This window comes from Canis lupus, chromosome 5 (assembly GCF_003254725.2).
Source record: "Canis lupus dingo isolate Sandy chromosome 5, ASM325472v2, whole genome shotgun sequence".
NCBI lineage: Eukaryota > Metazoa > Chordata > Mammalia > Carnivora > Canidae > Canis > Canis lupus.
Genome location: NC_064247.1, coordinates 14,220,973 through 14,361,310, shown reverse-complemented (window position 1 = coordinate 14,361,310; position 140,338 = coordinate 14,220,973). Strand labels below are relative to the sequence as shown.

The window sequence follows — 140,338 nt, the reverse complement described above, 5'->3', positions numbered from 1 at the left end:
AAATACGCCAGTGCGAGTTAAAAGGATAATTAGCAGAGCAGAAAGGGAAGACGCCAGGCTCCCTGCTCTCCCCCCTCCGCCCCCCCACTTGGAAGCTCCCGGGCTGGGACTGAGTACTGTGTGGGGGTGGTGGGGGGTCGGGGATAGGGATGGTGGGGGTTGGGGTGGGGGGATGGGGAGTGGGGTCTGATGGGGAGGGTGGTGGTGGGAGACTGGGTTGGGGGGAGGGAAGGCTTGGAGGAGGGAGAGGCAGATAGGTGAGGTTCCCCCTCTGGACCCCAGTTTCTTCTGTAAACCTGAGATGATAAAACACTTACAGTGGTTCAAACCAGATGATGCATGTGACACATTTCCAGAACCCACAAATTCCACACCTCAGTAAAGGCATTGTTATCCCGGGGAGACTGGGTGTTTTTTACCTTCTGGATCAGGAACTGCTCAGGTTGCCTTTAAAAGGTGGCTGCAGGGGCACCTGGGTGGCTCAGTAGTTGAGCGTCTGCCTTTGGCTCAGGTCATGATCCCGGGGTCCTGGGATCGAGTCCTACATTGGGCTCCCTGCGAGGAGCCTGCTTCTCCCTCTGCCTATGTCTTTGCCTCTCTCTCTGTGTCTCTTGTGAATAAATAAATAAATCTTAAAAAATAAAAAATAAAAGGAGGCTGCAGGTCTAGCACCAGAAGGCTGCCTGAGAGCATAATGATTAGGAGCACGAGCCTTGGACTTCTTTCATTCCTTCATTCACGTGACAATGCTTATTGTGTCCTGGACCCGTTCTAAGCGTTAGGTGAACATACAGCCGTGAGCCACATAGAGACCCCTGCCCTCGTGGAGCTCACAGTCTAGTTGCAGAGCCCATGAACCGTGAACATAAATCGTAAACAGTGGAATTTTATAGAAGTAAGTTCTATAGCACATAAGTAGATACATTTTAATTGTGTGGCTTGGGGCCAGTTACTTAACCCAGCACGACACAACCGTTTTGACATCGTGGCACATGCCATTGCCATCGCAGTCGTACTAGAACTCACAATAGCTACCATTACGTAACACCTGCCACGCGCCAGCCACTGTTCTAAGCACTTGCACATGTAGTAAGCTATTTAATCCTCAGAACGAACCTGCGAGGCAAGGAGAAAGCTGATATTTTAAGGCTTGTGGTGTATTCCCACGAAGTTGCCATCCCCTGGCTGTGCCATCCTTCTTTCCCCACGCCTGTGCTGTACGTATTTGCTTCACGTCTCTCTGAGCGTGAATTTCCATAGCTGAGAAAGTGCCCCACACACGAGGGCTGAGAAAATGCCTGGGAGGTCCTCAGCACAGAGCATGTCATCAACGTCATCAACGTTCAGGATACGCTTGCTTTTGTTACTCAGCAGGAAGCCTTAGCAGAGAAGTGTCTGGAAACTAGTTGGGAGCAGAGACAGGGGAGTTCCCACCCATTAACCGTTAACCAGGCTTCTTGCAGAATGGCTAAGGCATGCGAGTCACAGGGAGGTCACTGGGGACACCTGGCCTGTGAAAGGCAACTGCAGGGGGGAAGGGTCTTTTTCCTGGGCCCTTATCAAATACAGAACAAATCAGGCTGAAGTGAGGAGACACTTTATTCGAAAAGACAATGGCAGTAGGAGTAGGAGGAGGGGACCTCAGGCTCTCAAGGGGGGTAGACAGAAAGGGCCTTTTTTTTTTTTTTTTTTTTTTAAATAGAGGAAAGTCAAGGAGGCTAGAGGAACCAGATGGGGGATGAGCAAGCAGGTGGTCTGAATGGGAAGGTTCTTTTCTGAGGTCAGCAAGTTCCCAAGCTCTGAGGACCGACTCAGGCCGCGGTGGAGGGTGGACGGGTCAAAGTCCAGGGGAGAGCTGCGTGACTGCAGTTTGGTCAGGTGAACAGGCATTTTGTCCAGGTTGGCCAGTGGGGACAAAGCATTTGGCTTATCGTGTATGAGACAAAAAGTGGCGTTGTCATAGGTAAACAAGGAGGCATCCTTGAGTCTGATCTAAGTCATACGGGGGGAAAAGGGGTTTTCTGCAGTGAGCCTTTTCCTGGAACCTGGAAGGGTGGGGGATTTCTCTAAAACTGCTGTTTTCCAGAACACAGAACTTAGTCAAAACACTGTCACTGACTGGGGCACCTGGGTGGCTCAGTGGTTGAGCATCTGCCTTCTGCTCAGGTCATGATCTTGGGGTCCTGGGATTGAGTCCCACATCGGGCTTCCCCCAGGGATCCTGCTTCTCCCTCTGCCTATGTCTCTGCCTCTCTGTGTCTCTCACGAATAAATAAATAAAATCTTAAAAAAAAAAAAAGATACTGTCACTGTCCACTGCAAGTCAGGGTGGGTGATGGAGAGAGGAGGTTGGTTGGTTGGTTGGTGCCTGATTCCTGTCCCGGAGCCCCACTTTGGAGGGGCTCCCAGGTAGAAGATGCTCTGGAGGTCTGGTCCTGCGTGGTAAGCTGGAGACCACGGTGCTGGGTGGTTCCCAGCGTGCTTGGCTTCCCCATCCTGCCCACCTGTGGCCCAGGTAGACGGCAGTGGGAGGCTGGGAACTCGGGGTCTGGGCGACCTCTGAACCACCCTCTCTGTTTGCCACATGAGCTTCCCTGAATAATGGGAAGAGGAGGGACTCTGTCCCCCTGGGTCTGAGTGGAGGGTGAAGGTGAGAGTCCAGGTCCCTCCCGGGCAGTGTACAGCCAGCTCCATGCTTTTTCCCTCCCCAGTCCTTTCCCAGCAGCTGCCCCGAGGGCTGTGAGTCTGCCCAGCGCTTGTCTGTGGGTGCAGGGTGCAAGGAAGCTGCATTGTGGGGCACCCCTCTGTCTACAGCTCCTGCCCCCCACTGGGCTGGCTGCCTCTCCCTGCCATCCTCGCACCCTTCTCGCTGTGCCAGCTGCGGGCTGTTTCAGGGTGAGATGGATGCCTCCCTGCAGGGAGAGGGCAGGAGAGGAGCTCACCCCAGTCTCTCCGCGGGCTCTGCTCTCCAGCCTGAGCCGGCCCCGTCTCAGCTGCAGCCGCCTCTACCTTCCAGGTCACCACTGTACCAGCCGCCTGTCTTCCTTCCTGTCGCTCCCGGTGACTCCCTAATGACTATAATCAGGGTGCCCGTGGAGAAGCAGGGGGACGGCGAGCAAAGAGTGCCTCCCGGCCACCCAGCCCATTAGCGGGGCAGCACCCGAGGCAGAGCACGGGGAGAGGCTGGGCAGGAGGCCCTGTCTCCCGCACCCCTCCTTCCCTTCCCTCCCCAGGCCTCCTGCTCAGAGCTCTGCTCTAATTATAAATGGTTTGACAACTTTAGGCCGGGCCCTGTAATTAAAAATAAAGAGGAAGATAGGCAGCATTGTCTCCTCACACGGCCTTTAATTGGTGGAGTTAATTTTAACGGGGTGCCTTGGAGGAGGGAACTCCAGAATCGGGGCCCTTGCTGATCTCGCCTGGAAGGCTCACACAGCCCACTTACCCATCTGTCTCCCCATTGGAAGGGAGCTCGGCAGGGCAGGGGCTGTGTCTTTCTTTATTCGTTTTCATGCCTGGTGGCTGGCACACAGTAAGCACTTAATAGATATTTGTAGAAGCAACAAAGGAGTGAACAGCCTGCTGCGAGGAAGACAGGGATCGTGAGCTTCTAAGGGTGTTCCCCCCGTCCCCCCCCCCCCCCCCCCCCGAATTCTTCCTCTTAGAATCTTGTCTTTGGGCTAAAACCTTCTTCTAGCCAGAGATGGTGACTTGGAACTAATAGAAAGAAAGCCTCTTCTACCAGCTCAAGTGACAGGGGAGATACTGAAAGGGCAAGGAGGGGGCACCTGGGAGGCTCAGTCGGTTGAGTGTCTGACTCTTGACTTCGGCTCAGGTCATGGTCATGGAGTCCTGGGATTGAGCCCCATTTTGGGCTCTGTGCTCAGTGTGGAATCAGCTTGAGAGTCTCTCTCTCCCTCTGCCCCCCATCCCCAGTTAAAAAAAAAGGGTGAGGAGGGGGCTCTCATGGGTCCCCTGGGGTGGGAAAGGAGCTGCGATTGGAACAGGAGAAACCAGAAAAATCAGGAACCCAGCCTTTCCCCATCTCCCGAGGCCTCTCCATGTGCCAAGACTCCTCCCTGGGGTCTCCCATTTGCTTGGGGGACCAGCCCCTCAGAGGAAGGGGACAGCTTTTCAGCCTGACCTGAGGTTAAATCTTTTCTTTGGTTCTCTGAACATGGCCAAAGACAGGCTGCTATTTTCAAATTTAACTGCATTTTTTAAAAAAAAAGATGGAGGGTAGGAATAGAAATACAACCAGTAGAATCTGTTGACCCGAATGTTAGGGATCCTGCTAGAAGTATGGACTCACTTTTCTAAATTCCAAATCACATGATGAGCTCACTCTAGCCTCCTGAGAACCAGGACCATTCTACCCTCCATCCCCCAGGCGAGGTCCCCACAAGGAAGTCCCAGAAGCAAGACTGTCCCAGTCTTTGGGGTGAACCCTTTCAAGCAGAGCGTGCCACAGAGTAGGCGCTCAGTAAATACATGCTATCCTATTTCCCACCAAGTAGAATAGTTCAGCAGGCTGGCTTAGTTTCTCCTAGGAGGAACAAAAAAGTCCCTCCCCAAAGACAAACCTTTCTATAAATCAAGCCCCTTGGGTCTAATCCTTCTCTCATGCCTCATCCCCCTAAGCTTTATCCCTAAATCCAGCCGGTACCCTAAGAGGCTGAATAATGTCTTTGAGATATGAGGCTGGCATGCCAGGCAGGGTGGCCTGCACCCACTGAGTCAATGGCACCCATGCCTCCGGGGAGGCATTCTTTGTTCTATAGCCTAGAACAAAGAAGCCAATTGAGTCGCGGAATGGATTTTTCGACTCGCGGCAGACACAGATACAATAGTCTATGAGCAAAGTGATTTTGATTGGCAAGATCTAGAGCTTTAGAGAGGAACAGTTTAGCTCTAAATTCCAAGGAGGCTTAACTGATTACTGAATTTTTAAAACGTAACCGTAGAGTGTTTGGGGAAGTAGTAGATGCTTACGCACTGATTGAATTAATGTGCAAACATCAATAGGACTAAACCTTTATTCTCATGCAATGCTTCTGACATTAGAGTGAAGATTTCATGAGTGATGGTAGGTAATGCTGTGCTCACACAGTAGCTTACTGGGAACTAGGCACTGTGCTAAGTGTTTGATATATCTCATTTAATACACTCAACAACCTCCTAAAGGGTATTTATTATGATTGTTGCCGGATTACAGATGAGCTCCTGTGAATTACCAACCCTATAAGAGTGCCTCTCTGTCTCTTTAAATTAATCTTGTGACTTCTCTCTTCACTACTGCTATTCTAGTCCAGGTTCTTTTGGGCGCTCTTCTCTAGGGGAAGATCTGTTGACACTTTCTGGGCTTGGGGAGACCCAACTTCCCTCGTCCTGAGGCTCTCAGGGAGAGGTGACCCTTCTCACTTCCCTGCTATCACAGTCTGTGCACACTTGGGCTTTTGTACTTTATATGCAAGACTTTACTATAATTGTTTGTGTATATTGATCCCTCTTACGGTCCACTCCATGAGTCGTGGGGTTTGCTCTGTGTCTCTGGAATCTAGCAAATGCTTGGTGCAGAGTAGTGATCAAGGATTGACTAGAAACGAAGGCCAAATGAATGTGTGAATGAAAGCACAGTTAACCACAGGGCGAGGACTTGAGGGTAGTTGCTAGACCACACAGGAAGGCACTCTTTCCTAGGAAGTTGGGGAGCCCAAAGAGGCAGAGAGCCAGATTTTAGAAGGAGTGGTTGAGCCTCTCCTCTGTCCCCCACCCCCAGCTTTCACTTAGGGACCAGAATGTTGGGGTGATAGAGACCACCAGGTGAGTCTGCCCAGCCCAAGGCAATTTGTGCCCTCCTTCCCCCTGCAACTTCCAGAACATCCTGCACCAGCAGGGGATAGACAAGAGAGAGAGCAGAAGGGTACCCTTTAGGCTGACAGGTCCTGAGATACTGCCTCTAGCACCAACCTCTCGCAGCTACCCCTTCTGGTTCCTGACATGCGGCTGGTAGCCAGGAAATCCACAGTGGCCCCCAGTCTGTGGGATGAGGGCTGGTGGCAAAAGTCAGGGCTAGCAGGAGAGGAGTAGTCCAATAATCAAGATGATAATATTTTAATGCAATACTTAAAAAACAAAAATAAAAACAAACTGACTCACCATGGCCCTTGGATTGGCTGCTTGGTTTTATAAATAAAGTTTTATTGCGACCAGGGCCATGATTAGAATGAGGTGAGTGAGACAGGGTCATGCAAGTGCGGGATTGGAACCCGCCTCTGCTAACATTTTGATATCTTGTTCCAGTTTTCTGGTATTAATTTTGGTTTTTTAAAAAATATTGCAGTAAAATGTTATTTACCTTGACTGTGGAGTTTTTTGGCACTGCCTTAAATTTGTGCTGAGGTGAGTGCTTTAGTCTCCTTCCTCTTCCAGGTCTTGGGAGATGGGACCTTTGTCAGAGAGGTGGGGGTAGGGGAGGACTGCTGTCTCTATCTGTGTCTTTACAGGATTTACAAAAAGGCTCCTCTTCTGGGAGGATAAACTACCAAAGGGACCCTCTCCTCTGGACAGACTCAGCAACTATACATATGGCCTGGCAAGCAGACCACAGGCTAGATTCCAGTTCCCATTCACCCCCTCTGCACAGCCCTCTGTATGGAGCACTGTATGCATGAGCATATGGGTGGCCTCATCCTGAGAATAGACCACAGATCGCCACCCACAGCCACTTCAGTGGCAGATGCAGTGAAGGTTGAAACTAATGCCCAAGGACCGTGGAGGGTCAACTAGCCTTCAGGGTGACATCAAACTCCTCTATGACTAAAGGATCCTGGGAGGAGTAAGAGTAGAGAAAACTAGAAACCCTAATAGGGAGTTTGAACTTTGAGTTTGAATCTGGAACCAATTGAGTGTTGACCTTAAAGAGACTTAACTTTTAAAAGGGAAGCAACAACAACAAAAAAATAAAATAAAAGGGAAGCAACATGGTTGTCTTTACTTGGCCAGATGACATGTTCTCTGCTGTCACTGGGACTAGGGCCTCAGAGCTATATTAGTTATCTACTGCTGTGTAACAAATTATCTCAAAACTGGGTGGTCAGGAACGTCAATGACTTTTATTATCTTTCACAGCTTCCATGGGTCAGGAGTTCAGGGAAGGCAAGCAGGGTGCAGCTTTCTTTGCTGGGTGATGCCTTGGGCCACAGTTGGAAAACCCAAAGGCTGGGCTTGTCTGCGGACCTCACTGGGCCTGTGGCTCTGTTTCTGGAGTGGCACACTTATGTGGCTGGCCAGTTGCTGCTGGCAGTTGATGGGAGGGCTCATTCCTTTTCATGTGGGGTCTTCATGGGTATTCTTGGGTATCCTCATGGCAAAGCAGTGGGCTTTGTCTAGAGCGAGTGATTGAGAGGGACAAAGAGAGAGAGAGAGAGAGAGAGAGAGAGAAATAGAGATCCTCTTATAATCTAGCCTTGGAAGTTATGTAGTACCTTCACATTCTGTTGACTAAAAGTAAGTTACTAAGTTTGGTTCACATTTTGAGGACATTTTTAAAAAAGATTTATTTATTTTAGAGAGAGAGAGAGAGCGAGAGCATGAGTGTGCAAGCAGTGGGGAGGAGCAGAAGGAGAGGGAGATGCAGACTCCCCACTGAGCTGGGAGCCTGATACAGAGCTCAATCTCATAACCCTGAGATCATGACCTAAGCTGAAATCAGGAGTCCGATGCTTGACCAACTCCATCACCCAGGTATCCTGAGGACATATCTCTCACTAAGACTCTGTTACAGCCTCCTAACTGTCAGGATTTCTCTGCCTCCAACCTGTTTTCCCCCCAGGGGCCAGAGCACATTCTAAAATGCAGACAAGCCACATAACTCTCCAGTTTAAAACTATTCAATGGCTTACTTTTTGTCTTTATTGACATATAATTCACATACCATAAAATTCACCATTTTGAAGTATACAATTCAGTGCATTTCATGGAATTGTGCCACTACCAGGAGAATCAATTTTAGAACATGTTCATCATCCCAGAAAGAGACTGGGTACCCATTTGAAGTCACCTGTTTATTCCCTTAACACCCCTCGTCCTCGGCCACCACTTGTCAACTCTCTGTGTCTGTAGATTTGCCTATACTGGGTGTTTCATCTAAGTGCAATCTTACAATAAATGGCCTTTGATGTGAATTTTTTCACTTTGTATATCTTCAAGGTTCATCTGTATTGTAGCACATATCAGGACTTCATTCTTTTTTATGGCTGAATAAAATAAAATAGCCATCGTATGGATAAACCATATTTGGTCTATCTATTCAGCAATTGAGGGACATTTGGGTTGTTTCCATTCTTTGACTATTATGAGTAATGCTACTGTGAATATTAGTGTACAAGTTATATATGGACATATATTTTCAGTTCTCTGAAGCATATCTGTAGGAGTGGAGATGCTGAGTCATATGGGAACTCTACCATCGAGTGGGTGTAAAGTAGTGTCTCATTGTGGTTTTGATTTGCATTTCTCTGATGGCTAATAATGTTGAGTATCTTTTCATGGGGGTTATTGGCCATTTATATTTCCTCTTTGTTTATTCAAATCCCTTGCCCATTTTTAAATTGGACTTTATGTCTTTTTATTGCTGAATTGTAAGGGTTTACAATTATATTTATATATAGGAGTTTTTACTCCTGTATAGTTTCTGTGGCTTCCTTTTGTCCCATAGGAGGAATTTCAGTACCCTTCATCTGCCTACAAGGCCCTTGCTGGTCTAACCTGGTTTCTTTCATGTGGTTCCATCTCCTTCCATTCCCTTCCTTTCACTGCTAACTTCTTTTTTTGCTTCCTCATCCAAGAAATGTTCTCTATCACAACTGGCTTTGCCGATACTGTTCCCTCTACCAGTACACTGTTCCCCCTTCTTGCCTGGCTAATATCTACTCATCTTCTACTTAAGGTCCCTCTCTGAGGGTTAAAAAGGTGGGTGACTGCAGGCAGATTCTGTGGCTGAAGGTCAGTCTGTGTACAGGTCCTAGCCTCGAGGGGAACCCTGGAGCCTGATGGTTTGGTGATGATAGCGAGGGCTAGGCTCTAATGAGAGAGCTGTTCATTTCCTGGGGCTGTTCATTTGCAGTAACAAAGCACCACAAACTAGGTGGCTCAAAACAATAGAAATTCATTTTGTCACAGTTCTGGAGGCCAGAAGTCTGAAATCAAGGTGATGGTGGGGTCATGCTGTCTCTGAGGTTCCAGAGAAGAATGGGTTCCATGACACTGTCTTAGCTTCTGGTGGCTTCTGGCAGTTGTTGGTATTCCTTGGCTTGTAGAGTCATCATTCTGGTCTGCTCTGTCTTCACGTGGCATTCTGTCCTGTGTGTTTCTATTTCCAGATTTCTTTCTTCTTAAAAGGACACCAGTCATATTGGATTTAGGGTCTACTTAATCCAATGTAAGTTCATCTTAACATGATTACAACTGCAAAGACTATTTCCAATTAGAGTTCACATTCACAGGTTCTGGGCAGATGTGAATTTTAGAGGGGAGGGGACAATATTCAATCCAATATATTCCATTCTGTGGTCTCCCCAAATTCTTCTGTCTCATATGCAAAATACATTCACCCAATCTTAACATTCTCAAAAGTCCTAACCATTCTAGCATTAGCTCTAAAATCTCATCTAAATATAATCAACTCAAAAAAGTTCTAGATCTCATCATATAAAGTCATTTACCCTGAGCATGGATGGAGCTCTAAGGAAGAGCCATCCTGGAGTAGAATTGCCCTCCATCTGTGGACGTGTGACACTAGAACGCAAGTTACCTGTGTCCTGTGGTGGGCCAGGCGTAGGATGGACATTCCCATGTCCCATGTTCTAAAAATTGATTCTGCTGATGGTTGCACAATTCTGTGAAAATACAAAAACACAGAAAATGGAAGGTATAGGAAGGGTTCCTGGTTTAAAGCAAGTTTTCAATCTAGCAAGGAAAGTTTCATTAAGATTCAAGGCCTGAGAATAATTCTCTGTGGCTTGATCCCTGCTCTGGGTCCTCAAGGGTGGCTTTCCTTCTCTGGCTATGCATCTGTGACTCTGCCTTCCAGATCATTCTTCCTTCATTTTGTCCCATCCTTATTCCTTTTAGTCTAGACTGCTAGTATTTCTAGTGATATAAAATTCTTTAAAATCTCGTGGGTCTCCTATGTATGTCAGAAAGATCCATGCCATTAGCCACGAGGGATCTCCACAGGTCCTTCCTAGATAATCACACCTCTATTCCTGACTTCTGCTGACAAGGTTGATTGAATCCATATCACATGCCTAATGTCTTTAGCAAAAGTTGTCCAGTCATATCCTTGGCCCTGTCTTCACAGCACACTGTTTAGATAGGTTGACAATTTTCCACATCAAATGCTGGTTCCTGTTTGTTTTTTTTTTTTTTAAGATTTTATTTATTTATTTGAGAGAGAGAGAGAGAAAGGGAGAGAGAGAGAGAGAGAGAGAGAGAGCACAAGCAAGAGGAGAGGCAGAGGGAGAGGGAAAAGTAGGCTCCCTACAGAGTAAGGAGCCTGATGCAGGGCTCAATCCTAGGACCACGCGATCATGACCTGAGCCAAAGGTAGACACTTAACTGACTGAGTCACCCAGGCACCCCTGCTGGTTCCTTTTTCCTTCTACAATTCATTCTTCAATTTATCTCTTTCCTCTTACATTTTCATGTAAGTGGCAAGAAGAAACCAGGCCGTGGTGCTACTTTGTTTAAAAATCTCTCTGCTAATTATCCAAGCTCTACTTTTCCATCCAATGCTAGAAGGGAGCTTGACAAAGATTCTTTATAACAAGGGTCATCTTTCCTCCAGTGTCCAGTGACATGTTCCTTCTTTCTTTCTGAGATCTTACCAGAAGCACCTTTAATGCCCATATTTCCACCAAGGACCTCTTCCACGCAGTCCAAATTTTTTTCTTACCTTAAACCTCAGAAGTCTTCCAGCCTCTAACTATTACCCGATTCCAAAGTCACATCCACATTTTTAGGTATTGGTTATACCAGCACGCCACTCCCTCATATCAAAATATCTCTTAGCTTCCTATGGCTATAGTTAACAAAGTACCACAGACTCAGTGGCTTAAAATAACAGAAATTTATTCTCTCACAGTTCTGAAGGCTTGAGGTCCCAAATCAAGGTGACAGCATAGTCACACTCCTTCTGAGGTTCTGGAGAAGAATCTGTTACATGCCTCCTTCCTAGCCTTTGGTGGTGTCCAGCAATCCTTGGTTTTGTCTCTCCCAGTCTGTCTGTCTCTACATGGCATTCTCCCTTATATATCTCTGCTTCCAAATTTCCTTTTTCTTCAAAGGACACCAGTCATATTGGATTTAGGGCCCATCCTATTCCAGTATGACCTCCTCTTATCTAATTATATCTGCAAAGAACTTATTTCCAAATAAGGTCATATTCATAGGTACAAGGTGGGCATGAATTTTGGTGGGACTCTATTCATCCCCGTACAGGAGACAATCCCTCTTCTCAGGGAGCCCACAGTTGAGTGGAAGGGGGAGAAGACATGAACAGGAGTGATGCAGTAGTGGGGAGAAGGACATGTTGGAGTAGAGAGCTTGTGTGGGGAGGGGTGTGGGAAGAAGGGGACGGAGGACATCTGAACCGAATCTCCCAGGGAATAAGAGTTAGGAAGGGAAAGGATGTGAGACTGACTCTCCAGGCATGGACACAGTGTGAGCGAAAGCATGGAGAAATGGCCCAATGGTACAGAGAACTACCAAGAGTTGTTGATGTTGGAGCATAAAGTGGGGGTCAGGAAGTGAAGAGATGAGACTGGAGCGAGCGGTGAGCAGAGCTGGTGTGGCATGCCATGTGCATCATGGGCCTTATCCTGTAGGAGACTGGAAGCCAAAACATTTTAGGCAGGACACTGATAAGGTCATATATGTCTAGGAAGATGACTGGCATCTGAGTGGGATGGTAGGAAGTAGCCAGTTGCAATGGACTGAATGTTGTGTCCTCCACTTAGATTCATGTGATGAAATACCCCCCACCCCAGGGTAATGGCCTCTGGAGGTGGGGCCTTTGGGAAGTGATGAGGTCATGAGGATAGAGTCCTCACGATGGGCTTGGTGTCCTTATAAAAGGACCCTAGAGGTGTCTCTTGTTCTCTTTTCTATCTGACTATGCTGCTCCAGCCTCTAGATCTGTGAGAAACAAATTTCTGTTGTCTATAAGCCAGTCTGTTGTAGCAGACTGAGACACAGCCAAGTGGTTATAGGTTACTGCCAGTCCAGGCTAGAGATGTGAGCAGTTCACTGTTGACGTGGATCTTGGCCAGTTTGCACGGACTGTTGTTCTTTCAGAGATAAACACCATGGATCTGCACCACAAACTCTGTTTTACAGGTAGAACTTGGCCTTCATAAAAGGAAAGCAGAGAAAGGTGCCAGAAATTGTTTTCCAAGAGCAAAGTTGGACTTCCAGAGGATCTGAAGTCAAGATTGAATTTCCCAGTGAGCTAGGTGGGCTCTACCGGGCATGGAGACACCCCAGAGTTTACTTTCCATGAATTTTTCCAGTGGGAACCTCCTCCACACTCCTGTTCTTTCTCTTACATTCTCTGTCCCCTGTCGGGTGCGATTTCCGGCAAGAGTTGAAACTTTTCAGTAGCACCCACTTAGGTAAGGAACCCTTAGGGTCTAAGTAGGCTGGGGATGCCCCTTTCTAGTAGGATTGTAGAGTGCACCTTCTTTTTTGGGCTAAGGAATCCTCCTGGGCCAGTGCCAATTTTAAATAGTGAACCCCAGGCACCGCAGGGCTCTTTTCACCCCTGTCCCCCTGTCCCCTTGGTGTCAGCTACTAAGCATGTGAGGACCTTCTCCTTTTAGGACATTTTAATACAACTTTCTTTCCTCCAGTGTAGACAAAGGAGATGTTCCATTCCAAAGGCAGCTGTAAATATGAATTGGATGTTAGTATTACTGTGGGTGGGAATCGAAAAGCCTAGGGTCTAGGCTGTAGGACCACCCCGAGTAGTTAGAGGTTATGTAAAAGCATAGTCCGAGGGAGGTGGCATTAGGGATGGCTGGGGAGTGGACACTTCCTGACGTGTGGCCCTGACACCTGCTTTCATTGATCACTCTGGAAACATTGTGAAAGACCAGCACATTCTTGTTTTGTTTTGGTTTCTTTCGACCTTTCACTGTCTTTGAGGTGTTCTAAGGCTCTGGAAGTTGTAGAAAATGGGTAGTAACACAAATGCTTATTGTCTTTAAAAATACCCTCTGTGTTCCTTGGAATGAGATTGATTATTGCCCTGTGGATAGACCTGTTTTACTTCTGTCTGTAAGGTCATTTCGGCTTTGCCTCTTGTTATGGGCTGAATGCTTGAGTCCCCCTCTTCTCAAATTCATATGTCAATGCCCTGACCCTGCAGTGTGGCTGAATTAGGAGCTGGAACTGCAGGGCAGTAATGAGGGTGACATGAGGTCAAAGGATGGGGCTCTGGTCATAGGCTAGCATACCCCCCCCTTCTCTCTCTCTCTCCTCCCTTGTGCATGCGCACACCAAGCCAAGGCCATGTGAGGACAGAGCGAGAAGACAGCCACTGATAAGCTAGGAAGAGCTCTCCTCAGAAACCTACCCTGATTACCCTGATTTTGGACTCCCAGCCTCCAAAACAGTGAGAAATAAATTCTGTTGTTTCAGCCACCCAGCCTGAGGTGTTTTGGTACGACAGCCTGAGCAGACGAAGACATTTATAGTTGAGGTCCTTTTGAGTTTTCCTTTGAACCAATGGCAACACCTACTGATTCACGCCATTAATTAATGAGTAAAATAAGATTTTGGAAACTGGTTGATTTTATATTTGCGTATGAGAGTCACGATTTTATCCTTCAGACAAAAATTATTCTTCGACGATTTGGTCCTTCGGCTAATGTTTCTTGTGACTTCCGTGGCCCAGGCACTGTGCTGGGCCTGCTGTTTGGGGATCAAATGAAGAATTTAATACAGTCCGTGTCCTTGTAGAGCAGGTGCTCTAATGCAGAGGTGGCCGGGGAGGGAAACCGGTGACTCCTGTGGAGTCTCGTGGCTGAGGTTGCTGTTGGAGGGCATGGCTTTCAGGAGGGATTTCAGGCAGGTTTGAGTTTTAATTCGTGTGAGAAGCATGAGTTTTGGAATCAGACAGGGCCAGGTCCAAGTCCTAAACACACCACTTCAAAGTTTTGTAACTTTTTTTCTTAAGATTTTATTTATTTATTTGTGAGAGACACACACACACACAGAGGCAGAGACACAGGCAGAGGGAGAAGCAGGCTCCCTGTGGGGAGCCCGATATGGGACTCGATCCTGGGACCCTGGGATCACGACCTGAGCTGAAGGCAGACACTTGACCACTCAGCCATCCAGGTGTCCTGAGTTTTGTAACTTCTGATCAATTAATTTTCTTCTCTGTAAAGTAAAAATGGTTGCATTTTACTCTGAAAGCTTTGCGAGAAATAAATGAAGTGCCACGCACAAAGTGCTTATCTTAGTGCCTGGTGTGTAATAAATGCTCAATAAATGTGAGCCTTGTCATCTTTTCTTGGCTGTGATTGCAGAAGTGCAAGGAAGGCCCCCGTTCCTCTTTCTCCCTGTCAGATGACACCTGACATTCCTTCGGAGGAGGAGAACCCTGTCATTACACAGCTCGCGGAGGACTTGCCGTGGGAACGGCCTGGGCCGGGGAACTCAGTGGCTGTGACACACGTTAGCATGTAATTTGCTGATGCCGGGGCTTCCGCCTGGAGAAGGTTTTGATCAGAGCAACCCCTTGCCTGTGAGAGCCTCTGAAAGCACTTTCACATTGCTGAGCTCGTTACTCCTCCCCGTGCCTTCTGGAGAGGGCAGAGCCGGGACTGTCATCCTCACTCCACGGAGGAGGGGACCTGGGCTCTGAGCAGGGACACAGCCTGGTCGGGCAGCCAGCCTCAGGCCTGGGTCTCTGGACTCAACATGCTCTTTCATCCAAAGGTCCAGGGACGGGAGAGAAGGAAGGAGGGAGGAAACAGAGGGAGGGGCAGGGGTGTCTCTAGAGACGGGAACTCGGGGACCCTGTGCCCAGAGAAGCAGAGGGTCAGCTCTGCTTGCAGGCGGTGGAGACTCTGAAGCGGGGAGGGCCAGGCTCTGCCATCTACAAGCTGGGTGACTGTTACCACCTTGAAGATAGCGATGCCTATTTTGTAGGGTTGTCATAAGAATTAATAAGATAAGATATGCAAAGTTGTCAGGCAGATCCCTGGGGAGAGGGCTGCAAGCTGCACAAGGGCAGGGACGGGTCTGTTGGTTCACGTGGTGTCTCCAGCAGCGGGCGAGGGGTGGGTGGGGGGTGGGTACCCCGTATTGTGCATTAAATGAAAGAATGAGTAAGCGGCACGTGGTAGTCATGGAGTGTAGACATGGGATTGCTGGTGGAACTGAGGAAGGCTGGGGACCTGGAAAGGAGGCTGGGGGAGCTGGGCCTGCAGACGTGGGGGGTGGAGCAGGCTTGGGGAGGTGCTTGAGTTCTTTGGACACCTGGGCTCTGGGATGTTCTCTGCTCTGGATCAAGGAGTCAGGAGCCAGGACACTACACCCGGGTGGGGGTTGTAGGCACACAGGAAGTCCCGAGGGGCAGAGAGACACAGACACTGCAGTCCCTGCCGGCCCGCAGGGCCAGCTCAAGTGCTGGGGACGGCGGCCAGGGAGATCTTTGCTGTGGCCCCGTGGGGATGGGCTTCTGGGCGGCCCAGGAGGACCCAGGCTGCCCCAGCATTTCCTGAGCACAGCCTCCCGTGCCTCCACCCGGCACCTGCCACCTCTGCTCCTTCTGTGACCCTCCTGGGACCACGGGGGTGCCCAGGCCCAGATTTCCTAGGGGATTTCTACTGATGCAGATGCTTCTGACAGAGGCTGTCTTTAGGAGAGGCTGGTGGGAGCCTCTGACCCTGAGCCCCAGAGTCTCTGGTCCGTCTCCACCTGAGCCTTCGCCGTCGCTGGCTCCTTCCCGTGACCATCTGTGCTTGATCGACCCTCTCCCTTCCCAAAGCCCAGCCCTCTGTCCCTCGCCCTCCCTCCCGTCCCTTCAGATGCCAACTTATCCACCCCCTCCACCCCCAACCTCTTGCTGTCTCCTGTTCCCACTCCTCATTTATGTTTCAAACCAATAAAAATTGGCTTTCTGGTGTTATTTCTCTGAGTGGAATCGCCAGGGGTCTCTGAAGTCACCAGTAACCCCTTGGTACCTACCCCCTGTTTCTAAACCCAGCGGACAGTCCCAGGACACCCGTGACTCAAGCAGCACTTGGCAACATGGAAACCCCCGCGTGGGATCCCCTGTCCCTCCTCCCTCCCTCTGACCTGTCTCTCCAGCTCCCCTCCCCACTGGCCTGGTGGTCCTCTGGGCCCCCACCCTTCCCCCTGGATGCTTCTATCCCAGGGCTCAGCCTCCCCACAGCTCTAAGGACCATCCGTGGGCCGTGACCGCGTCTGCACGCGGCTGGTCGCAGCAGCAGCAGCAGAGCCAAGATCCAACACACAGATACTTATGGACGGTTCTGCTTGGGAGCCTCCTAGCACCTCGGTGTCCCCGTGTGCGAACTGAAGCTCGCAGTAAATGTCTGCTCCCCGCCTTCCTGCCACGGTCACTACCTCAGGGAACAGGACCCAGGTGGCTGTCGGAAATCTGGCTGATTCTTGCCTCCTCTCTCTCTCTCTCTCTCTCTCTCAAGGTCAATCCTCCTGTCGGATTTGATCCACTTGACCATTTTTTCCCTCCTCATTAGGCTCCCGATCTACCCTCGCTCTCCTTGCCCAGGGGTCCCCATGCTGAGGTGCGGGGCCTTCCTCAGTTCCAGCCTCCTCCCAGCCTCCCTGCCTCCGGGCCTGCTCCACCTGCGGGTCAGCTCAGCCGGTCTGGGCTCTGCGCTTTCTGGCATGGTCCCTGACCTCCAAGGTTCCCCAGCCTCGCCTCTTTGAAGAGTAGTTAAGATGGTTAAACGGGCGGCTCTGGAACCGAAAGCCCTGTTTCAGATGCACGCATCACCGCTCACTAGCTCCATGACTTTGCACAGATTTCGCACCCGCGCTCGAAGCCTCAGCTCCTTCCTGTAACTGGTCTCTCATGAATAAATAAATAAAATCTTTAAAAAAAATTCTCTTATAGGTTCTTTTTTTCTATCAGTCAAGTTTGATTGAAGGCAAGTGAAGGAAAAAGGCAGACCCTCCCCCACCTTCTTCCAGGAAGCCTTCCTGGATTCCCCCTGCCCCTACCCCAGGTCTGGCTTCAGAATCCCCATCGCTGCCAATCAACTCGAAGACAAAAAGGTGGAGACTCCGGAACTCAGAGCAAAATTGAGAAAGAAGAGGAAATCAGAGTGAGGCGAGGGGGGATCAAGAAAATGCCTGGCAATTCTCGGGAATCTCGGAGAGTATGCAGAGTGGAGCCACGTTTGAGTATTAAGGGAAAAAGTGACTCCAGATCCCCTAACAGGCCTTCTGGAGAGCATGTGGGTCATTCGGAATTAAACTAGATAAAGTACCTAAAGCTCCCAGCACTGGGCCCAACCCATAGGGTGCTCCTAGAAATGTCGGAGTTGCTATTTTTAAAAACATGTTATCATGTCTGGTTCATAGGTAGCGAGGGTACGAAGGTATCTCAGGGGTGAGGTGGGCACCTGCGGGACCCCTCCTTGTAACCACCCAGTCTCCCTGGAGACTCTCCCCAAGTAAAGGACGCTCTTACTCCCTCCGGGACGCGGCCACTTCTGTTGTCACCGCTAACTAGACTATTAACTGACTGCAGTTCCAGTAATTTCGCCGCTCTTCGTTCATTCTGTGTTGCCAGCGCACGGGGTGTCTGTCCCCACTCCTCTGGGGCTGAGTGCCAATCCTAAATGACCGTTTTCTACTCAGGCATAAGAAAGCTGGCTGATTTTCATGCAGGGTTTAGGGGAATGGAATTATTATTTCTTGGTTCCTTCATGTATTCCTGTCTCCTTCCTCCAATGATCCTGTGAGCTCTTTGAATCGCGAATCGGATGGAAGGTTCTCTCTGGATCCTTTTGTTTTAGGCAATAGCAGCTCCATAGAGGTCTGTAGCTACAGTGGGTGTTAACTCGGTCTCTGGCCCGGCCCAGAGACCACACTTGGGCGGAAGGAGGCAGGGATCGGTCCAGAAGCCCCTGCTCTGGTTTTGCCTGTGTTTTCACACTGGTCTCTTGAGACCGTCTTTGCTGCCCAGATGGTGGTGAAGAGAAGGGGACTCATCATCTCTTTTCTCTCTGTGTCACCCTTCCTAACAGGCCTGTCCGGCCTTTGACAAAAGCTGATTTCCTCCTTCCTAACTCAAAAGCTGATTTTAAGCAAGGACCCACCCTCCTCCTCCATGTGCCCAAGGGAGAATCATAACTGGCCTACGAAGTCCTGTCGTGAGCCCATTTCCCTTCCCAATGAGTGATTTAGGCAAGGACATGGCCATGTGATGTAATTCCAGCTTCAGAGGTGAAGGAGAAGCATGGGGGCTCCTGGGAAACCATCCCTGCCTTTTAAAAAGACAGAAGAAGAGCTGGCCTCTTTTTCTGTTAGAAATCTGAGCCTGGATGTGATGGTTGGAACTGTGGCAGCTCTCTTGTGACCATAAGGGGAGCTGGCTTGAAGGCAAGGTGCACAGACTGAGGTTAATGGGGCAGAAATATATAAAACAAAACAAAACAAAACGCAAATACACATGCTGGCAAGCAAGCAAGCTAACGGTGTTGATGCGGTCACCAAACAGCTAAGCTACCCGACTGTGGAGCTGCGTCCATCGACATAAGCAAATCCCAAAGGCTGTTAACCTCATTTTAAACATGCTGTTAATGAAACAGTTGACACGAACTACAACTAAACCAGGAGTTTCTGATCCCAAATGCACGTGAGTGAGTTTTGAAGCTAACTAGAGGACTTTACATTCATCTCTGTTAAGTTTAATTTGGGGGGTTCTGATTTAACCATACATCTTTTATAGACCTTTTCGATTACCAATTTAACCACAGAATCCCTCCTAATTCCTTTCAACTCTGTTCCTTCCGATGAGCACAATTTCTTGATCCAAAGAATCAATGAAAAATTTGGTACTAGGCTGACGAGAGAGTTCTATAAAATGATACCGCAAACCTCATGGCACCACCGTACAGATCTTTTGAGCCTGCCTAGCTGCCCCACCCGGCCTGTACCTATCTGTCCCGTTCACTTTTGGACAAATGTCTTGCTGAAACCAGGAGAGAGTGATTAATGATACAATGATCCAGTTTGCCTTATAATAAAAAAAAATAGAACTAAGGTTAGCTGGCCTGGGCTGGGTCTGTGTGTTTCCAGGGCTATGACCTCCTCTGTACAAGTCTGTTGGTGTGGGGAGTCCTTCTGCACACCTCCTGGTACTAGGTGCACAGTTCTGGTTTGGGGATGAGGACTGAGCTCTGGTTGGTGGGGCCGAGGCTAGGGGATGGGAAGGTGGCAGGAAATGTTGGATGATGGTGTGAACTGCTTTTCTTGTCAAAGGCCAGAAAGGTTCTATCGGCCCCAGCTCCCCTTCCTAGGCCCCTTCGCCCACACGCTTGCTTCTGCTGCCCTAGCCTTGCACTGGGCCTTTCTCCCCCAGAGCTCCCTGAGCCTCCGTTGGGTCTGGCTCCATCTTCTATCGATCCCCATCATAGATCTTAGGTGGGAGGGAGGCTCTTGAGAAGGGAAGTATTCAAGAGGGAAGGTAGGGATCCCTGGTGGCGCAGCGGTTTAGCGCCTGCCTTTGGCCCAGGGCACAATCCTGGAGACCCGGGATCGAATCCCACGTCGGGCTCCCGGTGCATGGAGCCTGCTTCTCCCTCTGCCTATGTCTCTGCCTCTCTCTCTCTCTGTGACTATCATAAATAAATAAATAAATAAATAAATAAATAAATAAATAAATAAAAAGAGGGAAGGTAAAGGCCCCTGAAGCCTCTTCAGCCCAGGGGGGCCTAGATGGGAAGAGAAGTTGTGGGCGAGGAGGGGTTTATCCTATCTAGAAGATGGAGGCTTTCCCAAGCTGCCCTGGGGGTGACCCATTCCTGCCCCCACCCATCACTGTTCACATGAACCAGTCTGATTTGGTATCCTCTGGCCCTCGTTGGCCCAAGGGAAGAAGAAGGCAGACTCAGAGATTGGAGACGGCTGCCTTGTGGTCCAGAGCTTTGGAGACTGTGGCTGTCAGGCCTTACGGCTCCCCCTTCTCACTGCTCTTCCAGGACTGGTAGCCTGTGGGCAGATGTGAGTAGTGAGGGCAGATGGCAGCCTTGTGGGGCCCCACCCAGATGTCCCCGGGGCCCTCTCCATCAATGGCACTTGAACTTGCTCTGGAGGTGTAGCCTGTGCTAGGCCCAAGAGTCTGGAAGGTGGGTACCTCTCTCTATGGCTTCTGGGTTGACGCTCCCCAGTCAAAACAGAACCAGATTGGCACAGGACTGGCCTAGAAGTTTTGGAGGTTCCTACTGGAAGACCTCATGATCTAGAAGCCCCCAGGCCCCTTGGGCCTCTTTGTATCTGATGGTGGGCAAGAGGGCTTGACCAGACAGAGGTGACCAGGCTCTGAGTGGCCAGCAGAAGCTATGATCTGGTCTGAGTTGCTTGGCCCTTTTAGGGAATCTGCTATGGTGCCTGGTGAGGAGCAGGAAGCAGCAGCTTGGTATTTAAATTTGGAGGTGATGTGAGGGGTTCTAGAAAACTCGAGGAGCTGCCTCATGGGGTAGGAGATGAGGGGTGGTGGTCTTAGGCCTAAAGGCCTGGATGCTGCTCAGCTTGGGAGGCCAAGGGGGAGTCAGGGCCCAGCTCTTTCTGGAAGCTTCAGGGAGAGGATGGAGCATGCGTGGTGGTGAGGAGACACACCCACTCACTCTCAGCCAGACTCATGCATGTCCACGGGAGGGGAGGTCACAATCGTTCATTCACTAGTTAATGCCTGTTCCCTCATGTCTGGGGCTCATGTGGAGGGAAGTGGAATCTCAGGGCTCTGAGGGTCTGGGCAGAGGGGACTGGGATGCGGGATGAGGCTCTGTCCTGGGCTGGCCCAGAGCAGCAGCTGTGGGCTGGGGTGAGTACGAGAGGGGCCAGTGTCTTCCATGTGGATGGCCATTAGGGGCCTGTGCAGAGCCCAGGGATGCCGGTGACCAGGCTGGAGGAAGTGGCCCTGGGGGCAAGAGGTGGGCAGCCAGCAACAGGAAGTGGTCTTCCCCCGTGTAAGCCCCACGGCCCGCAGCTGCTGCCCTGCAGGGAGCTCACCCCACGAGGCTGGGGCACGTTTCCTGAGCTTTCCAGCAGGGGGAGCCCTGCCCCACCAACCCCGTTTCCTAGGGTCTGACCACTGAGGGCAGGGCGCCAAGACAGGGGAGGCCAGAGTGCCTCTGCTAAATGAGTGGGGGGTCCTGGCCCGCTCTGGGGAAGGCGTCCCTGCCTTCTCGGCCTCTGGCCTCCCACGGTATCGAACATAAGACTCACCTTCCAGGTGTGAGCCTGGGTCGCCTACTGCTCCTCCTCCTACCAGGCCCAGAGAGAAGGAGGGACACCTGAGGTGGCGAGGGGTCCCGGGAGCAAAGGCTGCCTTCCGGAGGGGAAGGAAACCCAATCAGAAGGCCTGGGAGGGGGCTCAGGCTTGGGGGCTCCCAGTCTGCTCACTGCCACGAAGGGGTTAGTGGGGTGAAGTGGCAGCTTGCTTCCCAGGGCAGCGCTCTACCCTCCACTGGCCCCCCTGCCCCGCGCCTGGCCACATCCTGTCCTCTGGGGCGCCGTGCAGGGCACAGGAACTTCTCTCGCCCACCCCGCCACCCGAAATAGTCCAACGGGCCCGCTTTGGGGTGTCCCTTGCTGAATGTGCTGACTGAGAAGAGGGGCAGAGGCCAGACATTTTGGGGGGGGGGGCTCTGTGCAGTTCCCTGGTGGCCCCTTGACACGTGTGTCTGCTTAAATTGAAATGAACGTGAGAAAACCTCATGTTGAGGGACAGTGTGCGGATCGTGGCTTCGCACTGGAGGGCACAGGGGTGCAGCTTATCAGTTATCACGGGTGACCGCGCAGCTCTGGCCCCTCAGCACCTAGGGGACCCCGGTGTGTGTTGGGGGGGGGGCTTGCTGAGCCAGGAAGCAGGGAAGGAGCGGGTTGCTTTTCTCCGTGTGTGGGGGCAGGTGATCTGGAGGGTGGGATGCTGCCTGGGGGAAGCGGGGTTCAAGGGGGGCCAGTGCCGGGCAATGGGCTGAGGTGGGAGGGCCCTGGGCTGCGGGGCAGGCCGGCAGCACCCAGCCTGACCGGGGTTCCCTGGCTCGCGACCCCCTCAGGCCCGTTCCCAGCCATCAGCTGGTGCAGGGGGGCGGCCCCTTCCCCTCGGCCGTGGCTGCCCGGGCCTGGGCCCGCAGAGGCTCGGGGAGAGGCAGCGAGCGGCCGGCGGTGGGAAGCAGCGCGGACCCAAGATCGGCTCCTGGGCTCCTGGGCCAAGGGGGCTCCGAAAGCCTCGATCCTACCTCCTTGGTTCTTTAAAATTATAATGTATGCACAGTCCGCGGCCAAAGGGGGATTTGAAGCAGCTAACCCCTTATTTTACAAATGAGAAAACAAGCTTCAGGAGGTTTAGGGACTTACTCCAGTCACGTCTGCCTTGAAGTTCCCTGATGTTCGGAGCCAAGAAAAGTTTCATAAACGCGGCTTTGGCCTCTCAGCCCCACCTCCCACCCCATCCAGACGCCAGCATCCCCTGGAGGGATGTGGGGCCATGCGGAGGCTGCGAGTGAGGACCTGGGCCAGAGGCTGGGGAGAGGGGGCTCCCCGGGCACGAGAGCCCAGGCTGGCGGTGGGGCCGAGCGGCTGGCGGGGCTGGGGGCGTGGGCTTCCTTCCGAGTGGCCGCCACAGCCCGCTGAGGCCCAGGCCCCAGAGCGGGTTCCGGTGGAGTGGCTCCTTCTGGGCCCCAAAACTGAGATGTTTGGACCCCTGCCTTTGGAGGCAGCAGCAGGCCTCACTCCCCGCTCCCCGGGTACTTCTGCTCTCCTTTCCACACACTCTCATCTCTGGAGGACTTTGTAACAGCAGTAATACCCAGAGCAACCCTCTACTGAGCACCTACTACAAGACAGGCATAGACTAGATCCTTGAGCTGCATTCCGTCCTTTAACCCACTCGACGATCCTATAAAGCCAACAGTAGCCCACTGAGACATGGAGTAGCCACGTGTCAGAGAGGTTCAGTGACCTCCCCAAGGTCACACAACCTGTAAGGGGCTGGCTGTATTAGGTTTCCAGCTACTTTTTTGAATCCCAGGCACTGGGCACTTTCCAACAAACATAGCAGCCTTTCCAGCATGGGGCTCTGGCCGAGTATGTGCTTCCTGGGACGCTGGGATGTGGGACTCTGGCCTGTCAGGGAGAGTTATAGTCTAAGGGGGGGGGGGTGCTCCTGGCAGAGCTTGGGCTTTGATGGGGCAACCCAGCTTTGATCTCTTTTTGAAGTCCCGGCCTCTGGAACCCGGCAGCTTCAGTGGGGTGAGCTCCAGGAAGGGGGAGATGAAAGGCCAGGAGGAGCCGGGTGGGAGCAGAGGGAGAAGGGAGGGTGGTGGGGGGGGGGCAGTGAGGAGCCAGGAGAGAGGAACAGATGTGTGAATGAGAATCAGGAAGCCAGCAGCTGGGAGGGAGAGGGAAAGGCTGGTGGGGAAGAGAAAGTGGGGGAACAGAAAGCAGAAATGCTGTGGGCTGACAGGGCCTGGCCAGGCCCCGGGCCAGAGAAAGGGAACAAGGCTGAGTTTGCCCGGTGGCGTGGGGAAGGGAGGCATGGGAGGGGGTGGCCTTGGAGGGGGGCGTGGGGCTGGGGGCTCCAGCTTTCAGCCTCTTCTGCCCAGGAATCTGGGCTCTGGGGTGAGCCTGTGCAGTGAAGCCCACCTGTCCCTCACCCGCCATCCCCCCTCCTCCCAGCAGAGGCACCCCTGTCTGGCTAGTTTGGCCACCGACTGGTTGTCGGGCTGATGATCCAGAGGCTCCAATAAGTTTCTGGCCAAGGTCTCATTGAAGGCATCAAATGGCCCAAGGGAGGGGGTGAAAGGGAGGTGAGGTGCTCACCCCTGGACTTCTGGGGCTCATGGCTCAGGCTTGCCACCAGGGGGAGGGTCTGCCCGAGTGGCTGTGCACCTGTTCCTGTCTGACATCCCGGTTCTTCTTTCAGGGCTGCCACAAAGCAGGCAAGTGAGAACACGTGGTGGGAAGGGGCCAGGGGCTGGGAGCTGGGGAGCAGGCCAATTCCCCTGCTCAGCAGCCTCCTTCTCCCCAAACCAGCAGCTCAGAGCCCCACCCTGCCCAAGGCCATGCTCTGCACTCCCACCCACACTGCCTGGGGGACCCAGAACCTGGCCCAGCACCTTTCAGACCCAAACGTAGGGCCTCCTTGGGATCTGATGGCACCCCTCAGCTCTGCTGGCAGTGGGAATGTTGTAGGCAGGGGGTGCCAAGTGACAGCTGATGAGGGCAGCGGCAACAACCTTCCCCATGCTGGGTTCCTGCCCAGGAGCCCCCAGGATTATACCCACCCCAATTCTCTGTACTTCAGAGGGGCTGGGAGGGCTTCCAAATTAGGATTTATGGGATTAATGCCTTCTTTTTCCTGCCCCCTCCCCACCCAAGCCAGTCTCTCTCACTGCAAGTGTCATGCCCTCTTCCTGCTGAGCCTCCTCGGGCCCAGACCTCACAAGAAGGCTCTGCAGTGGCTTTTCTGTCCTGCCGGCAACACCCCTTCCTCAGCAAGGGGGACAATGCCAGGTTCTCTAAGGACATCTGTGTGGACGCCTTGGGGACAACTCTGCATCCCCCTGGGTCTTCCCTCCTCCATACCTGATGCTGGATTTGGGGCTAGGCGAAATTCTGTCTGTAGAGACGGCGTGGGGATGTACAGGGGGTTGCTGAGATGCAGCAATTGTAGGATGGCTGGGGGGAGCAGTCCTGGCCCCTCTGGGCCCAGGGAACCAGTGGAGGAAATGCTCTGCAGGGGCCACCGTGAGTCCCTCCTGGGTCCTCCCCTCCAGGCCGGCCCTCACCAGCCTCGTGGGACATTTCTCATGCTCAGCACTGCTGTGTCTCTCCTGGCCAGTCCTGACCCCTTCTCTGTCCTGCCCCACCCTGCTCACCCCCACCCTGCTCAAGCACTGGGCCTTGAGCTCAGGTTTCCTTACCTGCCACCTGAGGAGTGACCCTTGGACCTGAGTCTCCAGCGCAATGATTCTAGTTTCTCGGTTTGAGGGGCCCTCAGCCTCCTTGAACCCCTCAGGGGGACTCACATGTTTGCTGAACCCCCTGTGACCTTACTGTCTCCCTGATTCTCTGCTCTGTGACCTCCATGCAGGTCCAGGACCCAGGCTGCAGAGATCCCTGCTCGCCACCCCCTGCAGCGCCCAGTGGTTCCCCTTCCAGCCCAGGGGCTCAGGGACCCTCCACTCTGCCGGGAGCCCCTGGGCAGGACCTTGCCTTGTTCCTTTCTGAACCCTGAGCCCTTAGCACATTGCCTGGCACACAACAGATGCTCAATAAAGGTTGGTTAAATCAAGCTGCTCAATGGACCCAAGGGAGGTCAAGAGGAGATGTGAGCATGTAACTTTGATCATAGGGCCTTGTGATTAGAAAATAAAGTGAGGCACCCACTAGTACCTAGTACTAGTACCCACCCACTAGGGCTAAGAGGCCACCTGTGATGCTGGCAGTGAGGCAGCTGCTGGGAGCAGTGTGCCCATCAGAGCCACAGAAGGATAGATGGGGACTGTTGGAGTGAGAAGGAACCCTAAATAATATTAGTTGTAACCTCCTTGTTTCACAGGTGGGGAAACTGAGTCTCCCAGAGGGGAAATGATATGCTGGAGGTAATACAATAAATTGGTGGTGGAAGTGAGACTACATTCTAGACCTCTGGGATCCTGGTGCAGGTACCTTTTCCTGCACCTGTCTGGCCCACCCCACCCCACTTTTTACTGCTGTACCCCTCCAGCCCTTCATGCATCTGTACTGCTAGGAAGAGTGAGGAGGGGCTGACAGAGTAGGAGGGTGGTGGGCAGAGTGTACCTGTAGTCCAGAGGCAGGGCTGGGCAGCTAGGGGTCATGTGCTAGGGTGGGCTCAACTGGATGGTGGCATATTCCACAACGTCTCCAGGCCCTGGCATGGTGGTCTGTGTCTCCAACATGAGTTCCAGGGCTGAGGTGTCCAGCTCTGCATAATGGACTTCAGTGTCCTTTAGGTCAGAGCCCTAGAAATGAGGCAGAGGGAGAGGGGGCAGGAAGGGGCGTGGTGGGTAAGGACAGGGACAAAGCACCTCAGGGCCAGGTGTCAGGATGAGATGGGGAGGTGTGGGAGTGAGGGGGGTACATGAGGGAGATAAGGGAGCCATGGAAAATTGTGAGATATGGAGGGAGGGAGAGAGAGAACCAGAATAGGAATCTATCAGTGGCAACAGAGTAGACAGGGGTTTGGTAACAACGTTTACAAAATTGGTCACAAAGCATTTGTATGTGCTGTGACACTGTGTCTCTGTAGATCCCTGAGGGGGGCTCCCAGGTGGGCAGAGGCAGGGTGGGTTCTGCCCCTGGCCCCCCTGTGCTTGACTCCAAGAGATTATTTTGGCCAGCCTTCTCCTTTTGCAGAGGGGAGAAACTGAGGCCCGCAGAGGGCAAGTGACATGTCCAGGGTGAGCCAGGAAGATGCTGGCAAAGTGGCAGTGGCATAAAATGGAACTTAAAGTCAGAAGAGCTGGCTTGGAACTTCAGCTGGGCTTCTTGCTGTGGCTGGTCAGATTCGTTGACCTAACTGAACCTAGTTTTTCATTTGTAAAATAGAGGGAAGAAATCTCATGGATTTTCACTATCATGGGGCTCTTGGGCTCCAGCTTCCGTCTGAGCTCTTCAGTGGCACTGCATTACTTCTGACTCTCATTTGGATTTGGGAATTATCGGAACAAGAGTCGTCTGAGGGCAGGGGCTGCTGCTGCTCTAGTGATGGCTCATGCTGTGGCTGGGCCAACCTGCACTCCCTCACCCGGCCTCAGTTTCTTGTTCAGCAAGACAAAAGGTAGCCCAATGACCTCTGGGGCCAGCTCTTAGCTCTTAAACTTTCTGCACCATCTCCTCCTCAGCTCACTGCTAGTGTTCAAGCAGACAGACAGGTGGTCTTGTCAACAGAGCAGGGGCGGAGGCTCTCCCCAGCCAGGGGGTCAGGAGCTTGGGGCAAGGAGGAAGGCTCCACACCATGGAAGGCAGACCCCTGTGACCTAGGCCAGGGCCTGCTCTCTTCTTCTTGGCTAGGCTCCCTGCGTGGCAGGAAGGCTGAGTGTCCTGATTTCAGTTCTCTTTCAGCAACGTGCACCCCATGCCCATCAGTGACCACAGTCAGGGACACATGGCAGGGCTAAGATTAGAGCAATTAGCTCCTGATTTCCCAGAAGTGAAACTCACACCCTAACGCCTTCCCTTCTGCAGCCCCCAGTGCTTCCAGAGCCTGCCTGGAGGTGAGGGGGGAAGTTGAGGGCACAGGAGACCAGGGAGGGAAGGGAGGGCCGAAGAGACAGGAGGCCTGACTCCCAAGCTGTGATTTGGAGGGCCTAGGAGGGTGGTGTAGAGGGATAGGAAGGTGGGCTCAAGGCAAGCAGGGCAGTGTGTGCGTAGCAGCTTCTGGGAGGAAGAGGCCTCCTGGAGGCAACACAGACTTGCCTCATTCCCAAGAGTCCCTAAGGCAGGAGGAGTTTGGTCTCCATAAGTGGAGACTCCTACAGATGGGATGGGTGGCTGCCATCCTGGGATGGTGTGAAGACCATCCTGCAGAGGCAGGGTGTGGACACATTGATTGTATCCTCTTTCTCTATGCTGGTGGGGCAGCAGGATGAATGGACCCTGCCTCCTGTCCTTCCCGTCATGGTGAGGATGCCCAGGGACAGGTGCATCCGGTGGAAGGGAGGCCATGGGTGTTCCCACTGAGGCCATCTGCTGAGAGACCATCGGTGTCCACAAAACTTCCCAAATGAATGCCATCTGCACAGAGAAGCCTTGATTCTGACCCCTCACCGTGGCTTGAGAGATTGGGGGTGATGGCAAATGGTGGTTCGGGGCCGTCTCACCCAGGTGGGTGGCAGCAAGTTCTCCAGTTCCTTCGGTGGGTTCTGGTGGGGAGGGGTGCCCTGGAAGCCCTGGATACCTTTGCCTTCAGCCTTAATAGAACTGTCTCAAAGATGGAAGCAGTGACCTGACCCCTGCTCAGGGTGGGGGAAGCCTCGGCTACAGGTCAGGGAGGCGGCGCCTGGTGGGCCAGGCACCCGCTTTGCTCTGGCTTTGGCCCCGCTCCCACCCCGATGGCACCCACCTCCCAGCACAAGTTCAGGGAACTGGTAGCAGTCACACCCTGAGATGGCCCCTGGGACACTCGACCACCAGCCCTACCGCAAGGCCACTGATGTCCAGGAGTTCCCACACGCCTTTTTGTCTGAAGCTGTGCAGACATGGAAATCCACCCCTCAGGTCTGGTGTGGGGAGCACTGCCGGGTGACAGCCCAGCTGCCGTCTGCTGGATCCACCGTGGCATCGGCCGTGACCACACTTCCCCTGATGTTCCCGCCACTGAGGAGCGCACTGGCTACTGGTGTAGCCCATCCTGGCTTGAGTCACGCTCCCCACCGGCCTTGCTGAACTTTCCACTTGCTATGCTCCCCACTCGCTCCTCCCCTTTTTCAGGGCCAGACCTGTTTTGAGGTCTGAAGCCTGTCCCTCCTCCTCCTGTGTCCCCTCCCTTTTATCCTTCACAGGCCTCCCCCCACCCCCACCCCAGGAGCCAGCAAAGCTCCTGCACATCAAATCTTGTCTTGTCATCTCTTCTAGGAGGCCTCACACCGACACAAGTGGTACCAGGACAGTCTGAGAATGTAGGTGGCAAAAGATAAACTGGGGATTTAGGCCTGCCAGCAAGGAGGACCCACTCCAAGTGGGTGGGACGCAGAGTCCTGGTGGATGTGGCAGGCCCGTGGTGATGCTTTTCCCAGAGGAGGTGTGCAAGGACGTCCGGGCATCTGAGACGTGCAGGAAACGGTGTCAGAGAAGCTGCTGAGTTGACTGGTTATTGCTTCATTATTTGGCACTTGTAGAGGGATAATGAATGAGAAACTCGGGGCCACTGACAGTTAGAGGCTCAATGTGAAGCCAGAGGAACTTTGTAGAGAGTTAAGCCAGCATCACGGAGCTCCAGCGATGCTCAGCTAAGCCAGGTTTGTTGTGTGAAGGTCAGGGCTCTGGGTGGGAAAATCTGGAACTCTGGAACTGAGCTTGAGGGTAAATGGATGCGTCCCTCAGAGCACGCAGCTGGCCCCTCACATCCCCAGTGAGAGTGAACACCATTCCGTACTGGGACACACTGCAAGGCAGCAGCCACCTTCCTCAGAAGCTGCCCCACTTCTGTTCCTGGCTGCCGACTGTGACTGAAGATGAAGCATGACCCAGCTGGGGACAGTTGGCCTGATGAAGGAGGAGACGTTACACCCAAGGAGAATGCGTTGGCAGGAATCATCTAGAACGTCCCAGCAGAAGCCAGGCTAGCGCTCCTGGGTTGGATTTTGAGGGTTCTTGATCAAAGGGGCCAGAACAAAGACTCGATGAGCAAGACTGCATTCACTTGGGGGGACTTTCTCAGAACATGGGATTCAACACTCTGACAAGGACCCCAGAAAATGGGACAGATTCATTGCTAGGGGGCATGGCATTTCCTGTTGCAAGTGCAGAATTGGGAGTGATATGCTGACACCACAGTGGACCCTTGGTCTGTGGGACAAGAGCCAAGTGGAAACCTCGGGGACTGCCCGCACCAGCCAAGAGAGCCAGTCAAAAGTGATGTCCTACAAGGGTTAGGGAGAGACTAATGCGGTCATCAGCTGATTGTCACTCCCAGTGACCCAGGGAAAATTTGTATCTCCATCCTCACAACTGTGGGTTCTGTAGGGCAGAGGGCCCCATTGAACTGTGAGCTCAGGCTGCTGCCTGGGCACATGGGCTCCTTGTGTTCAGGCGGACAAGAAGGGGCCCTTCTTGGTGGAGCTACTTAGTTCTGATCAGCAGGAGGAGGTGGGGCTGCTGTCACAGTGGGGCGGGGACGAGGGACTTACATAGGGCACAGGTGACTACTGGGGCTTCTTCTGCTCTAGGGGTGGATGGGCACATGCAGCAGCCCTGGCTGAGAAGGGTCTGATGATCTGGGGCTCAGACCTGCTCTGGAATGCAGATGTGGGTTGGAGCACTGGGTAAGCGTCCAGGCCCTGCTGAGGCGGTAGCGGAGTGAGGGAAGCTAGAGCGGGTGTGGAAAGGAGAAATGGGTATGAGTTGTGGCCTTGAGATTCGTCGGGGCAACAGGGGATACATCTCTCAGGAAGGGGGGGGCCTGTGGAGCATGGAGCAGACCCCCGTGGTGCCTGGGTGGACCGTCACATCCCCGGACAGGGCCGTTGGAGTCTGCTGGGGATAGCGTGGCTGACTGAGGCTCTTCCCACCCAACCCTCCTTCCTTCCTCTCCTTTCCCAGGTGTCAGACCTGCCTGCCCCCTCTTGGTCCCTCCCGACTGCCCCCCACAGTAGCTCTGCACACATCTAATCCCATCTTGGTAGCTTCTTCTTAAGAGGCCTGAACCTACACAATGGTCGCAGGACTCCATCCCTCCAAAGGTTGTGGTGTCCAGTCTGCTCCTAGTGTGGGCTTTGTCCTCACCAGCCAGAGGAGAAATGGAAACCCCTCTCCTTAAAGGTATGGCCGTGTCTCCTCCTCCCAGCTCTTTTAGACACCTGCTTTGGAGCCCTTGGACATCCCTCCTGAGTTCTAGCCTGGAGGCAATAAGCTCCCGCAATGGAACCTGCCACCTGAGTGGAGTCCTAGCCCAGAAACTTTGATAGAAACAAAGGGGTGTGCGTCAGACTTGGTTAGCGCCCTTGGGTTTGTGTGCCGCGTGGCAACTGGGCTGCCCAGGCTGGGACGACCGGGCTTGCGTGAGGCTCTAGTTCTGGGCCCCCAGCGCCCCTGCAGCCCTTCCACTCCCCTCCCGAGCCCTGCCTCCATGAACAGTGCGTGCTCTCTGCCTGGCTCCTTCTCACCGCTTGTTGGGAAGGAGAATTGATGACAACATCAATAATGTGAGTTGTATACAAGCTGCACTGCCAACAGACCCGAGTGCCGGGGATAAATCCTCTCCCGGCCGAGTAATTGCTCTACAAGCCAAAAGGAATTACGCTTCTTTTGGCGATAATACCAGTGCCTCCCAGGACGCCAGAGTTGACCTCCTTACACCACCCTACAGGCCGTTCTCATGTGCCCCCATCCCCCTCAACACCCTAATCATGTGGCCTCTGGGTTCAGGACACAGGGTGTCGCCATCCTCCGGCCCTGCCTGCCCATGGCTGTGGGTAGCCGTTGGCTCACTCTGTTCTTTGTCCCAAGTGGTCTTCTTGTGTTTCTTGAATGCATCAGCTCCTCAGAGTTTCTCTCAATCCACTATGAGCAGAGGCCAGGGAGGGAGGGCTGTTAGGGAGGCGACAGAGTCAGAGCCACGTGCTGAGGTCTGAGGCTTGTATGAGAGAGAAGTTTGCGGAAGGGAGTGTGTATTGGGAGTGAGGGGCCGAGGTAGGCCGTCCTGGGGTCAGGGGCTTGTATGAGAGAGGACGTGTGTATGTGCGCGTGTGCGCGAGCATGTGCATTGTGGGGGACCAAGGTGGCGGGCTGTCCCTGAGCCCTGGCCCCTCCCAGGCCCCCAGGGAGGGCTGTGCATGCCAGGCTGAGAGGGCAGCGGGACCGGGAAGTCGTTAGTGGGGATTGGGCTGCAGCTGTCCCCTTATATCACAGCGATTTTTATGCCCAGCCTGGGCCCCCTCTTCAGGGGATCCCGCCGGAGTCTTCCATGACTTTCTAAATCACTAACTTCCATTACTTACCTCTCCCTCTGTGCCCCAGCATCCCCCCTGCCCCACCATGTCTGCTTATTACCCTCCCTCCCCCCTTCTCTATCCACCCAGGGCTCTGGCAAGCTTATGCACTCTTGGCTCGAGGCTGAGCTGAGGAACGAGGCTGATCTGGAGGACCCATGAACGGGGCATGGCTTTCTCCTCTTTGGAACTCTGAGCCTCTGCTCTCCCTCCTACCTCAACCACGCTCAGGCCTGGGAATAATGTTCTTTCTCACTGTCCTCAGGAAGGGGTGGGTGAGCTGAACCTCTGAGCTTGTTGTGTGGCCCAAAGTGACACCTAAGACCCAACTTAGGACACCAAACCCAAGCTTGGGGCTGTCTTGTGTGCCTTCTGGGCCCCATGGAGCCGAGCGACAGCCAGGCAGTGGAAGCAGGCCATTATGCTGCGGACAGGAAGCCTGAAGCCTCAGCTAGTGCCCACCCTGAGGCTCTGCAAGCCTCCTCGGGCTTGTCTGTCTTTAGGTACCCGCCCCCGGCCCCCCCACCAGATGTGCTCACTGCCGTGGCTGCTGTGTGGTGAGGGCCTGGTCTTGGGAGCCAGAGGACCAGCGGTTGGAATAACACTTCTCCTAGTACTCGCTGCATGATCTTGGACAAACCTCTCAATTCCACTGAGCCTCAGTTTCCTCCTCTAGAGAATAGGGAGCGATAACAGGACCTACAACACAGGTGGTTGTGAGGGTTGAACAAAATAGTGTTTGAAGCCTCGCCACAAAATGCCTGGCATGCCCCAAATGCTCACACTGCCATTATGGTCTCTTCTGGTGGAACTGGCAGGGCCGCACAGGGCGGCCTGGGACACAGGGGTGGGTGTGCACCCCCACATGGGAAGGGCTGTCGGCTGCCGTCTAAGGAAAGGACTTTGTGTCCACAGTGAGTTCTAGCTCACATCCAAGTCTCTAGGTGGGTGGAGGAACAATAAAGGGTCGGTGGTCTTCTTATCCTGCACAGAATTGGAAGGTGGGGGCTAGGTTGGTCCCCTGGACTTGGCTCCCTGGTAATGCTCCCCCACCCCCAGGTGCAGGATTTGGCATCTCAAGATCGGCTCACTTTGGCACGTCCAGCTGAGAGGGAGGATGGCTGTGTTCTGTGAAGACAAAGGCCTGGCTCTCCCACCAGTGCCAGGAGAGAATGTGTTATCTTGGGGCCCAGGTGGTCTGGCCCGGGTCTCTGTGCTGGCACCATGCAGCGCCCCCCAGCCCCCATGTCTGCTAAAAGGCAGAAGCTGTGGACAGAGGTGGCAGCTGTTCAAGGGGACGCTGGCCCTCCGAGCACCTGGGACTGGGGCCAGGAGGAGGGGCTGCTGCCGGCTTTGGGGTGGTCGTTGGCAGGACCCAGAGCTGAAATGCAGGCTTGGTGGGGAGAGAGCAGGGCATCGGGACCACACCCTCTCCCTGGTCGGACAGCGTCCAAGCCCTGCTTTGCCCAGGGGACCTGCTGTGGTGCGACAGTGAAGGGCCACCCCTCCCCTCCCTGGTGGGCCCCAATCTGTGCCCTGCCTGCCCTGTCTCCTGGGCTTCCCGTGTCCTCCTTCCATCCGGGCAGCTGGGCTCGTGGCCAGGCTGGGTGGAGCTGGGTTGGGGGCGCCTTGTCTGGGGGTTGGGGTTGAGCAGTCCTTACCGAGGGGCGGTAGGAGGGGGAAGTGCCCAGATCGTAGTAGGGGGGCTGCAGGGGCAGCTGCTCCACTTCCTGCTCCTGCTGCAGCAGCTGCTTCCCTGGCTCCAGGTGGAGAACCTGAAAGAGGAGACGAGCAGCTACACGGACTACTCCCCAGGGCCTCCTCCAGGAAGCCCTCCTGGATCCCCAGTCTGGTTCCCATCCTAGCATTCGCCACGCTGGAGGCTGGCTGGGAGGTGCAAGTGACCAGGACAGGGTCAGGTATCTGTGGGGCATTTGATGATTTTCTTTTAATGAATGGATGCATGGAGAGGCTGAGAGGTGGAGGAAGAGCTTCCCGTGTGGGCCCTGGATACGTGGGGGGCGGGGGGGGGTGTCCTAGTTTGTCATTTCTCAGCGTGGGGGCAGGGGAAGCCTGGGCCACGGGCTCCAGCCCAGGCCTGGCCTTTTGGGAACTGTTCAGGGGCCCGTGTACGTGGGGGGACTCTGCCTTCGGGACGGGCTCCTCCCTGGGGCCATCACCCATCTTTCCTGCCCACCCCCTCATTCCAGGGACTCAGGCCCACCTGGATGTCCTCAGGCGCACTGGTGGCTCTGCCTGTCGGGAGGAGGCTCCGGCTCCTGGGAGGTGGGCAAGGCAGTCCTGTGAGAACAGAATGAGGCTCACACGGGGGGTTCTGCTCCAGTCGGGCCACCTGCCAGCTGCTGGCCCCCGACTGAGTCCCACTAACATGGTTGGCCTCTCGTGCTCTGGGTAGCCTCCTGAGGGGTCAGAGCTTGGGGTTTGGTCACTCAGCACAGGTGGGTGGAGGCCGAGAGTGCCCCTCCTGTCCTGCTGGGTGTCTCTGCGCCCTGCCGAGTCTGTCCCTCCCTCCAGCCTGGGGACGGGAACCCCTTGTAGCTCAGGTGTCCTGGCTCAGAGGACCCTGGGAAATCCGGAGGATGCACATGGCTAGGACCAGGGTGAGGGGACCGAGGCCCACAAGGGCACAGCTTAGGGGGACATCAGAAATCTCAGTCATCACAATAAATAATATTTTAATACAATATATTTAAAACCAAAATTAATGCAACAATCCAGGATGCACAAAATATCAAGATGTTTAAAAAAAAAAGGTCAGATTAGTATTACTGAGTTATCTTTGGTGTCAGTCTCCAAACTAGCCTGCATGGCACTATTACTGAGCCTGTCTTTGCCTAAAATGTGGCTATTTCATTCCTCAAGGACTTCGGGCCTCACCCTTTGTCAGCCGCGGGGGTGACCTTGGACCTGTGTGCATGGTTTCCTGGCCTCCGAACCGTGGACTCCAATGGTACATCTGCTTCTGGGGGGAGGGGGGCCCCGGGGCTGGGAGGGGGGGGGTCTGGGTGGGCAGAGGAGCAGGCTTGCTGGCACTCACCCGCCACCCTCCACCTCCAGCTGGCGCTCCTGCTGCCGGCGATGCAGGAAGAGGACAGCAAGAGCCACACCAAGGATGAGGACCAGGGCCGCGGTGCCCGCTAGGAACCTGGCCACTTCTCCTGGGCCCCTCTGGTGGAGGGGCTTTTCTGGAGCCCAGAGATGAAGGGAGAGAGAGAGAGAGAGAGAAGATGAGAGGGAGGAAGAGAGAGAGGACTCTTGGAATCAGAGAGGTGGGCCTGAAGCAGGAGAGTCAGACCCTGAGGCAGCCCCTGTACCGGCTCCCCTCCCCCATCATGCTGGTTCTGGGGGGGTGGGTGAGGGGATGTCCCAGTTAGGCTGGGGTAGACCTCCTACTCCGCCTCCCCGGGGCCCTCAATCCCAGACTCTGCTCTGATCTGGGGATCTGGGGCATGGAGGTGGGGGTGGGGGTGGGGGAACCAGGGCAGGCGGAGGGGTGCTCAGAGATGGGGGTCCCCACCCCCTCATTCTATCTCTGGCCCTGCAGGGAGGATTCCTGTTGAGGAGTTTAATTTTCTTCCCCTCCCTACCCAATTAAACAAGCAAATGAACTAATTGGTGCTTTGCCCTCCCAGCTCTGGAGAGGGAGGGAGGTAGGATGGGAGGGAAGGTGGAGACGCAGATTGCACGGGGACCCTGGGTGGGTGGCAAACCAAGTCTGTCCAGTGTGGAAGCTGAAAGGCCTGGAGGGCCGCCGTCTAAGCACCCCCTCTGTCTGGAGGCCCGTGGCCGTTGCTCCCTAGGAGCATTAGCCCCTGGAGGGAGAAGTGGTGCTGGGGTACAGGCAGCCTGCTCTGGGGTGGGGGTCGGGGGGCAAATCATTGACTCTCTCTGGGCTCCAGAAAGGGTCCTGGGGGCTTGTGACAGTTCATTGACCAATTTCTCAGCCCGAGCCTGAGCCACTGGCTGTCCCTGAAGAGAAGGATGCCATGAGGCTGCTGGAAAGGAGCCTGAGGCAGGGAACTGGGGGGTACATATTGCTTTCTGGGCGGCCCCGCTGTCCCAGGTCGAGGAGACCACGGCCACACCGGGCCTCTCCTTTCCATCCCTCTGCTAGGCTCCATGTCTCACCTCTGACCCTTCCAATGCGCGAGGAGGAAGGGACTGGTGAGAAAATCCTATATACTTCCTCCCCTCTCTCCTCCCCGCACCGTATTATGTATAATTAAACACAAGAGCACCTGAATGGAGGCGCTAAATTGCAGTTTGCCATAAACATCATGGAGCCAATTTTCCCGAAGCGGGATTGACAAGCACCTGCCTCTCTCTCTGCTCCATCCCAGTGCCCTGACGCAGGCTGTGTCTGGGGGAGGCCTCAGTACCAGCCGTGGCTCCCAGCGAGGCTGCAGCCCCTCCCTGGCCGGGTGTCTGTCCATCCCCAGCATCTGTCCATCCCCAGCTGGTGGGCCGAGGCCCCGCTGGGAGGGCAGTGTCTGTGTGTGTGTGTGTGTGTGTCCTGGGGACTCCGGAGCCCCAGACCCCTCCCCGTCCCTTGACTCTCCACCAGCACTGTCCCTTCTCAACTGTCGCAGACTCCCAGGGCCGGGATAACCGCAGCCAGTTACACAAACCTTGCCCGCTTTTCTGCAAATGGTAGCATCTTAGCAGCCACCACAACCCCCTTCCTGGACTTTCTTCTTTATCCTCAAGGCTTCCTGTTTTCGGCCCCTGCGGTCTTCCTACCCTGCTTCTCCCCTGGTTTTGCAAGCGAATATCGCTCCTCTGCTGTGTTCCAGGCGCTGGTCTGGTGCTGGGTGACAGGGAGGCACAAGGCCCAGGCCCTGCCTCTCAACTCTGCTGGGTCCCATTCCTCTTCCTTCTGCCTCCTGGACAGCTCTCCGTATGGCCGCTCCTCCCCGGCTGCAGAGCCACTACCCTGGTCCAAGCCACCAGCGTCCCCTGAGCGGCTGCGACAGCCTCACCAGCCTCCTTGCCTCCGGTCTTGTCCTCTCTTAGCTCTTCTCCACGCTTGAGCCCCAGTGATCTTTCTAAAAACCTCATCAGGCCACAGCCCTTCTTAAAAGTCTTCTGAGAGACCCTCTGCTTTCCCTCGGTGGGTGCAGAAGCCTCAACCCCCTCCCCTGGACTCGGGAATTTTGTTCGTGGGGGGCCACCAGGCAAACCTAGGTGCCCGTTTCCTCTCCGTGCAGCTGAGGCAGGCTGGTCTTCCAGACGGCTGGCTGGGTGCGCGATGGGAGTGTGAAAAAAGTAGCACAAGCCCACAAACCCCGTCTGGCTCAGAGTTCGGGTTTCTCTCCTCCTGGAGCCAGCTGATCCCAGGGCTGGGGGGCAGCCCCGCGGTGGACCTGGGCAGGAAGGGGAGACGGTTTGGGGCAGCCCTGCCTCGACTCCCTGCTTCTCGGTGACTTCCCCCCGGGGGCCCTGGGGCCACTGGAGCAGGAGAGCAAGCTGCAAGAGTCCCCAGGATACACACACGCATGCCCTTGTAAGGGGCCTTATGTCATGCTTACGGTGCAGACGACAACATGCGGCAAGTGACCCTGTGCACGCACCAGTGTGGGCATGAGGACAAAGGGCCAAAATATGAGTGCCAGGTCCCAAGAGTCCTGGGGCCCTGCCTGATTCCTCTGGAGGGTCCCCACCCTGGTGGAGAGAAACACTAGCGGAGGGACGATGAGACATGGGGCCAGGGAAAGGCTAGGAAGAGCAATTGGCCTGATTGACGTCTGTGTCAGGCACCTGTGCTGACCCGGGGTTTGTTTGATCCTCATGTCAAGCCCGCAAAATTAGATGATGTTACTCCCAGTGAGAAAAAGGAGGCCCAGAGAGAGGTTAAGTACTTTGCCCAAGGTCACCCGGCCAGGCAGTGCAGAGCGGGCTGCAGGGACTGCGTCCGTGTGACACTCTCCAATGAGGCTGCGGGTCTAAGTAATTCTGGCCCCTCATATGGCAGGAAGCTGCGTCGCCTGCCCAGACACATCCCTGCCGACCTCCTCGCCCTGGGTTGCTTTGTGTCTGAGCCTCCCCTTGACAGCTGTGAGGTGGGGGGCCCAGCGCTGGCCCCAGCTGGAGCCCTGGCACTGAACCCTCAGACATTCTCTAATTACACCAGGACAAATGTGCACCCCCACCCCAGCCCCAGCTGCATGGGCTTTCGGGCAGGACTGGTCACCTACAGGCAGCCGGGCCTGGCTGGGGCTTGAGTGGAGGGCCCGGGAGAGCCGGGGATCCCTCTGTGAGGGAGGGGGTCAGGCCTCTGGAGAGCATCTCCTGTGAGCCTACCCGGGCACAGGGCTGAGGCTGGTTCTGTTGGGCTTATCCTACTGAGAAAGCTCAGAGAGGCCAAGTCGGTGGTCCCGAGTCCCACTGCCAGAAACGCCGCCACTGGAATTGGACAAGGTCGACTTCTGCAGTCCCTCTTTTCCTTCTAGGAGCAGGGCCCGGTCTGTCTGTGACACAGGAGCCACCCTCCAGACAGAGCTTGCACCTGCCTTGGCTCAGGCCCCAGAGACCAACTGCCTCCTGCCTGTTCCTGGGACCACGCCAGTGACACCTCTAAGCCTCCGTGTTCTCACCTGTCACATGGTGACAACACACCTGGTTTTCCTGCCCTTGGACTGAGAATGCAAAATCCCCAGTTGGGAGATAAAGACAGACCTAGGTTGTAGTCTAGGGGGGCTGCAGGCCAGGGACGGTCAGGGGCTTCCTGGCTCTTCCTCAAACCAGGTCTGCCCAGGGCCCCTGGTGGCTTAGTCGGTTAAGCATCTGCCTTCAGCTTAGGTCATGATCTCGGGGTCCTGGGATCAAGTCCTGCATCGGACTCCCTGCTCAGCTGGGAGTCTTCTTCTCCCTCTCCCTCTGCCCCTCCCACTCCAGCTCATGCTCGCTCTCTCTCAAGTAAATAAAATCTTAAAAACAAAACAGATCTGCCTGTTGCAGTAAGGCCCCATGATGGGAAGTGTGAGGAGCTTGGGTTTCACCCAATGTTTGATAATCTCAGTCTGCTTCTCCCTACCACCCTGACCCTCAACCAGCCCCCAGTGGTCCTGAACCCCCATCCCTCACTCAGTGGCTTCGTGTCATGCTCACTTGCTCTACCCATCACCCCTCCTTTAGTTCAATAAATATGTCCTGAGCACCAAATATGTGTCAGGCACTGTGATGGGTGCTGGGGGTCTTGGCCCTGGCTCGTGGGGGGAAATAAGCCCCCTATTTTGTGATTCTTCAAAAGAAGACTGTAAGAGATCCAGGAGAGGTATGCAGAAGAGAATAGCTCTGGGAGTTCATGGCTTCACACAGGAGGAGCCTTTGGAGCAGGGTTTTGAAAGGTTAATAGGAGTTTACCGGGAGAAGAAGAGGAGAACATTGGAGGCGAGGTGAGGAGTGTTGCAATGACCACAGGTGAAATGTGGGCTATATGAGAAAAATTGCAAGTTTGGGATGTGGCCAGGAAATGTGATGCAAGGGGAGACGGACAGGGCAGGAGTCTGGGGCAGGGGAGGAGGCCCACCTCACTCAGAGGTTTAGCTTTTATCTGTAGGTAATGTGACACCCTCTGTCCTGCTACCCCTGCCTGGGGACAGAGACACTGGTTTCTCAGGGGCTGGACTGACCAGAGCTCCCCTGTAGCTGCCTCTTTCAGAGCCCCTTGGGGCAGCACGTGGCCCTTCTGCTCACCAAGCTGTCCTGGGTTGGTCTGCCCTCTGCTTGCCTACAGTGATGCAGATGGAACAGGTGGTTCTGGGGGACCTGAGGAGCTCAGAGGGGTGGGGTGTCTGAATGTGGCCCCAATGCCCAGAGGTAGAAGAGGCTGGGTGGGGGAGAGGCTGATTACATTGCCAAGGGGGCCCACCCAGTGGGCCAGTGTCCACCTGGCCATTTGGCCAGCCCAGGTGTGCAGGAGTGTGGCTCCTTCCTGCTGGCCAGAGGCAGGTGGCGAGAGCTTGAGTGGGGGCCCTCTGGACCGCTCGCCTCTCTTGGGGGGTCTGAAGGCAGCCCAGCAGTCTCGTGGGTACCCCGCATCTCTAAGTGCCAGATGGAGGCAGGGCTCCCAAGACCTGTTTTAATCTTGTCATTTTACAGAAGCTCAACTGTGAGAATGCAGGTCCTGATCTGCAGGTGATAGGGACATTCTTTTTTTTTTTTTTTAAGGTTGTATTTATTTATTCATGAGAGACACACGGAGAGAGGCAGAGACACAGGCAGAGGAGAAGCAGGATCCCTGCAGGGAGCCCGATGTGGGACTCAATCCCAGGACCCGGGATCACAGCCTGAGCCGAAGGCAGACACTCAACCGCTGAGCCACTCAGGCACCCCTGATAGGGACCTTCTGACCATAGAGGCCAGGGCACCCCTGGGGCCGTGGCTGGGGACAGGGAAGGGCAGCAAGGCTTCTGGAAACCAGCAGTGGCGGCCCCGTAGCCCTGTGGCCTCAGCATCAAGACTAAGGTCCGAGGCCCCCCAGGGAACTCCTGCGGGGGCCCCACCTCCCTTCCCACGCGTGCCTGACTGTGCATTCCAGCTCGCTGCAGCCCCTGCATCTGTCTCTCTTTCCTCAGTTCCGTCTGCCCAGGTCTCCAGGCTGGGTGGCTGCTGTACGATCACACTTGGAGGTTGTAGAAATCTCCTCTCCCTTTGCCCAGGAGTGGACATAACCCTCTCTTCCCTACGTTGGGGGGTGAGGTGGGGGGGCACCTTCCCCTGAGCCAAGGTGGTGAGGGAACCCACCCAGAGGCCTGAACTGATGCGGCCACCCTGCAGCGACCAGGCTAGGGTGGCTCGGCCTCAGGGTGGGGCTTCAGGTCAGATCTTCTCCATCTTGGAAATGAGGTTATCACAGATTGGGGTTAATTCTTCATTTTCCTTAGTCTTCTGCTTTACTGTCTTCTCCAGTGACTGGATGCGCACCTGCTCCTTCCTCAGGCTGGCCTGGAAGGCCAGGGCCTCTGCTTGGACCTTCCACGCACCTGGGCGATCTCCTCGCTGGCCAGCTTGAGCATCTCTTCTGCGTGGGCCTTCAGGGCCTGGTACCGCTGGCCCTCCTTCTCAATCCTCACTATGTAATCTTCGACACACTTCTTCAGAGATTCTTCATTCGTGTGATACCCCTCGATCACTTCCTTCTGTTTCTCAAACCGCTTGAAGAGGTCAGAGAAAGACTTTTCCATGGAGCTCAGGTCTGTAGCCAACTGGTCTTTTTCCTTTAGAATCTTCTGGATCTCAGCTTTTGCTAGTTCCTTCTGTTTCTGAGCCTCCTCCATCCCCTGATACTCGATCCCCTCAAACTCGTCCATTATCTTCCCCATTTCCAGATTCTTCGCATGGAGTGTGTCACACCTGCTCCTCAGCAAGGAGTTCTTCTCCAGCAAGGCCTCTGCCTTCTTCTTCCCTTGGGCTGGAGAGCTAGGGGGCCTGAGTCTCTAGTCCACAGCCTGGGGTGGCCCTGGGCGGGTGCTGGGGGTCAAAGCTCTGGACTGGGTTGTGCTTCGAGCCCGTCTCTTCTCTTAGAAATCAGCGTTAGTGTCAACAGCCTTTTCTCTTTGGCCACAGAATTTGCTTAGGCTCCAGACTCAAGTAGGGGTCCCTTTGCAGTCACCTGTTCAGACCTCCTGGATGGAGATTGAAGGCTCCAGGTGTGCAGCCGGTCCTCCTGTCTCCCTAGCCCCTGACTTCTGTTCCATTTGGCTTGGGCAGATGTAGATTCCGGAAGGGGCCTAGCACAGCGACTGGCACATAGCATGTGTAATAAATGGCCACTCTTTTCGTCACTACTATTCATTAAGTGTAAATCGATGGTGGTGATGCTGCTGCTAATAATGGTGATGATGCTGGTCCCCGAAAGTTTGGCATCTCTCGCTGAAGTGTGGGCCAGGGTCCACCTGGGGCCACGTTGTCATGATATCACTTATATCATACATGTGCTTTTACCTAAATTATCTCACTTGATGCCTGCACCCCTTTGCCTGTTGGTCAGATGGGTAGGTGGAGGCTCAGAGAAGCTTAGTAAAATGCTCAGGGCCACACAGCTCACTGGTGATGGAAAGGAGACAGGAACTCAGCCATCCCGATCCTCAGTGCAGTGCTCTGACCGGCCCCCTTGAGGGCCCTGCCTGGGGGGTTTTCATGTCCCCTGCTGCCTCTGGTTCCAGGGTCATCTGCAGAGGAGGACAGGCCAGCTCAGTCTTGAGTTTACCACTTAGGTAGCTGTGTAATCCCCAGCAACTCACTCAAACCCTCTGAGCCTCAGTGTCCTCATCTGTAAGATGGGACTAACAGCAGGGTTGTTGTCAGGTGTAAATGAGGTGAGGCGTGTTCGGGTATTAGCATGGTGCCTGTGCTTAGTCAGTGCTTAGTAAGCATAGTTTCTAGCAGGTCAGGGACATGACTGCTCCTTGGGCAAATCCCAGGCAGCCAGGGCTGGGGCCCCTGCCCTAATCCTTCCTGTTGGTCTCTCAGCCTTCCCTTCAGCTTTTCCTAGTCCTTTGCTGGTTGTGATCCATAAAGCCCAACTTGTCTAGACCTGCGTGAGCTCTGGGACAAGGGGTCAGGGTCTCCCAGCATGTGTGTGTATGCGTGCACGCAGTGTGAGAGGCTATGACACTATTTTGCACAAGGTGTTCTGGCCATCTGGAATGCTCTCCCCGGTGTCTCCAGGCCTCCCAGCCCCTCCCATTGGCTCTTCACACTTTGAGTTGTTAGGAGAAAAAAGGATCATAGAAGAGGCTGACTTTCCCAGAAGCTCTCCCCCTGCCACTGGGTTTGTTTCAGAGCCCCCTCCAAGGTCAGGCCCAGCTGGGGAGAGTTACAGGATTTCACGCACATTCCTGGAGGGGGAGGGACTATCTCTCTGATGGGGATCCCTGATGGGGATCCAGGCAGGGGCCTGATGAGCGAGGGGTAGGGGTATCCAGCCCCAAGTAGGGCTGGGGGCCTGGGGAAGCCATTTATCTGCCTCCCCCCACAGGGCATGGTCTGGGGTGTAAGTGATTTCACCAGCCCTCCCCCACTGCAACATGCACGCTGCCCCAGGTCTCAGAAACAGCTTGTCCTCTGAGCCCCCTGCTGCCTGCTTAGGGGGGGGCCATCACTCCCTCCTAGTCTCCATGGTGCCCAAGGAGACCCTCACCCACCCTAGCAAAAGGCCAGGGCTTCCCCTGGATTGTTTGAGGATGACCTATGAGGGGTTATGCCTCCAGTTTTTATAGGCTCTTGCCCTCCTTGGTGCCCCTCTCCACAGGCTATGGCTCAGTGTCAGGGGTCAGGGAGGGGGGCGTACAGGGGTGGAGGCAGTCCTCAAAGCAACCCCCCCATCACCCAGTATGTGGCCCTGCTCTCCTAAACTTCTTCCCACACATCAATCACTGTCCATAGGGCCAAGTCATTCTTCCACTTTATTTCACTGGGACAAGCCGAGCATTTTTCAAAAGGAACATGGCTAAGAAAATAAGAACAGGCAATATAAAAACACAGGAGTGGCCGAGTTCATGGAGAACCTATTTCTTATCCTAATGCCATTTGTCATCCAGTCACAGACTCCTGAGAAATATCTTGAAGGTCAGCACTGCAGGCAGAAAGCTTGGGCTTCCCTGGAAGGAAGTGAGGTCCCTGTCCTTGGAGGTATTGAGGCAGGGCTTTGGAGGCTCCTTGGTGGGAGATGATTCTGAAAGGTCATTGCACCATGGTGATTCTTTATAATCACATAGAAGTTCGGGCTTTACAAAGGGCTTTCACCTGTGTTCTCATGTCTTTGGTACAATCGTGGGAAACAGGCAGACTGCTTTACAGGTAAGAAGACTGAGGCACAAGAGACAAGTGGCTTTTCCCAAGTGTCCTCGAGGTCGTGACCACCTTGCTGGGATTCACATTTCGAGCCCCATGGGGGCAGAGCTGCTTCAGCTTCAGGGCACCCATGGTCCTGCCCCGACTAAGCAGGAAGTAGATTTGGCTCACACTCGCAAGGCACCTAGGAGGTGGCCAGAGGTGATTCTGGAGTCAATGGGCCTTCAGCCCTGGACAGCATCACCCCCACAAGGACACATTAGCATGAGAGGCTGGGGGGGAGGGTGTCCCAAGGGAATCAGAAAGAGTAGAAATCCTAAAACAAAGGCAGGGCGCTGAGGGGCTGTCTCCCTGGAAGTGGTGAGTGTTGATGGCCTAGCTGGCTGTCTATCCTGGGCAAGGGGCCCTCCATCATCCCAGGACCCCACATCAGGGCTTCTCCCTGTAGAAAATCTCCCAAACCAAATACATATCGAGAGTAATCACAGCACAGTCTGGAGTTATTGAAATGAGAGGGGATTTAGATGTGAAAACGCTTATGTTAAAATGTAATGAAACTTAATGGCTTTTCTCTGGGCCTTGCCAAGGTGGCAGGTGCAAATCCCCTCCACTCAGTAGGGGCTCTGATTCTCAGATGGGGTGTGTGGGGGCGGGTTGGCAACGAGCTTTAAAACCCAAGGGGGTGCAGAAGACTCAAGAATTCTGGAAGACTTCAAGACCTAGACACATCTAGGGAGGGGAGGAGGAGCGGGGCAGTTTAGTTCTGGCAAGTTCTAGGAGCAGCACCATGGGATGCCTCAGAGAGAGGATTTGGTTCATCTGTTTTTCCCTCAGGGGAAAACAATCTTAAGAGAAATGGGGACACCTGGACTCCAGGTCCTCCCCGGAAGGGGTGCCGGAGGACGTCTGATGGGGACAGGGGCTGAGCATTTAGGTGGGCGTGTGGGGCTGGGTGAGGGTGGTATGGAGATGGTGTGTCCTGTGCACAGGCTCCTCGGTTGTGCCCTACTCGCCCCTCCCTGTGGCCCTCGAAGTAGGCGTTATTGTCTCCATATTACAGCCCTGGCCTCAAGCACCAAGCCAATGAGAGACAGATTTGGTGGCTGCACCCAGGCCTGCATAGCTCCAAAAGGGGGACCGCCCACCAGTGTTCTGGGTGGGGAGAGGGGGTGGTCTGGGCTAAGCTTCAAGACTCCGGAGCTCTACCTCACACGGGGCTGTGTGTGTTCAGTGTGTTTTGCAAGTTATAAATCATTGCGAAACTGTGAGCCGTGGTGGCATTTTGGTTCTTTTTAATAAGAAGTTCGCTACATTGCAAAGAGCACTTGGCTTGGAGTCAAAAGGCCTGAATCCAAGTTATGAGTCTACTCCTCACCACCTGTGTGACTTTGGGCAAGACATTTAGCTTCCTGAGCCTCTGGTTAATCATCAGCTAAATGGGGCCAGGAAGACCTGCCTCCTGCTTACCTCCCCAGCTGGCCGTGAGAATCCTGGGGCACACAGCTTCCCTTCCTGCAGCCCAAGGGGCCTGGCCCAGTCTAGTTGATTCCTGCTGCAAACCTTTACATGGACGTCCTCTCTGGGTGCTGGGTTTTCAACAGGCTTTTCCAGATCACTTCCGTTTTACGAAGTCATCTTTGATACCATCTTTTCCAGGAAACCTTTCCCCCCCCGGGAGCCCCACCTGTCTCGGATGACTCTATCTGATACCAAACGAGGTTCCCACACGCTCAGTTGTCCCCTGCCTGGGGCACTTGCTATTTCATGGGCATACTGAAACTTGTTTCAGGCCCAGGGTCTCTCCACCCCTCTATGAGTGAGGCTGGTGTGGCCCCTCTCCTGGCTCTCTTCCAGCCCTGTGGTCAGGACATAGCTCTACTCCTTAGAGTCTCTATGGTTTCAGGCAGTGGGCAGAGGGTACAGTGGTTAGAGACACAGCTTCTGAAGCCAGGCTCCTCCCTACCCCTAAGTGCTAACTCCATGACTTGAGCAGCTCTCTTCATCTCTTCACTTCTCTGTGTCTTGGGATGGTGATAATAATACTGCCCACCTTCTGAGACTGAGGTGAAGATTTATTTTTTAAAAAGATTTTATTTAAGAGAGAGAGCAGAGACATAGGCAGAGGGAGAAGCAGGCTCCATGCAGAAGCCTGATGCGGGACTCGATCCCAGGACCCCGGGATCATGCCCTGAGCTGAAGGCAGGCGCTCAACCACTGAGCCACCCAGGTGTCCCAGTGATTTGTAATTCTAAAGCAGGCAGGTGAATGTCTTGCTTGGGAGCTGCATGTGTTGTGCCATAGGGCCAAAAGCTTTGGGCACTGGGTGTGACACCCAAGGGCCCAGGCTTGGGGAGGGAGAACCTGATTGCTGGAAGGTGATGGCAGAAAACACAAAAGAGGATGGGCAGATGTTGGATGGTGAGTTTTCCCAGCCAGGCTGTGTGCTGTCTCTCTCTAGAGCCTGTAGGAAGGCTGGTACCAACCAGTGGGGGGCCCTAGATCCCTTAGAGGGCTGGGATGCCTCCTGAAAGAACTCTGTGTAGGGATCAGCACTTTTTATTGATCAAAACCCCCAATTTTTCCTTCTCTAGAGGAAAGCTCTGGAGACAGCAGCCAGTCTTTCCTGGGGTCTGGCCATCCTCCTACCCTGGGACTCCCTAAGTGGCCTGCCAGAAAAGACATTCTCATTGTGATCTTACCTATTGGGGACTCCTTCTCTGCTCAGCCCATGTAGAGGCTTGGATCTTTGTTAGTGGGACCAGATTCTTCACTTCTGTGTGGAGGAGGGCAGAGTGGGGGGTTCTCACCAGTAAGCGGGGTGAGAACGGCCCGACAGGCCGCTGCCCGCCCTCCCACACAGCCAGCCAGGCTCCTCTGAGAGCTGCTCTGGCCACTGTCACCCCGGACATCTAGTCTCTGGATCGATTGCAGTAGATGGAGGTGATGGATGGGGTGTGGTGACTCATCAGTATTGGGGCTGCTGAGGAGCTCCGGGGGACCTCCTACTCCAGCCCCACTCGGTGTCCAGAAGCAGCCCAGGAGAGGCCAAGGCTCCCAGCTTCCAAGCTCTTTGTCCCACATGCTGATAGGGACCGACTGGGAGGTGAGGAGCCTTGCTTGAGAAGTGGCTATGATGGAAGTAGAGCCCCGATTCCCAGTCTGGCCTCTTCCCAGCCCCTCCCTGCCTCCTGCCTGCCATCCAGCTCTGACCACCAGCCCTTCCCTCCAACCCTTCACAGTCCTCAGTGAAAACGGCAGCTGGGTGTGGCTCACTGTCCCCTGCTCTTCTTGTGAAACCCTAGGATACGTGCATTGCTTAAGTGTCAGTCTGGGCAGCAGTGGAAGGTTTCCCAGCCAGCCTCACCCAGTGTGGCCACTGTGGTGCTCCACACCTCATCGAACCACAGGGTGTTACTCTGTTTTGTGTCAGGATGTGACTCTCCTGACGGCTGGCCCTTCCTGAGGCTCTGGGACCCAGTCCAGAGCGCATGCCGTCCTCCCTCCTTCTCTGGCTCTCCCCAACCCATCCTGCCTCCCCAGTGCCTCCTGGGCCCCCAGAACAAGGACCTGTCTGAGGAGGGCCATGGCATAGCTGGATGGACACTAACCCCTCCTCCTGGAAGTGCATGACAATGGACTTTCAAAATTTTCTTTAAAGCCTAGGGTCCTTTCAAAACCCCAAATCTCAGTCAGTCATATGAAGATGTGCTTGACATCCTTAGTCATCAGGGAAAGGCAAATGAAGTCACAATGGGATGCCACTCTGCCCCCACCAGCACAGCTACACCTGAAGGAACAGATGACAGCGTGCATAGGCAAGGAAGCGGGGTAAGAGAACCCTCGTACCCTCCTGGTGGGGGCATGAGTTGGCACAATCACTTCGGAAGACCGTTTGGCTGGATCTGCTAATCCCCATCCCACTCCCAGGTTTATGCCAAACAGAAATGAGTGTTGTGTGCTGCAAAGTTACATATGAGAATGTTGTAGCAACCTTAGTCATAACTAGCCCCAACTGGAAACACCAAACACATCCGGGGAAAGAAGCAATGCATCGCAGCAGATTCACACAACGCAGTATTACACAGCAAGCAAAAACACGCCTCATGGGTGCATCTCACAGGCATCATATGGGGTGAAAGAAGCCAGACACACAGGGAGCTTGAGTGAGCATCTGTGTCTTGATGTGGGGTGGGTGGTGGTGACATGGGTGCATGTGCCGCTGCACCCTTAAGGTCGGTACACTCTATTGTTTGTACAGTGTTCCTCAATTAAAAATATATGTGAAGGTAAAAGCAACAAAATACTAAAATCTTACACGGAATCCTGGTAGGTAAAACAGATGGAAGCTGAGACCCATCCTTTTGCTTTCCACCTCAGGAGCCTCCTGGGGCATTTTGGCAGATGCCACTCTGGAGAACACATTGGAAGCCTTTTCCTTGGGGTAAACATGGCCTCAGGGATCTCCATCAGGACCATGCCTCAGAGGGACATCCCAGCTCCTCTACACCTGTGTCCCTCCCACCGGATGGGGGGGTCTTGTGGGACAATGCGAATCATGGTGGTTGCTGTGTAGCCAGAAAGGCACAGAGCTAAGCCCCTAGCTGGGACTTGGCAAGTGTCCTAAGGCCTGATGTCATTTCCATGACAGGTTCCATTTCCCTGCCACAGTTTGCTGCGTAGGGCAGATAGGCAGTGGGGAAAATAATAGTAAGAGATAATTCTAGCCTAGCTTAACTCGACAGAGCCCTCGCTCTGTTCCAGGCATTGTGTTAAGTACTTTACAAAGGGATGATTCGTCTTTAATCCCTACAGCAGCCCTCTGTGGTAGGTGCCACTATTATCTGCTTTACAAATAACTTTCTCTATATACAACTGTTTTTATTCATCTCAGCAGTCTATTCTTACAGCTTGAATTATAAAGCTCAGGGAAGGCAAGCAACTTGCCTTAGGTACACACAGCTGATAAATGGTACAACTAGGGATGGAATCAAGGTCAGTTGGACCCTAAAGTCTGCCTCTTTCCTTTCACCAGGGTTTCAACAAATGTCTGCTGTGAACTGAACTGTTAGAATCATCTAAAAGGACCGCAACGGGCTGAAATACTGACCCCGATCATTACGATAAATGGATAGCAGAGAAAAATGAAAATTACCACATTTAGGGGAAAAATTGACAGCTCAAGTACTGGGTGAGGGAGATCTGCTTAGTAGTAGCACACATGATAAAGATTTACACATCCACCCACCCACCCATCCACCCACCCATCCATCTCCACCTATCCTTCCATCTACTCATCCATCCATTCATCCATCCATCAACTCATCTACTCATTGTCTCATCCATCTACCCACCCACCCACCCATCATCATCCATCCATCCATCCATCCATCCATCCATCCATCCTTCCACCCAGAAATGTAACCACCAGGTCTGAGCCCATGCCATCAGGTGTTCCATGTCACTACTGAGGTCAGATGGGGTGGCTGTATCCACCGTGTAAGAGAGAATAGGGCAGGTTCAGGGAGGACATGCAGGTAATCCTCCCACCCTTCCATCTTCCATCCCCTGCTGGTCAGATCAGTTCCAGGGAACAGTATTTTATCCCTGGTCCTCAGAATGAGAAGGAGCTGGTTATGTGTTGTTGTTTTTCCAAAGAGGGACTTTAAAAAAAAAAAAAAAACATTTTTAAGAGCAGTTTCAGGTTCACAGCAAAATTGAATGGAAGGCAAAGATATTTTCCATATACCCTATGGCTCCATTATGCACAACATCCTCTACTATCAAAATCCCGCACCAGAGTGGTTCATTTCTTACAATCCATTTTGTTACATTCAACAAACTTCTGTTGATACATTATGACCACCCAAAGTCCATAGGTAGAGGGGGTGGGGGAAGGGTGAAATAGGTGATGGGGATTAAGGAGCACACTTGTGGTGATGAGCTCCAGGTGATATATGGAGGTGCTGAATCACTATATTGTACACTTGAAACTACTAACACTGTATGTTAACTAACTGGAATTAAAATAAAAACTTAAAAAAAAAAAACCAAAGTCCATAGATAACTGGGATTTTTGATGTGGCTTCGAGAGCTTGCTCTGTGCTGGGTATTGTAATAATGCTTTTCCATAACTACTGGTCAACTGAGCCAAGACTTGAACCCAGGTTTGCCGGACACTCAAGTTCAGGCTCCTAACAGATGTGTTGCTAAGAGAGCAGAGGAATAAATATATGAAGAAGAGGTTTAGCTTGGACCAACCATCTCCAAATATTTGAAGGACTGTCCTAGGAAGGTCAAGGAATTACCTAGACCAGCGAGTGAAACTCAGTGGGGGGGAGTTTTATCTGAATAGAGGAGTTGCCCTATAATGGTAGGGCTTACCTCGAGAGGTAGTGAGCTACTTGTCATCAGAGCTACCTGGGATGCTTGAAGGAAAGCCCTGCCTTGAGGGAGGTTGGTCCATTCCACCTGCAAGGTCTTTTGACTCTCACTTTGATAAATTTGGTTTAAGCTTTATTGGGCACCCACTGCGTGTCTGCCCTGGGATAGGTGCTGGGGATGAATTAGACATGATCCCAGCCTTCAAGGGGCTCACAGCAGAGTAGGGAAGGCAGCTTGTGTGGTTCTAGTACCTGCTGACTCTTGTTGGCCCTGGAGGGCTCAGGGTCCTGGGAGCATTGCACAAGGGAAAGGAACTGGCCCCTGAGTGAGGGGAATGGGTGTGATGAATTCAGGCTGACGGGGACCCCAGTGTGTGATGTCTGAGTCAGCCATCCCTTCCTCAAAGGACTGCTCCCTGTGGAATAGAAGACCTTCCTCAGAGAGGCCTCTATGGGTCCTTGTGGCCGGTCCTCAGACAAAGGGCACAGGCCTGTCCTTCTCCTCTCTGCCTCTCTCAGAGAGTCCCATTTATCTAAGAGGACTGTTAGTGGCCTTCACTAAAAAAAAAAAAAAAAAAAAAAAAAAAAGCACATCTACTTCTTCTAAGGTGGTAATACAATGGAGCAAGACTTTCCACTGGAGGAGGGCCTGTTGGACCTCTGGCCTGGGCTTTTTTTTTTTTTTTTTTCAGATTTTATTTATTTATTCATGAGAGACACACAGAGAGAGGCAGAGACACAGGCAGAGGGAGAAGCAGGCTCCCTGCAGGGAGCCCGATATGGGACTTGATCCCAGGACCTGATCACGACCTGAGCAGACGCTCAACCACTGAACCACCCAGGCATCCCTGGCCTGGGCTTTTAACTCAGAATCCCGCTTTGCCTTCTGGCATGTACCTGGAGGCCAGGTGCCCAGGAATGGCCTCAAGCCAGAAAGCCTGCCTCGTGAGGGCTACAGGTATTGCTCCATCCTGGCTCCTCCCTGGCCTCCACCGCCACCACCAGCAGCCAGGGTCCCAGGTGTCTGAGGTGATGGTGGCGGCGATGGCAGAGGTGATGGATGGGGAGCACAATAAACAGCACGTAACCAGTGATGTATGATTTTGCCAGATGACATAGAATGCTATCACTCATAAAACCATTCCATTTTGTGGTTAAAGAAGATGTGGCCTATGTATACAATGGAATATTACTCAGCCCTCAGAAAGGATGAATGCCCACCATTTACATCGACGTGGATGGAACTGGAGGGTATAATGCTGAGTGAAATAAGTCAGAGAAAGATGATTATCACGTGGCTTCACTCATATGTGGAATATAAGAAATAGTGAAAGGGGCCATAAGGGAAGGAAGGGAAACTGAGTGGGGAAAAATTAGAGAGGAAGACAAACCATGAGAGACTCCTGACTCTGGGGAACAAAGGGTTGCAGAAGGGGAGGGGGTGGGAGGATGGGGTAACTGGGTGATGGGCATTAAGGAGGGCACACGATGGGATGAATGAATACTGGGTGTTATACTGTACGTTGGAAAATGGAATTTAAATAAAATTAAGAAAACAACGACAATAAACAGCATGTTTGGCACCCCAGCTCTTACTTGCTTAAGCTGCCAAGTCACCCACCTAGCCACCCCTCATTCTAGTTTCCTATCTCAGGGCCTGCTTCTTCCTCCTGCTAGGCACCTGGCATGACCTCTGCTCCACACCACTAGAATCTCCAGGGTAGCTTGTTGTGCATGCATCTGTCCCCTGTCTGGGTCAGCACCCCAGAGGCTCTGATTCTATTAATCCAGGGTGGGGCCTGGGTATTTGATTTTTTAAAGTCCTAATCGATTCAGCCGTGTGTGTGTCCCGGGTTCAGTTCTCTGACTCAATGGAGCCTGTGATGTGTGTGGATGATGCCCTGGAACTGGTTCTCCAGCCAAGCCAGGCTGTTCTGTGCCCTTCCTGGAGGAGCTCAAGATGAGCTTAGATGCACCGGCCGGCCTGGAGGGGCCGGCTCAGATGAGGCCCCAGGCAGTGGAGTGTGTGTGCCAGGGGGTGTGTGGTTGGCAGAGGGAAGGGAGAGGAGGGGGCAGTGCCTCAGCCACCCATCCAGTTGTTGGTGGCATGGAGGCAGAGTGGGGAATGGCCTGGCTCTGCCATCAAGGCTGTAAACCAGCAAACAGTCTGGGGGCCACAGAAGCCAGTACCAAGGCGGAACGCAAGGATTGCTACCCAGAAGTGTCGGGCCATGGGGGCAGGGCCGAGGTGCTTCCAGGAGCAGGGTTCCCCCTCCGGCTTTCACAGAAGCCTTTCCTTGTGCACCTTTCCCTCCCCGCCCAACACCTACTTCCCATTCTTCAAAAGCATGGCGGATACCACCTGTGATCATTGAGATTTATAGTAAGAAGCATGTGTTCGGTCTTTGTCCTGGTTCCTGGCACAGAGCTCCTAAAACCCTTGGAATTTCCTAAGTGATAAGAGCTCTAAAGGTGGCTTGATACTCATAAGGAATCCTTTCAGCCACACCTGGGTTTAAGTTAATGAAGTTTGGAAAACACCTAAGAATGGAGGCTGGCTGCCAGGGGAAGCCGACTGTGTGATTAGAAGGTTAGAACTTTCCGCCCCACCTCTGACCTCCAGGGAGAAGTGACAGGCTGGAGATTGAGTTCAGTTACCAGTGTCGATAATTTAGTCCATCACACCTGTGTTCTGAGGCCTCCCTAAAAGCCCAAAGGGATGGGGTTTGGAGAGCTTTCAGCTTGGTGAACACACGCAGGTGCTGGAAGAGTGGCCTGCCTTGAAGAGGGCCTGGAAGCTCCCAGCCCCTTCCCAGGTGCCTTGACCTATGCGGCTCTTCCATGAGTTATATTCTTTTTATAATAAATAGGTGATCTATTGAGTTAACTGTTTTCCTAAGTTCTGTGAGCCACTCAGCAAATTAATTGAACCCAAGGAACCTCTGATTTATGGTCAGTGGGTCAAAATCACAGGTGACAACCTGGATGTGACCCTGGCATTGAGGTGGGGGACAGTCTTGTGGGACTGAGTCCTTAGCTAGTAGGATCTGATGCTCCCTCCAGGTCAATAGTATCCGACTGATTTATTACTTGGTGGCATGGAAGAAAATGCACATTGGAATTGGTATCTGAATCGTACCATCTTTTCCACTCAACTCCAAAAGTGGCTCCCACAAACCCAATTTATCCCTCACGGGGGTTCACACTGCTCCATGGGTGAATTGAAACCCAGAGGACACCTGAGTGGCTCAGTGGTTGAGCATGTGCCCTTGGCTCAGGCCTTGATCCCTGGGTCCTGGGATCTGCCTGTGTCTCTGCCTCTCTCTGTGTGTCTCTCATGAATAAATAAATAAAATCTTAAAAAAAAAAAAAAAAAAGAAAAAAGAAAAAAAGAAACTGGTGTCAGGTCTTGCATTCTCCAGAGTTAGGCTGGCACCACCACCTTCCCTGGCTTCCTCCCCTTCCTACGGCTCAAGACCTGCCTCTGGCCCTGAGCATGTTGAGCGCATGCTTTCTGATGGTCTGGTTGCTAAGCCTCAGTTTCCTCACTGGGCTTCAGTTCTCATTGTGCTGAATAAGCATTGGACTAGAGTGATCTCTTATAGAACAAGTGATATAAGATGCTAAATTCTCACGTTAGCCTGGGGTACTCTTAAATGCTTCTGGTCTGGAGAACTCTTACGCATCCTTCAGGCCCAGAGGAAACACCACAAGGCTTTCAGACCTTCCCAGGCAAAACTGAGCCATTCCTGTTCCGTGCTGCTGCCACAGTGCTTTACGCACAGCTCTGCTTCAGCCTGTGGCCACCAGGCACTGGTTATTTTGGAATTCAGGACTCCTGGAGGCTCTGAATTCTTTGAAAGCAGAGACTCTGGGTGGGACCATCACAGGATCTCATGGAGCGTGGCCCACAGTGGCCAAATGAATGAATGAATGCATGAGTAAAAAAATGAATCCCTCAGTTTGTCAAGTTCATTCTCATCACCATCTACGATCAGAATGGTCAAGGTAAGGAGAGAGGCCTCTGTGGTATCCAGAAGGGAGCTCTGGCTGCCCAGCTATCTTAATCCTGGGCTCACAGCTGAGGTAGGGCAGTGGCAGGCACACCCCAGGGGGACCTTAGTCACTCAGATGGGTCCTGTCCCCAGGCCATCCAGCGTTGTGCTGTGCTGAGGGTGGGGATGCGGGGATAGGGTGGAGGGTTGAGGTTTGGGTGGAAGGAGCCTAAAGGGGAAAGTTCTTGCTGAACCTAACTCAACTAGCAACTAGAAAGCTAGGTGTGCCCTAGGTGTGTCTCCTGGGACCCTGGGGGAAAGGGGCCAGGTCTGGCTGGTCCGGCCCGGAGAGCCTGTGCCTGGGACTAATTGGCTGGCCCTCCTTCTGCTGCTGGAGAAAGTCTTGGCTAATTTGCCGGAACGCTCTAGTTAAATGCCAATTAGGACGTTCTGTCCACTGCTCTCTTCCAATATATTAATAATATAATTAAGCATTTATTGCCTGCGCAAATTAAAAATTAACTTAAACGGACAGCCTGGAAAACTGAGGAAGTGACCACTTACGCCACCAATTTGCATCTCATTCGAGAATCAGCATCCAAACAGTCTAGGGTGCTGGTCTGGCCTCCCAGTGAGGGGCCCAGCCAGCTGCCAACAGCTGCTGGCTTCTTCTCCACGCCCAATTCCCCGATTCCGCCTGGCCTCCCCTCCCCACCCCATCCTAGGTGTGGAGGATGGGCTTCGCCCCAGATGAGTAGGAGGGCTTTCTGCTAAGCGGCCACCTTGGCTTCCAGCATCCCTACCCCCTTTCCTCAGGGGCGTATGGTATGGATTTCAGTGAAAGGAGATGCTACTGGGGGTGACAGGGGGAGGTGAAGCCCCTGCCACTCCCACCCAGGATCGATTTGTCCTGCATTCCAGCCCAGGAGATGGGAAGCAGATGGTGCTGGAGTGGGGAGGGGAGGTGAACAAGGGACGAGGAAGGAGCCCTTCCCTGCAACCAGCCCTCTGGAGAGATGAGGGGCCGGGTCTCTGGGAGAGAACTGGCAAGGGACAGGTCCTGGCAGTTTCCTGGAAACAGGAGATGAAAGGATAAAACTCCCCATCTCTTCTCTGTCCCCAGTGTGTCTGACACGACAGGTGTGACACTGCTGGTTTTCTTCTCCAAACAACCGCAGGAGGGGACTTGGCAGGAAGGAGCAGGACAGCAGGGAGTGGGCGAGAAGGGGGAACTGGAAGCAGCCTGAGCTGAGCTCTGCTGCTGTGGGGCAGGGAGGCAGGGACTCGGGCCAGCTGGGGCGGGGGGTGGGGGGGTACTGTCTCAGTGAGCCCCCCACCTCCCAGGCCGCCTGCCCTGAAGGCCTCCCTGCCTGTGCTTGCGGAGCCCAAGCCCTCTACTGCCCACGGTCTTCCAGTGTGCGGGCGAAGCTTTGTGGCAGCTTGCGAGTTGGGGTGAGGTCCCAGGCAGGACCCTCACCCCCCACCCCACCCCGGGGCGAACCCCTACAGGCGTCTGCAGGACTGGGGGACCTGGGCACAGGGTGGAGGCTCCCTTCCCTTCCCCACCATGCCGGCTCCACCCTGTCCCCGTGCCCACAGCTGTGAGAAGGGCACAGCGACTGCGGGGAGATGACGAGTGACGCAGGCAACCAGGGTTGTTTTAAACACTTTATTTATAAAAAAGTACATTTTTTTTCCTCAGTACATTTTTCAACCCATCATTTTTTTTATACAAGTAAAAGGGGGTGATGCAAACACCCCCTGGGTCAGAACCAGGAGAACCTGCGCTGGGCTGTCCCTGGGGACCAAAGACGAAACGGTGACAAAGAAACCGAAGCCAAGGTAGAGCGTCGCACTCAGAGGTGAGGGGTGGCAGCTTCTCCTGGATTTTGTTTCCATTTATACAAAAAGAGAAAACCTTTTTTTTGTTTGTTTCTGGCCAAGAATCCCATTTCCTCACAGCAGGAGTTGGAAGAGCAGCAGGCTGGTGGCGCAGGAGCCCCTCTGGTCTTCCAGTCGGGGCCATGAGGGCCCAGGAGCCCCGGGCCGGGCAGAGGCACAGGCCTGTCCCCCAGGTGCTCAGGGCCGGTGCAGGGCTCCCTGTGGGTGCGGGGACCTGGGAGGGACCCACCTGCTCCGCAGTAGGAGAGGGCTCCTGGTGGCAGTCGGCCTCCAGAACTCTCTCTGGGCCCCCAGAGGCCTGCGAGCTCTCCCTCCCCCCAGCGAGCTGCCCATATCCCCCAACACAATTCCCCGATTCCTCTGCTTGGAGGATGGCAGAAAAATTATTGCACCAGTGGCTTGGGCACGTGGGAGGGGGTTGGCAGAGGGGGCTCACACCCAGGAAACAAGGCCCCTGTGAGTCTCTGTGGTGGCCTGGGCATGGGGAAATCACCTCTCTCCTGTGTTCTTCCAGCAGGACCCCGGTCCTCTGCTGGCTGTGCGTCTGCGGGTGTGCACCTGGGCTTGGGTCTGCGTGTGTGGGGGTGTGCCCCGTGGGTGTGTGGACTGGGCCTGAGCTGGCCGCGCTTGCCTGCTCGTGATCACCGATTCCATTCTGCTGCTTTTCAGCTCCTTCTGATGAAAGGGGACTCGGGTGGTTTGTGTACACATTAGAACAATATCAAAATCTTAAAGAAATGGGGGTGGGGGGGGCCAGAACAGGGAGGGTAGCAAGAGGCAGGGGGACAACTGGGGGACGCCTTGGCACGAGGAATACCAAGTTTATTTCATTTCCAGCAAAGGCAGAAGCTCAGCTCATGCTGGGGGCGTGAAGAAGCGAGACGTCCTTATCTCTCTTCGGGGCCAGGCCTCCCCTCGGCCAGCTGGGCTGTGTCGGAGGGCCCGAGAGCACAGTGCCCAGCTTCCCGCAGACTGGGGTGCCGAGAACCCCACCTGCCCCGGGCCGGAGTGCCACCCCCTGCCTGCCTCACTGCTCTGCTGGGTGTGCTGTTGGGCTCCAGGCTAGGCAGGAGCCTCCACATGGCCCACGCTCGTGGCATGGACTCCACAGTTTGTGCTTTGCTTGGGGGGAGGGTCTGGAGGTGTCTGAAGGGGGACTCAGTGCTTTGGCTGGGCCCAGGGGCCCTCCTAAGTACATCATAGAATGAGGAATAGCGGGTGGCAGTGGGGGATGAGGGAGACACAGGAGGGGAGAGTTCTTTCAGTTTCATGGTTTCAAGGAGACAAAATGCCTTTATCAGGCAGGCCCCTGGGATTTCCTCCTGCCTGGGGGCAAGGAGACCAAACAGAGGGCCCAGAGCGCTGTGAAGTGGGACTGGATGGGGCAGTGATGTAACATGGGAAAGGTCCTCTGCCCTGGGAGGGGAGACACTAATACTGCTAAGAGAAGCAGCCCAGATCCTCTGCTCCCCCCCTCTGCCCTGTTGGCTAGAAAGACCCCAGAATTTTCTCCCCCAACTCCACCCCATCTGGTACCCCCAATGCCAAGAGGGGAGAGCTGCCCCAGGGCTGGCATGGCTTCAGACTTCTGCTACGTGGCTACTGGGCAGCCAGGGCTGGGGCTAGGGCAGTGGGGGCCAGGGGAGGGTGGCCCAGCTGCTGGGCCCCGGGGTTGCCAGGGCAGAGACAGGGCTGGCTGGGGATTCAAGAGCAGCACCAGGGCGGGGAAGAGTGGGGCTGGGGGCTGGGGCTCCCTTGGGAAGCCTATGGCAGGGTAGGTCAGTGCCCGTGGGGCACAGAGTGGTCTGCTTCCCCCCTCCCCCCAACACTTGCCATCCCACAGAGCCCCTGACAGCCTAGGTTGAGTTAACTAGAACCCTAATGGGCAGGCATGAGCCCGCCTCTCCCATCCCAGGGTCTTTCCTATCTAGAGTGCTGGGGGGGACAGAGTGAGCAGATGGAGAGACTGAGGCACTTTGAGCTGGGGAACGGAAGGGGCTGGGAGGGGCCTTTCCCCCATTGTACAGACAGGAAGCCCTCGTCTTGGGGGACTGATGGGAGCCCAGAGCCCCGTTCAAGGAGGGAATCTATTATAACTCAAAGGGAATGCTTCCCCAAGGGTCCCCTCCTGCTGCCCCCCCATCCCAGAATGGAAACCAGATATAGCTGAGCAAGGGGTGGAAAGTGGCGAGCAGGAGCTTCTGAGTCAGGATCCCTGGCCCCCCCACTCCCCTTGCACTTTCTGGCAAGCCCAGAACATCTACATTGGCCTTGGCAGGTGAGGTGCCACCCGTCCGCGCTCTTCAGCATCTGTATTTGCCAAGCTTCTGTGGGGAGGACTCCCTTCCCCATTGCCCTCCGTGGTGGTACTCGGTCACCTCGGACACCTGGACATCTAGGGAGCCCAGCCCTGACTCCCCAGGAGAATCAAGAGCTGCTAGCACTTGACAGATAAGGGAGAAATCTTGAGAAACTCCCATGCTGAAAGAAGCAATTTAGGGCCAGCCCGAACTCCTAGGATAGGGGCACCAGGGGGCCCTGGTCTCAGCAGTCGCTGGAAACTTCTGAAGGCTGGCCTCACCCTCAGCTGGGAGGGGAAGAGGTGGAGCAGAGAGGGGTGGGCCCCGGCAGGTGTGCAGCCTGGGAGGGCGTGTGACCCCAGGGGAACGAGGGGTGGACATGAGTGGGGAGTGTGCATGTAGGTGTCTGTGTTGGTAGAGGTGTATGGGAAGTGTGGGCCAGAGTCCACCCGGAATCCCACTATGTGGGGAGCAGACAGGGGTCAAGAGGAGAGACACACCAGAGCTGGGCCAACTTCACTCTCTGTTGGCCAATGAGGAAAAAAAATGTAAAACCAACCTCACCAGGAAAATACACTGCTCAAGGCCCTGGGTGGGGACCTCCACTCGATTCACTTTAGAAAGGAGACAACCCTGGGTGCTTTGGAGAAGCCTCTCCCTGCCTCTCGGGTGCAATGGCTGTCTAGACTGGGGGTCCAAGGCCCCGGCTGCTCATGGCAGGGGGTGCTGGGGTCCCTCTCCCTGGGAAAAGAGGAGCAGCATCTGGGGGTGGGGTGGGGCTTTCCCCTTGGAGCCCCCGGGCCCTCCACCCCCAGTGGAAAAGACACAAACAAATTCCAGTGTTGGGGGCGAGGGAGGGCGGGCTCCCCAAACCCTGCTGGGACGCCCAGGTACACAAGACGAGAACAGGGCTCCCCGCACAGAGGGCAGGCGGAGGGTACAGCAACACCAAAGCCACAGTGAACACAACACCATGGGGAGGACAGGGGTGGGGGGTAGGGGGGAAATTGTAACAAAGCCAGGTCGCACCTGCCCTGGGCTCCCCGCTCCCCAGGGGTGTGGGGCTGGCTTTGGGCAGCTGGGTGAGTCTCTGTCGAGCTCCTGGGGGAGCGGGCTGGGGGGGCGGGGGGCGTGCGGGTGGGGGCTCGGGGAGAAGGGCGCAGACGAGGCTCTGGAGACGGGGCGCTACACGTACCACTCCTTCTTGGAAATGAAAGACCCGTCGTTCTGAGAAACCATGTTCTCGGCCAAGTCCAGCTGCTCGGGGTCGTACTGGTAGCCCAGGGTCCGGTCCCCGTAGCCGTCCTGCCGGGCCTCGGCCTCGTCCACCGTGAAGTAGGGCCGCTTGGCGTCCTCGTCGTACTTGGGGTGGGGGCCGCCCACCTTGCGCTCGCCCCCGCCGCCCCCCTCCTCCTCCTCCTCCTCCTCGTAGCTGCTCCCGCCCAGCGGCCCGGGCTTCTTCTCATCGTCCGAGTCGTCGGGGTACTGCAGGTTCTGGGCCATGGGCGGGTGGTGCTGGGGGATGCCCGCCTTGCTGTAGCCGTTGCCGTACACGTGCTTCTTGGTGCTGTAGTCGCCCTTGAAGGTGTGCCGGCGCCGGCGCAGGGCCACCACGATGCCGCCCACCACGATCGCCACCAGCAGGATGCTCCCCGCCACGCCCCCGATGATGGCCGTGGGCACCGGCCCGGCGCGCCGCCCGTGCTCGGGGGGAGACGGGGTGTAGGGGAACTCTGGGCAAGGAAAAGACATGGAGGGGGACAGTGTCAGTGTCTGCTGGGGGGGCAGGGGGGCAGGGAGGCAGGGGAGGGAAAGGCCAGGGTGTGGGCAGCTCCAGATCCGCAGGCCCCTCCGGGAGCCCCCATCCCCTCCAGGGCCCCCCACTCTAGGGAGCCCTCAACCCCTCCAGGAGCCCACACCGCGTGGCGCCCTGCCCTCTGGGAGCCTTCACCCCTCCAGGAGCCCCCTGCCCCTCTGGGAGCCCCCACCCTCTCCAGGGGCCCCCCACCCCCTCTAGGGAGCCCTCAACCCCTCCAGGAGCCTTTACCTCCTCCAGGAGCCCCCTGCCCCTCCGGGAGCCCCCACCTCCTCCAGGGACCCCTACCCCTCTAGGGAGCCCTCAACCCCTCCAGGAGCCCACACTGTGCGGCGCCCTGCCCTCTGGGAGCCTTCACCTCCTCCAGGAGCCCCTCCCCCTCCGGGAGCCCCCACCCTTCCAGGAACCCTGCACCTCTTGGCGCCCCGCCCCTCCAGGAGCCCCCACTCCCTTCAGGAGCCCTCACCCCTCGGCGCCCCGCTCCTCCGGGAGCCCCTACTCCCTCCGAGAGCTCCCACGCCTTACAAGAGCCCCCACCCTTCAGCGCCCCACCCTTCCTGGGTGCCCCCTAACCCACCCTCTGGGAGCCTCCAACCCCTCCAGGAGCCCAGTGCGCAGTGGTGTTGTAGTGGAAGTGCGAGGAGAGGCAGAGCCCTGGAGAGCCTCCATGCTGGCTTTCTCCTTGGCTGTGGTGCCAGCCCACCCGGGTCCCTGTGTCCCCTAGCCGCCAGTCACCTGTCAGGCACCCGGGGAAGTAAGTGTGCTATTAATTTCTATTCAACACACGAGGGAAGGAGGCTTAGAGGGGTTGAATAACTTGCCCGAGGCCACCAGCCAATGATGCAACGTTGGTTCTTTTGCACGGAAAACCAGTGTAAACGTTACCCCTGCCCCTCTGCCCGACCCTGCTGCTCACTGGGCGCCCCACGTCTGCTTCCACCTGCTCCCCAGTACACAGGGAAGAGGATGGGTTCCCAGAGCGGCCCCGTTGAAGCCCTGTGAGTCTCAGAAACCAGGGCTGTGGTTCTTGGCTGCCGCCTGGCCTGCAGGGCAAGGTGGGTGCCCAGGGTGCTGGCAGCCCGGGCTGTGAGCAAGATGCTCAGCATGGCTGTGCAGGAAGGGGGCACGAGCACGCGTGAATCCATGGCAACAATGGTGTGTAGGGAGCACGTGCCGGGGCACACCCTGGCCGTCTCGGCCAGCCCGCATGCCTATGCTGATGGGCCCGATGTGTGTGTACCAACCTGCACCCTGAGGACAGGGTGGAAACCAGGAGGCAGGAAAGGTGGAGAGAAGAGAAGGGAAGTAGGTAGGAGAAAGGGAAGGCCGGGTGGGTGAGTGCCAGCCTCTGGTCAGTGCTGCCCCTGACTCTCCCTCTTCCTTCCCAGCCAGAGGCCAAAGGACACCCTCCTCCCCCAAGGGGAGGGTGAGGGAGGTCGTTCCCAGCACCACCACAGGGTGGCACCGGAGACCACGGCTGACCACGGTCAGGGCAAGAGTCCTGGTGGGCAGGCCCAGGGGGAGCCTGGGAGGGCTGTCCGATTGTTCTAGGCCCTCCTCTCTCAGGCCAAGGCAAAGGTGTACGGTTTGGACATTCCTTCCGGTCTCTGGGAATCGGTTTCTGTCAGCTTACTCCCTGAATGAGCATCACTCACTCCAGGGGAATCCTGCTCCTCCTAGAAGCCCATTCCCTCCTCCCAGAGGTGAAGCTAGCCCCGTGTGGGAGCGGGTGGGGTGCTGTCTGCAGCAGGCAGGAGCAGCGCAGAGACTCTAGAAGAGGAAAGGACTTCTGGGAGTCCGGGCTGGGAGGGCTAATGAAAACACGGGGGCCCGAAGAAGGGATGGCGATCTGCCTGCAGGCACATGGCTGAGCAGGGACCACCCAAATGCTCCTGTTCCTGGCCTCTCCACATGCAGGAGTTGGCAGAGCGAGCAACAACTACTTGTCACCACTGTGTCCTCAATGCAGGTCAGCGAGTGGCTGTCCAATAAATATTTATTGAATATTTGTCCTCACCGCCTACTTCCAGAAGTTTCCCTGAAACCTCAAGCTTCTCCTGCTTTACCAGGTCCCATCTGTTTACTGCCTTTAAAAAGCGCCGCACACCTGCTCCCCACGAAGTGGGAGCTGCCTCCACAAGGCGTGCCCCAAAAGGCAGCTAGCAGGAACCTAGCCTCTGCTGTTTTTACCCTGCCTGCTGCCTCTTCAGTTCTTGCCCAGATCTGAGTGCTCTCCTCTCTAACCTGCCTCATCACTTCCCCCATCCACCTACCCATCTACGGATCTATCCATCCACCGATCCATCCGTCCATCCATCCATCCACCCATCTACCCATCCATCCATCCATCCATCCATCCATCCATCCATCCATCCACCAAGCCACCCACCCATCCCTCTACTCCCTACCCAACTATCCATCTATATACCCATCTACCCGTCTACCAATCCATCCATCCATCCATCCATCCATCCATCCATCCATCCATCCATCCACCTATGCAATCAAAAAACATCTACGGAGCATCTATTTTGCTAGTCACAGGATACAAGAAACTCATAGCCTATCTGGGGAACCAAATGACACCCTTAGGGACAAAGCAGCACACAGACATTCAAGGGCACTGGCAGAGAAGTGCCTCAGGATTCAGGGGAAGGAGAACAGTGTGGACTGGAGTTAGCCCAGGCTCCTTGGAAAAGACTTATGCCATGCCTTGAAAGATGGCAAGGACTTGGAGAGGCCAAGAGAATAAAACAGGCATGCAAATGAGGGGACCTACCTTTCCTTTCAAATCTTTCCATCAAATCTTGTTGACTCTTCCTATTCAATATTTTATCACTTCATGCCAGATTTTACTGTCTTTGATTCCCGACTCTCCCACCTCCATCTGGTCTCTGTCCCCTTTCAGTCACTCTATCCACGGTCAGGAAGTTAATTTCCACTGTGTAGACACTACCACTCCCTTTCTCAAAGATGAGCAGTGATGTCCCCACCGCCCACTAGACAGTGCCAGTCTGGGCTTCAGAGCTTCCATCATGCCACTTGATCTTGGCTTTGGCTAACTTGTCCGCCTTGTTGTCCAAGTTCATTCTTTACTGCAAATCTTTGCTCATGCTGTTGGCACTGCTAGAAATGCCCTTCCTCATTCCTTCCTTTCCATTCTTTCAGTTTTCGAATGGCTAAGGTTCTCCTTTTCTCGAAGGAATGAGGAGAGGGGCTGGGGAAGTGGCAGCCTCAGGATAATTCGGAACTGTTTCTAGTCAGGGTGTTACGGCTGTGTGCAGTCTAAGTTCTGATGCATTTATTTTTATGCTTTCTGCGACAGCGGAGACCCAATGAAAAAATAAAGCTCTCCTACATCGTACTCGACTAGATTGAATTTTGGGGGCCCCACTAATCAAAGTATGGTAGAGTTTGCTGTATTACCTGTTTCATGAGAGTGGCTTGTGTCCCAAATTAGTCCATAAATTCGAATTCAGAGTAAATCCAGAACCTGACCACTTTCCACCATCGCTCTGCCCCTAATCGAAGCCACCATCACCTGTCACCTGTATTATTGCAGTAGCTGTATAACTGGCTTCCCTGATTATAACCTTTTCCTTTTATAGATGATTTTGAACACAGCAGCCACAGAGCCCTGTTAAGTCTGGAGAGTTTAAAATGGCCTACATGACCTGTGCCTCCACTCCCTACCTCTGATTTCATCTCTTGCTTTCTTCCTGGCTCACTCTGCTCCAGGCTTACTCAGGGCCTTTGCACTGGCTGCCCTCCACCCAGAAGACTCTTCCCCTAGGTGTCCCATGGTCCCTCCCTCACCTCCTTCAGGGCCTGGCTCAAACTTCTGAGATCACCTTCTCACTGAGGCCCTCCCTGACTGCCCTATTTCAAACCACAGCTCACGAACCCCACCCTGGCACTTGTGACCCTTTGATCCTGTTCTTCTTTTCTCCATGTCACTTTTTTTTTTAAAGATTTACTTGACATGGAGAAAGCACAAGCAGGGGAAAGGGTAGGGAGAGGGAGAAGACTCCTTGCAGAGCAGGGAACCTGATGCAGGACTCAATCCCAGGGCCCTGGGATCATGACCTGAGCCAAAGGCAGATGCTTAACCACTGAGCCCCCCAGGTGCCCTTCCATGCCACTTTCAAAATGATCATATATTTTTTCCAATGTATTTCATCTGTTGGTTGCCATCTGTCCTTCTGTATTAAAACATAAACTCTAGAGGGACAGGGACATTGTTTGGCTCATTGATATATTCCCAAGCATCTCGCCTGCCTGGCATGTGGCTGGAGTTCAAGAATATTTGTTGAACGAATTCTGTTAAGGCAAAGCTTGTCTCAGAGGTGAGCCTCTGGGTGTCTTTCCTCCTCAAGGTCTCTTCTTTTTCTTTTTCTTTTTTTCTGTTTAACTTTCCCCCCCCCCCGCTAAGAAGGTTTACTCTTCCCTGGGGATCTGTTGGGACCCAAAGGGAGCGCTGGTTATTTTGGCTGTTTTAGGGCCAGGCCTGCCCAGAGGTAGAAGAATGGCTAAGACGACCTTCTGGCACTGTGGATTTCAGAGTGCAGATGCCGAGTGAGGGTGCAGGAGGAGAAGACAGGAGGGTCTCATTCACTGGCAAGTGGAGGTGGCTGTGTGGTGTGGAATGGAGCACCTCACTCCCCACCCCCCGTCTTACGAAGGGTGCAGCTTGGCCTCCATTCCTGAAAGACCATGGCCTCCCCTCTGGGATGGCAGGCTGGTCGGGCCCCGGAGGTGGTGAGAGTTTGGCTTCCCTTGGGGGCTGTGAGTGAGGGGGTAGGCAGGTACAAGGGCTGTGGGCAGACCAGCTTAGGGTTTTTGTTTGATCTAGGATCTGGAGGAGGTTTGGGGTCAAAGAGAATGTATGGGCTTGCTTCCAAACCAATGCCTGGGGCTTCCCCAGGCAGGCATCCTGAGATGAGGCCAGGAAGCTGCGAGAACTACACCTCCCAGTGTGCAGTGCTGTGGCTGCAGGGAGGGTAGGAAGGCCCGAGGTTGGACTCTGAAAGCCCTCTTGTCCTGTAGGAGCTGCGGCAGCTGCACAGCGAGTCAGGCCACTGGACAGGGCCTCATCAAGCTGGAGCAGCACTGAGTCCTCCCAGGGGCCAGGATGCAGCTACCTTCACACAGACTCCGCAGCACACTGCCATTCACCAGCCTGGAGAAAGGCATGTTTGCCCATGGCACGGCCAGGGCTCCCGTTTGCACACTCAGTATGCAGACAGGCACCCGCCTGCTTGCCACTGCACATTTACACACTCAGGACCACACACCCACACTCATGCCCCGGTGTGCATCGTGGCAGGTTCACACACACCCTCCCTTCCAGATGGACCCCGAAGCCTCACTGACACTTGTTCCTGAGAATTCCCAGTCTAAGAGAGAGACCTGTTACCCTCACCCTCAAGTGGTCATCCCCAGTGGATGAGCCCAGGACTTCAGTGGAAATAGGAATTGGGGCAGACACCCTCCCTGCTCTGCTCCCTGAGTGGCCTGGATGCTCTCTTCCCCACAGCCCCAGTCCCAGGGATAGATGCTGTCCCATTTGGACCCTTTACTCTGGTCAAGGCCATACCCTGAGCACCTCTCCCCACTCTCTACATTAGAGGGAGAAGGGAAGGGAGCTCACTGGTTTGTTTTGTGACTACTGGCCGGACCCCATGAAATTGCTCTTGGCCACTTGGATCTTGGAAATGGGCCTCTCTGAGGGCCTCAGGCCCTGAGGACATGTACACACAATTCTGGTGAGTCTGTCTCCTTGTCCCCATGGCCACAGCCCAGGCCTGTTACTTCCCACTAGGGACACCCTCACTATACAGCCCCTAACTGGTCCCCTGGTGCCATCCACACAGCCTCCCAAATGCTTGGTCTATACGACCTGCCTCGCCACACTGCTTCTCCGCTGAGAACCCTTCAGAGACTTGCCTTTGACAACACAGAGAAAGGCTGGTTTCTCCCATTCCTGCCCACCTGGCTCCCAACATCTCCTTCCTATGAGCTTCCTTTGCCTGCAAACCCCACCTTCTATCATCCTCATAGGAACAACTCAAACACCACCTCCTCCACCTTGATCCGGGGCCCCAAGAAGCCCGTGCTAAAGTGTGTCTGTGCAGGTGCAATGCCTCGCATATGTGTGCCCTGCACACACACGTATCTTTGGCACACACCCCACCACATGCCTCCTCCCCCTCCTGCCCCAGCTGCTCCTCATTTTCCTCTCCAGATGCGCCCAGGGCAAAGCTATTACCCGAACGGATGGCCAGAATGAAAAATTAAATTTCCACTTATCCGTCTCACTCATGCATTCCCTCCTGACTGGGGGGCTTGGAGCCTGGGGCCTGGCCGTGTCCCTTGGACTGGGCCCCCAGAGACAGACACGAGGTGAGGTGGGACTGGGGCTCAGACGTTGTCTGTGAGCTCAAGAACACACAGCTCTGCAAGGCTCAGACTTCCTGGATGGGCCCTCCAGGGGGGCAGAGAGAGCTTCCCTCCTTCCCTTGGGACGGGCTGGCTAAACCGCTCCTGGGCACATCGATGATTCAGTGAGCGTCATGCCTCTCTGGCTTCTGCCTCACTGGGCTGTCAACAAGAGTGGCCTATGCAAGGCCCTTCTCACCACCCATGTGTGTGACTTGGTTACCACCCCTGTCCCGCCCCGTGCCTCTGGGAGCACAGGAGGATATGCCGTGTGCCTCTTCTAGCTGGAGCCCAGGCAGCGTGGCCTACCTGCTCACAAGGCCAGCTAGGCCTGACCACAGACCCCATGCAGGGTGCCACTGCGGCCATCAGCCCCAAGGAAACAGCCCACCTTCATGGCTGGCTTCTTTCCTCTCTGTTCTGTAGCCTGGGCCTGGGAAGTGCCCCCTTCCCTTCCTCCCTGCTCCTGGACCTGATGTGACTCCCAGATGAGCAGTCCTGGACTCTGGTCATCCAGCGTCCTCCTGAGCTTTGGGAAAAGAGAGGCCCTGACTTGGCTCTTTTGACCCTGCCCTGAGGGCTGGGTAGCACCACCTGGCCCCATAGGCCTCAAAGGGCCCCTTACTAGTCCACTCATGCCAGGGGTAGAATCATGGGGGAATCACTGCTCCCAGTTTCTTGACCTCCTCCCTGATTTCCCGTCGCCCCCCAGTTGGGGGGTGATGCAGCAGTGGTGTTGGTGGCCCACCACTGGGGAAGGTACCATCACACAGGGGGGCTCAGTGTGTGCAGCCAGTGGCCCATGCCCCTGGCCGGAGGTAAATGGGATTATTTCTGTGTTACAGGCTGAGAAGTGAAGGCCACAGAGCCAGGAAGAGCCAGGATGTGTGCACAGTGAGGCCAAGTGTGTGTTGTCCCTTGTAGGACATGCCTCGCAGTGGCGCGGTCACACTCTAAGTCTTATGAATACTTCTCATCCTGTCTGCTCCGTGGTCCCACGGCCAGAGCCTGGGCACCCATGAGGCTCCTACTGAAATCTGGCCCAGATTTTCTCCAGGAGGGGACACGTGTGTGACTCTACCCACTGCCCCACCCCGTTTCCACCCCAAAGCCTAGCCTGGAGGATGGGTGGCCTTAGCTTTTCCCAGGCTCCACCTCGGATGCTTCTACTACTTTAACCAGTCAGAGGGCCAAGGGCAGGGGGTTGAAGAAAGTGGCCAATGACCAGAGACTCCACCTTCCCTGGGTGAGGATGGATGGAACAGCCCCAATGGCAGGTGGTGCAAATCCTGGACGCCTTCAGGCGGCTCATTTTGCAGCTGTGCCTTGGACGTACCCACAAACATGGTTGACTTCTGAGACGCTGGCCCAGAGCTAGTGCGTCTTCAGAACTGTGCTTGCCCTGCCCAACTTCTGATACTCCAGGGCCTGGCTTGACGTTTCCCTGAGGTCACTTCCTGCGCATGACACGTACCCTGGACACCACACTTCCTGTCCCGGGCGGTTCTTTCTGTCACTTTCTTATCCTGCAGCCAGCTCAGCTACGATGCTAAAGACACTCCCTCTTCCAGCTTGTGAACTTGTGATGGCTACTGTACCCCTCTATTGGCTTGTTGCGACCTTTCCATTAATAATGATAATGATAGAGATCAAGATGATAATCACAGAGCACGGGCCATTTGTTGACAGACTGGTCTGTGCTAGGTACTGGGCCCACATATGCAAATTCTGACAACAAGCCTTTAAGGCACCTTGTCTCATCCCCATTTTCACAGGAGGGCTTGTCCGCGTGCCAGCTGCCTGACAATGAAGCCTATGCTCCTTTCGTGGCCCTGTGCGAAGCCTCTCCCAGAACATGCTAGCTCCTGTGCTCCTTCCCTTTGCCCTGAGACATCAGGTGGCTGATTCTCCTCATCTGCACTGACACAGAGAGAGATGCAGGGACGATAGGAATTCAGTCAAGGGTGCACTGCCATGGCTTTGGGCTGTCTCCTTGTTTTCCCCCCAGGGTCCCCGCTTGGGATAAGCCTCGCCCTTCTGCCCACGTGGGGTTCCTGAGCTGCAGGATTTGAGTTCCACCTGCAAGCCCCCCACGCCAAGCCAGCATCACAGGATGCGGGCAGGCTCTAACACCTGTCCTCCACCGTCCCCCGCTCCCCAACCCCAACAGCATCCTCCCAGATAGCTCTTCCTTCCTCCCTGCTAGAGCCTCCCTCTGACCCCTCTTTGATCGGGGGTCACCCTGTTTCACACACAGCCTTATAACAGGGGAAAGAGAAAAGCAAAAGCAAGGCCAATGAATGGCCAGAGCTCAAGGGGGATCCAGAAGAGGAAGAGGAGACACAAACTTCCTGCAATAACAGAACCCGAAGGTTGCGTTGCGTCGACAGTGGAGGAAGCAGTGGTGGGGAGAGAGAGGCAGGGCCGGGCGCAGCCTCCTACCTGTGATATTGACCTCCACCTGGCCCGAGCGCGTGCCGATGGGGTTGGTGGCCTCACACACATAAGTCCCCGCCAGGCTGTAGTTGATAGGCCCCCTGAAGAAGAGGGTTCTGTTCTGGGCCTCCACGCCCTTGGGGAGAGAGCCGTTGAGCCTGTAGGGATGGGGAGACAGGCCAGATGGTTATGACTCTGGCTCAGAAGCTGCCCTGGTGTCACCCACCTGCCTCCAAGGGTCCCCACCCTTTGGCCGAGTTAATAATAGGCAGGGTCTGTCTTGGGAGGAGGAGAAGCAACCACAGCAATAACCTATTGCATTTCACAGTTTCCTATTATTCAGCGTTTCATGCTTGATGGTCCCAGCACTAAAATGTAGACAGGACAGGAAGGGACTGGTCCCACTGAACAGGTGAGAAACTCTACGTTCAAGGTCAAGGAACACAGCTCTATGTGATAGAACTGGAGCCTTAACCAGGTCTTGGACTCCTGGCACGGTGCTCTTCTGACCACTCTTTGGTTTCTTGGGTTGCTGGTTCATCATAGAGATGTCTGGGTCCTAACCCCGGATCTACTGAACCTGGACTGCTGGAGCCATGGCCTGGAAATCTGTATTTTGACAAGTGGCTCGGGTAACACGATGTGACCCATGTCGAGGAATCGTGTTCCATTTCACTACCTCATTTTCTCAGTGGGTGTTATCACAGGCCTTTTTCCTGGGGAACATCCTTCTGATCCCCGAGGCCTCGAAGCTATTATTCTCTTGGACCTAGCAGCTCCCAGGCACACTGCTGAAATTGGCAAGCAGACCCTGGACAGCCACTTGCACCTTCAGAGGCACTTCTGGTTCTAGGAAGTGGATGGAGGGTGAGAATTAGCTAGGGCATGCCAGCACCTTCCACTTGGACAAAGTGGACAGAGACTATAGACACAATGTGGGCACAAGCTTCTGGCCATCAACATCAACCTGCTTCTTGGCTTCCCTACGCCCATCTTTCTATGTGTTCCATCCAGCTCTTCTCTGGGAAGAACCTTGGCTCAGGCAATCAGAGCAGGCTGGAGGGGCAGACGGGACCTGTGAGAGCCAGGCTCAGAGACTGTCATCAACAAGATGACAGGATGTGGGGCAAGCACTCCATGAACACTGGTGTTCTGGGCTGACGGCTGCCCTCTCCTTGAGAACCTGGGGGTGCCGGAGAGAAGGAACGGGAACAAAGAAAGATCTGGGATGCTCCAGAAAGCCAGCTTCCCTGGGGACACCTCGATAAAAATAAATAGCGGGGGCTGGGGTGGGAGTGACTCAGACTGAATCACCAAAGGGAAACGATAACATTCTTTATTAGGGAGAAGGCAAGTGGATTATGAGGGAATCCCCCTCTGGCAGAATGGTTTGGCCCACTGACCCTGATGCTGCCAGACATGGGGTGTCTGTGCCTGGGATCTCCCCATCTCGCTGAGAAACCTGAACCAGGATCCTCATTTCCTCCTGACACGATGCTCCTGGAGGTGGTGGGGGAGGGGTGGGTACCTCCCTGTGACCAGCCAGCCCCAGAGCACTTACGTGGTCCAGTGGTACTCGGTGGCAGGGGGGTTGGCATCGGCTTTGCATGTGAGCTTCACATCCATCCGCTGAAGGTACCAGTTCCCATCAAACCCCTCGATGGTCACTTCGGGCTCATCTGTGGGGCCGGGGATGATGTTTGAGAAGGGTAAGGGCAGCCGTGGCAGGGTGAGGGGACCTTGGCCAGGGAAGGGATAGGAGGTAGCAGTGACGTGGAGACAGCTGGAGAGGGGGAGAGGGAGGAGGTGGATGGGGATCACGGGCCCTCAGAGCAGAAGGAGCGAGGAGGATGAGGAAGGACAAGGACAGATGAGCCAAGGGAGATGGAAGAAGAGAAGAGGGAGGACAAAGCACCCCCAAAAAGCAAGAGGGAGGGGGAAGGTCAGAGGGGTGAGGAGGAAGGAGTGGGGGGAGTGGCAGGAGGAGAGAAGCAGAGGAGGAGGGAGGGCTGGCATGGGGGAGGTGGGGGGAGGGACAGGGATGCCCACCCCGGGTACCCGGCCCACACCGTGCCCTGCTTACACTGCACGTTGAGGGTGAGGCTTTCCCGGAAGCGATCCATGTGGTAGTTGACGATGCAGGCCAGGGACTGCTGGTGGGCCTCCCGGCTGGGCACCAGGCGGTAGCGGCTGATGACGGTCACTGTGCCGTTGGGGTTCCGGATCTCTTGGTACTCCGCTTCGCCCTTCAGGCGGGTTTCCCAGGACACCACGCTGGGAGGCTTCCCATTGGCGGAGGTGCAGGTGGCCACCAGGACCTTGTCGTCCTGCCCCTTCTTGGCTCGAAGCACAGCCTGGGTACCCTCCACCCAGTTGGTGGGTTTGGCTGCGGGGAAGCAGAGAGAGCCATGGCACCAGCTCTACCGCCCCGCTCAAGGTGTGCAGGCCCGGGATGTGGCCCTCGCCATCCTTGCCTCTCAGCTGTGCTGCACCAGAGTGGCTCCCATCGCTTCTCATGGGACTGCTTCATATCTAACCTACGTCCTTCCTGCTCTACGACTGGTAGCCAATCTTGTCAAGCCGAAGCCTTCTCAGAGCCTTGGCATGCTCAAGGCAAGTGGCTCATGCGGCCCTTTTCCTTACCTGGTGTCTGAAGCTTCTGGCTACTTCCCGGTCATCCACAAAGTACCCAGGTGGGCCTCCAGCCTGACTCCTAATCCTCAGCTCTGTCCACAGCTAAGGCCCTGCTCCCGACCCCCAGTGAACTGTGGGACAGCCCGGCTGGAAGGGACTGGAAGCACCAAGCCCGGAGCTTTGGGAGCATGTCAACCCAGGGAGAAGGTCTGGGGCCACTGAGGCACACGGTGAGGATGGCCAAGCCCCAGGCCCCAGGCCCCTGCACAAGCAGGGAGGGAGGGGTCGGGCCAGCTTACCCATCACGGTGAGGTTGAGCTGGCTCTCCCGATTGCCGGCGGGGAAGGTGGCAAACTCGCAGATGTAGACCCCCTCATCGTCCAGCTCCAGGCGGGAGAGGCGGATGGTGCCGTCGGTGAAGGAGGGCCGCAGGAATTCCACGCGCTCGCGGTAGGGAGCCAGCACCGAGACGCCCATGGCTGGGTTGTAGATGGCCACGTTCTGCTTGGAGCCATTGGTGGCCTTCTGCCAGGTGACCTGGGTGATCTTCACGCTGGGCAGCGGGTTGGTGAAGCTGCAGTGCAGCACCACATCCGTGCCGATGAAACCGTACATGGAGTCGTTCACCTGGACCACCTGGGCGTCGGTGCCTGGCAGAGGAGACGCGGGGCTGGTCAGTGACAGGCTCGGCCCCCCGCCCAGGCTCCCGGGGCGCTGCCGCTTTCTTCCTGGCGGCATTTCTCTTTTGATTCTCATCATAAAGATAGTACTCTGCTTGTAATAAAAGCACTCTAGGCAATACTGAAAACTACCGAGAAGAAGAGGCACCACCCATGATCCATCCCGCTGCTCAGAAATCTCACCGCTAACCTCGTAGGCGGCATTCCTCCTCTACTTCCTTCTCTCTACATCCTTTCTCTAGATGTCTCTGCATGACCGTCTCTTCCCTACACAAAGTCAGAATCCTATTGCACGTATTGTTTCCTACGTTGCCTTTTCTCCATGGCAGGAATATACACCTCCACCCTGGTTTCTGAGGAGGCTCGAGGGCACTGCTCTCCTAGGAGCCGCCAACTGCGTCAGCCTTCCTGGGCCTCAGTTCCCTTTTGGCAAATGGGGCATAAAGATCCAGTCCTCCACCTCACCGGGGTTGCTAGGAGAACCAAATGGGACTAACGAGAAAGTGTGTCAGGAGACAGGAAGCGCTGCCCACATGGCTCACAGTGGCCGCCATGATGGCCACCCCCATAGGTCTTCTCCCTTAAGACTGGGTGCCCACGCCCTGGGGGCACCGGCTCCGTCCCTGCCACCCAGCCAGGCAGGTTGAAGTAGGTGCTGTGCAAGGCCCTACTGGCTGGCTCCTGACCGCCTTACCGACCTAGCCTAAAAATGTCTGGACATTCGGCATCCTGGTTATCTGGGCCCTGCCTCTTGGTCCACGTCTCTCCGTACATGATGCCTTCCAACTGTGTCAGACGGGGCCCCTCCTCAGAACACGCCATGTTCCCGTGTTCCCTTCCTCCCTCTCTCCCTCCTCCTAACACTCCTACTAGACTCTTGCTCATGCAGCACCCTAGAAGGCCCTGGAAGGCTCTTCCCCTTTTCCACCGAAGGATCTCCCACTCAGGCCACCTCTTTTAAGAAGCTTCCCAGACCTTCCCCGCCACCTCTGCTACAGATCTTTTCTGCCTCGGCATGTGGTTGTTCGCGCCTCTGACTTCTCCACCAGAGCAGCATCTATGCGCTGCCCAGCCCAGCCCAGCGTCTGGCACACAGTAGATGCTCAGTAGATCTTTGTTGCCAGACAAATTGCAACGGAACCCGTGAGAATAGAGATTTGCAAGAAACAGGGAGTGATCAGTGGCATCGGATGAATGAATCAATTCCCCCCAGTCTCCTCACCGATTGCTTTATTCCCACTAGAATGACTTGTTTGAGCTCTGCTCTACCCCGAAACTCAGGGCAGCCATCCCCTCCGGTGGGTCTCTCCGGCCCCGGCTCATTACTGAGCTCTGTTACTGGCGGTGCCTCTGCACACTTTGTTTGGTCACATCTTTACTGCACTCAATTTATGGATAGATCTTTGGCCCCTTTGAGCCAGGCCCTTGCCATGCTCTGAAAGCTTCCCTGATGCTCCTCACTTCTCTATTCTCTATTCATATCCACACAGCCCTGAAAAGCTGACCTGGGGTACCCCACCCCTACCCCTCCAGCTGTGCCCTCGGCTGGTCTATGGGGCTCTGACATGTCCCTGGGCAGAGAGCACTGTGGGCTGGTGGGAGTACAATGGAGGGAGCATCCATCAGGGAATCGGGAGAGCTGGGTTCTCTCGGCTCCCTCCTGAATGGACCTTGGGACCTTGGCCAGCCACTTCCCCCTCCTGAGCCCTATTTTCCTCCTCTGTAAGGGAACAGGACTCCCCCAGTTCCCATGGTCCCTTCTGGCCCTGAGTCTGTTTCCCTGAACTGCAGCCCAGCCCAGCTGGGGCCCCACCCCAGAGCGAGTCCCACGGTGAGGTCAGTGGGCCAGACAGCCTAGTGCTCCTGCTGACTGGCCAGTTGGCAAGCGGTTAAGCCCTAGGCCCTCCCAGCAGGATAAGTGGGTGCTCCCTCCCCCACCCCCTAGTCGCCACTCACCAACCTGCTGGAGGTTGCCCAGCAGCTGAGATAATGTGGGTATAATTGGGGAACTTTCACCACACAAAGCCAGAAAACAGGAAAAGCCAGTTGGGAGGGCTTGGGCCATAGGTTGGGGTTGGGGGTTGGGGTGTGGGCACCAGGAGCTGTCTTGGGATTGGTGCCCAGGCATGGTGGGGCCCATAGCGGGACACAGCTCACCAAGCCTGCCTCGACCCCATCTCTCATCTCAGTCCTCAGCAGGTGTGGGGACGGGCAGGCTTCAGTGCCTGGCACACACGCTGCCATTCATTTGCTGTGTCTTCAGCGGTGACCTCACCCTTCAGAGCTGTGAATGCCAGGAGGGAAGATCGCTGACAGCGGCCTGGGCATGGGGGCGGGGCGAGTGCCGCCAGGGGCTCGGGCGCCCCAGCAGCCCTGTCTCGTCCATCATTGCCTAACCAGACCGAGGCAGCCCTCCCCACCCTGATGTCTGTTTTGGGGTTAAGGCCCCTCTCTCCTCTCCAGAAGCAGCCCCATGGGGGGCTAGCAAGGAGAGTGCCTGGCATGTCAGCTCATTGCACACAAAGCCAGTTCTCCTAGCCCTTGCCCCTTCTCTCCTAGTGATGAGTGGGCAGGTGAGAGTGGGGGAGGGCCTCTAAGGAGGAGGTGGACTCATTTTGATGTTGACCTCTCTGTCCACAGTCCACTGGGAACAAGGGAGCCCTTGGGGTACAGGGTTTGGGGTCATTCCCCGCTCCCAGAGTCCTGGAACTGGGAGGGGCTGACGACACTGGCAAGGTCTGAAGACCCTCCCTAAGCCCTCCACCCCACTCCAGGCTCAGAAACTCAGAACCCAGCTCCCGGTTTGGGATTGCCAGTCTTGGCCTGAGGATGCAGGGTGGGGGAGATGTGCCTCATGCTTTTGACTGGGCAGACTGGGAGGCTTTCGGAGAGGGGGGCACACCTCCAGTGATCGGAGAGGCAGGAGCAGAGTGTCGCAGGGAATGGGGGAGCGGGGATCACTGCTGCAAAGGCGGAGAAAGGGCTGGATCAGGGTAGTGACCCAGGAAGAGGGCCCTCCTCCACACAGGAAGAGGTGGGCCATAAACCTCCTCTGGAAGGCCCGGGAGAGGGGGCGGAAACAGGAGGCCAGGCCTTTCCAAGCTTCTCCATCAACCACTCAGGCCCTGATGACCTGGAAGCTGACCCTTGTGTCTCCCCAATACTGCCTGAGCTCTTCCCCTTCTCTAAAGGGTTGTCCCATCTCTTCCCCGCCTCGGGCAGGACATGGGCTTGGAAAGAGCCAGACAGTGGGGATTTGCATCCCCCCTCTGTCACGTACAAGCTGTGAAACCTTGGGCAAGTGACTTGACCTCTCTGTGCCTCAATTTGCACTGAGATTGCACATCTGTAAAATGGGCATAACAGTCATACCTAGCCCATACAGTCGTTCTCAGGATTAAACGAGTACATGCAAAACTAGAAAGCAGCACTTAGCACAAAATTAAGTGTGCAGTAAACGGTAGTAGCCACCATCACCATCACCACCGCCTTCATCGTCATCTGTATCCCTTTAACTTCTCTTTTCCTGGTGTGTGTGTCTAGTGTGTCTCTTGGTGTTGTGTCCTGCCTGGCTTCCAGCAGATTGTGAATCCCTGTGTGAGAGGGAAGGCACGGGTTTGCCTGGGGTTGAGCTGACCGCATCATGGCTCGCTGGCAGGATCCAGGACTCAAGAGACTAGCCCTCGAACCTTCTCTGGTTCCCCAGGCCATTAGGGCTGCTCCACACAAAGCATCATCTGTCCTCTCGCACAGGCCCCCTCTTACGTGAGAAGCAGGGGCTGTCCCACATGTCGGGGACGGGACCACTAGAATGGTAGCAGATTGGAGCTCCATGGACCACATAATCTGTCATTTTACAAAGGAGGAGTCCAGGATCCGGAGGGGTTGGCTCACTTGCTCAGGGACACAGAAGAGCAGCAACCAGCCCAGTGCTGGTTGGGAAGATCCCACTCTACTTTTTTATAAGGGACTCACATTCTTCATCTAACACCCCAGGGTGCCATACTGGGTGGCATCCGTCCTTCCTGAAATGTGATCTCACAACCTCTCTTGCTCCTTTTGATAAATGGCAGGAATACCAGTTATAAAATGCAGCCACGGTGCCTGCAGGTCACCCTGCGCTGGGCGCAGCGGGCGGGTGGGGCAAGAGGTTGGGGGCCAGGGGTGAAGCCCAGTGGGAGCCTGGGTGGGGGCACCTGCAGGAGGCACAGAGCAGGAAGGACCCAGAGAGGCGGGAGTGAAGGGTAGAGAGATCCATGGGAGCCTCCGTCCTCAGCAGAGAGGTTCTGGTATCCCACGGATATCAAGGAATGTGTTTTCCTTTTCCTGACCTCAACATTTTCCCTGACCACCCTGTGAGCTTGTGCCAGGGTCTGGGATCCAGGGCCCTGCGGGCCTGGGTGCAAGTGCCTCAGTTTCCCCATCAGAGCTGGGGTTGGGCAGTTTGGACTGCCTTCATGGCTTCGCAGAAGTGCTGAGCCAGGCATCGGCCGGCCCCCCCAGACGTCAGGAACCTGTAAAAGCCCGAGCTCAGCAACAAAGCACAAAGGCTCCTCAGTTGTGGCCGACAGACCTGCTCCCCAGGGCCCCGCCCCCTGCCCTGCCCGCCACGGAGCTAATCCGAAGCTGAGGCCATGGGTTCCCACGCAGTGGGGTGTGGCCCAGAATGGGGGGCATCTGCTCCCCACACCCACCTTGAGCAGTTTCTCTTCCCACCCTTTGAAACATCAGACCCCCCCCCCCCCCGCCCCTCTCTGGCCAGGCAGGCTGGGACTGGGCCCATGAGGGCGGGTGGGGGGGCACCGGCAAAAGGAGGGGGTTCTGGGATTTCTAGCACAGACCAGCTCTTCCTCTGGCCCCCATCCCTGTTCAGAGACTCGGCCTGGGTGCCCTCAGTCGGGTGGACAGCAGGCACAGACCCGGCTGGGAGGACCACTGTGGGAGGAGCTCTGGGCTCCCCACCTACGCCCTCTCAGAGCCCCAAATCCTTTGGGATCCATCCCTAGGGCTTTCCAGGGATCTCACTCCCTGCCACCACCACCACCACCCCAGAACTGGCAGAAAGGAAGAGGACATCCGGTTAGCAACCAGCTTAGTGGTAAGTGGGAATGACTCACCTGGGGAGGGAGGGTGGGCTAGGGTGGGGGGTGGGGTAGGGCCTCCAGCCGAAACCCTGCTGAGTCAGCACAGTGAAAGGTTAGAGGGCCCCTCCTCCCAGTTGGGCAGCTACTTCCCTAAATGTCAACTCCCAGGGCTGGCCAGCTCCTCACTTTCTGATGCCAAGGCCGATCGACCTGGGGGAGAGGCTGGCAAGGAAGAGGGTATGATCAGAAGGGAATCCCGTTTCTAGGGTCCCCTCCTCTGGGAAGGTTTTGCCAATCAGTGTTGCCCAGACCCAGTCTGCCAGCAAGAACCCACAAGAGCAGGGTTCTCACCGAGATCCTTTGAACTTGTCTCATCTTGTATCTATGCCCCAGGCAGGTTTCCCCATTATTCGGGAGCCCCCGAGGGCCCAGGCTGCATCTCTACCCTCTGAGGTCCCTTCCATGCCCAGGACAGGCGTCCAGGGTGACCCAGGTCAGAGGGCTCAGTGAGGACCCAGGAGCAGCAGCTGACCCAGTCCTTGTCCCCATCCCCCTAGGTCCCCAGGTCACCAAGGCTGAGTGCCTCCTGCACTGCAGGTGCTCTGCCCGGTGGGAGTGGGCCCTGGAGGACTCTCTCTGGGAGCAGTGCCTGCTGGGATGGCTCCAGGTGTCCCGGGGCTTTGAGTCCCTGCTGCATCCACCTTGCCAGCAGAGGTGATAACATCCCACCATCCCACAGTCAGGGGCTAATTGCTACTGTCCAAACCCAGGCGCCTCCGCCCCTCATTTGGGGTCACAGAAAAACTGCCGAGGTTTTCTTCTTGGCTGATGACCCCCCTCAAACTCCCGACATGGAGCTGGTTTAATGATGGGCTGTGGGGCTGGCGCCGGAGCCTTGGGCGGGTGAGCGCAGTGCGTGGGAGAGGAGGGGGCGCGGCAGCCTGGGAAAAGCTCGGTGGAGAAGGAGCCCAGGAGCTTCCAGACAGGCTGGGCCGGCCCGCTCCCCAGCAGCCCCAGCAGCCCCAGCAGCCCCAGCAGCCCCAGCAGCCCCAGCAGCGTGGAAGCCCCGGGGTTGTGGTGGTGGCGGTGGGGGCTGCTCCGGCAAGTCTCAGCTCTCTCCGAAATCTAGCAGGACAGGTTGGGGGACCGGGATGAATCAGGGAGCTAGGTTGTGCCTTCTCCCGCTGGGGAGCAAGTGGCCAGGGACACCTGGACCTCTCCCGCAGGCCTGTTCCTGTTGGCTGCCCCCTCCCCAGGGCCCAGGGCAGGGCCAGGCCAGAGCAGCCCCCGACTCCCCCAGGACGTCCCAGGAACAGAGAGGCCTTCTCAGTTCTGCGGCTCTCTGGCTCGAGCCTTCAGACTCCACCTGTTGATCCTCTCTGGACTGCTCGCCCTGCACCTGCAGCATTTCCTCTGGCCCAGTGGTGGGGAGGAGTATGTGCTGGAGGTCAGGAGAGGAAGTCTCTGGTCCCCATGACCCGGTCACATGTCTCTATGTGGCCTCAGGTAGGGCTGTTCCCTCTCTGGCTTCAGTGTCCTTTTCTGTAAAATGAGAGTGTTGGACCCCATGACCCTGGAAGACTATACTTCGGACATCAACTGCCTGGTTGTCTCTCTGCCCTAGGTCTGCACCTTCTAGGATCAGACTCTAGGACTTTGTCATCAAAGGGCTGCTCCACCTCTGTCTACTGCCCAGCTCCTCCAGGAAGACCTCCCAGATTAGGCAGAATGTGGAAAATCCAGGCTGCACAGCAGCAGAGCGGGGTGGATGCTAGCTCCTATACGCTTTGGAATTCATCTTTGTTCTCCATCCCCACTGGCCCCCATCCAGACTCCCCATAAGCCTCCCCCCTCAACTAGCGCAGTCTCTTCCCCGCCCCCCACCTCCAGCAGAGTCTCACTTCCTTATTTTCTCAACACCCTCAGATGGGACTCTAACCACCCCTACCCCCATTTAAGTAAATCCTAAGCCCTTCCCTTCATGGCTTAACTTAACACTCAGCATCTTATTCTCGCCTGCTGCCACCACTGCTACCACCGCGTCCCCTCCTCCCCAAGCTCCGCCCAGGCGCAGGCCACAGCCAAGTCCACATACCTGCCTCCAGGCTCTCCTCCAACCCATTCACCACTTTCTAAAACATAAATCATTTTCTATTTAAAATCCTTCCATGGGTTTCCTGCAGCCCTCGGGATCAAGTGCAAAGTCCTTTTGGGCTCCAGACCTCATCTTGGGCGCCGGAGCCCGCAGCCACCTCCTTCCTCCCTGCTCTGTCTCTCTCCCGCCACAGGGAACGTCATCCGTTGCCTGCCAAGTTACTCCCTCTGCTGCAAGCCCATACCCTGTTACCTGTGCCCCAGTCCCCTTCATCCTTCCTGAGTGACCTTACCCTTGATTTTGAGGAGGAGGTTTCCTGGAGCACCTGCCCCCCGCCGAGTGAGGGATCCAGCACCCGAGGGCCCCAGTACGATACATGTATCATAGCATCTCTCCTAGTGCGGGCAAAGAGTAGGCATACGGTAGGCAGAAGGGAGCCCTGCGTGGTTGGTGGAGGAGGCTCCGAGCCAGCTGGGGTTCCAGGCCAGGCTTAGCCACATCTTGGGTCTGAAATCGCACATTGGTCAAGGGCAGGGCCTACACAGGAGGACACAGCACGGTGTCAGCAGGTAGGGTAGGAGGACAGAGCTGGAAAGCGAGGCCTCCCATCTGCACCCAAGACAAGCAGGTCAGGGCTGGAATCTTCTTGACTGAAATCAGGAAGCTGTACCCCAAAAGGTATCCTGCTGGTCTCACCACAACCCCACATCCTCTGCTTGCTTCCCACTTGCCACGTCTCGGTTTCTTTCCTCTTTCCTCTGCCCCAATTCCTAGCACACAGCCCTGCCTCCTTCCTCACTCTAGACCAGAGGTGAAAAATATTCTTCTCACCCAAGCAAGCTGCAGAGGAGGCCCTGCTCCCAAGGTCTCAGCCCTGTGAAGCCTGCACGCCGCGCCCCCCTCCAGCTCCGCACCCCTCCCAGCACAGCCTGGGTTCCTCCTGGCTTAGCCCTTTCAGGCCTGGAGGAGCCTGGAAGGCCGGGCTCGAAGTCTGGGGTTCGCACAGGTCCCATCTCTGCAGCCCACGCCAACCGTGTCCACCCCACCTGCACAGACGACACACCTCCCAGCAGACAGCCACGGCAGCCAGGGCCCCCCTCAGCAAGGGTGCGTCTTTAATGACACATTTTGGGGAGTGTAGGCAGCAGCCTCTCCAGAGAGCTGGTGTGGGGGTGGGAGAGGCGGGGGGCTGCCATGAAAACAGAGGGAGAATCCCTTAGGCCTCCCCAGGAGAACCTCTTGAAAGCTCCGTATCAACATATGCATTGTCTCCGTCCTGCCGCCTGTCTGGAAGTGGAGTCTCTAGATCTGCCTCTTGCCAGAAGGGACTTGTCGGACCACCCCAGTGCCCAGCTCTGCCCACGCCCTGTCCGGCTCCAGGCGGCTGTCTGTACCCGAGCCTGGGGGCTGGGCCTGTGTGGGGAGGGGCAGCGAGGGGTGGGCATGGGGCAGGGATGTCCTGTCTGCTTCCCGGGAGGCTCATTCTAAGAGCGGAGGGTTGGGTGGGAGACTGACGGCCTTAAGAGGGCCAGGGTGGGGGTGCAGAAGACAGTAACTCATCCACGAGCACTGACTTTGAGTTCAGACGGGCCTGGGCTTGTACGCACTCCTTACTGGCTGGGTGACTGCATCACCCTCTCTGCGCCTCAGTTTGTCATGTATGAAATGGGTACAATTATAGTGCTGTTGCCTAGGGTCGATTTGAGGATTAAGTGAGATAATTCATAGAAGCTCTTAGCACAGTGCTTGGCACATAGTTATGCTACATAATGGGTTGTCTAATTGTTATTACAGGCTCGGGGAAAGAAGCCACCTAGAAATCAGGCAAGCTGGTTTCTATTCTGGCTCTGCCAACCTCCGCGTGATCTTGCGCAAGCCATCGCTGTGATGAGGCCGCGGTCCCGGGGCAGAGGTCCTTAACCTTGGTGCTATTGACATTTAGGGCCTGATAATTCTCTGTCGTGGGGGCTATCCCACGTGCTGCAGGGTGTTCAGTGGCATCGCTGGCCTCTGCCCATCCTTCCTCCGCTGGGACAGCAAGAAATAGTTCTAGAAATCGCCAAATGTTCCCTGTGGGACAAAACAGCCTCCAGTACAGACCACTGGCCTAGAGGGAAGGGCGGGGAGCTCAGGCAGGGGTGCTGCAGGGTGTGGGGATGTGCAGGGCAGACCTCGGCGTGGCTGGTGGGCTCTCGGGAGGGGAACTGTCCTGGGCCCTGGGGCCCAGCGGCGGGTCAGAGCAGGGGTGCAGGCCTTCCTGCCTGGAGAGCCTGCTGGGGGCTGTATAGGAGGAAGGGGGTGCATGAGGTGTGTTTGGGGAAGGCAGGTGGAGAGGACCAGAGGCCCCCGGGGAGCCTGTAGCCCACCGCCCTGTGCTGTCAGAACACGGTGATGGAGTAGTGGGGGTCCTCGGAGGACAGAAGGGCAGCGGAGACACAGCAGTGGGGGTGCGGCTGGGCGCCTCGCACAGGGAGGCGGAGAGGCTGCGAAGACAAGGCAGCGTGTTCCTACGAGCGGAAACGAGGTCGGGCAGCGTCTTTCTCCGGCTGGTAAACCGCTATCATTTCGGAAGGTTTGCACCTCATTTGGTTTCTGCTTAAGTGAAATCCACAACATGTGTTCCCTGCATTAGTGGAGTGTTTGTACTTAATTAGTGGCAAATTCTTTCATATTAAAGTCATTAAGTTTTGCCGTTTGCTCTTCTCACCCCGGGTCTGGCTCTCTCCTTTTCCCTTTTAATGCAGGCGGCCTATTGCCGGTCGTTGGGCCGCAGGAGGCGCGGTGCACGCACCTCCCCTCCCTGTGGCACTAGGACCCTACGACCTCAGCCCCCGTGCCCGTCCAGCCCTGGGCTGGCATGTGTCGCTCCTAGCCCTCTGGTCCCCGGGCCAGGCCCCTCCGTGTGGCCGGCAGCTCTCTCTCCTGCCTCTGGGGCTCCTCCTAGGGCTTGACTGTCCCCAGCCGACCGGGCTTCGGGGTGTGGGCCGGGGCACCGCTGCTGGCCGGGCAAGGAGCGACCGTGGAGCTCAGGAGGCCGCCCTCGCACATTCGGGGGGAAGATGGGATGGGGTGGAGACCGCCCCGTGAGCCCCCTCCCCTCACAGACACAGGAAGGCCTCGGTCTCAGTGGTCCCTCGGGCTGACGCACACGCTCTGCAGCCACAGCACAGTGGGGACGCTGGCCCTTGGGCAGGAGGGCGGGTCGCCCGTGATCAGAGCCCAAGACAACCTCTCCTCCACCTGCATCCGATGCGGCCTATGAAGCAGCCGCCGGCTGCAGGCCCCACACCTATTTCACTTTTAGGTTAGATAGAACATTCCCGGGCAGGGCAGGAAGGGCTGGGTCTTCCACGCTGCCCTTCACAAGACCTTGAAGCAGCCCCGACCTGGACTCCTGGGACTCCTCCCGCAGACTCTGCAGGCGGCGCTGGGATGGGGGCTCGGGGCCTGGCCTCAGGAGGTCCGAGATGGGGCAGGAGCCCTCCCCTGCTCAGTGCCCCCTCCTCCATGAAGCCCCTCCCGCAGCATCTCTAGTTGCCACAACCTGGTCCCAGCCCTGCTGTCTCTATCCCGCAGAAAGCCTTCCTTGCTGCCCTCTGAACTCTGCTCCGGGCTCTGGGCTTTCTCTGCACTCCAGGCGGCGGCATTCAACCTCTTTACTGGGCACGGTCCGGGGAGCCCACGAGGGGACCAAAACTGGCAAAGTCTCGGGGTCTGTCACGTTTCCTCTTTGACCTTCTGCAGCTAGTGACACCCCAGAAGCCTCACCTACGGGGTCTCCAGCAGGAGGCTGGAGGTAGGCCGGGGGAGGCAAATCCTTTGTGCTCGAGCTCCCTGGGCGGATGGGCGAACCCAAGCCCTGCAGATGAGAGCATCTCCCAATGTCTCAGAAATTCAGGTTACGTCTGGGTGGCCTCCCGGGGGGGCCTGGGGTGCAGTGGATCACAACAGAGGCGAGCGAGAGCTTAGGGAAAAGGGAAGGGGGAGTCTTGCCAGGGCCCTTCCATCATCTTCAGAACCCGCCTCTTTTTCACACCCCTACACTCAGCCCGCTCTGGCTCGGCTGCCACCTCTGCCCCGATTCTCTCCGCAGGCCAAGGCTCAAGCGGACATTTTTCTTCCAAATAGAAGCCACAAGGTGTTGAACTCTTCAAACCCTTCCAGCCTCTTGGATAGCACCAGCTTTAGCTGTAACACCCCCAGCTCACTGTATCAACCCCAGTGTTAACCCCGAGAAGCATCCTCCTCAACCACAGTGTAAACCCCAACATAAGCCCCAGTCCGATCTCAATGTCAATGCCAACCTAGACCACAAGACCGGGGTTATGACTCTACTCCCATGCTAACCTCTTCTTGGTTTTAACCACAGAAGTCAGAACCTTCCATCGTTTCTGTCCTAATCTCCTAATCTGCCTCAGCTCCATGGCACCCCAGGAGGAAGCAGTTTTTTTTTGTTCTACCTGACAGTCCTCCCCCTTGGGGTGGCCACAGGAAGAGGGGTCTCCAAAAGATCCTGACATCATGTTGCAGGGTGTGGCTGGCTCCCCTGTGTGTGTGGGAGGGTCCACCTGACAGGGGCACCCAGCTTCCCACGCAGTCCTGCGCTTCCTGCCGTGCCTCCCACGGCAGGGCCTTGTGGACATATGCAGTCCCTGGAAAGTCTGCCCTGGGCTGTGCCTTTGCCTGGCGCCCGGGAGGCTGAAAGGGGATGGTGGGCAGGCCCACGCTTTGTAGCTTGTCCTGCTGCTAATTTCAGCTTCAGCTCTTACTAGCAGTAGGACCCACAAACAAGTCCCACAACCTTCCCGAAACCCAGCCTTCCCACCCATAAAATGGGCCTAAAGCGAGGCCACCTCATTTGGTTGGGGTGAGGAGGGAGGGAGGGCATCTATATAAAATGACTTCCGTGGTCCTGGGGTCTTCGGGGACATGTCCTGCCTGGCCTCACTGCTCCTGGCCTCAGGCTTTCACCTTGCCTTCCCTCCTCCCTTCTCTCCTTTCTCAGCACTGAAATCATCACCCTCTTCTTGGCAAAATGCTGAGGGGCGCAGGTCCCTGCCCTTGCCACAGCCTGTCTTCCTGCTCCACAGGGCAGGGGTGCAGCGGCTGAGTGGACCTAAGAGGCAAGAAGGGGAAACCCCAAGTCCTGGCCATTCCTCCCAGCCCTGCCCACTCTCCCCCAGCTCCTTTGCCACCAGGAGTGTCTGAGTTTTGAGGAAGGGGGGGTGTCTTTCTCCTACTATCCTCCCCTCCTCCCTGCCATCCCTTTACCCAACACCAATCTATCAGGAGCCACACCCAGACCTGCTTCCAGCTCAGACTTGTTGGGGTTTCAGAGACTTGTTGGGGTTTCAGGAGTCACTGGGTAGGGGCCCAGCATGCCAGGACCTGCTTCCCGTCCTGCCTTGCAGAGTGCGCGCACGTAGGCAGCGGGGCACGGTGCCCAGCTGCAGGGATGCAGCCCAGCCTCCCGGCCACCTGCTCCCCCCCTTCCCTCTCCTTCCCATTCTCATGCCCTGGTGGCCCTGCCCACCGCACTGCTCACAATGGCCCCTGAAAGCTGGGGAGCAGCTGGTGGCAGAGGTGTGGGGGTTCCACTGTCTGAGAAGGGTGTTGCCTGCCTCAAGATTGGGTCTACCCGCTTAGCAGCAGAAGCTGGGCGTCCCACGCACTCCCCTCCCTCCCTAGAGGAGAAAGGACAGGATGATGTTCCTTGACAGACCTTTGCCAACGGATGGCAAGAACAGTAAACACATGTGTATAGCTTAGGTGTTCCTGAATGTTTACTTATATTAACTCACTTAATCCTCACAACAACTCCGGGATCTGGGTTGCATTACTGTCTCCATTTCAGGGATGAGGAAACAGAGGTCAAGTCACCTGCCTAAGTTGCACAGTCTATGAAGCCGATTCACCACGCGCAGCCTCCGTGAGGCTCTGTTCAGGGTGAGGATATGCTCCTCACCACCACATGGGCTGCCCAGGGCCCCCCTTTCTCCCCTTCCTGGGGGATGAGCGGCCAGTACACCCTTACCAAGCCCCAGAATCACAGGTAAAGGTGAGACTCGATACGTGGGACCCTTGCCTGTCGGCAGCCAAGGTGATGGGGTTGGATTGGGTTCTTTTTTGGGAGGGCAGATGCCATCCCCTCACCCTGGCTCCAGGTGAGGGTGAGGCTGAGCCCTCCATCCCTACACCTGTCAGGATGACAGGGCTGGCTGGGACCAGGGCATTCCCAGCCAATGGGATGTTACTGGGCATCTCAAACGCATCAAGCCTCCATTCTTCCCTTGTTCCCTTTGCCTCCCGATCCAGGAGTTTACAAACCTGACCCCTAGTCTGAACTCTGCCAATCTCCGGCTGTGGATCTTCCTTCCTCTTTCTGTAGCTGGGATTCTCCAACTAAGAGATGCTGGTGCTCACATCGACCCCATTGCCTCTGGGGCCCTGGGGCCTGGGAGGGCCAGGTATGCCAAAGCTCCAGAAATGCAAATAATGGCTACTACCACTAAGCACCTATGGCGTGTCAGTCATTTACATAGATAACCAGCCCACGGTTTTTACAACCATCCCATGAGGGGAGTCCCCTCAGCTCCAGGGCCAAAGAGGAGAGGGACTGCCAACCTCTGTCTTTTCCCCAAACTCCAGAAATGGATGGTTATTCTCATTTTTCATCCCTGCCCTGTACCCCCAGCCCAGCCCCCACCCCTGCTCTGGGTTATTAGCTACCCTGAAGCCCAGGAAGTGGGCAGCAGGTGCTAATGAAAAATCTAAGGAGACTCTTCACACCCCTCCCTGAGCAGGGGACTGGAGGCCTGGAGGGGGGGTACTTTGGGGCCCACTCAGTGCCTAAGATGTACAGAGAACTCCCAGCCACCTCTGCCGGCGGGCTTCCCACCAGAGGCTGCCGGGATAGCATGTCAAATTAGCTTAATGAGCAAGGCCCCAGCTTTAATTGGGGCCCTCTGCTTTGCTGTGCTGTCTCCTGCTTTCATTTTTAATGCTGGGAAACGGTGGGTTTTCTTCCTCGCGCCTATGCATTTTCACCCTGGCTAATGGCTCCTCGCTCAGAAAGGCCCCTACAATGCTAATTGGGTTTAATTCCCAGGGTAATTAATGATTCTATTGGAAAACTGAAATATTGTGGGTGAATTCTGTGTATAAATAGATAGGGAAGTCAAAGGGACAGAGAACTCAGAAGGAGACCTTGGGAGAGACCGGGGCTGGAGGCAAGGCGAGCCTGAGAATCTCAGCTGCTGGATCCCTTAGATGGTGACCATCTGGCCCAAGAGCTCCCCGTTTATAGACGAGGGAACAGAGGTGCAGAGAAAAGTAGAGCAGGGACGCCTGGGTGGTTCAGTGGTTGAGCGTCAGCCTTCGGCTCAGGTCGTGATCCCGGGGTCCTAGGACTGAACCCCCATATTGGGCTCCCCACAGGGAGCCTGCTTCTCCCTCTGCCTGTGTCACTGCCTCTCTGTGCGTCTCTCATGAATAAATAAATAAAATCTTTAAAAAAAAAAAAAAAGGCAGAGCAACAGCAGGTGGCCAAGAAGTTGGTAGGGATGGGGCAGGAGCTCGGCCCCAGAAGAATAGGGGTGGGAGCGTGTGACTTCAGCCTTCGATGGTTCAATAATGTGATAATGGACGTGAGCGCACCTGGGAAACAGCTATCAGCCAGACGCCAGCCGTAGAAATGTACTGTGGTTGTTTCTCTTGTTGTAGTTACAAAGGCCTTGCCTCTGGGTCAGTAGATAAGCAAATAGCTCATCAAGCCAGGAGGCAGCCAGGTGTAGAAAGGCAAAGGGGTGGGCGGGTGGTGGAAGGCCCTGGAAGGCCATGGCCTCTAGCCCACCTCTGGCTCTAAATTTTTCTCCTCTCTTGTCCTAAGGGAAAGAGCTGGATGGGGCATCTCTTGAGGTACCATCTGTATCTTTCCTGCCTGGCCTGTACCCACGAACCTGATGGGGAGGAGGGAGAGATGGAGGAGATATCTGCCCCTTGAACTTCACGGTGACCTGGAGGTTTGGCACCAGTCTGGGGAGGGAGGAGACGGGGTTGGAACAGGAGATGAGAAGCGGGTGGGAGAGGACTGGCTGCTGGGCTGTAGGGTGGGTCCACATGCCCCACGGCCTCGAGGCCGCCTCCGCGTCGAGAGCCCTGAATCCAGCCTGTCGGTCTGCCAACTGGGCACCTCACCCTCCCCGTGCCCCACTGAGCTCTTCTCCTTCCAGCTCCTCCCTCACCCCCCTTCTCTTCCTGGGCTGCACTGCATCAGTCACCTCTTTCCATCTCGTGGCCTCCCTCCTCTGAGTTTCCAGAACCTAGCCTTGGCCTCCCCATTCTTACAGCCTCTTGCCTGGGAGGTTAGGCCCGTATCAGGTCCCATCCGGAATCCTGGCACCAAGTACACCAAGAAGGGTGAAGTTTTTCATGAGCACTTACAATCTAAGCAGTATTGTGAGGAGTATTGCAGCAACTCTCCTTTCATTCTCATAAAAATCCTCCTCCAGGAGACAGGTCTCAGTGGTGCTGCTGGGAAACAGAGCCAGACCTGGCCGAGGGTCTGTCCGTGCTGCTGAGTGGGTCTGAGCACGAACCTGATCCTGTCACACATCTGAGCTATTCATCAACCTTCACCATGGGTCCCTGTCTGTGTCCCCAGCTTCCTCTCCTGTCCCTCCCAGGTCCCCGCCCTCCACACCAGCCACCGAGGGCAACTCCCACCCACACGGCCACCAGCTCTCGGGGGTACGGGTGAGGGGATCTGCAGGAGACACACTATCTCTGAAGCCCCAGAGCCCCGCACGGGGTAGGACCTCAACCCGTGTTTGCTCAGCGACCTGCGAGCCAGGCTGCAGTCAAATCTCAGAGAGCACACTCGGGGGATGGGACGTGGGGCTCTGTCAACCTCTCCAGTCATTCAGATTCTTTAATCAAGACTTCTCAGGAAGCTGAGGATCAAAGGAGGAGCAGACTCCCTGGAGAATGCCATGACTGCGCAAAGGAGGGCTTCTCTGTTAAGAGAAATGCTGAGAGGCCCCACGCGTGGAAGGAGCATCCAGCTCCACTTCCCCCCAGTGGGGAAGGCGGGAGGCCCCCTCCTCAGCTTTCCAGTGTGGCCAGCTGGGGCTAATCCCATAGCTTGGCTCTCCCAGCCCCCTTTAACCTGATGATCCTCAATTCTGGAATGATTTAAGGAAGGGGCCACCCATTTTGTAGATGTAGAAATGAGACCCAGAACAGTGAGGTGACTTGAGACTATGCAATCTACTAACTAAAAAGCCAAGGACAGAATCCAAGTCTCTTGCCCCTTCTTTTCCTTTTCCTGGTTCCAAAAGGATGAGGAAGACAGAGTAGAAGCTGCCCCTGGCTGAGGGAGGGTAGGCCGGTGTCCCATGTCTAGTGCTCAGGGACCAGGCTGGCCTAGAAGAAGGTGAAATGGGCACCCTCCCCACCCCACCCTCAGCAGCCCCAGGCTGGGCCCCTGGGTGGGTATAATCAGGAGGTGCTCTGGAGTTCACCCCAGCCTGCTCCCTGGGAAGAGGGTAGAGGAGGGAGGGAACCCTAAAGAAGCAGGTCAAAGCAAATCCTCTCCACATGTCCCACCCCCACTGAGGGCGGGCAGAGCCGGAGCCTGTAGGACCAGAACCCAGGCGTCCTGTCCTGACACGTCCCAGGGAACAGCCTGATTGGGAAGTGAGGGAGTGAGTCCAGGAGTTGGGGGGGGGAGGGCATGCAGAGAAAGGGAGGGAGGGCAGAGAGGGACAGGCAGGGGGCTGGGTGGTCTGTGCCACCTCAGGGGACTTGGGGACAGGGGCTGGTAAGGAGCCAGGGCAGGGGTGGGTTGAGAAGGGGTGGAGGGGATGCTGATGAAGCAGTGTTGTTGGCTCAGCGGGTCTTTGGCCCAAGGCCCCCGCCTCCCTGGTCACAGGCTTAGACAGGTTCGGGAAGCAGGGCTGCCGGCTGCAGATGGGGGCAAGGTGGGAAGAAGTATGTAGCCGGACCGTCTGGGGAAGAACCTGGACAACAAGCCATAATCAACAGGAGGCCTGGCAGGCAGGGGTGGGGGGCTGCCTCACCTCCCATCTCCCAGCCCCCTCCCAGCACTCTGGGTGCTGCCCTGAGCACTGCCAGTCGGCCCCAGGAGGGCCAGTGCCCACAGTGGATGTGGGAGGTGGGGATGAGGGCGGGGAGATGCTTTGAACCCAAGAAAGCCTGGTGGGAACTGGTTCTTGACTCAAGGCAGAGAAAGGGTTGGGATGGCCAGGGCTGGTACTGTTTTGTTTTGTTTTCTTCCTTTTATGAGATGTGAACTCAAGCAATTAAAAATACTCATTTTATTTTACACAATCTGCCTTGCTGTATCTCTTCGTCTTTGCTCCATCTAGCTCTGGTGCCCTCAGAATGGCTGGCATTCCAGTCACCTTTTTCATCTGCGAAGTGATGGGACCGATGGAATGTGTCCTCAAGTTTTTACAAGGCTCAGCCCCCTTCCTTTGTAGGTTCCCTCAATCTAATAATAAACACTGGTGGACAATATCTGTGCTCCCTGCCTCCCAGAATTCCAGCGGCAAGTTATTTATTTCCACCCCTGTTGACCGAACACCTCCTCTGTACCAGGCACTGGGAAGTGTTTCCTGCTTCGGGTCTCCTACGATTCTCGCTCCCATCCTTGGGAGCCAGGATGGATATTCCCATTTCACAGAGGAGGAAACTGAGGCCCAGGGATGGAGAAGGTTGCCAAGTTGCATAACTAAAGAGTGGTTGGTCTGAACTTGAGCTGCCGTCTTCTGGCTTCCGTACCCTGTTACTTCCTTTCAGAAGGAGAACGCCCCTTGTTTTTGTCTGCTCAGTTACAGCCTCTCCTAAGACCAGATTCCAGCTTTCTATGCATGCAGTGTTTAACTCAGGGCCCAGCCAGCAAATCTGTAGATTTGCTTAAGAGGAGAGGATGAGTTTCCCTAGAGGGCAGGGCGGGCATCAGAGTTGGTAGACCTGCTGAGCCTGGGTCTCCTCCCAGCCCCTCTGGGAGCAGGGAAGGGAAAGGGAGCAAAGACTGGGGTTTTGGAAGTAGCTGAGCTCTCGCTGCAGAGCCAACTGGTGCCTGGACAGGTAGCTGGGGACCACACCTGCCCAGGCCCGGCCCTGCCCTGCCCAACATGCTGCCCAAGTTGGCAAAGGGCTACCAAATGGACTTGGGCAAGAAAGCATGTCCTTGGAAAGGCGACATCAGGCTTTACCCTCTGGGCCAGGTGGCAGCAGCAGAGGCATGCCCAGCCAGAGCTGGGGGCCTGGGCCTCTGAACCACCCAAGCAGAAGTTAGACAGAGGGGCTGGCATATACTATCCTCTGCCCCTAGCAAGGTTTTACCCGAAACAACTTCACCCAGGAGACTAAAGAAATCTTTCAAGGTCTACATAGCAGGAGATCCTGCCTGGGAAACTGCTAAGTTCTATACTCTTCCCCGATGGACAAGTTTGTCCTGGGCTCTGTCTTCAATTTCTGTTGCTGCAATGGAAGCACATTGTGTCCTGTGGTGTGCTTGGGGCTGCTGGCTCAGGTTCCAGAGGTGGAGATTGGGCAGGTCCTCCTCTTACGGAGAACATGAGGGGTAGGGAGGCCAGACAGACCTGGGCTGGGCTCATTGACTCACTGGTAGTGGGCCTCAGTGAGCCTCTATCCTCATCTGTGAAATGGACTTAAATCTTTTATTGACAAGTGGCTATAAGGATTCAATGAAATCATGTATGGACATGGTGAGTGTGACATGGGGAAGGTGATCATGAGATGGCAGCTGGTATGTAGATACCTGGGAGGTCATGACAGAGCTAACAAGCTAAGATCCCTCCCCAGGACCTGGGCAGGTTCTTTCTAGCACCCCAAAGGCCATGGAAGCTGCCTTGTGCCCTCCCACAGAAGAATGAGCAGCCTTAAAATTCCACATCAAATCTCAGTCAGCTAATTGCTTTTTGCCCCAAATCAGCACCCTCACTCTGGCCTATCATGCCTGGCCTGGTCCTGGAGTCCTATGGCAAGTAGGGACCGAGGAGTGCTCTGCAAAGTGCCCCCGTGTGCTCCCTGCAGAGGGTTAGCAGTGGCGTCCCTGTGCCTCTACCAGCCGGCCTTCTGGGTGGGTGCCAGCACAGACCTGTATTCACACCATGGGCCTTGAGGATGCAGAGAAAAGAAGTACCAGAGTGCCAGAGGTTTGACATGGACCGAGGGGCTTCCTCCAACCTCCTTCCCCAGGTCTAGAAGTCTAAGAAAGTTCTGAGTGTCCTTATGGGAACTCTGGGACTTTCACCCATCCGGCCGGCAGATGCCAACTATGTCAGCTCCTCCTTCTCCCTGTGTCCTTCTCCCCACTACCCCAGGCCAGCCACACCCAGCTCTGGCAGTGCCCAGCCTGAGTCCTGGAGAGGAGAGGCCCCGATCCCAGCTGTCTGCCACACCCCTACACCTTAGTACCTCTGGCCGGCAGGCATGGCCGGGCCTCTGGGCCTGGAGTCACAGGATAGCTGGGAGGGCCTCATTCCAACAGTGCTCCCTGCTTGCTCGTCACCCACAGATGCGAGAGGGAGTGTGGCAGGAGCCTGGGGTAGGGCCTTTTGAAAGACACTGGGCGGACTCACTGGGCACTGGCTTGCCTGGCTCAGAAATCCTTAGCATGACCTTCCAGAGCAGGTGCTAGGAGACAGCTGAGGAAGTGGAGGCTCGGCAGCACCGGGGCCATGGTCATTCAGTGCTGGAGTCAGAATGAAAACACAAGTTTGTCCCCTGGCTCATGCCTCCTGGGCAAGGCCTCTGGAATGAGGAGACTGCATTTCGGGAAAACCCAGAGTAGCTCTGGATCTGTTCCCTGCCTGTACAGTGGGAACTGCAACCACTAGCACACTTGCTCTTGCAGACTTGTTGGGGACATCCACTAAGACAAGCTCTGCAAAGAGAGCCATGAGGCCAGACAAGAGGTGCCTAGCTACTACTGTTCGTCGATTAGGGTGGGGGGACACAGGACAGGACTGTGTCCCCTGTGAGGGCAAGGCCCCTCCTGAGAGCTTTGCCAGGAGACCTGGAGGGGGTGGGAGTACTGACTCGCCCCTGGACCTGGGCCTTGTGGTCTGCCCAGATTGGCATATGTCCCATCCTGCAGCGACACCGCACTGTCTGGCTGCCACCAGCTCCTCAGCCTGTTCTGGCTCTGAGGGTCCCTCATGCAACAAATTTATTTTGTGTTGATGTCACTTCCCAAATATACTAACACCAAGTTCATGAAAGGGGCCTGGGCTAGAAGTCGGGAGACCTAGATTCTCATTCTGGTGCTGCCATGAGCCAGTGAAGCCTGTGACTTGCTCTGTCTGGGCCTCAGTTTCCTCATTTAAATACAGGAACTAGTCAGTTCATGCTTCCTTCAGGTTCCCTCTAGCTTGGCCGGCCTGGGAGTCTCCAGGTGCAGGCTCCAGGTGCAGAAGGCAACAGGCTCTCGGGCCTCAAGGGGATGCTGTTGGGATGGGGGTGTTCATCTCCAGGTCTTCCCAGGGCCCCGGGAGCTGCCGATTGGCAGACGTGGAACCTCTGGGACGCTATTTCTGCACGACGGGACAGAGAACAGACTGGATTTTGCAACTCTCTGAGGCCCTGCCAACAAGGCGTGGCTGGTTCTCAAGGACTTCTCATGAACCTAGGTGGTGCGGAGAAGTGTTTCTCAGAGCCGGTTAGTCGCTGAAATGGCAGGGCCGGGCCCTGTTCTGGGACAGGGGTGGGTGTACCAGGGAAGCCACCAACTCCACAACATGAACCCAGGCTCTTGGCCAAGTAGAGGGGCAGCCTGCACAAGTGCCTGTGCTTTGGTAGCTGGGAAGGCTCCCGGGCTGGAGCTCTTGAACTCACACCCAGGAAGTGAGGCGTCTATTAGTAAGTGAGACTTTGGCAGTGACTCAGGGGCTAGGTCCCTGCAGGGCCCGGGGCGGGGGGCACAGGCCAGGAAACAGAGCCCTTGCCCAGCCAGCTAAGTTCTGATCCTGCCTCTGCAGTGATTCATGCTGTGGTCTCAGTAAGGTACCTGCCCACTCTGTTTCCTTCCTGTCACCCATGACATAGGAATACCAGTGGCTGCTCTTAATGCTTCCTGATTATTATTGTTAGGGTCAAACCAAAATGCCTTTTGAACATGACGGAACTTGAACACCTTTACGATGCCTGGGCTCCATCTCCCCCAGTAGCACTGATGGGCCGAGGGACGAGCATCAGTGGGCAGCTCTCCCCACAGCCCTGCAGGAGGCAGGGACTGACTCGGTCTCACTGAGGTCTGGAAGCTCAGACAAGTGAGTAACAGAGCTGTGGTGCTGGGGTTGCGGGGCTCCAGCCCCAATCAGTGCCATTCGTGAGGGGACCCGGCACCCCAGGGAAAAGGACAAAGTGACTTCGTGGGGTCCTACTCAGCTGGCAGTCCCCAGATTGGGACCTTGAGGCCCCAAAGTCTGGCCTCTTGCAGACTCCTCTCCTCCTTCTGCTCAGGGGGGCATCTGCAGAGGAGACAAATCTGGGGGAGATGTTAATTAGTTCTGACAAATTAATAAAGAAAGCCTAATTTGTTCTCCGGATCTAATTTCCTTCCCTGTGCTTTCTTTTCCTGCCCAACAAGCTGTTTGCTCGGGAAATGGAGGGAAAGGTGGCGGCGGCGGGGTCATCCGAAGACGGGTCCGGCCCAGATCAAGCTGCCCCCTCCTCGCTGGCTACCCAACGGCCACCCCCACCCTCCCCTCCAGTGCTCCAGGAAGCCAGCCCCAGACACTAAGCTGTCAAACCACTCCCAATTATCTCCCTCTATGCCCGCCGGCTCCAGGGGCGACAGTTGTAGCAAGCTGGCGTTGACTCATTCTGTCACCGGCCTGCCCTGCTTGGGAAAATGCAATTTAATGAAGTCCAAAGGCAGGGCTGGGGCAGACAGGGTCCTAGGCAGAGGGCGGTACTAGCTTGGGGATGGCGGGGAGTGTCCTCTTTCTGCGGGACAGGGTCCCCGATCCGTCTGCTATTATCTCATCTTGAGTGCTCCACCAAATGCCAGCAGGAGGGGTCATCCTACAGCTTGCCCTGCCTCCACTCACCTCTTCTGCAGCGCTGAGCAACCAAGGCATTGACCTTCTCCACAAGGGCCTCCACCCCCCTTGGCTGCCTGTTTTAATAGCGTATGGTCATGACAGCTCGGAAATTCTTCCTGCTGTTTAATCTTGATCCCTTTTGCTGCAAAGCAAGTGCATTTCCCCATGCCTGTTGATACAGAATCTGGGAGAGGGTCAGCCCCTGCCAGGCACCACCAGGCCAGCCCCGGGTTAGGGAAAGAGGCTATCCGTGCGCTGGCAAGCCAGCTCTGGTGCCCGGAGAGAGCGGGGCTCCCCTCGTCATTTTTGGCTGGGCTGGGCTTGGCCCTGGCAACTGGCACCCTTCTGGTCCTACTAATTGGTGGCATTTGCTGGAGACTCCCGTTCTCTCTAGTTGGATAGCAGAGAGGCCCTAGCTCCGGGCCCCTGGGTTCAAATCCCAGCTCGGCCGCTGGCCTGCTGTGTGACTTGAGATTTTCTGTTTCTGTTTCCTCGTGTATAAAAAGGCAACAACAGTAACTTCCTCATGGGTTGCTGGGAAGATGAAATGAACTTCTGTAAGAGGGCACCACGAGCAGAACCTGGCAAAGAAGAAGTGCTCAGCAAGCATTAGCTCGTGGAGCTGCCGCCCGCAGTGCCTTCCAGACCCCTTGAAGCACGTCGGCTCCTGTTGATGCGGGGCCCCCACACCTGCTCTTCCTTCTCCTTTTTCCTCTTGCTCCAGCGCCTCTCATCCTTTAAACCCACCTAGATGGGGTCAAAGCTGCTTGTGTGTTCCCCCCAGGCCATGCCCTTTGGGAATGGCCACACCTGTAAGAACCTGTTCACTGGCTGTCCCCTACCAGACCATGGCCCCATGAGAACACGGACGGCCCTCTCCCGCTCAGGCTGGGTCCCAGCACCCTGCCAGGGCCCACACACAGCTCCGCCAGCTCAAAGTCGACTAACAGGTGGCACGGCCGGTGGGGCCAAGGAGCATCCCAGCTTCTTCTGCCCCAGTAGAAACGGTCTGTGGGACTGAAGCAGTTTCGAGAAATGCTCCTGGCCAGGGATAGAGGGGGCCAGTTTGGACCACAACCTTCTCCTGCCTGATTCCATTCGGGGTCCTACATGCTGGAGGCCCCAGGAGCAGTTAGGAAGTGCTTTCCTGCTGGATGCCAAAGGGGCAGAGAAACGTCTCACCGCAAAGGCAGTTAGGCATCTCTAAATCTGAGAGAGCAGCCGTGGACCTGACCCAGTGGTGGAGTGAAGCCATGGGTCCTGCATGTATGTGTCCACTGTGCACCAAGGATGGGCCAGAAGGGACCACATGGGAACAGCTGATCTGACCCTCTTGGAGCACAGATAAGGCTACTGGGGCCAGACACTGCCAAGGAGGCCGAGGCAGGACTCCTAACTCTGAGGCTGACACTCTTTCCCTGAAAGCATGCTCAGCTCATGGTAGCAGATCTGCTTTCTGTTTGAGTCCCACATTTGATTCCTGTCACCCTTGATGACTGTTAAAGTTTAAAGTAACCGCCCATACGATGCTCTGAGTGAGGTCCCCAAAGGATCAATCACATGCGGTGTGAGGTGTCTCACTGCCAGGTGAAAGAAATGTGTGCTCGGCTCTTCCAAACCGTCCACTCCACTGCATGCACGCCTCTTCTCCAAGACTGGTCACTGATCCCTGCCCCCCAAACCTCCCAGACTCTGCTCCTTCAGGAAGCTGGCGCCTGCAAGTGCCACCAGCTCCTGGCTCGGGGACCCTGCCTTAGCACCCAGTAGAAGGAGTGGCTCACTCAGGCACATAGCTGGTTTTCCTGGTTGCTATCAAGTTCCTGCACTCATGCTAGTGGGCAGGGCTGTCTCCCTCCTCCCTCTGGATCTTTCTTGGGACCACTCCAGTGTTTCTGGAGATGGAGAGAGCCCAGAGACACGAGAGAAGGGCTTCCAGAGATAGAGGGTCATCCTCGGTGTAAAAAGAGGTCCCTTGGGTCCTCCCAGCTTCTACCTCCCCATCCACAATTTGGTTTACTAAGCCTTGTGAGGGCTCAGAGAGGGTCTGAGCACTCGCTGGAGTAAGGGCAGGCTCTGGAGGTGCTGGGCATGTCCTGCCACACGCCCAGCTGGGTGGACGGATGCAGAAACAGGGCTGGAGATTCAGCTGTGTCCATGTGCAAGCCAGGGAGGGAGGTGAGGAGGTGGGAGGAGACCCCACTGAGCTGGGACACGGGCAGTAGGCGGTCAGCAGGAGCCAGGCCAAGACCCAGACTGCCCTTGACTGTGGGTGGAAAGCTACTCACAGGACAAGACAGCATGCATCCTTGGCCTGGTGTCAGACCCGAGGCTGGGGGAGGGCTCGGACTTCTTCCACTCCCAGCCTGGCAGGAGTTTCTGTGGCAAATGTGGACAGCTCTGGCTAAGAGCCTACCCCTCCAACTGGGATTCTCCTCGAACTTTCCTTGAATGTAAAACAGGGATAACCACCCCTGACCCCTGGAGGCTGCAAGGAGATGAGGTGACCACTTCATAGATGCTATAAAGCCCTGCAAGAAGGGAGGCACTGTCAGGGGGCAGGGTGGCTGGTCAGCATTAGCTCCTGGAGCAGGCTGTGGCGAGCAGGATTTTCAAGGAGAACGTGTGTGTGCGTGCGCGCGTGCATGAGCAGAGGACTATTTAAGATGAAGGGTGGCCAGGAAGGCCTCAATGAGAGGGGACTTCTGAGTCAGGAACCAAATGCCAACCGTGTGTCTTGCCTTGGAGAAGAACATTCTAGGAGCAGAGGCGTGAGGTGGGGGTGTGCCTAGGAAGTCTGGCCGGCAGCTAGAGGGGAGGGGTGCAGGGACCAGAGCACCAGGGCCCAGGGTCCTCCGAGCAGGATGGGAGTAGAGCCCTTGGAGAGCACAGGAGGAACATGGTCCAGGCTAGGTTTGAGCGAACCTGCTGACAACTCTTGAGAAGACGCTGTTGGGACTGGAGGCAGAAACCAAGGTCCCACGGGGTGGGGCAGGGGGTGCAACCAGGTCTCAGGAGCCCACTCCTCCTACCTCTCCAGGTGAGACAGCTGGCAGCTCACTCCCTCTACCTGCAGACAAGCTGTCTTCCCACCCTGGGCCTGGAAGGGAGGTGGGGGGTGGGGGGGCAGGGCTGGGGAGGAAGCCCTGCACAAAACAATGGCTTTGAGCCAAGACAAGAGAGATGCTTGTTCCCCTTTATTTATGATAGTTGTTGGGAGAAATAAAGCCAGCCCCCACCCCCACCTCCACCTTTCTCTTCCATCCGCACCTCTTCCCTGGGCACAGGCTTTCCTCTGACACAGAGATCAAATAACTTTTCACTCAAAGGGAACGATATTATCTCCCCATACAATTCAGCACCAACACCAGCAGACCGACATCCCCAGATTAAAAGGCAATTAGGCAGCTTTGTTTTTGCAGGGGCCGAAGTTTTGCTTGGTACCCTCCTTGGGAACCGGATCCCACTGCAGGGAGGGCCAGCGACTCGGGTGACTCCCCATGGAGGAGGCGGCTGATGGAGACCTGGGTCCCCCACCCCCAGCCTGGCCCCCAGAGACAGGAAGGACCCCCAGCAAGGCACTACTGTAGTTTTCCTCTGCGTACCCTTGCCTTTAGAGAGTTAAGGCAAAGTTTGTGTGATCCCCACCCCGAAAATACCACACTGATGGCTTTCAGGCCTATTTCAAATAGCATGGACCTGCCCTCCCCCCATCAGGGTTTCCAATCTTTTGGAAATGACCTAAAAGGCGGGGAGAGAAGGGGCTCGGCTTCTTCACTTGGTTAACTGTGCTGATACCACATGTGGGGTTAAGGCCCACACAGCCCCTTCAGAGCATCCACAGTCCCATCTCATGGAATCCTCGGAGTGGGTAGTATTTATTACCCTGCTTTTATGCCCAGTTGTCCTATACTCGCAGAAGCAGAAACAGAGGGCCAGAGAGGCAGAGGAGGTTCTCCAAGGGCACAAAGCTAGTAGGTGGTGGGTAACCCAAATCCACCTCGCTCCTCAACTCCTCCCCATGGGGCTGGCTGAGGAAGGGGAGGGTTTTAGAATCCATCCTTCACCTTCCAGTAGTTTGTTTGATGAGGACGGCAGGATCACTGCCACCCCTGCCAGCCGGGGTGGTCAGGGAAAGTCCACCCATCCACAAGTGGCCCTTGAAAGACGGGGGAGGCTTTCATTAGACACAGGTGCAAAGGCCACCATCATGCTTAGCTTGTCGTAAAGCTCCCTGGGCAACTGGGCTCTTGCTCCCCCCACCAGCCCAAACCTCGTGCGCCCCCTCCCTCTGCTTCTCCCATGCTGAGCTCTCTTCTCCAGGATATTTTAGGCTCTCTCTTGCCTTCGGGTCTTTGTACAAGCTTTTTTTTCTCCTCTTTACGATTTTATTTATTTATTCATGAGAGACACAGAGAGAGAGGCAGAGACACAAGCAGAGGGAGAAGCAGGCTCCCTGTGGGGAGCCCGATGTAGGACTCGATCCCAGGACCCCAGGATCATAACCTGAGCCAAAGGGAGATGCTCAACCACTGAGCCACCCAGGTGCCCCTTTGCACAAGCCCTTGTGTCTGCTCGGGGCACTGTCCTCTCCTCTACCCATCACTCCCCTTTCTAGCTAAGGGTCACCCTCTGCTCTCCTCCCTGCCCCTCCCCCATCCTGCCCCACAGTTTTGCCAAACCTTCCACCCCATCTCTCATGCTAGCGACCATGGAGGTGCTTCACAAGGGCTGTCTAATGGAGGGAACGACCCCTCCCCACCTTCTCTCACCTCTGAGCATCCATAAAGGCAGCTCTCAGACCCAGCCATACCCACCCAGTCTCTGCTAGGTCAGATCGCTGAAACCTCCCCTCCTTTCCAGGCCCTTCTCCGGGGTCACCTCTCCCAGATGAAATCTGCTGGCCCAGGTTTTCCTACTTTCCTACTTTCCATCGCCGAGTGAATACTGTGAGTCAAGCACCGTGCCAGCTTCTCCGGGCAGAGGTGACAGGGGTGGTGGTGAGAGTGGGAGAGCAGAGGGATAAGAAAGAATAAGGCATTTTCTTTTTCTCTAGAAGCTCCGTCTAGCAGGAAACTCAGACATGAAAACAAATAATTACCGAGTTAAGTTTGGTGTTTCGTTTGTTTTTAAAAGTATGAACCCAAAGTGGCGGGAGTCCAAAAGGAGAAGTGGTCCTGAGAGTGATGGTGGGATCAGAGAAGAGTGGGATTTTTAGCTGGGTCTTACAGGATAAGCAAGAGTCCCTCAAGAGAGAAGAGGCAACAAGAGAAAAGTGTCTCTTAAAGCTCAAGGGCCTGGGGCATCTGGGTGGCTCAGTGGTTGAGCACCTGCCTTTGGCTCAGGGTGTGATCTTGGGGTCCTGGGATCAAGTCCCACATCAGGCTCCCCACAGGGAGCCTGCTTCTGCTTCTCCCTCTGCCTGTGTCTCTGCCTCTCTCTTTCTGTGTCTCTCATGAATAAATAAATAAAATCTTAAAAAAAAAAAAAGCCGGAGGGCCACGAAGCGTTGCCTATTGGTGCAGAGGTGAATGGCAAGGGAGATGTGCACCAGTTTAAAAATAGCTCTGCCTGAGACAAGGGACTGCATGTCCCCCTGTAGCGCCTGGGAGCCACCGACATTCTTTATTTAAGCAGGGTGGTGACACAGAGCATGGCGCCAGCCACAGAAAGGCCACATGGTGTGATTCCATTGATATGAAATGTCCAGAACAGGCAAATCCAGAGACGCAGAAGTAGATTAGTGGTTGCCAGGGGCTGGGGTGGGGGTGGGGTGGAGAGAGGAATGGGAGTGGCTGTAAATGCATGCAGCATTTCTCTTTGGGGTGAGGAGAATGTTCTCTGTCAGCAAGTGGTGATGGTCACCCAACTCTGTGAACATACTAAACCCCACTGCACTATATACTTTAAAAGGGTGACTTTTATGGTGGGTGCATTCTATCTTGAGGCCCATGGAGAAGGATGGATGGTGGTGAGCCGGAGCCCACCCCTGCCCTGATGAGGCGGGCTGGCCACGGAGGGACCTCTCCAAGGCTGCAGCACCCCCAGAGGTGGGGGGACCCTCCTCAGCACAGCTGCTCGAAGTAATGACCTATGGCCCCAGCCTCTCATCTTCCTCCTTGCCTTGCTCAGGATGGATTCTGCGGGGCTGGAGGTCATGGGAGAGAGCCTGGGACCACCTTCTCACCTGGAGCAGGCTCCCCACCCCCCCACAAGGGGCAAGGGGCGTGGCTGGCATCTTAGGCCTGGGACCTAAGCGGCAGACAGGTCACCTGACAAGGCACGCCACTTATTTCTGAAGACAGGCAGGTCCCCTGATAATAGAGCAGGCAGGGAAGAGGCTTTGCCATAGACGGGGAAATTAGGGCAGAAAATAACACCATGAAAACAGAAGTGTCCAGAAATAGGAGAGGAGGAGGCTTGCTTACATCCCAGTGTGTGAGGGCCTGTCTGAGCTCCTGGGCACCCAGGGACTGTCCGGCTGCAGGGCTGCCACAGTTTCTCTGCTGGGTTCCCAGCTCTTTTAGGTACTAGGCATGTGCTGGGGGCCCACTCTGTGCACCAGGGATGGAGGGAGAGTCCTCTGTGTGGGGTCCTGAGCATCCACAGCAGGGCTGTGAGGGAGCATGCATTCCCAAGGACCCCATTCTCAAAGCCCTGTCACCTGGAAGGTCTGGGGACGGAGATTCCCTGGATACTGGCATGGGGGGGCAGTGCACCGGCGATCACAAGTGGGTTGAAATTTCCGAGGCTTGTACAGTGGTGTGTGCGTGTGTGTGTGTGTGTGTGGGGGGGGGGGGGGTCCTTGGTTCAAGATTTTGAAATGCCCGGATGGGGTGAGGAAGAGGCTTGGAGGCAGGGGTGCTGAGGCTTGAAAGTATAGGCAAACACTGCAGCCTCTGACGTCCTCAGAGTTCCCTTCCGGTCCCGGGGAGGGCAGAGGGTAGGGCCAGCTCCCCAGGTCTACGCGGGCACAAGTGCTTCTGAATGGAAGTGGGTGGAAGCCCAGAGCAGCCTGGGATGGCAGGGCTGGGACAGCAGGGTGATGCCGGGGCTCCCAACTCCCCAGTGGGCAACTTTATTCTTCCTCTGGGCTTGGGGACCAGGGCAGGGCAGAGAGGAGAAGGCGAGGCAGTGCAGGTTTGAGGGGGAGGACCTCACTGATTTTTCCCAGCATCCCCCAGGCCACTTCTCTCACCACAAACCTCAGTCTCAAGCCACTTGGTTGTCATGGAAACAAGCAGAATAGAACAGATGGTCTCCACTAGCCAAATTCCAATTAAACAGGGCAGAGATGGATCGAGAAGGGGTTGTGATGTGACTAGGCCACTGAGGGCTCTGTCCCCAAACCCAGCCTAACCACCCTGGGCAGCCCAGCGGCCGGGGTCAGAAGGACATTCTGGGAGGTGGGTGGAGAGCTCTGCAGAGGAGCGTCACCACCCAGTCCCCTCTTTCCTTACCCCTTCTCAAGGTGGAAAGTGGAAGGCTGCAGGTTGAGGGAATGCCACCTTGGAGGGCAGTACTGGGGACACACTTAAATCTACAGAGATACCTCAACAGAGACACACGCATGCATTCATGTTCACACGACTACACATGTGCGACCCAACAGTGCCGTTTGTGTGTACACACGTGTACGTACGTGCCCATCTGCTGGCACAGAAACACATGAGGGCACGTGCAGAAAGGTTAGGCAAAGCCATTAATCAGAGGCACACTCTTAGAACAAAGCAAAGAAAATGCTTTGAAAGACAAAATAGGCAATTTATTTCAATTTATTTAATAAACATGTATTAAGAAAATGGGAATTATAAACACACACACACACACACACACACACACACACACACACACACACAGACGCATGCACAATACAGTCCCAGGCTCAAGGACACACAGGATACATTAACTAATAACACGATCACTGTGCTACGGCAGGAAGGCTCACGAGTGCCGTGACAATACTGGGGAGGAAATGATGAATTTGGGGCGGGGGATTAGAGAAGGAAGGGTCTTGAAGGATGAGACGAAGCTTGCCAGGCCGGGAGGGAGAGCAGGAACAAAGGCCGGGTGGGAGGAAAGGTGAGAAACAGCGTGCGGAGGGCACAAGCCCAGCGTGAGTGGGGTCCGGATGCTACACACACAGACGTGTCAGCACACACCTGCCTGTGGAAACCACACACCCAGGCACAACTTCACACGCACAGCCACAGAGCCCCCCTGGTCCCTAGAGCTCGATGCATAGGAGATACTTAGTAAGTAAACGTGAACTACAGAAGAAAAGATGCTTTTGTTTGCTGCAAACAACATGAGGTGGATATGGGAGGTGTTGGGAGAAAGGGAAGCGTCACAAGTTTGCACATCTTGGCTACGGCAGTTACACAAGGTGCCAGGAAAACAGAGAGGTGTGCAGAAGAAGAAACCTCATAGCTTATGAGGGGCTGAGAAGGAGGGAAGCCGGCCAGCTCCCATCAGCTTACTGTGCACTTATGGAGCACCTACTGTGTACAAGGTACTGAGCTAGAGCCTGCAGAGATCCTAAGGCTGAGTCCTCTCCTTCAATGAGCTGTGTCTGGGGTGAGGGGAGGAGAGAAAGAAAGTACTAGACAACACAGTAGGTTCTGGCTACAGTGAGACCCTAGTCCAGTGGTTCTCAACTGGGGGTAACTCTGCCTCCCAGGCAGGGGACATTCAACAATGTCTAAGGACATTTTTTATTATCACGTGGTGGGGGTGGGGGAGGATGCTGCTGGCATCTACTGGGTAGAGGCCAAACACCCTCCAGTGCACAAGCTAGCCCCACATGAAAAAGAATGATCTGGCCCCAAACGTCAATAGTGCTGGCTGGGGTTGAGAAGCCCTGGCACAGAGCATGGTGTCTGCACTTAAGTGAGCAGCACTCCGGACCCTGCGAGAGCTTCAGACAGAGCAGGTGTATGACACGCTCAAACCTCTTGCTCTGACAGTGGCGTACAGGCTACGCAGGAATGGGGAGAGGCCCCCAGGGTGGCTCAGAGGGTGATGGTAGTGGGATGCGGAGGGGTCCCACAGATATGGAACCACTAAAAAATTGACAAGCCAGGTACAGAGGATGAAGGAGAAGGAGTCCCAGCTCCAGAGAACAGCAGAATTGGGGTTCTGAGCCCAGCGAGGGCTGCCCTGGGGGGTTGGGGGGGGGCGAGGGTGGCTTTGGGCTGCACACAGGGCATGAAGCAGGAAGGCCCAGAAAAGACAGCCTGGGGTGCAGGCGAGGCTGAATTTGGATGGAACAGATTGGGGGGGTTGTTCCTTAAGTTCAAAACCCTCCATGTGGCCTTCCCAGGCCCCTCCATGGCCAAGGGGTCCCATTCCCCATCCAGGAGACAATCTAGAAGATGCCATCGTCCTCCATGGGTGCCCATGTGTGGCCACCCTCAGGCTGCCCTGGTCACCCTCTGCCACGGCAGCCACTTCTGCTCCAACTCCAGGTCTCAGCCTCAAGGTCACTTCCAGGGAAGCCTCTCCTAGGTTAGGGCCTTGCTGGCCCCTTCACAGCCCTGTGAACACTTGAATCGCCCAGAACGTTCTCTGGACCACTCTGTGCATCAGTCCAAAGAGCAGGGAGGACCTGTTTTGGGGACAGTGCCTCACTGCCAGCTCGTGCAAAGAATTAAAACAGGCACAAGAGGCTCCCCGTTTCCCTGGCTTTGACCCTGCCTCCTTTCCCATCTCCCTATTTCCTGACCACACGACTTCTAAAAACAAGTCTAGAAGGAACTGTTCTGGTAGCCATCAGGGTAGGACAGCATCAGGGATCCTGAGGGAGAGGCATGGAAGCTTGCACAACACAAGAGCAAGTTTCCTAGCAGTCAGGGATGAAAATGTCACCCCAAAGCCCAAACTCAAGGACACATGGCCTCATCTGCTCCTCACCCTGACTCTCCAACCCTGTTCCTGCTGGGGGAGTTACCTGGTCTGCAAGTGCCCCCTGAGGCACATTTGCCTTTGAATAAAGCCTTTAGCCTTAGTTTGAGCTGCTTAAAGTACTTTTTCTCAACACAATAAAGTACCTGGCAGCTAAAGTACAGATGCAGATAAACATCTGTTGACTAACTGACCCCACCTAACAGATTAGGGAAGCATTACCTGCAGGGTCACCCTACCTGGCCAGCAGCAAGGTCAGCCAAGTGAGTCAACAGGGGTCAGTGGCATTGCCAAGGAGAGCAGCTGGGGATGCCTTCTGGGGTGGTCGCAGGGCCTGCTCTTGAGCAGGAAATATCCAGGGGCATCCAAAGAGCCTGTGGGGCGGGAGTGGGGTGGGGGGAGGCCAGCTAAAGCAGGCCACTAATCTCTCTTGAAGATTAAATACCACCCTGGCTCTGGAGACCAGAAACCAGCTGGGGGAGGGGGCGGCCCAGGGCAGGGGTGGAGGTGGGGGGTGAGGGAGCTGAAATTGGGGAAAACCGCCAATGATTAACCAGAGCTACTAATTATTAACCAGCTAGACTCTTGGACTTGAGGACCCCATTTCTGGCTTCACCCATCCGCCAGGGTCGAATCCCCAGCGTCCCTAGGCCTCCCTGCACCTCCCCCTCCCCCAGAAACTATCTCCAGCCTGGCCTTGCTCTTTATCTTCCAGTGCCCTCCCTGGTGGCTGCTGCTCCTGAACATCAACCCTACTCCCCACCTCAGGAAGGGGTCAGGGAGACACTGGGATGACAGTGATTGAAACTAACTTTGGGCTGGGTCTGGACAACCCAAAGGCAGCCTCCTCCGTCCTTGGGATCCATCTCCTCATTTCCAACCCCAACCCCCACCCCACCCTCTGGAGGGTAGCACTGGGCCTTATCTGTCTCCCTGTTCAGCCTCAGGATTTGGCAAGGGGAGGCCAGAGGAGCAGAGAAATGGAAGGGAGGGGTCTGATGGCGGGAGGGGTCTGATGGCTGGAGGGTGGCTAGGAGCCGCAAGCCTGGGGGGCGTGGGGGAAGGGGCTCCAAGCTGAGCCTCCTGGGCTCAGGGCAGGGGTGCTGGGCTGAATAGGGCAGAGGCATGTTGGGGATCAGGAAAGAGGCTTCTGGGTTACCTTTAGGATAAGGAGAAGCCCAGACTCTCCAGGGGCAAAAGAGTCCTTTAAGCACTGGCCACGGAATCTGTGGCTGAGTATCAGAGCAGCAGAGTGGGTCACCGGGGTCTGCCCCAGGGTCATTTCAGTGTCTGGATGGAGTGATGAGCTGCCTGCAGGGTGGTGGACGACAGCACATGGCTGACAGCGGGGTGCCTCACCCTGCCACATGCCCTGGCTTGCCCTCCTAGTGCCACGACATGCACGGAGCCACTGCCCCGTGTCACAAAGCACTAATCGGCGATCGGAGAGGCTGCCAGGAGATCACGCCACGTGGGTGTCCCTGCGGTGCACTACCTCCCACGGGGCCCCCCACCCATTCCAACTGGTCTCCACCCGTCCCCATCAGAGCACAGGCTGCTGGAAGAATGAGGGGCTGCTCCCACAGTCTCTAGAGTTAAGAGACTGCAGGCAGAGAGAGGGTCCTGCTCCTCCACCCCTCCCCGCTGCCCCCTTCCCCCAACTGTCCTCTCTATGCCCTGAATCTGTGCAATATGCTCCCTTTCTCAGGCCCTTCTCTCCCCATCACCAACTTAATTCCTTAATTCCCACTGGAGATAAGCGGATCTTTCACTGCAATTTATTGTTAATCCAAAGGAAAACAGGGTTCGGAAGGGGTGAGTTGGAGGTAGGGAAGCATGAAGGCGGCCAGCCCGCTCTGCCCCTTCCCGGATCCCTGGATGGATGTAGTGGCTGGGGAACCCTAGACCAAAAAACCTGGGTCATTTGGGGCCCCCCTCAGCTACTAGGGATCTAGACAACCTGGTTCCATGGAGAGCACCCAAGATGGCCAATGTGGGTCAGACTTGGTCAAAAGCACTCAAGGGAGAGAAGAGTGAGAGCTGGAGACCCTCTTTAAGCGCCGAGGAGACATCATGTGCAAGGTCAGATGCGCTCCACACGATCCCAAGGAGACAGAAACACGATTAGCGGGTGGAAGCTCCAGGCATGCGGATTTCAGCTCCGTGCAAGGAAGAATCTGGGGCAGTCAGAGCTGTGGGGGCTTCCATGTAGGGTGGTGAGTTCCCCGTCACTGGAGGTACTCATGCTGAAGCTGGATGTTCAACCAACCGGTAGGGATGCGGTTGAGGGGTTTTAAGTGAATGGGTGTTACATTATTTGCTCTGCTGCCATCCCCTGCCTGGGGATGACAGCCCAGCTGGGAGGCTCTTCCCAAACCAGGGGATGGGAGGGGAACAGATGGGCTCAGAAGCTTAGCCTGCCTTTAAGGGTGTAGGAGAATGCAGTCCCGGCCCTGTCACACCTGCTCCTCCAGAGCCAAGCAGGGAAGCCTTAGGAAGTGACAGGTTTACTTGGGCACAAGCCTACAAGGGCCCCAGCTCCTCTCGACATCTCCTAGCCAGGCTGTTGTCCTGCGGGCATTTAGAGATGGCACCCTCAGCTGTCACCTACTGTGTGTGAGGCTGGAGGACAGATAACATCCCACATCGGACTGGAAGCTCCAGGAGGCCAGGGAAGTTATGTTCACTGCTCAGCCCCTGCTCCCTGCTCAGTGCGGGGCCCACACTGGTGAGTGAGTGCAGGAAGGAGCCCGTCTACCCCTCCTGCCCTAACACACCCAGGGCAGTGGGATTCCCACAAGTGCTGGCACCCAGAAGCCTACACATGGGGTTCTTTGGTTGAGGGCATAGAACTCTCGCTTCCAGCTACTCTTTAAAAAGGGAGCATGGGACGGCTCCAAAGAGCCACTGGGCATCTTCTGGTGACCATCTGGAGGTGGAGATGATTTTCCAGGAGCCCAGGGGTGTAAGTGGGTGATGCACCCTGTCCAAGTTGAGAGGTGACAGGACCTCAGCTGAGGGACGCCCAGCCCCAGGGAACGGACCCTCCTCTAGATGTCGGCTCCCTGGGCCAACAGCTGCTGATAATAACCAAGTGGTGTGAAGACTCCCTCCGTATCAGGCACTGTGCTCATCACACACACGCACCATTTACCTCTTCTAAACCTCTCATGATCACGTGCCCGCCTTCCAGTGGAAGGAACCAAAGTTCAGAGAAGACGAGACACAGACATACACATGGGCCCACGTAAGTAATAAGAGACAGAGACCACTTGGCTTCAAAACAAACAGTGCATTCAATTTGCCGGGAAAAAAATAGTCAAGCCAGTTGTTTGTGATCCTATAGACAAAACAATTATCTAAGATTGACCTTCTGCATTCTGTAACTGGCGGCTGGGGGGCAGTGTAGACCCTGCCATGGACAGTCATCATCTTTGATTGCCTGCCTCTTCCCTCCCCCCGCCCCCCCCCCAGTACCCAGCCTCTGCCACTCCCGCCTCTCCCAACTGGGTGAGGGCCCCCCACCTCCGTGGGGGAAAAGATGGCAATCAGAGTCTAATCAGGAGCAGACACACACACACACACACACACACACAGCACAGCACCTCTTGCACACACACACACACAGCACGTGACCTCATGTTCTCTCTCTCTCTCTCTCTCTCTCTCTCTCTCTCGTGCGCACGCACACACACACACACGCACAAACCATAAACCTCTCTCATACACACACAGAGGACATAAAAACACTTGTAAAGAAACACATAAAGCAGCACAAATGATCATTACGGCTTGAGCTGTGTACACAAGTGCAGAGGGGGTAGGAGTGATGGAGTGAGGATGGGAGAGGGGAATCGAGCCATTTCCCGGGCAGGGTGCTTCTGGGCAGAGCAGGGGGTGCTGGTTCCCAGGCAAACTGCCTGTCAGCCCCTGTTCCAGGCTCCTTGGAGGGAAGGGGGAGCCACAGAGACTCTTCCCAGTTACTGCCACCACCACTGCCGCAGTGCCAAGAGGTGGGTGCTAGGGATGCTGCAGGCTCCCTCCTCCCCGTCCCCCACCCCCACCCCAGTACAGACAGGAAGGCCCATCATCTGACTCCTGGCAGGTGATTCAGATTGGAGAGGGTGCTGGGTGTTCAGGAGCAGGCACAGGGAGCAAGGACTGTCGCTTAAGTTCCCCAAAGGCCCATCCATCAATCGAGCGGAGATAATCAGAGTGCTCAGCCGGCCCAGGACACTGATTACTCTCTGGGCACCATAAACACAGGGAATAAATCTGGGAAGGGGCCGGGTAGGAGGGTGTCTCCGTAGCAGGGCTGGCCACCCTGCCTGGGAAGGGAGAGGAGGCCCATCCATCATTCTGAGAGATGTAGCTATCTAGGCCAATGAGATGAGGACAGTTCGGGGGGCGGGGGAGGTGGGCAATCATAATAAAATAATCCAGTGCAGTGTGGCTGTTCTGCTCTGATCTTATTTACACTCGGGAGAAGCCTGTCCCTGCCTCTGCTCCAATTTTTACCCAGGAGCCACTGCAGAAAGCTTCTGCCATTGACTCAAAACTCTTGCAGGGTGCTTGACCCAAGGGGCAGGAAAGTGGCTTGGCCCAAGAGCGCGGGTGGGCATCTGTAGGCTCTAGGCGACAGGGGACCCTTTGTGCACTCCTTAGGTTTGCACGGGGGGTCACATGGGTCTTAAGTCCTCCATTCTACTATTGCTTCCGAGCACTTCCTGGGCGCGGGGCAGACTCCAGCCCCAGGAACCAATCACAGAGTTTGGCCTGTGTCTGGGCCGCAGAGGCTCCACCGTAATTCAAGCTAACGGAGCATGGATAATCTAGAACAGCAGAGGGTCTAGGAGGAATTTCTCTCTGGCGTCGAAACATATCAGATGACTGTTTTGCAGCCCAGTTACCCTCCTAATTAAGCAAGTTTGTGAGGCCCGAGCCCGCGTGGTGACCTGCAGGGTCAGGGTGTGCTGAGTGGAGCATCGGCCCTGGGTCACCGTCGAGAGGACAATCCGCATGTGGGCCATCTGGAGGTCACTTAGTCCTCAGCCACAACACTGGAAAGTGTTTTTGATCTTTCTGCTCCCACGACCTTCTTCCCTGGGATAGTTCTTTACCCCTGCTGCGAGGCTGCGTGGCTGCGTGGCTGGCACGCCTCTGTCCCCAGCTCCCCGTTCTGAACCTGCCTGGGGCAGAGGAAGCACCAGCCCTTTCATCCCAGGGGATCAAAGAAGCCAGTACAGGTGAACACCCTATATCCTCCTCACCTCCCCAGATAAGGGCCCCTCCCTTGCCATCTTTTGGGATCTCCGGGTGTGGGCAAGAGAGGCCAGAACCTTCCAGAAGCTGAGGATGGACCCTGGCAAAGGATCAAGCTTGCTGAGCTCTGGACCCGCCCAGGACCCAGGAGCAGCCTGGGAATGCCTGCTGGGGGTAGTTCCAGGCGGCTTTCTTGGGAGAAGCTATTACACCTGGCCCTAGTCTCACTGTGAACCATGGGAGGAGGCCCCCACGTGGCACCAGTGATCCCCCAAAGCTCAGGGGATGAAAGAATGATGATATCGAGACATTTCTCGCCAAGATAGCCACATCAATACTCCCAAGACGAAACAGTGACTGCAGTGGGATCCACCAGGAGTGCAATGATTGCACTTCCAGTACCTGGAAGGATATAGTGGAAAGGACCACTGAGACTCTGATGATAAGCTCTAAGAACTCCCCACACGCTCTAGGGGTGCACCAGGTTACCCCACACCATCAAAGGGAGCAGGAGTATAAGTGATATATGCAGGGTGGTGGGCATTCTGGATGCAAAGTCCTATGCTTTATTATTTTTTTCTAAGATTTTATCTATTTACTCATGAGAGACACAGAGAGAGAGGCAGAGACACAGGCAAAGGGAGAAGCAGGCTCCCTGTGGGGATCCCAACATGGGGGTTCAATCCTAGGACCCCGGGATCATGACCTGAGCCGAAGGCTGACGCTCAACCACTGAGTCGCCCAGGTGCCCAGCAAGGTCCTATGTTAATCCACGCTTGGTAAGCTGTCTGTCTCCATCGCCTGTCCACACAGGAGAGAGGCTGCTTAGCTAAGTGGGATGATTATGGACACTGGGCCCGACTTCCTGGCTCTGCCACTTACTAACCGTGTGACTACCGGCAGGTTACCTAACCTCTGCAGGGCCTCATCTTTCCACGTATAAAAAAAAAAGGGAGACTAAGAGTTATTATGAAAATTAAATAAGTTATTACATGTAAGATGTTTACAACAGTGTCTGGCACCCAAGAGCTCTCAATAAAAGTTTGTTATTACTATCATTGTCATCAACTCTCCAAACAACCAACCGTGTATTCAGTTGGCATGTACTAGCAGCCCATGATGTGGCTAACCCTATACTAGGCCCCGGGGACACTGAGATCCATCAGTAACAGACCCTGTCCCTCTGGAGCTCTCGGTCTCAGGGAGAAGATAAATCCCAGGCCCAAATAACCATATAGCAAGACGAAGAGTGGTTAGTGCCACGGGGTGGCACGGATGAAGTGTGAGGGGGCTTTGAGATGGGAGAGGTTATCCCCAGCTGGGGGGGTGGGGGTGAGTCAGGAGGCTTCATGCAGAAGTGGCTCTCACCTCAGTATGTATGTACTTATTTATTTAGATTGATTGGATTGATTAGATTTATTTAGATTTTTTTAAAGATTTATTTATTTATTCGTGAGAGACACACAGAGAGAGGCAGAGACACAGGCAGAGGGAGAAGCAGGCTCCATGCAGGGAGCCCGATTTGGGACTCGATCCCAGATCCTGGGATCACGCCCTGAGCTAAAGGCAGATGCTCAAATGCTGAGCCACCCAGGCGTCCCAAGACTGATTTATTTATTGAGAGAGAGAGAGAGAGAGAGAGTGAGCAAGAGAGAGCACGAGAGGGGGGGAGGGGCAGAGGGAGAGGGAGAAGTGGACCCCTCTGCTCCCCATGCTAAGCAGGGAGCCCAATGCAGGGCTGGATCCCAGAACCCTGAGATCATGACCTGAGCCCCAGGCAGATGCCCAACCAACCGAGCCACCCAGACATCCCTCACTTCCAGTATTTAGATATAGGAAGTATGCAGAACTTTGGGGGAGAATGCTGGCATTTGCAAAGGCACTGAGATGGGAAAACATGGGGCATAAATACAGGTGTGCGGCTGGGCAGGCCTGGCATGCGGGGGACCACCGTGAGATGAGCCAGGCAGCGGGCAGCCATCAGGTGCTCCTGGGCCTGTGAGTGTCTTTCTCACACGGACTTTAGGCACGTCCATCCAAGAAGCCGTGTGGGCAGATGGGAGCCAGAGAGCCGCGAGTCAGGGGCCGCTGCCATGGTCCTAGGAGCAAGGGCGTTGCAAGCAGCCCCTCCCGAGGTGGGGCCCACATCAAGTGGTGGCAAGGCTGGCTTGGCTCTGAGCACCTTCTCTAACCTCCTTTGTCCTGGCAGCTGCCAGCATTTGCCCACAAGCCACCAGGACTGAGGGAGGGGGTGCTTGGGGCACTGCTCAGGGCCCAGAAAATGGAGCATGTAGAGGCGGCCCAGCCAATCCCTCTTGGGGTGTGCACTCCAGACCAGCTGTAGACCAGGGCCTTACCGGGGAGCTCCAGGAGTCCGTGCAGGTCTCCAACCCCTTTCCTCCCAAGCAAGGCTGCCTCACGTCGGCCCAAACAGATTGGCCCTCCCATCTCCCCTGACTCATCTGGCGGGCACACTAGCTCATGTGCCAAGCGTGGGCTGGCCTGTGTGACCTTCCATGGGAGCACACAAGTGAGCTCGTGTGCCCTTAGAATCAATTATTTAGGCCTGTTGCTCACTTTCCTCCCCAAGACTGAGGTCCAAGAAGGCGTGAGCTTTCCTTTGCTCTGGTCTTGTTTTTCCTGGTGACATCCACTGAGCCCTGGTGGTATTCTGGTGACCAGTGTATGCAGGATGGTGGGGGAAGAGAGATAAAGCAGGAGGGGAAGGTGCAGGCAGAGAGGAGACTGGCTGTTAACCAACAGGCACCAGAATCTGCTAAGCAAGAAATAATCCCATCTTTGGTGGGAAGAGCCCCAAGATGGCGCCCTTGGCAGTCCATCACAGGGACTGTGGGCAAGTTATTCCACCTCGGCAGGATGTGAGACCAGCAAGCCCCTGCTAAGGCTGTCAGCTGGCACAAAGGCATCGTTAGGGGCTGAAAAAGGTTTCTACCATGAGGTCCCCAGGTCACTACCCCCACCTTCCAGGCAGAAAGATGGGCCAGGATTCAGGCCAGGGTGGCTGTGAGGAGTCCAGACTCCGCTACTAGGATGTGTCTCTCAGACCTAGGGATAAGAGAGGGCTGCTGTCCCCCAAAGTCCCTCTTCCCCAGAATGCTGGTTCGCTGAGCTTCTTGGCCAGCTCCTGCCAAACAAAGCGGACTCCCATGAAGAGCCCTGGAGGGAGCTGTGTCCTTCTCCCCTTCAGGCAGGGGATAGAACTGGGGGTTCAAGTGGGCGGGAAGGAGTGTTTCCAGCCAGCTTCGAGGAAGGGAGCACACTTTCGAGGCGGGACTCCATTTAAGCCCAGAGATGCAACTCAAACTCCCAATGGGACATTCTTGTGCCCATGGCTATTGGCCTGTTTAGCTTCCTGGGCCACGCCTGCAGCTGTGTCCCAGTGGAGCTACCAGCCAGCGGAACTAATGTCCTCTAATGAGATCCGGGCCAGAGTGGCCGGGCGGGTTTTATTGTCTGTGGCTTGGTAATGAGACTCCTCATAAACTGGGAATGAAATTGGGGTCTGTGCAGACCAGAGCCGGGTGGGGAGTGGCCCAGGAGAGGGAGTCAGCTCTGCCTGCCAAATCTCTGCCTCCCTTCCCCCTCTGTGGCCCAGTCCAGTCCACGAGCTCTCTCTGTGACTGCCTGGGCCCTGGGGCTCCGTGCTCACCCCTCAGGGCCCTGCCCATGTCTCGGGCCAGATCTCCAGTGGGTGATGCTCTAGGTTCCAGAAGGACATCCTTCCCCCTGTCCCCCTCCCTCCCACAGCTGGGCGTCCTGTACTGTGGTGCAAACCTGGGCTGCTCCATGGTCAGCTCTGGCTGGGCCACCCTCCAACCTACATCCTCAACTTATCCCTCGCTTCCCCAGGGAGCTCCAGCTTGTTGTAGGGGGAGAGTGGTGGTAGCTGGCAAAGTGAAGGACCATTTCACTGGACACATTTTATCCCATGGCCTGGCTCAACCTCTGCTGTATGTGTCCATCTCAGCCTGTTTCATCTCTCTCATGGACAGGATTTGGAGTCAGAAGACCTGGCACCTGACGTGGCCACACTGGCTTGAGGTGGTCAGCAAATTACTAAGCTGACTCACTTCCCTCCTCTGTAAAAGGACCAGGAATACCATTCACATGGGGTTACCGGGAGGATCAGCTGGAACCATGAGCTGTCAAGAGTGCCACAGACATTTTTATTATTAGTGGCAAAAGGATCCCATCTGCAGCAGGAGAAACTGGAAGAGGGTTTTCTAGCAGCAAGAAGGGGGTGACGCCAGAAGGGATTCTCGATCTGGCTGTGCCATCCTGCCAGATGAGTGGACTGCTGGAGAGAGGGTCCCGTTGCCCACCCTTCCCCCAAATGCGGAATTCTGAAGGGAAGCAGGGGCTGAGTCCCAGGCCCTCCCTGCCAGCCCCGGCTTCTACCACAGCCAGAGCTCCAGATGGGCAATGGAGCCCAGCTGGGCCATAGCCAGGGAGTGAGGCGGGTGCCTGGGAGAGCCCCTGGTGACATGCTGCAGAACAAAGGCCACACAGCACCTGCTGCTCGAGAGTACACGACCACCAGGGTCATTCTCCTGCAGGTGCCTGGAACGCACCAGGCCACTTGAGCCCCTGGGACGCTGCGGCCTCCTCCACCATTTCCAGGTGGAGGCAGGAGCTCATGGAGCACCTCCTGGTCGGCGCCAAGGGCAGTGAGGTCAGCACCGGGCAGGCAGCTGAGTGGCACTTTCTCGAGGGAGTACAAAGGTGGCACTGCCCAGTTGGCAGAGGCAGAGGGGGCCAGGATCACTCAGAGGAAAGGCATAGAGCATAGGAGGAGCTATCACCACACTGCCCATTTATCACACGCCTGGCAATGCGCTCAGCACTTTTCACACATCACGGTCAATCTGATCTTTACAACCTCCTTTGAAATCTGTATTAACAGAAACCCATTTTACAGATGGGAAAAACTGAGGCTTACGAAGTAAACTTAACCAAGTCTGCTCAGCTAGCAATTTGTAGAGCTGGGAGTCAAACCCAGTCCACCTGGTTGTGCTCTGCTGTCTCACTTTGTTGGGCGGCCAAGATGGGGTACTCTCCAGGCTGTAGGGAAAGGAACCAAGCTGTCTGCCATTCTCTCTTGACTAGGGCCTGGGTCCACTGCTGCTGCCCCGCCCTAGAGACCATAAAAGCACAGATCCCATGAGCAACTGAGAATACATACCAATGACCCCCACCCCCCTCCCCACCCCTCGCCCCAAGGATAAACCTTGGGATTATCCATTGGCCTAAGGAGCCTATAGCCTGTTGTCAGGAAGACTTTCTTTGTGTCCTTGCTGGGTGTCTCCTGTTGCACTAAGTTCACCCTTCCTGGTGGAATGGGTCAGGGTTTGGATATTAGGCTTCACCTGTCTTCTTCCCATCTCTTCTCTCTCCCCATCTCCCAAATCAGCACAATGGAATCCAGAGCTTCAAGGGTTAACTGGTCTAAAGGGTGTTATCTCCAACTCAGGGCATTCCCTCTGCAAGGTGATCCCTGCTCAGATCTTAAATTACCTCTTGCCCCAGCCAGCACATCTGCTGCTGGCTCTGCAGACCTGGTCTCTATGCAGACCTGGTCTCTATGGAGAGGGGCGGGCATTGTGGGGAGAAATAACAACCAGCCATCCTGGGGCACAGGGTCTTGGGCTCTTCCACGCCCCTCATTCCCTCTTCCTCTCCCACCAAGGGGGCTCCTGAGTTCTGCCGCACAAGCCAGGGTGTTTCCAGGCACATGTATGTTGCTGACCCGGACACACATAAGGTTCTACAGGGCTATCTACGGGGGACCAAAAATCCACGCTCATGTCCCTTTTTAAATGCCTGGAATGTGCCCACCTTTCCCCCTAGAAGATCGCCTTTCCCCCAGGTACTCATACAGGAAACAAAGATGCCAAATCAGTAGCTGAAAGCCTATCTCCCGGGGCCCCTCCCAGCCTTGCAGGGATCTTGAGAAGCCTTGGGGCAAGCCAGGCCCCAGTTAGCACCAGGTCCCAGATGCTCTCTGCCAGGGAGACAAGAGAGCAAAGTCTCTCCAGGTGAGCATCTCCCTGTGAGAGTGTGGAGACCCAGTCTAAAGCCAAGGACAGAATAGGAAAAGCAACCAGTGTATAGGCTGCCCCCCCCCCCCCCCCCCCCGCCAAGGACCCAACAGCCCATCTTGGAAGGAACTGGCCGAGGGTGAATCCTAGGTCTCTTCCCAAAATCACCTCTCGGACACTCTGACATCCACACAGGTATTACCAAGGCTCAGAGCTACTCACAAAATCCTAGTTGGAAAGACGTCAGAAATCAGTTATATGTAAATATACACTTGATATATATTTATGGTCCCAGTCCCGTGCTGACCCCACATACCAGTGCACAACCCCTCCTTGCCCTCATGCCCATGGGTCTGCAGGGGCACGAGGAACTGTAGATAACCAACAGAAGCGCACAAAGCCTTGCACATGTGTGTGCGTGTGTACCCACTCGACGCTGATGGCGAGACAATATGCAGACTGTCAGAAACGTTATAGCCTAAGTCCCACAGCTAGCTAGTGTCCATTTCGGCCTGGCACACTGGCTAACATTCAAAGTTCAAAACAAACAAAACGACACCACACAGCATCAGTAAAACAGGGGAATATACAGGCACCCTCTCTTGTCTCTCCCCCGGGTAGGGAGCCATTCAAGTCACCAGGTTAACCAGGAAAGATACAATCAGGAAAATCGAAGGTTTATTCACACCTCCCTTGGGTGTTTTCTGTTTGTGCCGAACAATGAACATTAGTCAGCTGCTAAACAATGGCAGTATCATAGACAGCGGCTGGGGCAGACCCACTGCCCGTACCCCACCGCTCTGCGCCGGGCCTGCTGGCTCGGCCGTCAGCACTAGGGTTCGGCTGGCTGGTGTGACCATCCTGGCAGCATTCAGCTGGGTCCTGGGTCAGGAAGTGGCCAACGAGGTGGATCCATTGTGCAAAACTAAGTGGCTTGAAGGGAACGGATGATGGTCTCGGCCAGCATCGGGCAACAAGGGGCCACCCGGCCCCCTGAGACACAGATACTCAGGCTCAGGGATGCTTTATAGGCTGCTCGGCTGGGGCTGCTGGGCCCAGGCTCTGCAATATCTTCTCCCCTCCAGCTGACTATTAGGCCTCGAATCTGATTCTGAGACACTCTCCATAGCGCAGCCTCCAAAACGGGCACTGAGATTGCTGTTCACACATGCTGTAATCCCCAGGCCAGCAGAATTGGTTCTGCCATAATGTCCTGCCCAGCAAGCCTGAGCACATCACTGTCTGAGAAATGCAGAGAGGGAAAGAGCCCAGCAGCTCTGACACTCCGAGTTTCGAAGGAAACCACCTTCTGCGAGCTCTGTACAGACTGCAGAGAAGGGGTGTGCTGTGGCCCGACAGGTATTCTGAGGGTGTGCACGACACCTGGGGTGTGTGTTCTCTTTCCAGACAAAAGGTTTGGGGAAGCCAATTAGGGAGGGTGTGGTGTAGGTGGGACACCAGTTCTGTGCACCTGCTTCTAAGGCAGGTTCCCTGCCTCCTCCCCAGGGCTCCTCCTGGCCCTCTTTAGGGCGCGGTCCCCAGGCCCCACTGGCCCTCTCCTCTGGGGTGACCTGTAGGAACCACAGACTGTTATCTCAGAAGCTTGTGGGGCTTCACCATCCAGCCTGGTAAAATCTGTGTTGTAAAAACACACTTCTGTGTTTACGCGTCAATAGCCAGATTGGGAGGCTTTTTTTCTTTTTAGTCAGGGGGCTATCACACACACTGGGGATTGCCCCCACCTGCTTCCCCCAGAGAGGTCCTCTGCTCACTGGTCCATGCTCCCCGACCTGGCCCAGGAGAACGCAGAAAAGAGCATCAGGCTGGCAAGTCCCCAGAGAGGAGCAGCAGTGAGCACTCAGGAGCTGGCGGGTGGTGGAAAGCCGGGTGCGGGCAGGCAACTTCTGGGCCTACCAACCTCCATCCAAGTGTCATATGGGCACCACCTCACCCACCTGCCTCCCTCTCCAGGGGCACCAGGGGAAGAGGCACAGGGTACAGGAGCCTGGTGAGTCGAGGAACTCTGGCTGCCCCTGATGCCAGCCAGCCATAAAAATGACAGTCAATCGAGGAGCGCTCATTAAGTGCCTGTCTGAGCTGTGGTTCTTGGTCTGCATCCCATCTCCTCAATCTGGATTTTTGGTGGCAGGAGTGTCTACACTTGAGCCAGGTGAGAGTGCCATCTCTCCCTGACTCCACTTCCTGAGTGGGGTGGAGCAGAGCTGGCTTCCTGCCCCCCCCAAAGGAATTAACCACTATGTATCACAAAACTGGGGGAAGAGAATAACAAAAGGAGGGGAGGATGGGGGTGAGTGCATTCTTTCCCCCCCAAACCTTCCCACTCTGTCCGACCAGAATTAGGTTAACCCCTGGTGTGCCACCAACTAGAGCTCCCCTAAAGCTCTCCTTTTTCCTAGAATCCTGGTGTGGACACTGTGCAATTAAGGGTTCCCAGAAGCCCAATCCCCCAGTGGTCAGAGGAGTCCTAGCTAGGGCCTGAGCTCCCGCTGGCTTCCCAGGAGGTCCAGTGTGCGAGGAAGACCTCTGGGTCACCATGACCACCCTGGCCAGGGAGGGACTCAGTCAGGCCCCTTGAAGTGGGCAGTGCTCCCTGTATGCCCCCTCACCCCCACCTAGCAGGACAGGACCCCACAGGCTGTAGGGGTGGGGGCACCGCTGTGCCAGCTTCCACAAAGTGCTTTCGATGCCATCTGCCACTCAGTGAGATCTGTGGAGCCCTGGCAGCGAGCTGCTGGCGGAAGGGGTATAGAATCGAACGGGGCCGGGTTCGTACCTTCCAGGGGTGCACCCCAGCCCCACAACTGGGCAGCCAGGCTGGCCCCTGGGTAACACACTAGCCCGGCGGAGTCTGCAGCATCGCAAGCATCTCCAACCCGCGGCTGCCAGCGGCGCTGGAGATCCGATATTCTAGCCCCACTGGGAGCTGGTCTCTCTGTACTCCGGCCCCTAATTCGGCCACCCTAAGGCCAGACCACGTGCTCCAGCCAACCCCCTCCCTCCCCCTAAAAGCCCCATCTAGCCCGGGCGGGAGACCGGCTCAGGTTTCTTCCCAGAGGGCTGGAGGACCCCCACCCCCACCGGTCACCAGCCGCCGAGGGAGCAGGGCAGCTTCCCGCCGACACAAAGGGTTAAAGCCAGGCGAGGGGACTCGGTCGGATTTGCCTCCTAAACGCATTTTCCAGTTCATTCCCCAGCACAATACGCCGGGGCCGGTCCCAGCCTCCGCCCCCACCCCACCCGTCAGATGGGCCACCGCGGGCCACCCCAGGGTCGGGCGTCGGGTTAACCCCTCGGCCGCCGGCACCTCGAGGAAGGACACGCGGGGCACCCTCGGGAAAGTGGGTCACGCAGCCACCTGGCTGGCACCAAGCCCCGGCGCCTCCTCGGGGGGGCCCGCGCCGGGAGCGGAGTTCCGAGGCGAGGTGCAGCCCGCGCAGGGCCGGGGCAGGGGGCGGGGGGGGGGGGCAGCCCGCGCCGCCCGGCCTCACCCCCCGGGACAGCGACCGCAGGTGAGCGAGGAGCTGCCTCTGACGCAGGAGCCGGCTCCCGGCGGCCGCGTGGGGCTGCGTGGGGCGGGCGGGGGCCCGAGCGCGCGAAGCCGTCTGGCAAGGGGGCCGGGGCCGGCGCCGAAGCCCCCCAGCCGTGCCCGGCCCCGGCCCGCCGGCCCGAGACCGACGCCCCCCCGCCCTCCCCGGCTGTCGTCTCCCACCCCGGGACCGCGACTGCCGTGGTTCTTTTGCATTTATGTAACATGCGGGGTTTCCAAACTGCTCCCCGGGCTGAGGGCCGGTTATTAAATAAATAGAACGCGATTACATATTATGATCTTTGTGAAAAACTGAGCGGAGAAAGTGCTTTCTGGCTACACGGAGACGAGCATCCGCCTGCTTCCCTGCAGGGCAGGCAGCTGGGCTTCCCATCCTTTCTCCGCCGAGCCTCCCGCGCCCCCTTACCTAAGCCGTGACCCAACTTTTCTGGCTCCTTTCTCCGCCGATAACCCAGCCGTGCCCGCCATCCAGCTCCCGGCCCGGGAAGGCATCGGACGGGGCGGGTCGCGCTTACCTGGGAGGAAGAACGCGGTCAGGCCGAGAGCGAGTCCCCACCAGCGTCCGGCGGCGCCCGCAAGCCCCATGCGAGCCATCGGGGGCCGGGGGTCCGGCGAGCGGGGCGGCGAGGACGGCGCTCCCCGCGCTCCACGAGCCAGCCCGGAAGACGGAGGCCGATCGCCGGCGGCCGGCGGGCGCTGCGAGGATCCAGGTCAGCCGCAGCCGTCGGCCGGGCCGGGGCGGGGCGGGGCGGGGCGGGTGGGCGCGAGCGGCGCGAGCGGCGCGGCCGCAGTCCGGGCCCCGGGCCGCCGGCGGCTCAGAGGCTCGGAGGATGCCCGCCGCAAGTTGCTCGAGTCATGCCCCTTCTCCTCCTCCGCTCTCCTCCCCGCGCCGGTCCCCGCCCTCTTCTTCCACGCAGAGCCGGGCTGGGGAGAGGGACCCACCCCCGGCGCGCCCGGCTGCCCGGTGCCCGGCTGCGCGGCGCGGGCCCCCGGCCCCCGGCCCCCGGCCCCCGGCCCCCGGCGCGCTCACACCCTCCCGCTCGGCTGCAGGTCGCCGGCGTCCATGGCCGGCCGTCCTCGGCGGCGGCGGCGGCGGCGGCGGGCGGCGGGCTCGCGGCCCAGGCGGCGGGAGGGCGGGCGCGCGGTCGGCGGCTCAGGCGGTGCGGCTCCGCGCGGAGGGCGAGCCCGGGGCGCCGCGCACCCCCACCCGCCCGCCTCCCGCCTCCCCGCGCCGCCGCCGCCGCTCGCGCTGCCCGGCCCCGCGCCCCGCGCCCCGCGCCCCGGCCCCGGCCCCGCGACGCTGTGGAGCTGCCCGGGCGCCCAGCCGCGCCGCGCTCGCCGCTCTCGCTCTTTCTCTCACTCGCCGAGCGCCAGCCTCTCCGCCGCTCTCCCCGTGATGTCAGACCGAGGGGAGGGGTTAGCGTTAACCCTCCTGCCTCCGACGCGCCGCCCGCGCCCCCGCCGCCGCCGCCGCCGCCGCCACCCCCCGCGGCCCGCCCGGACGCGCGCCCCTCCCCGCCCCCCGCGGACGCGCGACCCCGGCGCGGACGGCGGGGGCCGCGGCGGCTCGCGGGCTCGGGAGGTGCCCCTCGGCCGCCTTCCCGCCCGGGGAAGGGCCGGAGGGCCAGCCGCCCTGCTCCTCCTGGCGAAGGCAGGCAGTGACCCCTAGCGGCCGGCGCGGGGGGAGGCTGCCGGTGGGGGTGGGGCTGGGGGTGGGGGTGGGGGTGGGATGGGGCGGGGGGGGCGCCGGAGGGGCGAGCGCGCCGCCGGAGACTGCTGGATCCGGCCGAGTCCGGCTGCACGGGCCTCCGCGGGCCCTCTGCCCCGGCCTTGGCCCCATTTTACAGATGCGGAAACAAAGGCCGGGAGGAGGCGAAGGCCGCTCGCCGGGGGCACCGGGGCAGAAAGTGGCCGACTTGGACTGCAGCTCCCCTCTTGGCCGCGTCGCCTGAACGCTGGATGGAGAGGCAGCTGTGCGGGACCGAGCGGAAGCTGCGGGGAGGGGAAGCCGGGGATGGGGGCGGGGGGCGCGGTGGGCGACAGTCCGTGACATGGGGGCCAGCCACAGAGGCGAAGGTCTTTTCTGATCGCCGCTCCCTTTCAGGGTTTCCGACCCCCCCCCCCCAAACGGAAGCTCCCTCCCCTCCTGAAATCAGCGGGAAACCGAGCTCTGCTCCCTTTGCCAGAACCTTGGTTTTGTGCGATTTGCAAGAATCCCGCGAAAGTGACCCATCCAGTCAAGTGTCCTCGCCAGGGCAGGACTCTCCGCCCCATCCCGTTCACCACCCACCACATCCGGGTGTGGCTGGCCTCCTGCCAAGGCGGCTGGGCCCTTCGGGGGGCCCTTGGCAGCCCCAAGCCTGCCCGCTGCGCCTTCCCTCTGGATCGCCTGCCCTCATCCTCCACCCCGGGGAGGGGAGGAGGCAGACGGTTTCCTACTAGGGAGATCTCCCCAGATACCTGGCCAGATAACGCTCCCTTTGCCCATTGCTGCCATTTGTCCAGCGGGCGGGAGCCGAGGGGAAGGGCCAGCTTCTGATAACACATACATTCCAGTTTCTGGGTGTAGGAGGAGCAGAAGGAGGACGGGCAAGGGGAGGACCACTTTCTCACCATTGGGGATCTGGCCCTGGAGTGTCTCTTGTTTCCCTGTTGAAGTGGTCTAATTTGGCACTCACATGGATGTTTGTGCACTCACGTACACATCTTTTACATTTAACACATGTAGTTAAGCTTTCTTTGTACCAAGCAGGGTGCCGGGCTTGGGGATGTAGAGACACCGTCATTGCCCTAAAGGCACACAGTCTAGTTGGGGTGCTAAGGGGGAAGACAGATATAGAAACAGATGTTATAAACAAGTATTTAATGTGTGTCGTGTATCGGGATTTGATAGGTTTGGGAGAAAGTGCCCCATTCAGCCTGGGGTGAGATGGGGATCAGGGAAGGCTTCTGGGGAGAAGGGACACAGGGGCTGGGTGAGTCATCTAACAGATATGTGCTGGAGTGGGGAGGCATTCAGGGGGCTGGATTTAAGGTGGGGGGAGGCCCGCATGAGGAAAGGCAGAAAGCAGTAACTGGATGAGTAGGACCCACAAACAGGGGATAGCCTGAGCCTAGGACTTGGGGGAAGGAGAGGCCCGCAGATCTGTGAATGCCAGGGAGCCACAAGGAGGGTTTTATGCTGGGGAATGTCCGATCAAATTTGACTTGTGGTTGCCCGGTCCAGCGGCCAGGCACTTCCCCTCTGGCCCCTGAGTTAAGGGCCACGGCCGCATTGGTTCATTGCCGTGGTCTGGGACTCTGCCTGGCACATCGTAGGAGCTGAGCAGAGGGGCTTGCAGGGGCAAATGCAGAAGCACCAGTACCCACTACTTCCTGTTCATGTTCCCTCACCTCTTCATCATTGGGTAAGGCTTCTCTGATCTGCTCTTAAATGAGATTCCGGAGAGGGCGTCTGGGAGGTTGTCGTGGCTGCCTTGGGATGGGTTGGATGGAGAAGATGAGAGCAAGTAAATGAGATAGTATGGTCATTCACGCATGACCTTTAAACAAGCCCTAAAACATGCAAAACACCAACATAGGTGCCAGCTCTGGATGCGTGTGTGTGTGCGCGCGCGCACGTGCGTGTGCGTGTGTGTGTGTGTGTGTGTGTGGTGGGTTACAGCAGATAGGAAAGAGAGTCAGGGAGGCCACAAAGGAAAATAAGATAGAGCTTGTTTACTCAGAGAGTAAACAGATGTCTTTTTGAGTATCTACCATACGAGGTCCTGAGGGTACAAAAGTGAACAACCAAGACCTTACTCAAATAACTATATTAGAGCACGAAGCTTGGTCACTGCCAAAGGCAGGCCCAAGACCCAGCCATCTAGAGGAAGGAGTGAGTGCTTCTCGTTGTGGAGAGCAAGGAAGGCTTCTGGAAGAGGTGTCATGTGCCCGAGGCCCTGAAGGGTGGATCATATTTGGACCAAGGGAGACCAAGGAGAGAATTTTGGTGGAGGAAACAGCTTGTACGAGAACATGGAGATGGGAGAGGCCGGGGGCCTGTGTGGGGACGGTGGACATTGCAGGGTTTTGTTTTTGCATTTTGGGGATGTGTAGGAGAAAGCGACTGCAAAGTGCAACCAGAATGCAAAAGGCCTGAAAGGTTTCCTCCAGTGGCGGGAAGAAGCACAGGACCAAGGGTCAGGAGATGAGACTCTGGTCCCTCCTCTTAAGCTGGAAGCCTAGGAATCATTCTGGCTTCTTCTTCTTCAGCCACCATCTTCTAACCCAAAAGCAAACACTGTTCATTCTGTTTCCAATAGTAAGTCTAGAAGACTGCCCTGTTTCTACTGTTAGCACTATCCACATGCTCATAATTTCTGCCCAATCCTTGCAACACCCCCTGGCCATGGATCCTCTGTACACCGAGGGGTGGGGGTAAAATGTCACGGTCAGGCACATGGGACTCTGGAGCAAGACTGCCTAGATTTGGATCCTTAAACCCCCGCTTTAGCTGTGTGCCCTTGGGCAAATGACTTAACCTCTCTGTGCTCAGGTTTCTCAACTGTAAAATGAAGGGAAATAGTAGCACCTGTTTCATGGAACTGTGAAGATTCAATGAGTTGAGCAACAGGAGGTGCTTGGAACAGCGTCTGGTGTACGTACCGAACAGTTTAAGGGTCAGTCATCATTATACCTGAAATTTCTTTCCCCGCGTCCAGTTTTGCCCTCCTCTGCTATGGTGCCAGAGGGATATATGAATCTTTAAAAGTTTTGCTTGGTAGTAAGTTTTGGATTTACCAAAGAGTGGCAAAGATGGAACAGTTTGCATGTGTCCTCCGTCCAGCTTTCCGTGGTGTTAATGTCTTCTAGATCCATCACATATTTGCCGAAACTAGGAAATTAGCCTTGGTTTAATACTATTAACCAAACTACAGAATTTATTTGGATTTCCCTTTTTTCTGCTAACGTCTGCTCTCGGTGAGGGGATCCGATCCATAGTACCACCTTGCATTTAGCGGTGGATTGTGTCCTAATGCAAATGAGCAAGTCCCAATACCTGAGAAGGCTTCCTTGGCCTGCCAGCCTGTGAGGCCCGTGGCCAGTCCTCCTCGGGGCCTGGGAGGCCTCGTCTCACCCAGATCCAGGGCTTTGAGGAGGAGCCACGGGGCTTTCCTGAGGTTCTGTGAGGCCATCGAACTCGCATCCTTAGCCTTTACCTATGCTGTTCAATCTGCCCTGATGTTCCTCTTCTTTCTTTTGGCCAGACACTTATTTTTGAGGGCTCAGTTTACCCGTGTCACTTCCCCAGAGTGACCCACTGTGCCCTCTAGACCAGGCGCGCCCCCTCCTGTCTGCTCTCACAGCTCCCTTTGCGTGCTTGTAACCCTTCCATAATTGCTTATAAGGCTTGATTCTTTCCCTCCTGGGCTCCTTGCCTGCTCCATCCCCCACACCTCGAATGTGCCTGACACTTGGTGGGCACTCAATGAAAATGCGTTGATTGACTAACTCGCACCCTGTGCCACTTTCTACCAATCGCTTCTCCTCTCTGGGCTTCATTCATCTCATCTCGGACTGAGAGTTGAATCTGTTCAGTGGCTTTCCGACTGCATTTTGAAAGCCCTAGAATTGCCTGCATTCCCCGCTCGCTCTCTGCCTCATTAAGAGCCATGTTTAGAGAGCACTTTGTTTTCATGCTCTTTCAACATGGGACTTTTGAGGAAGGTTCTTCTTAATGGATTCTGCTGCTTAAAAAGTTTGACCCCCCCTGACATATTATTGCATTATATATTCTGTACTGTGCACACAGTTGACCCTTGAATAACACGGAGGTTAGGGGCGCCAACTTCCCGCATGGTTGAAAATCTGCATATGACTTTTGACTCCCTCCAAACTTAACTACGGATAGCCTCCTGTTGACCAGAAGCCTTGCTGATAACGTAAGCAGTCGGTTCACACATTTTTCATGTTCCACGTATCATATGCTGTATTCTTACGATTATGTAGAGAAAAGAAAATGTTATTAAGGAAATCATAAGGAAGAGGAGATACATTGGCAGCCCTGGACTGTATTTATTGAAAAAAAAAATCCATGTATAAGTGGAGCTGTGTAGTTCAAACCCGTGTTTTTCAAGGGTTGACTGTAGTTGCATTATTTCAAACTCCGTGATTTATTTTTTTCTGCAGGCTGCAGTGAGCCATGGAAGGTCTCTGAACAGAGAACCACTTATTGGGGAGCTGCTGGAACTGGGCTTTCAGGAGATGAATCTGGCAATATCGTGGGTAGGACAGGCAGAGGAGGACTGGTCAGGGAGGGAGGAGGGGAGCGCGGAGATAGGGTTGTCATGGGAGCCAAGTGAGGAGAGAATTTCTTGCAGGAGGAGGTTGCCAATGGTGTCTGATGCTGCAGAAAGCAGGCGGGGATCGGGAGGGGGGCTTTGGAAATGGTGGCAGAAGCACGGTTGACCTGTGAGAGTGGTGTTGGCAGTAGGGTCGGGGCAGAACCCAGATCAAAGTGGCAGGAGGAGCAAACGGGAGGTAGGCCAGGAGAGGCAGCAGGTACTTTTGGAGAAGTTTGATGGTGGACAGAATGAGTAAAAGAGTGAGGCTTAGCATAACCGAGACAGAGGGGCTACTTCCCCCCCCTTTTCTGGGAAATCAGAAGCTACTGAGCATTTTGCAGGCAGAGGGAAAAGAGCGAGCAAACAGTGAAATCTGGAGTAACAAGTGTAAGAACATGAGAGAGTGCCCTTCACGGAGCAGGCCCCGGGAGGGGGCATGGTGGTGTGACACAGGAGTGGAAGTCAGCCTGGGGAAAAAAAGGACCTAGCCTTTCTCTGAGCCTGGAGGGAATGTGAGGAGGGAGGTGAGGATGGAAATTTTGGAGTGGAGATCAGAGAAGTTAATGATCTGATCGGGTCTTTGCAGTGAGGTTGGAGGTGAAGTTACCTGCCAGAGGTGAGAGAGGTGGCTTCACACCTTGGGAAGGGGAAGGGCCAAAGGAGGCAGAAAGGAGGTGGAAGGGAGGTGGGAATAGCAATCTTCCCCACCCTGAAGGAAGAGGAACCAGCCTAGTCTGTGTGCCTTCCTCAAGGAGAAGCAGTGCCAGTGGGCATATGTATGGGAGAAGGAGATTTAGTTTAGTCTGGGAAGACTGTTGATGGAAACGTCAATGGGATAGATTCCCTGTCTCTTTTCAGACTGAGACCCTGGGGCCACGTATTGGCGTTGCTGGCTGTGGGACTCTTGCCCTGGCGTGGACAGTGGCCCACATGAATTTCATGTTTCCTCCTGGCTCCAAGGCCTAATGACTGCAGGAAATGACAGCCCGCTTGGAGGACAGGCACATGGACTCCCTGTTCTCACTGACCCCATGGCTGGGGGCAGGGACCAGACAGAAATGAGCCCTGAGGAGGGTGCCATCCCCAGGAAACTGTCCCAGAGCCCTCCCTCAGCTTCCACGGGCTCTTTGAGAGAGGCAGCTGTTGGGTTTGGACAAGACCCAAAGTCAATACAATAATGACTTCCCCTCCCGGCCATATTCCAGGCCCCTCTGTGTCATTTAGTAATTGGTTAATAAAGCTCACTTTGATGTGAAGGGAGCCCTATTAAGACGTCCCCAAGATGTCCCAATAACCAGAAATCTGCTGATAGAAGAAGAGAAACTTGAACATATTTTAGGGTGATATGGTCAATGGGGTCACCCTTTCCTGTGATCCTGGTACCCCGTCTAGGGTCATTGGAGGATGAGAGCGAGAAGAGAGAGAAAAGGAGGAGGAACCCCCTAGAGGAAGTATGGCCAAGCCCCAGCCAGTCCCAGAGAGGACTCACTGGCATGGGTGCCCCTTTCCCTAACCTGACAGGCCAACCTCACCCCAGGCAGTGGGAAACCACAGCACCTAATTACTGTTATCATCACCTTGGTAGCTGTGGTGATTATGATGGTGCCTGTGTATCCCACAGTGCTTAGCAACATTTAATTATTGTTATTCTTACAGAGATCACTGCAGAGCCTCCCTATTGCCCTGGCTGCCATTGCTCTTGGGGACGATGGATCAGCTGAACACAGCTGCACCCCAGATACAACGATCTGCCCTATCAGAGTGGTACCAGGATGGCTAACAGGGCAGCCAGGCTCTCCCTCATGGACCATGGTGTCCCAGGGATCTCCATGGCTCTGGGAGCGGGAGCTCTGAGTGATGATAGAAGGCCCCAGTTCCACCTTGAACCAACCAATTCTCCAGAAAGAAAGGATCCAGAAGGCAAACTAGTCTACACCCTGCCTCTGGTCAGAAGGTCCTCAATGCATCCCTGCAAATCATCACATCCACAATCCTTAGGAGTTCTGGATGGGAGTGGAGGCAGCATTCCTGATTTGGGAATATTAGAAAACTCTACAGTGCTCTGGGGAAGAGGGTTCTGCCGAGGACCTGCATAGACCAGAGAGCTTAGACCGAGACAGGGCAGGGGGCTGGGGAGGCTTCCGCCTACAGTGTACCCAAGGTGAAAGGGAGGAGAGAGAGGAAGAAGACGCTCCCTCGGTGTCCCACCCCCACTCCCTTCCTTTCACTGGTGCCTTCAATTGGGAGTGGGCGGGTGTCGTGGTCAGGATAATTATCAGGCTGCACTGCTTGTCTAGAGGAACCAGATTTTTTTTTTTCTGGTGGGGGGAGGACCACGTGGAAGTCAAGAAATGGAGTTGATTGTCAAGGAGGAACAGAGATCGGGGGTCAGCCCCAGCCATGCAGAGAAAGGGGGTGATGGACACTTGCCCCAGGACCGTGGGGGATGAGGCCTCACGTTTTTTTTCTAGGGCGCTGTGGAGCTGTAGGTCTTGACCTCTTTGGGCCTCAGGCCTTTTCAGGATTCGATGAAAGCTATCCCCCTCTGCACATGGCACACATGCACAGGATAGTATTCACATGGCAACCCCCCAGAAGCCCCACTGGGCCCCTGAGTTAGGAAGTCCTGCTGAGGAAGGAGTCCTGGGGGAAGGAGGCAACCCTGAGCCCAGACTCCCTGTGATCTGGGCTAATGAGGGATGCTAGTGACATGGTGGATCCAGAATGAGGAAAATCTTTTTAGTGTGAACTAAAAAGAGGCGTGATATGTACACTGCATTGCAATTCTGTAAAAAAGATGTACCTGTAGAGAGAAAAGTGGGAGGTCAGCGTGGAGAAATGAAAACAATTTGCGGGTGAAGTTTTTTCTATTTTAAAATTTACTTACCATCATTATAAAGTTACTTTAATACTAGATTTACTTTCCCCCTATATTACGTAAAGTGCTTTTTCTCCAGAAATGAGCTTCTGAATTATGTTTGATTTAGGTTAATATTAATGTCCTGCACTTCTTAAGCACATGTTTCTGGGGACAGCTGCTCCAACAGGATGTCAAGTGGCCTAGATATGACATCCAAAGGGTAGGCAATGCCCATGCAGTTCATTGCACTTTGAGGAGCCTTGCGGGGGGCAGCCTTGCAGAGAGGAGGTATATGATTTAGAGTCAGGATTCCCAGGTTTGCATCCTGGATCTGCCATTTACTAACTGTGGACAACAAGGGTGACCAGTTTTCCCAGTCTGCCTGGGACTCAGGGGGTCCCCAGGGCCTGGGACTCTCAGTGCTAATCACTGGGAAAGTCCTGGGCAAACTAGGGGGATGGTCATCGTATTCGTGAGCCATGCCGCCCTGTCTGTGCCTCAGTTTCTTCATTTGTAAAATGATCTTGATCACTTCCATTTGGAAAAGTGAGGTTTATTAATGAGGGATGGAACAGAGGAGTCAGAGTGGGGAAAGGGGGCAGTTCTCCTCAGCCTTGCAGACCAAGAGCCCATGCAGATGTACCCTGTGATTTAATGTGGAGGACTCAAGGTGACCACTGTGCCCCACGAGGCTTTAATAATGATTCATTATCAAATGTTTATGGAGCACCTATGACTGGGTGCCATGCTAGGGATTGGAATAAAGCCATAAACTACTAAGACATGCTCTCTCCCTCCTGGGGCCCAAGTCAATGGGGGAAGAAAGGCTCTATAAGGAGGTGGCATAATAGGGGAATCTAGGGATCTCTAGGGATGTCAGAGTTGTAGGGACCCTGCCCTACTCTAGGGGGTCAGGAAGAGTGAGGGAAGCATTCCTGAGGAGGTGAACTGAACCCTGAGGGGCAAGGACTGGCTAGCCAGGGATATTATATGGAGAAATAAGACAGGGGGAAGGCAACAAAAAGGCCCAAGGGTCCAGGTGCATTGTGGGACTGTGAGCAGTTGGGTCGACCTGGTGCGTTGCCGGAGGAAATGGGGAGAAGGGGCCGGGAGGTGCGTGCTAGGTCGTGTGCACTGTCTGAAGGAGTTCGGATTCAATCTTCAGAGCAGCAAGGAGCCCCGGTGGGGGTGCAACAGAGCAAGGGTGTTTCACCCCACATGGAAGTCAACTGGTGTCATGCTAAGCCGCAGCTGGTATTATGCTATGACGGCATTCCTGAGCCAGTCCCCAGCTTTAGCTTGTTATAGCCAGGTCGTCCGGACCTAAAGGTGCCAGCTCTGTCTGTCCTGCTCCCAAGGTCCCTGAGCCTGGCCCATCTGCCGAGGGCTCCTGCGGCTCCAAGTCCGGTATAGTCAATCTGTACCTTCCCATAGCCGAAGGCGGGGGTGGGGGGCACTGCCTGGCACAGACTATGACTCTAGAGAGCAGAGTGGCGCCCTTCTCCCAAGCCTGCTGCTGTCACCACAATGTATGTGTGGGCTTGATGGCTGCGTGGCAATAAGCTCAGGGCACGCGGGGGGGCTCACATAGCCCAGGCAGCTGATAATACTGAACAATTACACCGATCCGTCCAGGAACAGAGAAGTGGGTGTGTACCCATATGGGTGTGCATGCATACACATGCAGGCGTACGTACACCCAGATTCACTGACATTTATGCCCACACTATCACTGAGACTCAGGCAAGCCCACGGAGAGATTCCCTGCTGCCTGCATGAGATGAAGAGGCCTACATTACATTACATTCATCCAACACTGACACACATATGTTGCAAATGCTCCATATACAGCCTCACATGGGTGCCCGCACACCTATGCTGACGCACACCCTATATCAAGGTAGCATATTATTATGTGTTAGTGTGATATTATATTAAGACACTGGGATGTGTGCCCATGTCCCCATTTACTCATAGACACCCATACATTGCCCCAGACACTCCTTTCAAGGCAGGTGCAAACACAAGAACTCCTTTTGTAAAACTGGTACATACACTCTCATGTACAAAAGCAGGCTCACTCTCTTAGACGTACAGGTTACTCTAATTTGCTCTCCCAGTTGCACCTACACAAAATCACAACAGCAACAACAATAATAATAATAATAATAATAATAATAATAGCAAAACCAGGTTGGGCGATTGCTTTATATTTTTCAAAGGGCTTTCAGGTCTATAATCTCATTTGATTCTCACAGCAGCCCGGTGAGGTAGGTGGGTGGAGCAGGCATTATTACCTCACATTTATGGTTGAAGAAGCAGAAGCGGGAGAGGTGAAGTACACCATCTGGGAGGCGGCCTGGAACCCAGATCTGACTGCTCTGCAGTGAGCTTCCCCAGGGGGGGGGCGGCTATTTGACAACTTCCAGCTCCCACTGCACTGTACAAAGCAGCAAGCAGGACATCGGCTTGCTGCTGGATTCTGGATTCCTGGTCAAAACATTTCCCGGAGTCAACTCTGGCTGAGAAGTGGGAATTGGAGGCTGATAAAGGGAAACCGCCATCATTAGGAATCCCATAAAGTCTCATTTACAACTTCAGTCAGATGAAAGGAGCAATTGACCGCGTTGGAGGGAAAAGCAAATACCGATGTCCTTTAGGGCTGCCGCTTCCGACAGCTGATCCTGGGAGGGCACTGAGGTCCTGGGGTGGGGGGAGCCCGTCCCATCTGCATGCTCCCCAACTCTGTGCACTTCCTCTCCCCTCTGTCTGGGTGGGCCTCAGGGCCCATGAGCTCTGGTTCTTGGAGAAGGGGGAGAAAAAAGACCAAAGAAAGTTCCCCCCCACCCCTGCCCCAGCTCCTCTCTCCTCCCAGAGCTCCTCTCTCCTCCCTCCTTGCTCAGTCCTGAGCCTGTGGGACTTCCAGCAGCCTGCCTCCAATTGGCTGGGGCAGAAACAGGGAACAGGCTGCCAGTCCCCTAACACCTGGCCTACCACTTCCATGGGGGCCAGGCCTTTTAGGCATGAGATCCAAGAACTCTGAGGTGACAAGGACAGCTTTCTTCAAAGGCCTGTGCTCTGTGGGGAGGTGCCTCAATGGTAGCAAGCATCAGGAAGCGTGATCTTCCTTCTTTTGCTTCTGCTGCTGTTGTTTCACTCGGGGTCTATCGTCACTGGCACCTCAGTTTCTGCATCTGCCAAATGGGGGCATTAAGACCACCCTTACACTGCCACAGTGAGGACCAGATGAGATGAGGTGTGTGAAGCCTCCTGCACCAAGCCTGGTGTGCTGCCGGGCTCCACGGAGTCAGTCTCCCGAGGAGGGCCTCCTTGCACCTCGGCCAGGGCTGGAAGGGTGGCGTGGCAGGAGGCACTCCCTCAGCCTCTTGGGTGTGCCCGCTCTGGCTGGGAGGGAGGGAGGGGCAGGGAGGGGACATCTGTTTGACACTCTTGTCAGCATCCGTTACCTGGTGTGTATTTTCCCAGGAGCTGATTACATTACAGCATGTGTTGATAAACATTTGGAGTTGGAGCGGAGTGGAAACTGAGCAGAATGTTAAGCGGGTGGAGGTCTGGTCAGGAGATGCTGAGAAAGGGCTGGCTGTGAAGAATAGGGGGTAGTGGGGGGACAATCTGGTGACTTCTTAGCCTGCTCTGCCCCTTTCTCTTTCTTTCTCCTCCTCTATGCTCCCTGCTTTGGCCTTTGGCAGGGCATCCAGACAGGGTCCCAGAGGCAGCACTTTATAGCAGAGGAGGTGTGGGGTTTGGACTCAGGCAGTTGTGGGTTCAAATCCTCGCTCTGCCACAGACTAGCTCTTGGCACTTTGGGCCAGTTCCTTAACGCCCCGAGACTCAGTCTCCTCCTCTGTAAAGTGGGCTTCGCATACACTTCACCGAGTAAAGATGGAGAGGACGCCAGCCATGCCTGGCACGTAGAACTCAGCACTCAGCGAATGTTGATTTTTTTCTCAGTTTACCTGGAGGGCAAAAGGCTCCCTGACCTTGATTGTGCTTTGGACGTTAGGCAACTGTCTTATGTTTACTTTGGACTAAGGGGAAGCGGGCTCATGTTTTTCATAATGCAACTTCCCTACCTCTAACCCTGGTTAGGACTGGTCAGGTGACCCAGGGTGACTGGAATATTCCGCTCTAAATCTTTAGATACCTGTGCACTTGGAACAGCTGAAGTCAGTTGATTATTTGTTTAGTTATCAGTCCGATGTCTTTCTCCCTCACGAGTCCACAAACTCTCTGAGGGCAGGGGTTGTTAGGAGGCCACAACTGAGTGCTCAGAGCCTTGCCCAGCGCCCAGCGCCAGAAGGAATTGGTGACTGTCACCCACCTGATTGGTTCAGATAACCCCTCTCAGAGGTCCCTGCTGTCTTGTTCCGTGGCTGCTTCTGAATTCAGAGCACTGGCTATGCTTCTCATTGGGCCTTCGGAGTAACTTTTCCTGGGAGCGTCTCCTGTGTCTCTGAGCGTGAGTTTCTCCAGGACTGGGGGTCTAGCCCTTCAAGATGCAAGAGGACGCGCCACCGAGTGTGGAGGAAATCCGACAGACGTGCCCAAGCGAGGAGGGACGCTGCTCTCATTCCACCCCCTCCCCCATGCGGGTCCCCGCCCAGGCACCTGCCACCCCAGCCCCCCTGCAGGTGCCCGGGAGGCCTCGGAGGCGGCCGGGACTGCCCCAGGTTGGAGCAGCACGACTGCCCAGCGCCACCTAGCGGGCCTGGGGCCGGGGGAGAGCGCGTCCCGGTCTTCCCGGGTCCGGCGGGACGACCACTGTCCTGCCGCTCAGAGTGGGGGCGAGGGGGGCCGGCCACCGCCCCTCCGGCCCCTTTCTCTACGTGCACAGAGTGTGCAGCCTCCGGGGAAGCGCGCTTCTGCTGGGTTCCGGGAGCCCGGGCCCCGACGGCAGCCGCGGGGGGGTGGGGGTGGGGTGCGCGCCCCGGGCGCCCTCGAGGCGGCCTCCCGCCCCTCCCCCCCGCACTTCGCGGCGTCCTTCCCGTCCTTCCGCGGCCACAAAGAGGCCATTGATTGGGAAGAGTAGCCAGGCTGTGGTAGGAAAGCTGGAGGGGCCGCGCGGACACACACACACACACACACACACACACACACACGCACACACACGCGCGCGTCCTGCAGCGCCCAGCACTCTGCGGGGGCAGGGGTGGGGGGGGGGCGAGCCGGCTGCGGGGCCTGGGGAAAGCTCTGCGCCTCGCCCCCTCCTTCTCTGCCCCCCCAATTTCTGCAGCCACCACCCACCTCTGGACTAATCTGCTGCAGCGAATGGCTCATCCCAGAGGCTGGCCTCCCTCCCCATCCCCACCCCTAAGTGTGCTCTCCTCCCCCCCGCCCCCCCGCAAAGATGTGCGTGGCACTTAGGGGCCCTTTTTAATACCAGGCGAAGCCAATATTGTTAGGGACGAAGAACCGCTGTCGCAGCTGCTGCAAAGACAAATACGGTGCAGCAACGGTGCAGCAACGCATCCCGGGCTGATAGGAAGGCTCGCGCCGCTGCCGCCGCTGCGCTGTCAGCCCCCATCCTCTCTGTGGGATGGCTAATAGATGGCACAGGGCACCCCGAGGACGTGCTGGGGGCCGGGCGAGGTGGGGTGGGAGACCGGGAAGGCAGGGGCGCGAAGAGTTCTGCTGGCCAGGACTCCCCGAGTCTCTCTTCCTAGCCTGCTCCTGGAGGGTGGAACTGGATTTGAGGCTTGGCGCCAGGCAGGGCTCTGAGCCTTCTACAAACTCCAGCTCCATCGCTTCTGTGATCAGGAAACCCTACCTCTCCCAGCAGCCCTATTCCCGGCCCCCTGGCCCTCGAGAGGCCAGCGCCGCCCAGGGCTGCCCTGGGTCCCTGGCCCTGCTGGGTCCCTGGTCCCTGCCCCCATCCTGTCTTAGAGTCCTACAGCTAGGACTGGTGCAGCAGTGGGGACTGGGGGGGGGGGGGGGGAGGTTTGGCAGTTGGTGCTTGTAAACAGAGAACTGGGAGTGGCAGGAAACCGTCTCCTTGAAATCCCACTTGGTGCCTCCCTCAAAGCTCCTGCTTGCCACCTGGATACCTGTGTGTACACAGGAATTGGCTGGGCCCTGGGGGAGGGGCCGGGCTGGGCTGCCGGCTTGCTTGGTTTGAGAGGCTCCTGCTCCTCCGCAGTCCCCAAAGCTGCTGTGGAGAGTGTGCCCTTGTATGGGTGCCCCCATTTGTGGGCAAAGCTGTGCCATGTGGGTACCTAGAGATGTGGATTTATTTCCAGATTCAGTCCATCTGGGTTTGAAGGGATTTTGGAAGAGACTTCTCTGCCCCACCCCTGCCCCATTTCACTACATCTACGCCAAATGCTTATCTGAATTCTCTTTGATTGCTCCCAGTGACAGGGAACTCACTACTTACCAAGGCAGTCCATCCCTGCTCTATCCATTGGAATAATGAGCTGGAGACTGTGCCAAGAAACCTAGACCCTTCCCCACCGCCCTTCCCGCCCTGGATTGCAGGAAAACAGGGCCAGGACAGAGTATCAAGAAATAGCAAGGTAATATAGTTACGGCCAATGTTTGCTGAGTGCCAGCTATTAGCCAGGCACTGTGCTAAGTGTTGCATATATATCCGCGCTCGTAATCTTCATAAAACTCCATGAAGTCATGTCTGTTATCTAATTGTAGTAAAGAGGAAACTGAGACACGGAGAAATTAAGGCACTTGCCTAAAATCTCACAGCCAAGAAGTGGCAAAGCCGGGTCTCAAAACCAGGAGGTCTGGTTATGCGTGAGCTTAATGGTCACATTGTAATTGCAAGCACCACCCAGAGAGACAGACAGAAAGAGCACGCGTGCGTGTGTGTGTGTGTGTGTGTGTGTGTGTGTCTTCACCAGCATTTCTGGCCCAGTAGAATTAGAGGTTAGTGGGAAATCTGGACAAGAAATGAAGACATCAAGCCTAGATGGACATAGGGGACATGCTCACAGTGAAGTAGCACGGGATAAATGTGGTCGGTGGATGGGAAATAAATGGGGATGATCTGTATTTACGTTGCACACCATCCAAGGGTTAGGTGGTACACGGTTCAGAGAGTTTTATGTTCAATTTTATGTCTAGACAGAGTTTGAGATGAGGTTATCACTTCTCTTCTAATTAGTGCAGGAAGGCTTCCCCAGGCACCTCTTTCAGGAGCTCTCCTGCTGTCTTGGCTTTGCCATCTGTCCCCAAGAGTGAGGCACGGGTAGAGTAGCTGAGGGAATAAGCACTCTACTGGGAATCAGGACACCTGCATCTTTGGCCTTGAGTCTGCTACCAGCTTGGTGTGTGACCTTGGATAAATTACTCTGCCCTTTCGGGTGTCCACATCCTCACTTCTACACTTGATCTTAGCCAAAAGGCCGAGAAGTGATCACTTCCTCACTTCTAAAATGAGGGGGTAAGACTGGGTGTGTGGGGGTCTATCAGGCCCCTTCAGTGGGTATACTGTCTGCAGTCTGTCAAACAGGGCTGCTGTGCACAGGTGGACAGGTTGTGCATTGTGCAAGGACCCTTGGTGAAGAGGTAGATGGGGGCTAAAATCCAGCCTAGGCTCTTCTCACGAGGCCATGCACTGGTGGGGCCTGTGTCCACCTGGGGAAAGAGGTACTTTTTCCTAATTTGTGCAAAGGTACCACAGGGGTCTGTAGTGACCCTGCCAGGTCTCCACGCAGAGCTGGGGTGGTGGTGGTAAAGGGAATCTCTTTATCAAAAAATGAGATTATAGGTTGGGGCTGGAGGGAGGAAGAGAGAGGTTTGCTGGTTGAACAGGGGCAGTGGGAAATCACCTGCAGGAAGCTGATCTTCAGACAGAAAGGGAGGTGTCAGTGGGCAGTGGGCGACCACAGGGGGTGGGTCCTTGGGCTGAGGTCAGGGTACCCCTGGGAGTGGTGGCTCTCCCTGTCCCCTCAGCCTAACTCACTCTTGTCTCCAGTCACCCCCCAAAGCAGCTGGTCTCTTTGAAGTGGCTCTTTGTGCCAAGCTCCCCTTTCCAGGGAGATGGGAAGGGTAGGATTTTGTTTTTTCCAGGGCCCTGCGAGAGGGCTGCAGACTTTTAGAGGCATTCCCTTACCCAGCGCATGGAGGTCCAGCCTGGGCCTGCCCCTGTGCTCAATAGACAGGTGTGGACCCTGTCCTCAGGGAGCTTATTGCCTCACAGTGCTTTTGTCCATGGCTCTAGAAGGAAGTGACCCTCGTTGCCTGAGAGGGAGCAGTCTGTGGACAATGTTGGGCAGCCTGGTGCCTATACTGGGCTTAGTCTGGCCCAAGGCTGAAGACTTTGGGCCTCATTGGCTCTTGAGAAGAAGGGGATCTGGTAGGGATAGATTTCTGAGGCCTCTTGGTACCCAGGGACACTGTGGGGTATCACCGAGGAGGAGAATGGGGGTGGGGTGGGTTGGGGTGGTGAGACGGATGGGGAGGTCTGCAGGCTGGGGGTTCTGGGAAGGGGAAAGCCTCACTTTTGCTGGGTTGGGTGAGTGACAGAGCAGGAGGGGACTCAGGGACGAGCCCCCACGGGAGCTTGTTCTGTGAGGGGGAGCCCACTGCTGATCACAGACCAGGCCTCTGGGGACCATGCGTCCTCCTCGGCCACCTCGCCTCTGGCCCACAGCTGCTCAGGAAGTATCGTCGTATCTGGCATTTGATGCTCTTTCACAATGGAAAGTGTCCCCTGCCGTCTAGCTAGCTCAGTCATTCCCCCCACTTGCACACAGCACAGCAGGGACAAGTTTTGGATGCCAGACTGTTAGAATGGCCAGGCCTGTCCTGGTGTTTGTGGGGATGGGACAGGCATAGGAAAGCCCTACCCGGTGTTGTCATCTCTGCAGTGATGACTGTGCCCTCATGCCTGGGCCAGCCTGGCCCATCCCACACTCCTGGGGGTACCCACTGGTAGAAAGGCATCACAGGCAGGCCAATCTTGTATCTCTTGCTCACAGGGTGGCTGTGCCAAGTGACACTGTGTTTTGAGGCTGTTCCCTACTCCCTAGCTGCCGTACATTTACTCTCCAATGCTTAGTTGAGCGTGATCCTGGCTCAGAGAGGCTCACGCTGGAGAGGCAGCTGCCCCGGGGGTGGAAGGAAGCCACAGGGTGTCCTCTGCCTCGTGTTATAACAGTGGTGATGATGATAACAATGATACTGGTATTGCAGAGCTGACATCGAGTTCTGACGACATGCCACACACTGTTCTAAGTGCTCACACACGAGGATGTGTGAGTTTCCTGTTGCTGCTATAATAAGTGAACATAGATAGCTATAGTGTTTTTTTTTTTTAAGTTTTATTTATTTATTTGAGAGAGAGTGCACATGAGAGAAGGCACAAGTAGGGTGAGGGGCACAGGGAGAGGGAGAAGCAGACTCCCTGCTGAGTAGAAAGCCTGATGCAGGGCTCAACCCCAGGACCCCGGGATCATGACCTGAGCCAAAGGCAGATGCTTAACCAATCGAACCACCCAGGCGCCCTAAGACTTAGTGGTTCAAAGCAACACAAATTAGTCTTGTAGTTCTGTAGGTTAGAAGTCTGTCTCACTGGGTTAAACATTAAGGTGCATGAAGGGCTGCATTCCTTTCTGGTCATTCTAGGGGTGGTCCCATTTTCTTTCCTTTTATAGCTTCCCTGCATTCCTTGGCTTGTGGTGCTTTCCTCCATCTTCAAATCCAGCAATATTGCATCTCCCACGTGCTTCCTCCACTGACCCATCTCTCCCCAGCCCAGCCAGGGAAGATTCTGTGCTCTTAAGGACTCGTGTGATTATATTGGCCCACCTGGATAATCCAGGGTAATCTCTCCATCTCAAGGGCCATATCTTAAACACCTCCACAAAATCCTTTTGCCATGGGACATAACAGTCTCAGGTCTCAGGGATGAGGGCATGGACATCTTGGGGACCTATTTTTCTGCTAGCAGAGCATACTTGCACTTTTTTTAATATCATGGACTGGTGAAGTAGGGAGTGCTGTTACCCCCATTTTAAAGAGAAGGAAACCAAGGCATAGAGAAGCTAAATGATTGTGCAAGATTACCTTGCCAGTATTAATATGTTTGGGATTCAGACTAAGGCAGCTCACCTCCAGAGTTGTACTTGAGTCACTGTGACAAAAGTAGAACCAGAGAGGAAGAGGCAGATGTGCGGGTTGGACAGGGCATAAGGTCAAGTCCCCCCAGATCAGCCAAGCGGTGGAGCAACACGTGTTTGTGGAGCATCTACCCTGTGCCGGGCCCTGGGAGGGGCTCTCAGGAGGGTGGCACAGATCTCTAGTCTGAGCCCGGGTTCAAAACCCATTCTCTTTTCATATCCCATCACTGCGTGTGTGAGGGGATGGGCCTTGTCCTGCAGCGGTTAACTGGGAGAAAGGATCGTGCTCCTGTGGGCCTAGGGCTCGGGGCTCTGGGTGAGCCTGGCTGGAGGACTAGGTTGCCCTGCACCCCATAGGACCCCGCTAGATCAGCCCAGAGCCCGAGGGGGCTGGCTTACTGGGCTGACTATTCCTGCCCATCCATCATGGTGGGGAATGGGCCTTCCGTGAGCTGGGGACCTGCAAATCATGGAAATTAAGACCAATTAGAGGGGGAACCAGCAGCCCCTTGGCAGGGCTTCCGGCCACAGAGGCGGCTCAGGAACTTTATGGATGTTTCCTTCTATTTTGTGGTCCAGCTGGGAGGCAGAAACATGCCAGCTCAGCACAAGGCCTCGTCTAGATGCTTCTGAACAACTGGGAGGCAGGGCATCACCTCAACAGGATCCGCAGCCTTCTCTCTAACTCCCCACGGGCCCTGCTTTCCCATCCCCAGGGACGCTGGAGCCAGGATCCTTCTTGGGGCCCTCCTAGCTGCATACCAGGCTCCTTTCTCTTCCTGCTCAGCTCTGTCCTCCACACAAGGCCTCTGGAGAATCAAGCGTCGTGGGTCTGGGGGAGGGAGAGCAACAATGGCAGGTCACCTTGTGGAGTGGGCAGCAGGCTGCTGGATCTGCCCCCTGGCTGTTCCCACCTCCTCTTCTGGGCTCCCACAGCACCCAGCCGGAGGCCAGGGCTCCCTACTTCCCCGCCCCCGTGGGCAGCTCCTGAACAAACCCTTCCCTTTGCTTTCTCCCCAGGGAAGAAGAGAGTAAGGTTTCAGAAAGTGTGCGGACCAAGGTAGTAGAGACCTCATGGCATCTGGGCAGGGAGCAGGGTGGTGGTGGGGCGACAGGTTGGTGCTGAAGGCACAAGGACAGATGCAAAAATAATTCTCCAGCTTCTTGGGTCCTTTGTGAGCTTTAATCCTTGCCCCCTCACCCTTGTCCGTCCCCCCATGCCCTGTGATGAAGGCAGAGATGGGCCTGTGCCCTGCAGAGAGGGCTGGCCATGGCCGATTGTCCCTTTCTCTGGGCCTTCAGTGGGAGGCTGCTAAGGCTGCTCCCAGCTCCACCATTCTGTGACTCTTATCTTGGTGTCTCTGCCTCGGGACTCATCCGACTGGCCTTGGGGACCTGGCTTAACCTCTCCGTGCCTCAGTTTCCTGAGCTGTAACATGAGATTAACAATAGCACCTACTTCGGATGGTTATCATGCGGGTTGAGTGATTTCAATTTACCATGACACCTGCCACGTAGTCAGTGTTCTATAAATATTAGCTATTACATGCATTATTATTACTCATGTTATTAAAAAAGACAGTGTTCTGTTGCTTTCAAACTGCAGTCTCTGGAGTCAAGCAGGTCT

At 55.6% G+C, this 140,338-nt stretch overlaps 1 protein-coding gene, 2 long non-coding RNA genes and 1 other non-coding gene across 4 annotated transcripts; 2 read left to right on the top strand and 2 right to left on the bottom strand.

Moving 5' to 3' along the window:
* Nucleotides 1–33,136: 33,136 nt before the first annotated feature.
* Nucleotides 33,137–35,170, bottom strand: LOC118354834 (uncharacterized). Its single transcript, XR_004816120.2, has 3 exons — nucleotides 35,026–35,170; nucleotides 34,192–34,268; nucleotides 33,137–33,742 (listed from the first exon to the last, which is right to left on the bottom strand). It is a non-coding gene; the product is annotated as an uncharacterized LOC118354834 (long non-coding RNA).
* LOC125755088 (uncharacterized) lies at nucleotides 34,849–49,129 on the top strand. The gene is made up of 2 exons (XR_007410632.1): nucleotides 34,849–34,938; nucleotides 48,817–49,129. It is a non-coding gene; the product is annotated as an uncharacterized LOC125755088 (long non-coding RNA).
* Nucleotides 49,130–51,249: 2,120 nt separating this feature from the next.
* LOC112671581 (small nucleolar RNA SNORD47) lies at nucleotides 51,250–51,320 on the top strand. Its single transcript, XR_003143708.1, has one exon. It is a non-coding gene; the product is annotated as a small nucleolar RNA SNORD47 (small nucleolar RNA).
* A 4,494-nt stretch (nucleotides 51,321–55,814) lies between these two features.
* NECTIN1 (nectin cell adhesion molecule 1) lies at nucleotides 55,815–120,082 on the bottom strand. Its single transcript, XM_025465234.3, has 6 exons — nucleotides 119,947–120,082; nucleotides 71,985–72,335; nucleotides 71,135–71,437; nucleotides 70,613–70,730; nucleotides 69,058–69,209; nucleotides 55,815–60,094 (listed from the first exon to the last, which is right to left on the bottom strand). The coding sequence occupies exons 1-6, from the start codon at nucleotides 120,023–120,025 to the stop codon at nucleotides 59,547–59,549; spliced, it is 1,551 nt and encodes a 516-aa protein (XP_025321019.1). The 5' UTR covers nucleotides 120,026–120,082; the 3' UTR covers nucleotides 55,815–59,546.
* Between the last annotated feature and the right edge of the window lie 20,256 nt (nucleotides 120,083–140,338).

Excerpts from the sequence above, each read along its gene's own strand:
- NECTIN1 (XM_025465234.3), bottom strand. The coding sequence starts at position 120,025 with ATGGCTCGCATGGGGCTTGCGGGCGCCGCCGGACGCTGGTGGGGACTC. Across the intron at positions 71,438-71,984 it reads GCTCAACCTCACCGTGATGG|CCAAACCCACCAACTGGGTG; the intron begins GTAAGCTGGCCC and ends GCTTCCCCGCAG. Across the intron at positions 70,731-71,134 it reads CCTCACCCTCAACGTGCAGT|ATGAGCCCGAAGTGACCATC; the intron begins GTAAGCAGGGCA and ends CCGGCCCCACAG.